The sequence below is a fragment of the Sciurus carolinensis genome, chromosome 17 (genome assembly GCF_902686445.1).
Source record: "Sciurus carolinensis chromosome 17, mSciCar1.2, whole genome shotgun sequence".
Taxonomy (NCBI): domain Eukaryota; kingdom Metazoa; phylum Chordata; class Mammalia; order Rodentia; family Sciuridae; genus Sciurus; species Sciurus carolinensis.
The window spans coordinates 3,430,349-3,570,333 of record NC_062229.1 but is presented as its reverse complement, the minus strand read 5'-3'; the positions used below and the strand labels follow the sequence as shown (position 1 = coordinate 3,570,333).

General features: G+C 54.2%; 3 protein-coding genes across 16 annotated transcripts in view; 2 read left to right on the top strand and 1 right to left on the bottom strand.

Annotated features, from left to right (window-relative positions):
- Window positions 1-15,380, bottom strand: part of LOC124968770 (long-chain-fatty-acid--CoA ligase ACSBG2-like) — an 18,816-nt gene extending 3,436 nt beyond the window's left edge. Inside the window, exons 1-4 of the mRNA XM_047531510.1 lie at window positions 14,901-15,380; window positions 8,248-8,424; window positions 3,724-3,905; window positions 3,321-3,554 (exon numbers count right to left, since the gene is read on the bottom strand). Of these exons, the coding sequence (XP_047387466.1) occupies window positions 3,321-3,554; window positions 3,724-3,905; window positions 8,248-8,424; window positions 14,901-15,038 (731 nt within the window). The 5' untranslated portion in view covers window positions 15,039-15,380. The remainder of the gene's footprint in view (window positions 1-3,320; window positions 3,555-3,723; window positions 3,906-8,247; window positions 8,425-14,900) is intronic.
- Window positions 15,381-55,938: 40,558 nt separating this feature from the next.
- On the top strand, window positions 55,939-137,497 carry Rfx2 (regulatory factor X2). 14 transcript variants are annotated; one of them, XM_047532286.1, is made up of 19 exons: window positions 55,939-56,128; window positions 59,726-60,634; window positions 102,678-102,778; window positions 105,659-105,748; window positions 107,424-107,503; window positions 108,827-109,088; window positions 117,360-117,434; window positions 124,252-124,433; window positions 125,144-125,263; window positions 127,087-127,202; window positions 127,954-128,072; window positions 128,269-128,381; window positions 128,807-128,961; window positions 130,354-130,451; window positions 131,254-131,403; window positions 132,116-132,324; window positions 134,183-134,336; window positions 135,527-135,569; window positions 135,972-137,497. In XM_047532286.1, exons 3-19 carry the CDS (start codon window positions 102,686-102,688, stop codon window positions 136,082-136,084), a joined length of 2,172 nt encoding a protein of 723 aa, XP_047388242.1. In that variant the 5' UTR covers window positions 55,939-56,128; window positions 59,726-60,634; window positions 102,678-102,685; the 3' UTR covers window positions 136,085-137,497. The 14 variants fall into 14 exon arrangements, with proteins under 14 accessions (XP_047388242.1, XP_047388243.1, XP_047388246.1 ...); XM_047532287.1 differs by lacking the exon at window positions 59,726-60,634; XM_047532290.1 differs by lacking the exon at window positions 102,678-102,778.
- LOC124969367 (uncharacterized) lies at window positions 111,759-117,344 on the top strand. Its single transcript, XM_047532299.1, has 2 exons — window positions 111,759-115,417; window positions 116,675-117,344. Exon 1 carries the CDS (start codon window positions 111,760-111,762, stop codon window positions 112,894-112,896), a length of 1,137 nt encoding a protein of 378 aa, XP_047388255.1. The 5' UTR covers window position 111,759; the 3' UTR covers window positions 112,897-115,417; window positions 116,675-117,344.
- Window positions 137,498-139,985: the final 2,488 nt, after the last annotated feature.

The following is a 139,985-nucleotide window of genomic DNA, read 5'->3' as shown; positions in this document are numbered from 1 at the left end:
AGGAGCGAGGCAGCTGAGGCTGAGAGTCACCCAGCCAGGCCCATCGGGACCTGCAGGCCCAGCTCCCGACGACGCTTAGCGCCCTGGCCAGACCTGCACCCTCTGCAGGCCCCAGGTGTGAGGAGGTGCCTGCCAGTGTGTGACCTGCTGAATGGGATTCCCAGCGCCTCGTGAGCTGGGAACCCTGGCAGTGCCAGGCGTCAAGCCCAGGGCCTTATGGTTCCAGGTGAGCTCTCTCCACTCAGCCCAGCCCCAGCCCCTGTGGGCTCTTTATACCCACGTACGGGGGAGAAGGAAAAAGTGCTGAAGGATGGGAAAAATCCCCCCCACCTTCGAGAAAACAGCTGCACCGTAGGTCATGCACTGACCAGGACAGCTGACCAAGCAAACCAACCCACTGGAATCTCCTCAGAGGTGAGAAGTTACTTCCATAAGACAGAAAAGCACTCTCTGAAACCTGAGTTCTTCTAAGACTCATTTCTCAAAGCTGCAAGGGCAGTTCTAGGATGCAGAAAATAAGTATGTTCTTCTTGCATCACTGAGATCTCCTTCCCTGGAAACTAGAAGGAAATGGCTTTAGGGCTCAGTGTAGGAATCATCACCGCAGGAGAGAAAAGCAGTACTGAGACATTCAGAACTTACAAAATGTCTCCTTATGTCTTCCTTACTGAAGCCTTTCTAGGAATGTCGAAAAATCTAGAAGCCATAAAAAAGGATTGATAATTTCAGATAAAAGTCATAAATTTCTGTACATCAAAAGACATAAACCAAAACACTAATGAAAAATTGGGGTAAAATATTTGCCACTCATGAAAGACAAAAGCCTGATTTTTCTAATATGTAAAGAATGCCAACAAACAAACAATTCAACTTTTAATAGGAAGAAAATGTAGACAGTTCAGAGAAAAGTGCAAATTGATTTAAAATGAGTGAAAAGATCATTGCCAACCTCACTTATTATAATAAAAGGAACAGAAAAGTGGAGATATCATTTTCCATCATAGTACAAAATATACTGTCTATATAAAACATTCACTTTATCATTATTTGTGGGAACACCTGTAGGAGGAAGTTAAGCCCTAAGTATTCACCGATAAGGGAACTACTTAAAGAATTTATGGTACATCCATTTGTGTCCTCTGGAGTACCACAAAGCTGTTAAGGACAAGGCGGCTGATGGTGGGGAGACTGAGTAATGAAGCAAATGCCCAGCATGCCCCAGACCCTGGTTCCTCCCCTGCCCCACACAGCAGCTGTCTGTATTGACAGGGAACATTCTCTACGTGGTGAGAACCCCTAGCTAACCAACTCCATCTGATTCCAAGTGTGGTTGGCAGGAGTCCCGAATAAGGGGAAGTTTGCATTGAGTCCAGCTAGAGGGAACCCGATGCCTGAGCCGCTCTGGTTCCTGAGTCCCAGCAAGAGTGAGCAAGAAGCAGGAGTTCAGAGGAGAGTTCTGCGTGTTTCCACGCGGAACATGCTTCCGTTTGGGACAAATGCCTTGGTGCCTGATGTGTACCAGCTTGACTGGAAGCAACACCCTGTGGCTGCCTCTGGGAGGTTGCTTCCAGGTTGAATTGTGTTCTCCCCACCCCCAGTTCATGTGTAGAAGTCCTAAACCCCAGTGCCGTGGTGCATGACCTCACCTGGAAACCAAGCGCTGCAGGTGTGGTTGGTTAAGCGGTCACACTGGAGCAGGCTGGACCCTGATCCAGTGTGACTGGTGTCCTGACAGAATGGAGAGCGTGCACACACACCGAGTGTGCCACGTGAAGATGGAGGCAGAGAGGGGCGGCTGTCCTAACAAGTCAAAGGACACCAAGGGTCACCATGGAACCACCAAAGCTGGGCAGGGGCCTGGCCAGGTTCTCCATCACAGGCTCAGAAGGAACAGGCCCTGCCCACACCCCGATCTCGGACTTCCAACCTGCAGATCTGTGAGCCACACGTTTCTGTGGCTCGATTCTGGGAACTGGTGACAGGGCAGCCCTGGGGACCCACGAGGAGGCCCGAGGTGGGCAGGGACCTCACTGTGCTGTCTTTGAGCCTGCTGGTGTTTGGACTCTGAACGGACACCTCACGGAAGAAGAGATACAATCGATCAACAAATGTATGAAAAATGCTCAACATGTCTGGTGATTAGAGAAATGCAAATCAGAACCACCCTAGATTCCATCTCACCCCTGTCAAAATGGCAATGATCAAGAATACAAGCAACAGTAAATGTAGGCAAGGATGTGGGGAAAAGGTTCACTCATACATAGCTGCTGGGGCTGCAGATTGGTGCAGACATTATGGAAAGCAGTGTGGAGAGTCCTCAGAAAACTTGGAATGGAACCACTATTTGACCCAGTTATCCCACTCCTCAGTTTAAACCCAAAGGACTTAAAATCAGCCTATTACAGTGATGCAGCCACAACAAGGTTTACAGCAGTTCAACTCACGATTGCTCAACTATGGAATCAAACTAGATGCCCTTTAACAGATGAATGGATAAAGAAAATGTGATGTATATATACAATGGAATATTACTCAGCCTTGAAGAATGAAATGAAGGCATTTGCTGGTAAATGGATAGAGCTGAAGAATGTCAAGCTATGTGAAATAAGCCAATCCCAAAAACACAAAAGCCAAATGTTTTCTGATATGCGGATGCTAATTCACGACCAGAGAGCTGGGGAAGAATAGAGTTACTTTAGGTAAGTGAAGGAAGCAGAGGGGGTATGAGGATGGGAAGGATAGTAGAATGAATCAGACATTCTTACCCCATGTACATATGTAACTATATGGCTGGTGGGATTCTACATCATGTATTGCCAGAAAAATGAGGAATTACATTCCATTATCTACTGTCATGTTAACTAATAAAATTAAAAAATTATTTGAGGACAGAGACTGGCATTTGCACCTTTCCTCCGGGGTGAGTGGGAAGGACGGCTTTTAGGTTCTGGAAAGTGCTAGTGGGCCTTGGGGTTCTGCAGAGGAGATTCTGATGGGAGTTTGGCGGGGCGGGGGGAGAGGCTGAGACCTAGGGTCCCCTGCGAGTCAGAGGCAGGAGAGCCTTCTGTCGGGTTAGAAAGACCCCCCTTGTGCTTTGCTTCCTCGCCGGCACGAGGGGGACTGAGGATGGAGGCATGCGGCAGGCCGCGGGGTAGACCCGACCAGAAGGCTCCGGGAGCTGGGCTCCCCGGGAACCTCCTCTTGGACGCCTCTGGGTGCCTTCCAGCCCGGCCAGCCGGCGGGGAGGGGCCTGCTTCTCCCCGGGGCTCGCAAGCCAGCGACCGCCCGCCCGTCCCCGGCTCAGCCCGCTGCGCCCGCACCTCCGCTTGCGGTAGTCGCTCTGCCTGGAGATGGAGTGCGGCCCCGAGCTCTCGCTCATGCCGTAGATCTCCCCGATCGGGATGTCCACGCCCAGGAAGAACTCCGAGGTCTCCTCGGGCAGCGGCGCCGCCCCGCTGAGGAAGGCGTGGCAGTGGTCCAGGCCCAGGGAGCTCCGGACCCTGCCGAACACCAGGGCCTTGGCCATGTGGTAGCCGAAGGGCAGGTCGCGCTTCCTGTGAAGACGGACAGCAGCGCCGGCGCTGCAGAAGGCTGGGCTGCCCGGCGCGCCCCACCACCCCATCTCCCCGCCCAGAAGACCCCCCACGCCCCCCACCTCCCCGCCCAGAAGACCCCCGCGCCTCCCACCACCCCACCCCCGCAGGCCCCAGCGCCCCCACCTACCCCACCATCCGTCTCGCGTTGACCTTTAAGGCCGTTTCCTTTGCCCAGAAAAACGCCTTCTTCCTCAAGCTGGAGGACTTGGCCAGGTTCTCCTTTATAGTGTCATGCATCTTCTCCCAAATTCGGGGCACCGCCAGGAAGGCGGTGGGCTTTATCTCCTTCAGAGTGTGTACCAACGTGCCCTGCACGGGCGGAGCAGGGTCAGGGCCCAGCGCCTAGTGGACACCAGCCAGACGCAGCCCGAGAACCTTCCCCGCTGTGCGGTCCCACCCTAAGGGAGCCAACCCAGTGGCTGGCCAGCAGCCAGTCGGATTCCTGTGCTTTCCAGGGTTTGGACAGGGCGCCTGCACTGGTAAGATGCTTGGAAGACACTAGCAACCTCCTGAGTGGGCCAAGGGATTCGCTGAATGAAAGATTTGATATGCAGAGAAATGCAAACACCATGTTATTTGTGGCACATTTTGTAACAGAATGGAAACAATTTACACAGTTAAACGAGTGGGATCAGTCAAAGAAATTGTCCAAGCTTGTAGCTGAACAGTATGCAATTGTTAAAAAAAAAAAAATTCAAGATTCACCTCCATCTATTGGTTGCTGTAATCCCTGGCAAGTCCAAACAGGAGCGCTCACACACATCGCCGGGCTGTCTTAAGTTTTCCACAGAAATGCAGCGGGCTTACAACAGGTAAAGCGATTTTGGAGAACAAAATCCAGGGGACTCCTGCCTAATTTTAAAACTTCTTATAAAGCCAGGAGATCAACCATACAGGCTCACCCAGAACCAAAGGCTTCCAGAAATGCAAGACTTTTCAGTATAAAAAGTTGGCAAGTCCCAGGCAAACTGGGACGAGCTGATCACCCTGATGTAAAGTGCCATGACCAAGTCAGCGTGGTTTTGGCGTAAGGATAGCCATGCAGCTCCGAGCAGAAGGTCCAGAAAGGAGGCCTTCGTTTATAAGCAACTCGTTTTCAACAAAGGGCCAAGGACTGAGGCAGAGAGGGGACTCATGCACAGATGCACAGGAAGGCTCAGCCTGGTCTGTCTGCCTGCCAAACACGGAGACTGAAATGGTCCTAGCCCTAAAGTGGGAGTGATGAGACAAAAGCCTCTAGAGGAAACAAGAAAATCCCAGGCATGAAGAGTAGGCAGGGTCCCTGGAGACGGCACCGCAAGCACCCGGGACATTAAGAGTACGCAGAGTCCCTGGAGATGGCACCGCAAGCACGGAAGGATCTCATTCAAGGCAAACACTTCTCGCCCTTCAAATGGCTAAGAAGAAAACAGAAATGCACCACAGAAAGAACCAGGAGGAAACATTTGTAAGTCATCTGTCTGACAAAGAATTCACGGCTGGGCTGTAGCTCAGGGGTAGAGCGCTTACCTAGCTCATGTGAGGCGCTGGGTTCAATCCTCAGCACTGCATAAAAATAAATAAAGGTATTGTGGAAATCTAAAACTAAAAAAAAAAAATTTAAATCATAACCAGAGTGTGTGAAGAACCCTTAAAAATCAACACTAAGGTTAAATATCCAACCAAATTTTAAAGTGTAAAAGATTCAAACAGACATTCCTCCAAAGAAGACATACAAGTCAGCCAAAAAACACCCACAAAGATGCTAGCCGCCCCTGGCCATTAGGGAAATGCAAATTAAAATAAGGTGCCACTTTGCATCCATGAGAAAATGATTTTAAGCGGCTATAAAGTGATTTTAAGTAAGTACTAGGGCGGATGTGGAGAAACTGGCACCTCTATGGGCACCGGTGGGAATGGAAGATGGTGCAGTTACTGTGGAAAACACTCAGGCAGTTTCTTAAAACGTCAGGATACCTTGACACAATTCAGATTAACAATCAAAATTTTTTGACAATATTAGGGGTTGATAAGGATGTGGGAAGATGGGATTTCTTGGATCCTGTAGGCCAATGTGTATACTTCATGCATTTGGTTAAAAAAGAAAAAAACAATGCCTTACTGGGTAGCTGCAATGGTCAGGCACTGAGCAGAGAGGACAGGAGAGTGACCGAGAGAGATGGGGAGATGGTCAAATAGAGAACGAAGAGACAGGGAGAGTTAGCCATGAAAGAACAGGAGAAAGATCCTTCAAGAAGGAAGTACAAAGACCTCAGATTTAGCCGTTTGATTGAGAATGTGGGGGCAGAATAACACCTTCCCCCCAAATATGTCCACATCCTAACTCCCAGAACTGGTGAAGACCATGTCTTCCGTGGCAAAAAGTCTTTGCAGATGTGGTTGAGTTGAAGTTTATTTATTTGTTTGTTTTTATACTGGGAAGAGAACCCAGGCCTACTTTACCATCAAGCTACATCTCTAGATCACGTCTTTTTTTTTTTTTTTTTTTTTTTTTAATTGAGTCAGGGTCTTGCTAAGTTTCTGAGGCTGGCCTCAAACTTGAGATCCCTGTGCATCAGCCTCCCAAATTCCTGGGATTACAGGTCTGTGCCACCGAGCCCAGCAAAGTTGAAAATCTTGTGATGGGGACATTTCCTGGATTAACCGGGCAGCCCAATGTTGTCACAAGGGTCCTTACAAGGGGGAGTCAGGTCAGAGTCAGGGGACATCTGATGATGGAAGCAAAATGTGGAGGAGGGGCGAGACTGGAAGACACTGTACTGCTGGCTCCGCTGGTGGAGCAGGCCCCTGCTGAGGACCACAGGAGGCTTCTAGAAGCTGGGAGAGGCAAAGAAATGGATTCTCCCCAAGACCCCCCACAAAGAACTGCCCCTGACAACACCAAGAGAGACACAGTTTGAACTTCCGACCTCCCAAATTTAAGATAATAAAAGTGTGTTGTGCTGAGCTACTAAATCTGCGGTCATGTGTTGTGGCAGTACTAGGAAGGCACGGTGCAGCAGGGGCGGGTGGAACTTGGGAGTTCTCCTCTGGCTTCATTATGTTTGCAAAGTCCAGACATAAAAGAAATCAAAACTTCTCTCACATAATCACTCAGAAAAAGCTACTATGGATGATCTCCAGCTGCGTGAACGAATATCCAAAATTAAGACACAGTGACCCGGAAAACAGGAGGCCACAGTTTGGGGGAAAGGGATAGCCCTGCCTGGCAGCTTCTAGAAGATGCTGTGGGTGTTCTATCCTGATCCCTCTCAGTCCACAGTTACTTCTTCTCTGGAGAGGTGCTCTTACTCAGAAAGGCCTGGGAAACTGTGCTCCCCCAAGGATGCATGAGCTTACAGCCAGTGGCTATCTGAGACATAGATACCAGTCTTCTCCCAAAGTAGGGTGACCCTGTGGTGCCACTCATGTCTCAGGGCTGCCCATGGATTGGTATGAGGTTACAGTCCAACCAAACCGTCATCCTTCCCTGGCTTCTTCCCCTGACCTACTCTGCTCCTCTCATTTCTTTACAGCTTTCACTTTAGAGCTTCCTTCAATAAATCACAAAAATATCCGTCTCAGGTTTTGTTTCTGGGGGGTCCAATCTAGGACAACAACCAGTCCAGCTCAGAGCTGAAGAATGGAAGAAAAAAAAATAATGCAATGACTATTTGAACATTTGGAAAATGCCAATAAACATGTGATAGATCAAATGGAGTGACTGGACAGGTATGCAAAAATTCACCAAATTGGAAAAGAAAGGCAACTATTAACTCTAGGAAAACCAAAAAGTTGTATCAGACAGGAAAACATAATCATCTAGTAAAGTACTAGGCTAAACTAGTAAGAATGATTTACACTGAGAGGATGGAAAGGGAAATGTGTGGAAATAGGGGGAGAAAGGGAAGTAAATTTTTACCTACCACAATAGAAAGGTAATTGATGATATTTAAAATTTGATAAATCAAGAAATATGGCATCACATCTTCAAGAAAATCTTGGAGGTGAACACCCAAAGAAATCTCTTAAATGTCTGCAATCAGCTGTGTTTTGGGGGTAAGTCAGGATACTGCCGTTTCTCCAAACAGGTCCAGAATCCCTTATCTCAAACTGTAGGGGCCAGATGTGGTTTAGACTTCAGAATTCTTCAGACTTTAGAAAGGTCAACAAATGTAGATGCCACTGTATGACCACTCCATTGACATCTGAGAAAGCCCGCTGAAACTTTTATCACATTAATATTTCTTCAGCAATATGTATACATTTTCCCAATAAGTGGAATAAAACAACACCATAAATAGAATCAAGTCTGTTCAAGTCAGTCTTTACTGCCAAAACTTGGGTTTTGGAACTTTCTCTTTTGGGAATACTGAATTTTTTTTTTTTTTTTTAAAGATATATGCTTGCACATCCTTGGCTTTCAATACCATGCGCCTCTTTATCTTGGATGGTTCAGCATACAATCTACACATCCTACACGGATGCCCTGACTTGAATAAACACAAAAACTAAAAGAATGTAGTCAGCCATTCCCAACTGCTAAGTGGAGCAGAGGATGAACTGAAGAAATCGCCTCTTGGCCCCAGCTTAGCACAACACCTGTGGTGTGGATGGACAGTCCTCCGCTCCCAGAGGATGCAGCGGGGCCCGGGCCCTCACCCAGCCTTACCCTGAGAGCGTCTTGTTCAGCGAAGTAGATGAGAGCGCCGATCTTTATGGGAACCCACATGTCCATCATCTGCGCTGCAATGTGGCTGAGGGGCAGGTAGCTGACCACCACCTCCTGCTTCCCCTCGGTCTTCATCAGCCCCAGGTCCCTCACCACCGCTCCAGCCATCCACGTGATCTAGAGCACAAGAGAAGACCGGGACTCTGCCTGACCAGAGGGCCCAGAGGAGACCCGGGGCTCCGCCTGACCAGAGGGCCCAGAGGAGACCCGGGGCTGCGCCTGACCAGAGGGCCCAGAGGAGACCCGGGGCTGCGCCTGACCAGAGGGCCCAGAGGAGACCCGGGGCTCCGCCTGACCAGAGGGCCCAGAGGAGACCCGGGGCTCCGCCTGACCAGAGGGCCGAGAGGAGACCGGGGCTCCGCCTGACCAGAGTGCCATTGCTGTGTTCACTTAGCAAAGCCTTCAAAGCACCTACCGCCTGCCCAGTGCTGTCCACAGCTCAGGCGGTCACTTGGGCTCTCACCAACACCTGGGGTTGGTGGCTACACGTTCCCCCAGCCCGTCTTACAGATAGGGAGCAGCAGCACAGGGGCGACCTGAGGCAGAGGCAGCTTTGAAGGCGTGCAGGATCCCAGGGGCTCATTGCCAGGTCTGCAACTCGAATCCTGAAGGACCCTGTGTCCCAGAGTCCAGTCCTGACTGCACCAATGGCCAGATCTTGTGCTATTTGCTTACCTCTCTTGTGGCCTGTTTCCTCTTCTGTAAAATGAGTACTGAGGCATCTCACACTCATTATATATTTTTTAATTTGTTCTTTTTAGATGTACATGTCAGTAGAGTTATTTTGACGTTTGTACAGACGTGGAGTATAACTTATTCTAATTAGGATCCCATTCTTGTGATTGTGCACGAGGTGACGTTTCACTGGTCACGTGTTCATAATGAACATAGGGAAGCCTGTCTGATTCATTCAGCTGCCTTCCTGATTCTCATCACCCTCCCTTCCCTTCATTTCCCTTTGCCAAATCCAAGGAACTTCTATCCCACCCCCAACATATGTGGATGTTAGCATCCACATATCGGAGAGAACATTTGACCTTTTGGGGCGGGGGACTGACTTGTGTCACTTAGTACGATAGTCTCCAGATTCATCCATTTACTGGCAAAAGTCATACATTCTTTTTTATAGGTAATATTCCATTGTGTATATATACCACATTTTCCTTATCCATTCATCTGTTGAAGGGCACCTAGGTGGGTTCCACAACTTGGCTTAGCTATTGTGAATTGAGCTGCTGTGAACACAGATGTGGCTGCGTCACTGTAGTCTGCTGATTTGAAGTCCTTTGGGTATAGCTGGAGGAGTGGGAGAGCTGGGTCAAATGATGGGTCCATTCCTAGTTTTCTAAGGAATCTCCACACTGCTTTCCAGAGTGGCTTCACCAATTTGCAACTCCACCAGCAATGTATGAGTGAACGTTTCCCCCACATCCTCACCAAATTTATTGTTTCTTGTATTCTTGATAATTGCCATTCTGACTGGGGTGACATGGAATCTTAGAGTAGTTTTAATTTGCATTTCTCTAATTGCAAGAGATGATGAATATTTTTCACATATTTGTTGACCATTCGTTATTTCTTCTGTGAAGTTCCTTTGCCCATTTATTAATTGAGTTATTTATTTGTGTGTGTGTATGTTATATTTTTTGAGTTTTTTTGAATATCCTGGAGATTAATGCTCTATCTAAGGTGCAGGTGGCAAAGATTTTCTCCCATTCTGTCAGCTCTCTCTTCACATTCTTGATTGTTTCCTTTGCTGTGAAGAAGTTTTTTAGTTTGATACCATTCCATTTATTGATTCTTGACTTTCCTTCTTGTCCTTTAGGAGTCTTGTTGAGGAATTTGGTTCCTAAGGTGACATGATGAAGATTTGGGCCTACTTTTTCTTCTGGTAGGTGCAGGGTCACTGGTCTAATGCTGAAGTCCTCAATCCATTCTGAGTTGAGTTTTGTGCAGGGTGAGAGACAGGGGTTTAGTTTCATTTTGCTGTAAATGGATTTCCAGTTTTCTCAGCACCATTTTGTGGAGAGCCTATCTTTTCTCCAGCGAATGTTTATGGCGCTTTTGTCTAGTCTGAGACAACTGTGTTTACGCGGGTGCGTCTGTGTCTTCCGCTCTGCTCCATGGTCTTCGACTGTTTTGGGGCCAGCGCCATGCTGCTCTTGTTGCTGTAGCTCTGCAGTATGACTTAAGGTCTGGTACTGTGATGTCTCCTGCTTCACTTTTCTCATGAAGGATTGCTTTGGTTATTCTAGGCCTCTTATTTTTCCAAATGAATTTCATGACTGCTTTTTCTATTCCTATGAAGAGCGTCATTGGGATTTTAATGGGAATTGCATTAAATCTGTATTGCACTTCCTCATGCTTATTATAACACAATAGAATGAGGACCAACCAAACAGGCTACCCACGGTCCCATCACATAAATACACCGTAGTGAGCACACTCGTGTTTCCAGTCTGCAGTGCATGCCTTCAGGTAAAGTTCCAGCGTGTCTACGATTTTGCCATCTATAGATGGTGTCATAAATCTACAGGGAACAGTTACCATGCTAACCCAGCCACGCGGACCTGCTGGCTGTCCCACCAACTCACCAGGCCTGCTCCAGCCTCAGGGCCTTTGCACAGGCTGCTCCCTCTTCCTGGAATGCTCTTCCCCTGGCTTTCTCCCCTCACCTACTTGCACGGTTGGCTGCTTCTCGAGTGTTAAGTGTGGCCGGAACGTCACCGCCGTGGAGGGACTGCCTTAAAGCACTGCAGCTGAACGTGCTGTGGTCTGTCTTAGCACAGCCCCGCTGTGGTCTGTTCACCTCCTGTCTGTCTTCCTGCGATCTAGCACTGGGTCTGACGTTCACGGTGGTATCCCGCACACTGCAACGTCCCCGCCACAGTATGCGCGTGATCGCTATTACTGGACGAGTGAATGAGGAGACAGGACGGTTAAGACCAGTGCGTGGAGCATTTGGCCCCAGAGGTGTCCTGGAGTTAGTCCCATCTCTTGCTCTGTCTCTCCAATCAGAGGATTTTACTTCTGTCACTCGCAGCCTGCAGTGCTGCTACAGTTAGGGTGTGGTTTGAACCCACTTCTCTCGGTCCATGTGTTGGAAGCTTGGTCCTCAGTCAGGAGATGGTAGGACCTTTAAGAGGTGGGGCCTAGTGGATGCCCCTAGATCACTGGGGGTGCTGTTGTTGGAAGGGATGGTGGGACTCAGCCCTCTGCTTTCCTCTGACCATATAATCTCCTCCCAAATCCACTCCCACTGGGAGACCCTCCCCAGAGCCAGTGCCATACTGCTTGGACTCTTGGTCTCTAAAACTAATAGTTCTTTTCTTTATAACGTTAGCCTGCCTCAGGTATTTTGTTATAGCAACAGAAAATGAACTAATGTAGAAACCACTACCCGTCTGTTGAGGGTAGAGCCTGGTGTGCTCAGAAACTCCTGCCTGGGTTCAGATCTCAGCTTGGGCCTTCCACTGCTCATGAATCTGAGCAAGCCACATTTCCTCTCTGAGCCTCAGCTGCCTCATCTGTAGAGGTGGTTAACAACACACTGGACCATGTAGGGATTTGGAGAGGGGTTACAAGGGGGCTGTCTCAGCTGGCGCACAGCTACTATCCATACACAGGAGAAACATGACATGTTGCCGTGTGCCGAGAACCTAGATATAGGCTTCACTTCTTGCTACAAAGTTGACGGTAATAGAAATACACTACTAGCTGAGATTGGTGCAGCTTACTCTGAGTCAGGGGCTATTCTAAGGTTTAATGTGTACGTGGTAAATTAAAGACAGCTGTGGCTTCCTGTCAGCCTTCCATTTCAGAGGTCGAGTCTAGTATTCCTTTTCCTTTGAAATAGGGATGGTACAGGGATTTGTTTTGAGCAGCACTTGGAGCAGGAGGGACACTGTCCATTCTGAGACTGGGCCTTAATGTAGCTGTAGTTCCTTCCTCTGCCTCTGGAGGGAGCCAGTCACCATGCTGGGAAGCTCCTCAGCCATGCTGCCAGGAAGCCCAAGCCACACAGAGGCAGGGACTTGTCAGGAGAGCACTGCAGAGCCAGGTGTGTGAGTGAAGCCTTCTAGAACTCTCCAGCCTGGGCACCAGCTGAATACAGCAGATTAACTCCAGATAGCACTGAATGGGGCAGAAGAAACCCTCTGCTGATCCCTGTCCAAATTCCAGGTCAATAAATTATACACTGTTGGTTTTTAAGCCACTAAGTCCTAATTGTTACACTCTCAATAGCATAACTGACACCATATATTAAATAATTTAATCTCTATAACCCTAAAAGGTAGGAACCATTCTTGTGCCCATATTACAGAAAGGAGAAGCAAAGCCCAGAGAGGTTAAGGAACTTGCCCAAGGTTACATAGCTAGCAAGTGGAAGAGTAGGATTCAAAGCCAGGCAGCCCTGTGCCAGGGTCTCTGCTTATGACCCCTATGCTGGAAGGGTGTGAAGCCACTTGGAGCATAACATTAGACAGGGTGGGAGTGCTAGTCAGGGTTCGTTCACTCCCAAAGAGGACTGAACCCTCCCGAGCACAGCCCTGCGGACACAGTGCTCAGGCTCATCCCCTTCCCTCAAGGTGTGGTGCTCAGGAGAAACAGCCGCCAGTGCAGGAAACTCTGGGAAGAGAAGCAGCCAGAGGGCACTAGGACTCAGGTGGTGTCTGCGTTTGCCGGTTCAAACCTGGAAGTCAAGGAGGACTTCACTGAGAAGGTGACATTTAAGAAGGGGTCAAAGGAAATGAGGAAGCAAGCCACGTGGCTATCTGGGAAAAGAACTCCAGGCACAGGGCACAGCCTATGCCAAGGCCCTGGAGCAGGTCCAAGCCTGGCGGGTGGGGCACAGTGAGGTGGCCTGTGTGGTTGGAAGAGGAAGTGAGGGGGAGAAAGGGAGGTTATGGTAGGTAGGGGATGGGCATGTTGGGAACAGTTCTGTAGGCCAGGAGGAGGTCTTGGATTTTGACCCTGAGGGAGGTGGGAGCCATGGAGGGCTGTGGACGAGGGAGGGACCTGACTCAGGTGCTCACAGGCGCCCTCTGGTGGCTGCTTGGAGGAGGACCGACTGTAGGCAAAGAGGGAGGTGGGGGGAGGGGCGGAGGTGACTCCACAGGTTCAGGGAAGCAGTGATGGACCCCAGAATACTTTTTCTGAATCTTGCTTCATACAATGGAGCACAAGCTCCTTTGTAAGGGCTCCTGTGACCTCTGAACTTTGGTACAAATTCCCATGACTTAGCCTTGTTGCCATAGCAGAGTGTATGTACACATCCAGTGGTGCAGGAAGCTGTGTGTCAGTCAGCTTGTGCGCCTGAGCCCCTGGACCAGGGTCTTGCTCAAGCACACGGTGCAAGAGGGTCTTTCAGTCGTAGAGGACTCAGAAGTCCTCCAGGGTGCCTTTGGACTCACATTAAAATGAGCCATCCGGGGAAGAATCCAAGGCGTGGGAGCAGGGTCTTCCCCCACAGACCCAGGGCTTCCAGTTGGTACGCAGCAATGGCTAGCTGAGACAGGGCACCCTGCAAGGCTCTCCGTGGCCCTGGAATCATCCACAGGCCAGGCTCTGGGCTGGGGCCTCATGGAGTCCTCCCATCTTACTGTCCCCTTTCACAGATGGGCAAAACCGAGATCCAGTTTGGTGAAGTCATATGACCAGCATGGCACCAACTGACAAATGGTAAAACAGAATTTGTAAAAATTCAAAGGCCAGCTGCATAACTTCCTGGAGGAGTCAACCCACTGCTGGAGAGGAGATGGATTGACCGGAGGACCCCTACCCCTGCTGGGCTCTTCCTGCGCACCCAGTGGCTTCCTCTCAGCTGGATGTCTTCCTGGCGCAGGGACTATAAGCATGCATCTTAGAGTAGGGCTGCCTGGATCTGAAGCTGCTTGCCAGCTGTGTGTCCTGGGGCAAGCTCTTTAACGTCCCTGGACCTGTCACTGTCCTCTGGACAGTGAGCCCAAGCATTCCTGCTGGTGACCAGTGAGCTGGGTGGGGAGAAAGCTTTAGGGAGGCAGAAAGCCAACAGTCCTCGCTCAGCAGGGGACCGTCCTTGTCTGTTAAGCACAGGTCCTCCAGACAGTTTCAGCGTTTAAAACTGACCAAGTGCCAGTCGCTTGCAATCATTTAAAAAAAATTTTCACCCCAAAATGGCACTGCATTCTATGTACAGCTCCACACTGCCTTCTGCATTTTCAGGGCCCTGCGGAGGTTTCTCCTGAACAGCCTCTCAAGCCAGCCTCCGCTGCCGGGAGCGGAACACGCGCCCTGCTCTCCGCGCTCTTGTCTACAATGCGCACGGCCAGTGTGAAACTCTACCAACAACCCACCAGGTGGAGCCTGCGCGCATCTCGCAGGTGAGAAACCCAGGCTTGGAGACCCGCAACGTCTTGCCCAAGACCGCAATCAGGCTTTGGCCCCGGGTCTGCTCTGAACCCTCACTCTCTGCGGTCCCTTTTGCGGCCACCTTGGGGCCACCTCCTGAGCCCCCGCTAAGCGCCCAGCACACCCGTGCCCCTCCACGCCGCCGGCCAACTGCCCAGTGGCAGGGAGCCAGCCCGCCAGCGAGCCAAGGGCTTGGGGCTTACGTTGTCGTGACTGAGCATCACGCCCTTGGGGTGGCCGAAGGTCCCCGAGGTGTAGACGATGACCGCACACTGATTAGCTTTCTGGGTCTCGATGATCTGGTCCAATTGGGCATCAGGAATGCTATTGCCAAGTTCCATGAAGTCGTGCCACTGCGGATGGAAAAGGGCCGAGGATGGGGAGCCCGCCAGCTCCCGGGGGCCGACCCGTCGGCTTGGCCCAGGCGCGGCTCCCCGAAGGCTGGGCTTGGCCTGCGCCGGGCTCCAGGCCCTTCCAAAGCCTACGATGTCTGCCTCCTGCTCTGCGCTTCCCAGGGCCGCCACCTTGGCCAGGCCACATGCGCTCCCCGGGCCTCAGTTTCTTGGTTTGTGAAATGGGAATGACTGCGGGACCAACTCCTGAGGACGTTCTAGGCGTAACAGAATCCACATGGGTAACGTGCACCGAGTGCAGGCGCAGGGCGCCGGGTCCCCTGCCCTGCACCTCAGTTACCACCTGGGTGAGGATGATTCCGCCCCAGCTCCAGGTGCCAGCCCTGATTGGTTGAAGCCCGAGTAGTGCATCTGCCTGGGTCACAGTGATTGGATAGTATGTGGGCATGTGACTTCAAGTGGTCCAATCACAGCGAACATGAAGACCTGCTGGCAATGCTGTGCCAGCGACGAGAGGAGATGAATGAGCCGAGGTGGGACCGCTCGCTTGGCTGAGCCCGCTCAGGATTATTGCAGGGCGGGAAAAAGCGAGGCTGGAGTGGAGCCAAGAAATTGAGGGCGCGAAATAGAAGCCAGGGAACGTTCTTTGGTTCCAGCCATGCCTGAAACCCACAAACTGAGCTGTAATCACCAAGTATCTTCATTCGCTTACACAGTTGGGGTCAGGTTTCTGTTCCTTGAAACCAACGGCAACCCCGCTGATAGATGCTTATCGCAGAGGAGGAAGCCGCGGAGGGGGTGGGTGTTTGCTTAAGGTCACACAGCAAAGAAACAGGAACGAGCCTGCAGAGCCACCCCGCGCGACTGCAGAGCCTGAGCCTGCTCTCCACTCCCTCGAAGCTGGTGCCCCGGAGCCAACCTGAACTGTACACCACATGGGCTTCCGTGAACTGTGCGCCGCATGGGACCCCCGCAAGTCCCGTTTCTGACTCCCAGAGAACCGCTGGATGGGGGTGAGCACTGAATTCCCAATGGAGGACCTGCAAAGTCCTCCACCTGAGCCGGTGAGACCCCTGGCCCGGGCCATCTAACAAGTAGGGTGATGGGAGAGCAGCGGTGCGCAGGGCCCTTTGGGGAGTCCTGTTCTTTCTCTGAGAGATGACCTAAGCTGTCCCCCAAAAGGTGCTTCCTCGAGGCATGTAGAAGACACCCCTTCCATGGCCATGGGTGGTTGGAGACCCAGGCTGGTCTAATCCTACCCTCCCTCTTGGAACAGTTTGGGACAGGGGCCTGCTGGGCCTCACGGCCGCCTGCTCGCTTGTCACGGTGCCCTCTCCACTCCCAGATTTCACGTTTGAGCTTCTTTTGCTCTCAGTCCTGATGAACGTGTTCCTACACTGCATCTTAAGAGGTGGGGTCTGCCCTCTCTTGTGGAGCAGATGCTGTTCTGTGTCACAAAACCGTCCCCTGCAAATCAGGGTCCTCAACCAGGAGTGGTTCCGCCACCCAGGGGACATCGGGCCATCTAGAGGGTGGAGTGTGCTCGACATGCCACCACACCCAGGACAGCCCCTTGTAACAGATGTCACCAGCAACAGCTGAGAGACCCTGATGTCAGGGCCGTTTCTAACCAGGAGTCTTAAGTTATTCAAGAATTAAGTAACTGTCCACTTGGAACCTCTAAGCACCTAATTCGGATTGGTTCCCTCACTTAGTCTTTGTCCTGGTATTACCGTGTAAATGGCTATTTCTGAAGCTGGAGCAGTGGGGCATGCCTGTGGTCCCGGCTCCTCGGGAGGCTGAGGCAGGAGGATCACCTGAACCCAGGAGCTGGAGGCCAGCCTGGGCAACATAGTAAGCCCCCACCTACCCCAAGAGGACATTTCTGTTTTCTGAAAGGCACAGAAGCTGATGAGTTGTGACTGCCCACAAAGGATCGTTGCCAACTGTTCTCCCACTTGCATGGAGAGAAAATCAAATGAACTTCATGCTTTGTAGGATTTCTCAGGGAGCAGCAGGTCTGAGAGTCTAAACTCATGCACATTTAAAAGGGACTTATTCAGGGATGCAAAGAGGAAGTCTCATGCTGTGGGTGGGAATTCACAAGCGAAGCCATCATGGAGAGCAGCATGGCAGCGCCTCCTAAAACTAGACAGACTGCCACGTGGTCCAGCTGTCCCGCGACAGGCTTGGGATCAGCACACTGAAGGACATGCGCACCGGGCTCATCGCAGCACTGTCCACGGTAGCCTGAACACGGAATCAAATGGGTTGTCCACTGGTGATGAATGGAGGAAGAAAATGTGCTCTACATTCACGTGGTGGAATACTACTCAGCCAGAAAAAGAATGAGTTCTGTCATTTGCAGCAACATGGATGGAACTAGGGGATGTTAAGTGAAATAAGTCAGGTGCAGAAGGTGGATGCCGCACACTGATGTACCTACGTGTGTAAGCTGAAGTCGATGTCAAGGAAGTAGAGGGCAGAGGAGTGGCTACCTGAGGCTGGGGGCGGGGGAAGCAGGATGGTACAGGTTGACGGAATAGCTTCCACTCCACAGCACTGTGGAAGAGCCAGTTCACAACTATGTGTGAACTCGTGTGTTTCAAAATAGCCATAGAGAGAATTTTGAATGTTCCCAGCAGAGAAAGGATGAATATCTGAGCGGTGGAGACACCAACGACACCAGCGTGACCCCTGCCTATCACTAGCAGCGAGCGAGACGTCACACTCTGCACCATGAGTGTGTACAACACTGCATTGATTTTCAAATAAAGCAAACAATGGATGGGAAAGTAAATAAGAGGAACTTACTATGGCCCTTTGCAAGTCCCTTACCCTAACTTCAGTGAGATAATAGATACTTTTAAATAAAAGTCAAGAACGAACAACCCTCCTTTGTCTAATAGATCTGTCAGTCACAATCATTTATTGACATAAAAAGACACAACGGCAGAGTATAAAAATGACGGTGACACCATTTACAGTGTCACACACTCCTTGGGGGCTTTGCCCCTCCCTCAGTGAGAGGTGACGTCCCTGCCCTGTGGTTCCTGGCAGAACTTTGGGTTGGCCATGCAACTTCCCGGAGTAGGTCATAAAAGGCAAAGCCACGTCCACCCGGCCAGCCGCCTCTCCAGATCCCCTGTGGGACATCCCCTGCGGGACGTCCCCTGAGGGAAACTGAGCCAGCAGATGAGTCTGCGATCTCGTCACCAGCTATGGGGCCATATGGCAAAATCACAGAGAGACCGGGAAAGACGCCGCAGGAGCCACAGCTGGTACCAGGGTGAAGACTAGAGGTCTGGCTAGGGCATGGAATTAAGGCACACACACCTGGGCAATCAAGATAAATAGTATTTTAATGCAATACTTCAAAAGTCACTATTAATGCAAAAATTCTGATGACTATATCAGAATTTTAAATAAAGACTGACTCTAATAGGACCACTGGGCCCAAGCCACAGCAGAACCCGCAGCCAAAAGAAAAACGTGTGCACCTGGTATTTACATATTCTAAAGTGGTCAGTGGTTTTATTTTTAATTTTTATCTTTTGTGGTACTGGAGACGGAACTCAGGCCTCCTGCATGTTAGGCAAGTGTGCTACCACTGAGCTTATGTCCCCAGACCCAGCGAATGGTTTTAATAAAAATATTATAGATGAATTTACAACTGCTAAAACCAGAAAAACGTATAATAAATTATGGCTTGGGTATCAGTAAAATATTTAACCTTCAAATAATGTGAGTTGTATATTTGAAATTTGCTTAAAGTATTCTCACCAAAAAAGATAAGTGTTTAAAGTAATGCATATGGTGAATAGTTTGATTTAGCTATTCCACAGTGTATACATATACCAGACTATCGTGTTGTACTGCATAAATATACCCAATTTTTACTCATAAAAATACATTTTAAAAATACGTTTTAATACACCCCTTCAATCACCCTCACATTCTGAAAAAAATAGTGAAATGGTTGTTGCTGTTTTAGTCCACCAACTTTGGAGATGTGTTATTATACAACAATTAATAACCAGACAGAAATGTTCCCATTGGAAAAGGAAAAAGGGTCCAAAAGTCCCCGGATTCCCATTACAAGGTCCCATCCACTTCCATCATAAAGCCTCACCCATCCCATCGCAAGGCCCCACCCTCTCCTTTGCTCTCAGCCCACTTCCTTTAGGCGCTCCCACCCACTTTCCCTGCATGGCCCCACCCACCTCCCTTACCAGGTCTCTGGGCTCACAGCATGGCCCCACGCCTTCCCCAGCATGACCCACCCACTCCCCAGCATGGTCCCACCCCTTCCCCAGCATGACCCCACCCCTTGCCCAACATGACCCTATCCCTTCCCCAACATGGCCCCACCCACACCCCCAGCATGACCCCACCCCTTACCCAACATGGTCCTACCCCCCCCAGCATGGCCCCACCCCTTCCCCAGCATGGCTCCACCCCCTCCCCCAGGATGGTCCCACCCACACCCCAGCATGGCCCCACCCCTTCCCCAGCATGACCCACCCCCTCCCCAGCATGGCCCCTCCCCAGCATGGCCCCACCCCCTCCCCCAGGATGGTCCCACCCACACCCCAGCATGGCCCCACCCCTTCCCCAGCATGACCCACCCCCTCCCCAGCATGGCCCCTCCCCAGCATGGTCCCACCCCTCCCCCAGGAGGGTCCCACCCACACCCCAGCATGACCCACCCCCTCCCCATCGTGGTCCCACCCCTTCCCCAGCATGACCCCACCCCTTCCCCAGCATGGTCCCACCCACACCCCAGCAGGGCCCACCCCTTCCCCACCATGATCCCACCCACACCCCATCATGACCCACCCCTTTCCCAGCATGGTCCCACCTGTCCCCAGCATGGTCCCACCCCTCCCAGCATGGCCCACCCCTTCCCCAGCATGGTCCCACCTGTCCCCAGCATGGCCCCAACCCCTCCCCAGCATGACCCCACCCCTTCCAGCATGGTCCCTCTGCTCCCCAGCAGAGCCCCACTCCCTTGCCCACCATGACCCTGTTCGCTTCCCTTACCTCCTCTCCTTGCTCCCAGGACACCCACCTCCCTCGCTTGGCCCCAACTCCCTCCTCAGTGCCCACCTCCCACACTTACAGAGTATAGGTTGTTGCTTTTCTCCTTTATCGGAGGCTTGTACTGGACGATCGCTTTTAGGGTCTCCATCTTGCTTGGTGGAATCTGAAAGAAAGTTCTCTGTGGGCCTTGTGGCAACCCAGCCTTAGGGAAGACTGAAGCTGGCAGGAGTCTAAGCTCTGTCCTGAGGCAACTCCGGCCTCTTTCCCCGCCCACACTGCAAAGCACTGCTGTCTGTCTTGACTGGTTTGGGGGCTACTGGATTCTTTGTGATCCGCATAGTGGCCTGCAATGGGCAAAGGTGGGTGAAGACCACGGCCCGCGGAGAGAAGCGTATCTAGCCAGCTTCTCAGGCAGTGCTCTGCTGCTCTTCGTGGTGGACACGGTGGGCAAGCTAAGCAGGTCTGGGTTCTCCCTTTTCCAGCGCCCCGCCCTAGGCGGCAGGATTCCGCTAACCTAGGCAACAAAACTCCTTCCCGAAGGTGGCTGGCGCTGGACACGTGAGAACCCGCTACCCTGCCTAGGACTGTACGGTTCCGGTGACTGGTGAGATTCCTGCAGCCAGGTCGAGCAAAGGAAGGAGGTACTTGTGCGGCGTATCTAGCCTGCCCAGAGAAAAAGCCACCTCCCGCATGCACTGTGCTCAGACAAGAAACGGGAAACAGCCAGGCACGTTTTCCAGGGGGAAGAACTAGGCACTTAATAGCCTGGAGGGGACCATAGCCTGGGGAGTTTGAGGGCTCCAGAAAGAGGCGGCTGGAGGGGGCACCCAAGACAGTGACCAAGAAGGAGGCAGGAAAGGGTGGTGAGGACCAGGGAGGAGCCTGGAAGGCGAAGGCAAGGGGCTGGAAACTATTCTAGCAGAGGACCAGGAGGAGCGTGATCACTACCCCAAGTCAAAGCTCTGCCTGTGGAGCTTGACATCCGGTTTGGAGCCTGGTTTTGAATCTTTCATACAGAGCAACTAGAAGAACAAATCCCTCACTCCCAAACTGCGCCTTCCATGAAACTAGGAGACAGAAGTAACCTAGATATTGCCTTATGCATGTGAGACCAGACATATCAGAAGCAGGACTGTAACATATAGTGTTGAGGGAGCTGAAGAAGGAACAGACAGGGCATGTGGTATATTTCAGTGACAGAAAACTCATATTAAGCCAATATGCATGGCAGGAGGAAGGACCCACCCATCCACCAGCAGCCACCCCATAGTGTGAACAGGCAGTGAAGACCCGAGTATTGGAGCCCACAGAAGCATCACTTAAGAAGGCAGTTCCCAAAGGCTTAAGGCTGGAGGTAGAGCAGAAGTCTGTCATTCTGGAGCCAGGTCCGGAGTCATGAGTCACAGGAAGCCTGCTATGGAATCTCAGTGAATCTAGCTAGGACGTTGTTGAGTCAGGACCGCGGTACCTCAGTTTCAGAGATGGGAAATCACATGACTGCTGTGATAGAAGATGCCATCAATGGCAAGACACCTATATTCTCTAGAGATATTAAAAAGTGAAGTACGCTGACTTAGAGTATTGTGGAAACTGTCACAGGGCTCTCGAGCTGAATGAGGAATCTGGCTGCCTAGAAGTCTCTTCCAAGGACTTTGCTACCATCAGGATCCTCCTGCCAAAAGCTAATGCAGGAAACAACAGCTCATTTGACCAGATTTCAAAGGAAGATTCAAGGAAGAGAGGAGCTAAATTTCCTTGCATACTGACTTTCCCTTCACCTGAAAATTTCACCACAAAGCAAAATAAAATTGCAATCCAGCATTCCAGCATAAAATTAAAAATGTCACAGAGCAAACACATCTAGGAAGGAAGAGCACAAAGCAGACATCCAGGTGCTCAGGGAAGAAAGGGCTTGCCTCCAGGAAGAAAATGAAACAGGAAGTGGCAGAACTCGGGAAAGAAACAAGAGAAAAGCAGGATCATTTCAGAAATGAAAACAGTGACAAGAAATGAAGAAAATGACAAGGGAGCATGGGCTTGAGATTATCACACTTCTAAAAGAAAAATAAATAGTGTCTAGAAAATAAAATAGTGCCTATAAAATAATACATAAGCATTATTTTACATAGAGGATGAGCAGTAAACTCAGTTAATATGAATTGCAAATTAAACTCCCCCACCCCAATCTGCTGCCCCCACAAAAGCAGCTGGACAGGACCTCGGCCTGGTCCTGGACTCTCCCTGAGCCTAGGCAGGGGAGAACCCCCCATCTCAATCATTAGCATCTACCAGGGAGTGAGATGAGGCCTGGCCAGAGCCCTGACGTCTCCCGGGGTCGTTGGCGGGCAGTGCTAGGTGAGATTTACCGAAAGGATTTTCTGTAACTGTTGATCATTTTCAACCAGCAAGACGTTCACCTTGGCATGAGTGATGACGTACTGACAGGCATCAGCAGAGTTGGTGGCATAAATGCCAACAGAGAGGCCCCTGGGAAAGAAAACACATTTGCATGTGTGCTCACTCATTTTAAGGGAGCGTGGCCTGAGAGGTCAGGTTTGCAAGTAAGTTTTGAGGACACAACCTCAGCACCAGCTTCCTCTCCATCTTAAATGATATTGAAAGCAACACAAATGATGACCAGTGGCAACTCCTATGTTGTCACCATGACAATGAGTCACAGAACACCGACAACTCCACATTGTGCAGACAAGGAAAAAGAGGGCCAGGGCAGGGGGGCTGCTTGCTCAAGGCTACAGCTTACAAGGTGGCGGGCTTGGGACTGGAAGCCCTGGCTCAGCCCTCTGCTCCTTCACGTGTGACCTTGCTGGTGGAGTCTATTGTGGTTTTAATTTGCAATTAAATGGCAGATGACACCAAGCACCATTGCAAGTGCTGATGGGCTACTTGTGGTATTCCTGTTCAAGTCTTTCACCCATTTAAAAATTTTTGTCTTTTATTACCAAGTTATGGAATTTCTTTGTACATTCTAGATACAAATTCTCTGGTAGGTTCTAGTTTTATGAATAATTTCTCAAAGCATGTGGTTTTCCTGTTCACGTTCTTGTTGGTGTCTTTTATGAGCTGATACTTTTAATGTTAACAAAGCCCATTTGTCAAGCTGGTATGTTTTCTTGCTTTCTGTGTCCCAAGAAACCTCTGGGTACTCCAGGTTGTGGCGATATTCTCCTGTGCTTCCTTCTAGAAGTTTTAGAGTTTAGGTTTTGTGATTAGGTCTACAGTCCACCTCATTTTAAGTTTGTGCGTGGTGTGAGGTAGGGATCAAGGCTGCCGTATTCCCCATGTGCATATCCAGCACCATTGGATTACTTTGGTGCCTTTTTTTTTTTTTGAGAGGCAGTGACCATGTATATGTAGGTCTATTTCTGGGCTCTCTGATCTGTTGATCCAGTTGTGCTGCTAGATCGTGCAGGGGATTTTGCAGGTTATAATTACATGAAACGTTACCCTAATCACTGTTTGTGGGCATGCACTATTCTCTAGGTGCTGTGCTAAGGGCTGAATCAGCATCGTCTCATTGAACCCTGGAGGCTTGGAGGTATATTGAAATCCTCCTCATCTTCACAGATGACACAAAATCTTGGGAAGACCAGAGGTCTAATCTTCGGTTGCACCCGAGACTAGAGCCCACCCGTGCACCACACTGTCTCACCATGTGGTCCTGAAGCACAACTTGACTCTTTGTCAGAGTTTATTCCAACTCACCTGTAAGTCAGAAATAATCCACGCTCATATGGAATTCAGAAAGTAGATCTTAGGTTGCCCTTGGTCTCGATGTGCACACGTGTACAAGGCTGTGCTTGTTTTGATCATCTACCTCAGTTTCCTGCGAAGGGCGCTGCTCCTGCTGTTGTGCCACCCCCGCTCACGCTGGACACCAGATTCATTCCCGACAGGGCAGAGGATAGGAACCAGGGGACTCCAGCTTCTGGCATTGACCTCCCCACTCTCTCCTCGCTGAGTGCATGGATCTAAATGTGGGCAGCATCCTAGGACCTCAGTAGGGCAAAGGATCATGGGATGAAGAGTCTCCCAGGGGTCTATGGCATCCCCTAACCTAGGGAGTCTAAACTGGGGTGATTCCGTCCCACTGGGATGCCCTTGAAAACTCCTGGAGACATTTATGGTCGTCACAGCCTGAGGGTGCTGCTGACGTCTACTGGGTGAAGACCAGAGATGCTGCTCCAGACCCTGCGGTGCCCGGATGTTCCACCGCAGAGAATGGTCCAGCTTCGAACGTCAACAGTACCAAGAGGGAGAAACCCCCTCGTAGACAAAGATGGCCGATCTTTTTTCCTTTAGGGATTATTCGTAGGCTTGAACACTACACGTAGGGAGTTCACATGGGCTTTCACTTGACCATGCAGATGGCGTTGGGACTGGATCGTCACCACTTATTTAAATACCTACTGCATAATCTTCTAAACCATGCCCCAAAGGTGAACTAAAGAGTCCTCATCAATGTGGAGCTAATTCCGGGGCATCCTGGCCCCCCCGTAACTCCCACTATTGACAGAGAGGTTCCCTCTGGTGACAGTACAATATAAATTCCACATTTTATCATAATAAAAATTAAATTAAAATGAAAACAAATAAATGAGGTCTTAGACAGAGGGAAACAATACGTAATTTTCTTTGTTTTTTTTCTTAAGAGCCTGGTTCTGGGTGCTGGTCCTTCTGCCCACTGACTGTGTAAGCCTCGGTTTCCTCACCTGTAAATAGGGGATGACAGGACCCACTTCGTAGTGCTCCTGTGAGATGTTATCAGATCATGCACACAGAGCACAATGCTTGGCATATAATCGGAAATCTCTAGATGTGATCTGTGATCATTACTTTGAACAAAGTTCCACAGCTAAAGGAAAAAAGGTACTGGCTTAATGAATATTATTACACCTGACCCATGATCAGATTGTTTTGTTTGTGGGTCTCCCTTGCCTGCTAACTTGGGGCTTTGTCTGAAATTCCTGTTTGCCAGCCGTCGCTGCCAAGCCCAGGGCAGTGGCTCACCAACACTCACAATGGACCAGGACGGTGGCCTTACCCTGCCAAGATGGCGCCAAGGGCTGTAATGAGCCACTCGACAGAGTTGAATCCCAGGATGCCAACTCCATGGAAACGCTGCAGGCCCAGCTGGAAGGGAAGACACAGACTTCAGAAAGCATAAACTCAGAGAGGTTTTCAGTTGTAGCTGTGGTTCAATCATTAGGACGTGAGAATAGACTCAAAAGCAGTCGGTGTCAAGTCTGAAATCTGAGGGATGATGTTTTTGTGACTCTGGAGGTTTGTTTGCCTCTCTCTCTGTAAGACCCCATGTGCTCATCTTTATCTTATTTTTAGTGTGACAAAATATGTAATGACATGGAATTTGCCATCTTCACCGTTTTTGAGTGGACTGTCCAGGGGCACAGAGCTCATCCACACTGGATGCAGCTGTCCCCACCGTCCACCTCCAGAACTTCCCAACCTGAAGCTCCGTCCCATTGGACACAGACTCCTGTCCCCTCCCACCCAGCTCCCCGCACCCCACGCTGCTTCCTGTCATTAGGAATGTGAAAACTCCAGGGGCCTCCTGTGAATGGAAGCGGGTGGCATCTGTCCTTTTGTGACTGAGGTGTCTCACTGCTCAGGGGCCCTCAGGTTCGTTGCGTCGTGCCACATGGGTGTTTTGTCTGGATACTGTCCCACAGTGTCCACAGTGTCCCACAGTGGGCTCCCTCTGCCGCTGGGCTGTTGTGAACGATACTGCTGTGCATCTGGCTCCAGGAATACCCCTCGGTGCCTGGCGTCCAGCTCTTGAGGATACACCCCTGGAATAGAACCGCTGGGCCGCATGGGGGTCCTGGCCTAATGATTCAGGGACCGCCACACGCTTTCCGAGGGGCCCAGCCATTTTGTATTCCCAGTGTCTCCACATCCTCACCAACACGTGTTATTCTATGTTTCTTTAAAACCCTAAGCTGGGCGTGGTGGTGCACATCTGCGATCCCAGTGACCAGAGGCCGAGGCAGGAGGATGGCTAGTTCAAGGTCAGCCTGGCAACTTAGTAAGACCCTGTCTCAAAATGGAAAGAAAGGGCTGAGGGGGACAAGGGATGGCTCAGCAGTAAAGCCCCCTGAGTTCAATCCTCAGTATAAAAAACACCCCCCAGACACGTATATACATACACAGAGAACATGTATGTATGGCCAATGGAATAGCCGTGAATTTATTTTTATGTCTAATAACAAAAGTATTCACAAGAGCAACATCACATAGTGAGAAAGTGCACATTCGAAGGTGCAGGCCTGTTCTGAATGTGACTGATTGGAAGCCCGGAAATGTGATGAGGTTGGCTATCTGAGGGAGACCCCCTTTTGTTCTGGGTACTACGTAAGTAAACTTGGACGGCTTGTCAGCAGCCTCATGAGAGACCCTGAGCCAGAGCCTCCTGGCACAGCTGCCCCTGGATTCCTTGAGATGACCACGCTGTCATTTTAAGTCACTGTAAGGTAATTTGTTACATAGCAGTGACTGACTAATACATACAGACACCACAGTAAGGGACAACAGCGAGATTCAGACCCACGGGCGCAGATGACACCCCGTGTGTGAAAATGTGCAAACGTGAAACTTGGACGATATGTATGTGTGATTTGTTCCCCAAAGCTGGCGACGGTGGCTTCCTCCATAGGGGAGCTGGGGGCTGAGGGTCAAGGGCTGCAGGAAGCAATGTCATTAGCTCACTGTTGCATGTTTTGGCGCTTCGTGGGCCACGTACCAGATACACGTGTGTGGCCCACGCTGGACCCGCGGCAGAACGCGGGAGCCAGTGACCCGCTCACCTTGATCAAGGCTCTGGCGGCTCTCCGGCACTCTTGGTAGTACTGGTAGAAATTCAGAGTTTCCCATTTCTTGCCATTCTTCGACGAGAGAGCTGGATAAGCGCCGAATCGCTGGACGGACTCTTGGAAAAGCTCAGGGATGGTCATCGGGGTCTCGTGGCCTGGCCCGTGTTTCGACAGCCTGAGGAGGACTTCTCCGTCTCGGTAGGTGGTCCACAGCCTGGGGGGAGCTGCAAACAGTCATGGGCTGGGGGGCGGGTGCCTCGCTAACCGAGCAGCCCCAGAGCGGGTGGCTGGGCGTTTGGGAGCTAAGGGGCAGAGCACTGAATCAGTCCCCGGCCTGGGTGGAGGTGCGGGGGTTTATTTTTTCATGGTCCCTTTTGACAATGTGTTATAAAATATTTCAAGCACGTAAGAAAGTTGAAGAAACTGTGTATAGCAAATGTCCCCTGGCCCGCCGCCTACCTGCCACCTCAGCTGGCCTTCTGCCCAGTCGCCCCAACGCACGGCTACAGGACACCCTCTCCTCCATCTCGGGCTCCTTATTTTTGGGGGGCATTTCAACTTAAGCTGCAGCTACCTACCCGCCTTATCCTAAATGACTCTGCCTCTGAACCTGTAACCGGGCGTCTGCGTTACAGGACCAGGACGGCTCGGGACAGGAGTGCTGCTGATGTCAGGCTGGCTTCCGGGGTTAGAATACTCGCCTGGACATAAGGAGGTGTCTCGGGGCGGGGCGGGGCGGGGACCCAAACCCACGCGCAGCTCCCTGGCGCCTCACCCGCAGGCTGGAGGTCTTCCTGTGCCACGCCGGTGGTGCCCTGCCGTTGGGTGGGACCTTCCACCTGTGCGTGGTGCTGCTGGGAAGCCTGGGGTTCTGGGGCATTTGGATTTTGGCTTTTCAGGTTAGGGACACTCAACCTGTATTTACCTAGATTTATTTTTTTTAAGGTAACTTAACAGGAAGTGACTTCCTGTGCTTTGGCCAGGGATGGATTATGTCCCTCTTGGGTTCTTTCTGCTCTATTCTGCTACAAAGAGGGAGAAAGCACTGTCAAAGAGAAACTCCGGCCCCTACACCAGACACAGGGCGGGGCAGGCAAAGCCATTGAGGGTGGGGAATGCGTGTTGCCTTATTTGGAAATGGGTTTTGCCAGGTGAGTTTTGGTTAAGAATCTCGAGGTGAAATCATGGATTTAGGGTGATCACTAAATCCAGGGAGTGCTGTCTCTCCACAGAAAGACGCGCACAGAGAAGAGGGCCGTGTGCACACAGAGGCAGGTGCTGCGGTTCAGAGAGCTGGTCCCCTCCAGAGCTCATGCTGAAACATGATGTCGCGGTGGCAGTGCTGGAGGGGACTTTAGAAGGTGAGCAGGTCAGTGAGAGGGATCAGCGCCATCCCCGGAGACCAGCTAGTTCAAGCAGCAGTGAGTGAGCCTTGCTCTCGCAGGAGGATTTATGACCACGCAGTGGGTTGTGATCGAGCAGGGCCCTGCCCTGTATGGTTTGCCTGTCTGGCACATGCCCACTTGCTGCTCTCATGGGCACCTCCATGGGAGGCCTTCTGCCATGTTACACTGCAGCACAAGGCCCTGGCCACATGCACTCACGCAATCTCGGACTTCCCAGCCTCCAGAACCATGAATCAACCTTTTTTTGTTATAAAATTTTCTTGTCTCAGGTGTTCCATTATAGTAACAGTAAGTGGACTAAGACAGGGATTGGAGTGATGCGCCATCAGGCACCAGGAGCTGGGTGATATCTGAGACAGATTCTCCCTCAGAACCTCCAAAAGCCCTGCCCACACCTTGGTTTTTGAACTGCAGCCCTGCAGAACTGGAGACAATCCATTTCTGTTGTTTCAGACACCCCGTCTGGGTCACTTTGTTCTGACAGCCCCAATGACCGACACAAGGGTTTTTAAGGTCATTACTGTTTGAGAAGGAGGGACCACGAGAGCAATCATTCTTGCCCACATTTCACGTGCTTTGAAAGGGCAGCTATGAAGGTGAACACAGGTCTACGATCACACGACGGCCCCGGGGTGCGGTTCTGGTTGCTCAGTGTCATCACACCATGATACCAGATCACTGTGGCTCTGGAAGCTTCCTGGGCACTGTGCCCCCTCGGGCACACCTTCCTGTGGTCGGAGCCTGAGTGGCTCGCACATGGGAACGCGGCCCCGTGTTGTGGACTCGGGAGCTCTGCCTGTGCATGGGGGCCGCTCCGCTGCCCAGCCCTCGCACAGGCGTCCTCCATGTTCTCCTGGGAGTGGAAACGGCTAGGCAGGGCCAGGGCCCCTGCCACCAAGGCCGGCTCTTTGGCGAAGGGTGGCTGGGTCCCTTGGTGCCCCCTCACCTGCTCCTGGGAGCGGCGTACCTTGCGTGTCACTCATGTCTGTTTTAAGGTCCTTAGTCTCCTTTCCTCGAGCTTCAGCCCTTCCAGGTTCGCAGGAACCATTCTTCGTAGTACTGCAAGGTGAAAAAGGGGAACTGAGCGACACTGGTAAGGTAATCGCTACCCAGAAGCCTGGGATTGATTAGTTGTGCCTGTCCTGAGCCTGGGAGGAGGGGAAAGGAGACTGTTCACCAGATAACAGAGCATTTGTAAAGTTCAGAGGGTATTCGGTTGGTGAGTTTCTAGGAGAGCCTTCCATGGTTAGAATACAAGAACTAGGTCTACATGTCACCTGTGAGGCACATTCTGAAACCTCTCAAGGGAAAGAAACCCTCACAAGACCTCATCATCTGCTCTGGCCAACCTGCCTTAAAGATAGTCATCCCTTAGGATGTGCGGGGATTGGTTCCAGGACCCCTGCAGACAGCAAATGTATCTCAAGTTCTGCAGAGTGACGCGGGAGTTCCTTGAGAAACCAGGCAGCCTTTACATAGGGACTACACAGCCTGCTGGAGACTTGAAATCGTCTCGAGGTGATTTAGAATTCCGGGCACTATGCAAATGCTTTGCCAATAGCCGCTGGACTGCATGTTTTAGGCTGTGACGACAGGAAAGGTATGTCAGTGGCCAGCAACCTGCAACGTTTTCAGTGTTTTGGGATTTAAGATTGGTTGGGTTTGAGGATGTGGAGTCTGTGGAGATGGAGGGCTGACATCTCACATGATAACCCCACTAGCCTAAAGGAAAAAGCAGGGTAATTCTTGACATGTAAAAATTTTGAATTTTTCCACAAGGCAGAAAATACCATCAACATAATCTAAAGGTCAACAACAAACCAGGAAAAAATACGGGCAAGATATCTAGTAGATAAAGGTTGCATTTCCTTCAACTGTAAAGAACTCTGATGAAACGGTCAGGAAAGGACCAAAACCCATTGAGAAAGTGGGCAAAGGACGTGGTCAGATAATTCTAGAACGAAATTTAAAATGACTCTTCAAAGCAGGAAAACAGGTGGATCAGAAACGCTGAGTCGCGATTCACCAGACAGGCATCCCACCACCTGCCAAGAATGCCTGCGTGCTCAGTTTGAAGAGCAACAGGACGGGGGGTGACGGGCACATGCCGCCGGAGTGGTTGGTGGTCTCAGCCCCGGGCCCCGGCTGGTGCAGCCCCCGCGGCCGTGTGAAGACACCAGGAACCCGTGGCATCCCAGCAGCGCTGTCCACCACAGGGAGGGCGCCACACAAGTGAGCCCGGCCCGCCCACCCAGCCACGCCGGGTTCTGACACACGCTGCCACGTGATCAGTGAGAACCAGACACACAGGCCACACGGGGTGTGACTCCACGGATAGCAAACGTCACAACGGGTGACTCCAGAGTCGGGGGGCATCCCCTGGATGATCATCCCCCTGGATGATCAGATCCCCGTCCCCGCTCTTGCTTTTCCTTTGTGGCCCATGAACGTGTGTGTGTGTGTGTGTGTGTGTGTGTGTGTGTGTGTGTGTGTCCCTGTCTTGCTGATTGCTAACTCCTTCACACCTCACCCCGGGCCTGTCACAAACGGGCTCAATCAGTGTCAACCGGATGTGTATACACCTGAATATCTTGATGCGACAGACCCGAGGTTCTCACCTAGGGACAATTCTGTCCCCCTGGAATACACTTGGCGGTGTGTGGACAGCGTTGGTTGCTACTGGTGTTCACTGGATGGAGGCAGATGCTACAAAACACCCACAGTGACCAGGACACCTTCCTCCAACCAGGAGCAACCCAACCTCACGTGCCACCACATCCAGGCTGACATGGGGACATCCTGGATGAGACTCAGCAGGTACAACCAGCAAGTGACAAGCACGATTAGCCTTTTCTACGTACAGAGCTGGCAGAGCAGCCAGAGAGCAGCTGTGTCCTCTGGGCAGGAGGAGGCCCCGAAGCCAGCAAGAAGCCAGACACAGGGCTCTTCCCAGCACAGCGCTGCTCTGGAAGGGTCACACACCAAGTCCTCGACCTGTCACCAGGCCCCTACCGAGTGCCGCTCTTCACCAGGTGTGGTTCTGGCCATCATGGCGAGGTGTCGGGAGCTGAGACATGGGGCCGCACAGGTGTTTCCTTCCGCAAAGACGATGGACGGGTGCCCCTCCTGGAAGCCCACGCATGCGCTGTCCCTGCCCAGCCCTCTGGGCCTGGCCGGGATGATGGTGGTGGAGGCAGGCAGGAAGGGGGGTCGTTTCCCTCCCCGACAGGTCTTCTACCCCATCCAACCTTCCGGAACCTTCCATCCCGGCCATCCCTTGTGACATCACTGGCAGTGCTCCCCCCCTCCCCCGGAGGAAACTGCTCCTGGGGTGGGGGACCCCAGTTCTCTTTTCCCTCCTCGTTCACGCATGCAAGTGCTTCTGCATGGCTGGGGAATGTCATGGGGCCACAGCCCTGATGTGCCAGACGCCAGAGAGGAAGGTGAGCGCGAGCAGGCGAGGGCTGTGCAGGGAGCCGGAGGCCCGGAGCCGTGCCGACAGTGGGAGAGCCCCGGCTGGCACGGAGAGCTGACCTGGGCAGGCATGCAGGTCCACGGCTGAGTCCAGGGACGTGTGGACAGCTCCCTGCTGGCCCCACTGTCTGCCACACGCCCTGCCTCACGTGCAGTGCCGCACCCGTACGCGGGGCAGCCCACACGTCGCACAGGATGCACACACACCAGTGCGTACCCGCGCGCTTGCACGCACCCTCACGCAGGCACACGCACTCAACAGACATGCACACGTGCGTGCACACTCCTACAGACACTGTTGCACACACACAAACGATGACACCTGCCCTCACACAGACACAGGCCAGCACACGTGTGCACACACACCCACGCGCTCTCACTACGGAAGAGCACACTCGCTCAGGAAGCACCTGACCACGGACAATACTGGTTGGGCTCAGCGGACGAGGGCGCTGCTGGGTTCCCCAGGTGTTTTTAGGGGTGAAGGATTTGCCCTGGCTTCTGGATGCTGTGAAGGCAGACCTCTGCTGTCCGTCCCGTCAGTCCCACCAGCGTCTCCTGGATGGCACCTCTCGCCCAGTCTGCCACTCCCTTCCCAGGACAACCTGAACCAGCCCAGGACCACTCAGAGGAGCGTCCCGGCCACCGAGCTTCCCCAGGAACGGCCGTCGTCCCCCTCCCTCTCGGCCCACTCGTGATCCTTCCTTCCCACCAGTGTCCATCCTAAGAGGCCCCCTGAGCAAAGCTTTTGTCCTCTCAGTTCCTCTCACCTGGTTCCCAAGGACCCTGCATGTTGCCGCCCGCAGCAACAATCCCGCGGGAAGGAATCGGAGGTGGACTGGGAATGGAATTATCTTTCTTTGTAGTGGGCTGCTTTTTGTTTGCTTGCTTGTTCGCTAGTTTACAGAGGAAGAGAGGCTTGCTTGCTTTTACTACGCTTTCAGAGAGGCTACGCTTTCAGAGGAGCTATTTCTTAGAGTTCTGCTGCTTCTTCTTAGAGGTGCATCCTGCATCCTGTGTCCTAAAGGTGCGTGCTAGAGGTGCGTGCTATCAGAGGTTCTTCTTAGTGGTGTGTCCCGCGTACTGCATCCTTCATTCTGCGATCTAAAGGTGTGTGCTTCTCCGAGGTGAAGAGAATGTCTTATACACACTGAAGCAGCCAATCAGCTTAGGATTAAGTAGCACGATTAGAGCACGCACCATGGTACCAATCAAGAAAGAATGAGGAACATGTGTCGACCATGAGCGCTGAAGAGACATCAACCAATCAGGCAAAAGGTCATGAGACATCTCGCCGTGCTAACACTAATTATGCGCCACCTGTTGGCCCAACGCCAACCGCCATCTTAGAGCTCTCTACACCTGCACATGCACCCAAGGCCACGACTGCATGCCACTAAAGCCCCTTGATGTTAAGGCTTAGGTATGAGGTGTCCCGCCAAAATTCCTGTGTTAATGAAGGAATGTCCAGAGGTGCAGTGGTCAATTAGGAGAGCTGTAACCTAATGAGTGGATTAATCCACTTGATGGATGAATATTTTAAATGGACTAACTGGGTGGTAACTATTGGCAGGAGAGGCATGGCTGGAGGAAATGGGTCACTGGGGGTGTCACTTGGGGATTATATTTCGTCCCTGACCCTTGTTGGTTCTCTCTGCTCCCTGGCAGTCTGGAGCTGAGTGTCTTCCTCCACCACGTCTTTCTGCCATGATGCTCTGCCTCACCTCAGGCCCAGAGCAACAGCCTGTCGTTCATGGGCTGAACATCTGAAGCTGTGTCTGAAATAAACTTTTCCTCTTCTAAGTTTTGTCAGACATTTTGTTCTTAGCAATGGAAAGCTGGCTAACACAGAAATTGGTACTAGGAAGTTGGGTTGTTGCTGTGATTAACCTGACCATGTGGTTCAGAAGCTTTTGGAACTGGTTTGTGGGAGGAGTTTGGGAAAGTTTGAAGATTTAGGCTGGAAAACTTTTAGAATATTGTAAACCGAGCTTAAAGGGCAGTTCTGGTGGGAACTCAGGAAAACAGTGCTGATAGGAATGTGGATAGTAAAGACTGTGCTCATGAGGTTTCAGAGGGGAACAAGGATTCTCTTAGGAATTAGACTAATAGCCATTCAGTTACATTTTGGCAAACAACTTGTCTACATTTTGTTCTAGTCCTGAGACTCTGTGTGAAGTTGAAATTAAAGGTGATGGACTAATTAATCTGGTGAAGGAAATTCCAAGGAAGCACAGAATTGAGGCAGTGGTATGGATATTGATGGCAGCTTTTAGACAGATTTACTGTGATAATTTGGAGCAGAAAGTGGACCAAAAAGATTAAAAAAACTTGCGGTTGGCCAGAGAAGCATATGTAAAATTGGGGCCAAGAAAGTTGTGGTTGTTGAAGACATTATTACCACTAAAGAGAAGCTAAGTAACCTGCACAGAGACAATTAAAAAGACACCTCGAGGGAATATCAGGACTCAGCAAGGTCATACCCACGGCAGGCTCAAGGCTGTAAAAACAAAAACTCCTTTGAGAAGAGACCTTGGGGACCTAGAGCTTGCCCAGGGGTACCTGCAAAGTGGTTTTCCAGGAGTCTCACCACTACGTGCCCTGGATGCCAGACTTGGAGTTACAGGACCTAATGTGTTCCCAGCTGGGCTTTGGCCTTGTCTGGCTCCATCCCTTCTTTCTATGCCTCTATTCCTCTCTTTTAGAATGAGCACGTTTTCTCTGTCCCACTGTACATTGGATATATATAATTTGCTTTTGATTTTTAGACTCCTAGACAATAGTTTGCCTTGAGTATCAATGGACACTTTGAACGTGAACTTTTGGGCAATACTGGAACTGTTAAGACTATGGGGATTCTTGATGATAGACAGAATGAATGCATTTTGCATTGTGAGATGGATGTAAGCTTTGGGAGACCAGGACGGAATGTTATATTTGCATGTGAGGTGTCCCCTGCAAAAAGACTCCTGTTACTGAAGGAACGTCCGGAGGTGAAATGGTTTGATTAGGATAACTGTAATCTAATCAGTCGATTAAACCACTTGATGAGTGAATAATTTGGGTGGGCCAACTGGGTAGTAATTGTAGGCAGGGGGGGAATGGCTGGTGGGGGTGTGCCTTTGGGGTTTATGTTTGTCCCCAGCACTTTGCTGGTTCTCTCTGCTTCCTGGCAGTCCTGAGGTGAGCATCTTCCTCCACCACGACCTTCCACCATAATGTTCTGCCTCACCTCAGGCCCAAAGCAATGGAGTCGGTCATTCATGGACTGAACCTCTGAAACTGTTAACCCAACATAAACTTTCCCTTCTCTAAGTTGTTCTTGTCTGGTCTTTTGGTCACAGCAATGAAAAGCTAAGACACTCGATTTATCTTACCTGGATTTTACGGACCCCAGGTAAGATAATAGTATGGGCACTCACCACCCATAGCCCTGCCCTGAGGACCCTGAGCCAGTCACTCCCACATCCCTGTGGTCAGCGCCTTCCTTCCAGGGGCTCTCCCTACACACACAGGGATCCCAGAGGGTTGAGGACACCTCCTCCAGGTGGAGCAATGGAGTCTATCCCAAGCCATTGATTAGATTGTAATGGAAAAGGACGGACCACAGAAACGACGTTACCTGTGAACAGCAGCTCCTTGGAAAGAAGCACTCAGGCGGAAAATCCCACCCTCCTCCACCCGCAGGCCCCAGGAGCCCCCTGTCCCCGGGCGGGGCCAAAGGAACTGAGCTCAAGGGCAACCCCAGGTTGAACTGGAAGGGAATGACTGGCCTGCTAGCTGGGTCACCTGTACGTCCTACACCATCACCTCTCTGGGCGGGGGGAGTGGAACCTCGCTGTGGCTTGAATGTGACCCCCCGAGGTGCATGTGTGGGAAACTTAGTCCCCAAAGTCATACCATGTCATCCTCAACAAAAAGGAGGAGAGTAAAACAATGCGTCCCTAAAATGCTCCTCTCCATTCCCTGGAACCAAGTCAAGGTCAAAGACCAAGAGCGGGCCAGTAAAAAAAAAAAAAAAGAGTGGGCCCGTGTCCTTGGGAGTGTTTACGGGGAACCTCTGGAAGAAACGAGTGCAGTGTTGTCCGCAGGCGCCGCTTTCATGCGCACGTGCCAGGTCAGCTGCTCCTCAGACAACCTCGGCTTCTGCCGCCTGGCTCAGAACCCCTCCCTAGGGGACAGGTGCCGGGAGCTGCTCCTCCAGGTGGCGCCTGCTTTCTGGAGAGGCACAGAGGCACCCCGTGAAGTGGGGGTGCACCTGCCCACCTGTGGCCGCTAGGCCTTCTGGGGAAGCACGCGTTGAGCCCGTCACCACTGGACTCTCCGGGACACCCGTCCAGTCCCCTGCCACCGGTTCTGCCCCAGAAGGTACAACTCTCACCTCCTGCCTCCAGGGTCTTCAGTCCCCAGCAACCCAGCTCACGGCCCCAGCACAACCCGGCTGAGGACGTTACCCGAGGGCTAATGGCATTTGGAGGGGAGTCCTTTGGGAGGTGAATAGGGTTAGACGAGGTGGTGAGGTGGGGCCCCCCAGATGGGATCAGTGGATTTGCAAGAAGAGAGGTCAGCTAGCACTTTTGCTCTGTCGCACCAAGTGATGCCCCCACCACGCTGCATGCCTTCCACAGCAAGAAGGCCCTGGCCAGAGGCCACGGACATGGCAGAGCCACGCGCTCAGACATGCCAGGCTCCAGACCGTCGACCAAAAAATACTCTGTTGTTCACAAATAATCTGGTCTCGGGTATTTTGTTAGAGAAACTGAAAATGGACAAAGACGGACACCAAGCTCTCTGGGATGGCTCCGGAAGCCGCCCATCCAGGAAGGTTGGATTCGGGGGTGGGCGGGGCGGAGAGTTGAAGGCTCCCTCCGCGCCCTTGACCTGCACCTGGCGGCAGCAGCGCTGCGCAGGCTGCTCTGGGAAGCTTTTGCTATCGAGACTTTGTTCTTTTCCTGATTTTTTGTTTTTGTCTTTTTAAAGTCTCCTTTCTTCTCTCCTTCCTTCCTCTCAGTGTCTTTCTTCTTTCTTTCCTCTTTCCTTTCCTTCACCTCATCTGCAGTCTGCTTGGAACCTAAGCACAGCCATTCCGTCGCCCAGCTTCCTGGTTGCCTAGAAGTGTTTAATGATACGTTGGGCTAAAAGAAAATGTGTGCATTTAAAAAAAAAATGCATTTGATGGACATTCAGCCTGGCCCTTTGAAGGCTGGTGGGGTCATGACAGTTTGCTGTGGAAATGATTTTGTGTCGCTGAGAAATGTGACAAGAGGACGGCAAGAAAGCCGGAACAAAAATAAAAGGTCTCTGCAGCACTCAGGTGCTTTGCAGGCAAATCCGCTATTCAGAAGCCCCATGGTTATGGAAATCGTCCTTTTATTCTGCTCTTAAGAGGATCAGATGCTCATACTCAGGCCTGTGCCAACTAAGAGGCTCTCTGAACCACCCCTCCATGCACAAATGGCTTGTGAAGTTCTAAGGGCGCTGCTTAATTAACAGTCATTAGTGAAATAAAAACAGGCAATTAGGAAGAAGCCATCTGGGGAGGAAAAAAGTTTCCACGACCACTAAGGCAGGTCTTCTCCAGGAGATGCGGGAAGCTCTCAGCTCTCAGCCGTGCAGGCTTCTTCCGTTCTTGTCCTTAATCTTGTTTTCAGTGGTCTTACAATTCCATCAGCAAATGATCACCTTGTAAACACTAACATCTTTTGTTCACTTTTTATTTTCTATTTTAGTAGAAAAAAAATCTCTCATTTTGGCCTTTGGGGTTTTCTGGCAAAAAGAAATTGACCAGAAAAGTGATGCTGGTATTTGGTAAATGCAAGCAAAGACATAGAGACACACTCCACAGTATGAAATTAGTTTAATATGCTGTCAAGCCTACCCCTTACTGCAACAGATAGTCTTAAATTATATTTATTATTTTTCCAGAAATACCCCCTTCATTTATGTGTTGGAAGGTGCATGGGAGCTGGGCACTGTGGTGTCTGTCATCCCAGCGACTTGGGAGGCTGAGGCGGGAGGATCAAATGTTTGAGGCCAGCCTCAGCAACTTAGTCAGACCCTGTCTCAAAATAAAAAATAAAAATGGCTATGGCTGTGCTCAGTGGTTTAATCCCCAGTACCCAAAACTGACAAAAGCACCTAGGAGATGTGGACCGAGCAGCCACAGGCTAGGGCGAAGCACAGGGGTACAGGGAAGCTCTGTAACGGTTAGTGGGAAGGGCAGAGGCTCACCTCCAACTATCTGAGAGCTTAGATGGGTGTTTGTCGGGGTCTGGGAGCCCGATGAACACAGGGAAGTTTAACAAGAGCAGATACATGCATTTTATTAATTTTGCATGTACATAAGGACCTCACGAGAGAGACTATCCAAAGAAACGGACCAAACAAGATGCACTGGTTCATTTTAGACAAAGAACAAGAGATTTGTAAAGCAGTGGTAGGACAAAGGGATTTCTGGGCCACGAGCAGGACTTCCCAAGCAAGTGACCAGGCGGTAGAAGGGGCGCTAAAGCCAGTGGAAGGTGAGAGCTCAGCTCCATTGCAGCGCCAATGCTCAGCCTCGGATGATAAGGACAGTCTCTCTGGTTTGGGGAGGGCGCCCTCCCTCTGAGGAAGTGTTACACGTAGCAAAGGTCGGAGAGCCTCTTCTGCAATTGCAGTTTCTCCGCTGGTCCGCGTGCCTGGACACGGCCTTAGCTCCTTCACTCACTAGCTCTGTGAGCGTGGGCAAGCAAATGAACTATCCTGTACCCCAGCGTGGCAGGCAGGCTCCCAAACGCCCGGATTCCCCCTCGCCCATAGGCACGCCTTTACATAAGCCCCTCTCCTTGACTCTGAGGTGGACCTAGTGAGTCACTTCTAACCAGGAAGTCGGAAGGGCTAGGATGTCAGTACTCAGATTAGGTCATAAAAAGACTGTGACGTCCATCTCGAGGGCACGGGGGAGCCAGCTGCCAGGTCACGAGGACACTCAAGCAACTTGTTGAAAAGCTTACCTGGCAAGGAGCTGACGTCTCCAGCCAACGGCCCTCCAGGGAGGGAGAGCTACCGAGCGCCCGTGAGAGAGAAGCACAGCCTGCTCCACAAGGAGGTGCTGTTCAATGAGTGGAGAGGCGGTGACACAGACGAGTGTGTTCCCGGGACCTGTCATACAGCCTCCTGCCTGCAGTGCCGGGGCAGCCGGTTCCCCACACCTGTGGGGTTTCCATCTGCAGATTCAACCCATCATGTTGGAAATTTGGGGGGGGCAGGTACTGGGGATTAAACTCAGGGGACTTCGGCCACTGAGCCGCATCCCCAGCCCTGTTTTGTGTTTTATTTAGAGACAGGGTCTCATTGAGTTGCTTAGCACTTCTCTGTTGCTGAGGCTGGCTTTGAACTCGTGATCCTCCTGCCTCAGCCTCCTGAGCCGCTGGGATTACAGGCAAGTCCCGGGTCTGGCGAACAATTCTTTATGAAACTAATTTTATGCATTTGTTTTCTCTTAAAAGAGTGGAGAGTCCACTGGGGTGTGGCTCAGTGGTGCGTGCTTGCCTAGCTTCCTTGAGGACCTGGGTTTCACCCCTAGCACCATAAAAAACAGCAGCTATACCACATTGTGCATTTAAAATTCATTGAGAACAAGCATCTCTCATTAAGTATACTTAGAACAATTTAAAAAAAAAAAAAAAGCAAAGGAGGAGGAGGAGGAAGAGGAGAAGGAAGGAAGAGAAAAGGCAAATCTGCCTTCAGCCAAGCCTTTGGATGGGAATGCAACCCCAGCTAAGAACTCAGCATGACCTCGTGGGAGACCTTGAGCTAGAACCACCCAGCTAAACTGCTTGCAGCTTCCAGACCCACAGAAACTATGTGAGATAAGGAGTGCTGTTGTTTTGAGGGTGGTTTGTTACCCAACAGTGAGTAACGAATATGCCCAGTGCCCTTAGGGTAAAATGGGATCCACAGTGCAAGAATTTTCATGCGGGATAAATGGATTTGCACTGGCGAGTGATGAGAGAATTTCCTGGCCTATAGCAGACATTCAGTAAACGTATGTGTATTGACATAAAAACGTCACGCCGAGTGCCCCTTATCTGAAAATCCAGACTCCAAACTGCTTCAAAGTCCGAAGCTTTTTCAGTCCCAAGGTGATAATGCCAATGGAAAATTCCACGCCTGACTTCACACGCGGGGTCACGCTTCCTCACATACACCCGCCTTCAGGCTATGTCCTTTTTAAGGCCCAATAACATTTTGATGCACAGATAGATCACATGCGTCCCGCCCCCTGCGGTGGGCACCAGGGTCATCCCTGGTGCTGGGCTATTGTGACTCACGCTGTTAAGAGCACCCTGGGCAAGCCTTTGGCAGACTGGTTTTCAGTTCCTTTGGGCAGATCCCAGGAGTGGAGCTGCAGGATCTTATGGTGGCTACAGGTGGAACTTTTTGAGGAACTGGGAAAGTACCAAGGAAGCTGGGCACCTTACAGATGATTCCTCCTTGGTGTCACTTGCCCGAGAGCCTCGGGTGAGGGGATAAAGCAAGCAAAATGTCACCTTCTGCAGACCTGCTTCCCTCCTCCACGACCTGACTTTCCACTCTCCGGTTTCTCTGGATTCTCTTCACTCTCCCAATTTTGGCTCTGTTGCTTCCCCTCCAAGCTGTGCCCAGCAAGGTCCTTCAGAGATGGTCCTCCAAGGTGGTCCTGGCAGCTCCCTGAGGCAGGCAAAGCTCTCCGGAAAGGGCAGGAACCGAGGCCCCCAGCAGGATCCGCTGCACCCTCAGGAGCTGGGCATCGGTTCCCTCCCTCGCGCCTGCCTGGGTGGCCTTGCAGCTGAGCAGGCGCTTCTTTAAGGGACCGCTGGGACCACAGAAGGGGTCCTGGGGAGCTCACAGAGTGTGGGCCCAAGTGGAAAGTTCCTGAAGGAAGCGCATGCCGGCTTCCTGCAGCCTGCATGGAACATACAGCCCCCATGGGAATCAGAGAACCCGCGAACAGTTGCGGGGACTCACCCCCCCCCACCCCCCCAGCGTCCTTCCCGGATTCTGAGGGAGGCTGAGCACCTTCCCTGTCAGGGCCCGCGGCATTGCTTCTGTTTCCCTCCACGTCTCCTCCATGTTCTGCCCGCCCAGCCCGAGGGCTGAGGACCGCTAGGTGTGGACCGGAGCTTGAAGAAATCCTCGCCCGGGAGCCCAAGCCGGGGACAACCCGTGTCCCTGGAGGGACCAGTGCACGCACAGGCGTGGGCCGTATGTACCACTGCGTGTCATCAGCCTTAAGCAGGAAGGAAGCCCTGACGCCCCAGCACACGGAGGAAGCTCGGGACGCTATGTTAGGTGAAAAAGCCAGTCCTGCCGCCGAGGACAGACCAACTTACCAAGGGCTGGAGGAGGGGACAGCAGAGTGTCACATGGGAGCTGAGAGATGGGAGCCCGCTGGTGGGGACAGTGCTCGGCCGGTGAGCGTGCTCAGGGCCACCGGCTAAACTGGGGTGAAAGGGACACAGTCAAACGCACGTGGTGGGGGCCTCTTTGGGGCAGTGTTGGGCAAGGGGAGCGGGCGCGCGGGGCTTCAGGATTCTGGGTTGTAGATGGACACGTGCCTTTGTTTCATTTGTTTATGTGGCGCTGAGGATCCAACCCGCGGCCTCACTGCAGAGGCCGGCGCCCCACCTCGGAGCCCAGCCCCAGCCCCAAGCAGCAGGCTCTTTAAAGGGCGGTGCTGTGTGCATACATTTCACACGTGAAATCCAGCTTCCAGACCGTCCAGCTCAGCGGCCTGGGCACGTTTACGGTTGGTGCAGCCGTCACTGCGGCAGTGGGAGAGCCCCTCCGCCTTAGCAGGCTCTCCAGCCCGGTCCTCGTCCGTGCACCATCCATGCAGGTGACGATTCCAGACGTTTCACATAGATGAAGTCCTGCGGGACGTGGTCCTGTGACACGAGCCTGCATGGAGCACGCCCTCGGAAGGTTGATCCACGTTGGGTCAGGGTGTCATTCTTTTTTATTACCAAGAAATATTCCATTCTAGGGATAGACCACATTTTATTTATCTGTTCATCAGTCGGTGGGCACTCGATTATTTCCACGATTTGTCCATTATGAATAATGCCACTACAAACATTTGTGCCCAAGTTTTTGTGTGGACATATGTCTTCGCTTCTCTTATGTAGGACTGGAACTGCTGGATCATATGGTAACTCCATGCTTAATTCTTTTAGGAAGTGCCAGACTGTTTTCCAAAGTGGCTGAACCATTTTATATTTCCACTAGTATCATATGAGTGTTTCAATGTCTCCACGTCCTCACCAAGATTTGCTATTATCTGTCTTTGTTTATCACGGCCATCTTGGCGGGTGTGAGTGGCATCTCATGGTGGTTGGTTGCACTGTCCTGGTGGCGAATGATTCTGAGTATTTTTTCATGTGCTTATTGTACAATTTGTTTATCACCATGGAAGAAATGTCTATTCAAATGTTTCTTCATTTTTAATTGGCTTGTCTTTTTATTGTTGAGCCGTTCTTACAGTTCTTAATGTATTATGCATCCAAATCCCTCATAAGATTTATGATTTGCAAATATTTTTCCCATTTGGTGGGTTGTCCTTTTACTTTCCTCAAGGTGTCCTTTGAAACCAAATTTTTTTTTATTCTGATGATCCCAATTCATCTATTTTTAAATATTTTTTTAGTTGTAGGTGGACACCTTTATTTTTATTTATTTATTTTTATGTGGTGCTGAGGATCGAACCCAGTGCCTCACACCTGCTAGGCAAGCGCTCTACCACTGAGTCATAACCCCAGCCCTACTTTTTTTTTTTTTTAAACTGTACTTTTGATATGACACTTAAGGAGCTATTGCCAAACCAAGATTATGAAGATGTAGCCCTATATTTTCTTGAGGTTTAGGTCTATGATGTATTTTAAGTTAGTTTTTGCCTATGGTGTGAGGTAGGGTTCCAGTTGCATTATTCTGCATGTAAATGTTCAGTTGTCCCAGCACCGTTTGTTGAAGAGACTATTCTTATGCCTTTGAACGATCTTGTTACCTTGTCATAAATCAACTGACTACACAAGTTGATTTAACCTGCAGTCTTATAAACAGATATAAACCTGGAGTCTAAAAGCTGTCCCATTTATCTATCAGTCTGACCCTACATCAGTAAGTTTTGAAATACAGAAGTGTGAGTCCTTCAATTTGGTTCTTTTTCAAGATTGTTTGAGCTTCTGAGTTTCTTGTATTTCTATATGAAATTTAGAACCATTTTGTTAATTTCTTCAAAATAGCCATCCAGATTTTGATAGAGATTACATGGAGTCTGAATATCAATTTGGGGCACATTACCATCTTAAAGCTATTAAGGATACTGACCCATGAACATGGGATGTCTGTCCACTTATTGGAGTGTTCTTTAATTTATTTCAATGAAGCTTTGTCATTTTTTTTAGTGTACAAGTATTGTGTCTATTTTAATGAGGTTTATTCCTAAGTGTTTTTTTCTTATTGATGTTTTCTTGTTTTTGGATTATTCATTGCTGGTATATAGAAATAAAATTGTTTTATATTGATTTTTATTCTAGAAGCTTGCTGAACTTGTTTAATAATTCTTTTGAGTGAGTTTGTTAGGGTTTTCCACACACAGGATCAAATCATCTACAAAGTCAGATAGTTTTACTTCTTCCTTTCCAGTCTGGTTGACTTTTATTTCTTCTCTTTGCCTGATTGCCCTGGATAGATCCTTCAGTGAAATGGCAACTAGAGTAGTGAAAGTGGACGCCGCTGCCTTGTTCCTCACCTCAGGAGAGCACACTCACTTTTGCACCATTAAATGGAGTGTCAACTGTGGGGCTTTTGTGGCTGCCCTTTAGCAGGTTCTACTTCTACTTTGTTGAGGGATTTTGTCATGAAACAGAGTTGGATTTTGTCAAATGCTTTTTCTGCATCATTGAAATGATCATCTAGTTCTTGCCCTCTATCTACTAAAAAGATGGTTTTGAAAAAAAATGTTGACCCAGCAAGACGTGCATTTTTGTATGAATCTCACTAGGTCGTACTGTGTACTATTTATATACCCTTGGATTTGGCTTGTAGTATTTCATTGAAGATCTTTACATTTATAACACTTTTCTTGTGATGTCTTTGTGTAGTTTTGTTTTCTGAATAATACCAGCTTACTGGAATAAATTGGGAAGTGTTGGAGGCTCCCTTCTCTTCTGTTTTAGAGACTCACCTGTGAGGGATTTGGTGCCAATTCTTTAAGCATTAGTAAAATTCTCCAGTGAAGTCATCTGGTCCTGGGCTTTTCGTGTGAATATTTTAAAAAATCACTATTCAATTTCTTTACTTGTTATAAATCTATTCAGATTCTTTACTTTTTTTTTTGGGGGGGGAGGTGCCAGGGATTGAACTCAGGGGCACTCGACCACTGAGCACGTCCCCAGCCCTATTTCGTGTTTTATGTAGAGACGGGATCTCACTGAGTTGCTTAGCGCCTCACTTTTGCCGAGGCTGACTTTGAACTCGTGATCCTCCTGCCTCAGCCTCCCGAGCTGCTGGGGTGACAGGCGTGGCCACCGTGCCTGGCATCTTCACTTCTTCTTTTGTCCATTTTGGTACTTTGTATCTTTCTAGGAATTTGTCCATTTATGTGATTTACTGGTTATTAGGTGTCATTTAAGGTACCTAATTTGCTGGCAGACAATTGTTCATAGTAATACTTTGTCGTTCTTTTTATTTCTGTAACACCGGATTTTATTCTGTAGCTTTCTTTGGTGGTGATGTCCTCCCTCTCTTTCCCTGTGTTAGTAATTTGCACCTACTCTCATTTCTTTTCCTCATCAGTCTAATTAAATGTTTGTCAATTTTGTTGATCTTTTGAAAGAACCAACTCAGAGTGTCGTTGTCTATTTGCTTTCTATTTTGTGTTTCATTTATCCCTACCACTGTCGTGATCATTTCCTCCATTCTCCTAACTTTGGATTTAGTGTACTCTCTCTTTTTTCCGTTTTCTTAATCTGGAAATTGACATGAGATCTTTCCTAACCCGGGTTTCTACAACTGTAAACTCCCCTCTGCTGTAGCTGCATCCCACAGAGATTTTTCTTTCGATTTGGTCTTTAATATGGTGGAGTTAGCTGGGCGCGGTGGCCACGCCTGTCATCCCAGCAGCTCAAGAGGCTGAGGCAGGAAGATCGGGAGTTGAACGCCAGCCTCAGCAACGGTGAGGTGCTAAGCCACTCAGTGAGACCCTGTCTCTAAATAAAACACAAAATAGGGCTGGGATGGGACTCGGTGGTCAAGTGCCCCTGAGTTCAATCCCTGGTACCGAAAAAAAAAAAAAAAAAGTGCAGTTTTGCACATTTTAAGTGGTTAACAAGTACATCAAAACTGTGTCTGGATGGCTGTGGCCGGGACACACAGGGCATGGGGGTGGAGGTGTGTGCTTGTGCAGGCTCTGGGTCTTCCTACGTGGTCCGGTGCAGACAGAGGCAGTTTCTGTATTCACCCAGTCTTCCTCACAGAAGAAATTGCTCATGAGCAAAGGTGAAATGCACGTGTGGACAGGTTGTGTCCGATTGTGGTCATTCCAAGGTGTCCGTGGGGCTCAGTTCCAGGCTTCCTATAGAACACACAGGCGTCCTCCTGCAGACCTCTAACCCCCGCACACAGCGCAGACACCGTGTGCAGAGTTGGTGTGTGGTGCCGTTTATGAAAAACAACGAGAAGAAAGTCTGAACCTGCTCAGCACAGACGCAACCCTTAGGCCCACGTGTGTGGCACACGGTCACCGTGGGCAGGATGCTCAGATGACGAGTGTCCATGAGCGGTTCTGTCCCCACTTCACTTCATGGACGTAGACTGGGGTAGTGCTCTGTGCATGGAAGATTCAAGCTTTGGGGAACATTCTGGAATATTTTCCCCCAAACATTTTCTCCTGGTAGTTGGTTAAACCTATGAATGTGGAACCCTCTGAGGAGGAGGGCCAGCTGTCTGTACCCATTACATCAGGACACGTTTGTGTCTCTAAAACAAGTGACCTAGCAGACTGACTGCACAAAGCAGCTACAGGCACCTCCTACCCCACCATAAAGCCTTATCCTGTCCCCTACTTCTGCTGCATCACAATGTTCTCCAAAACCTATCCCTGGTCCACTTGCCATCAATCCAAGAAGCCAGCATCCTTCCCAGCTCAGAATAACTGGGCCAGACACCTGAATTTTCCCTCTGTCACTTACACTCTCTTCCCACCCAAAGGTGGTCAGCTCAGCCTTTAAAATCTCCGATCAGGTGCGGTTCCCTGCTTGAAGCCCTCCGCTGGCTTCCCCATCTGATGCGGCCCCCTGCCCACAGCCTGAGTTTCCAGGAGGCCAGCCATTGCCCTCTGCCTCGCTGGCTCAGCACAAGGCCACTCCCCGCCCTCCTCCCGCTCTGGTCCGCACCTCCAAGGACCTGCTCCCCATCCTTCCAACTGAGTTTCCACCCCAGGGATTTTGAATTCAAAATTGCCTTCTCTCATTTGTCATTTATCACAGCTGTGATTCAAATGTCATCTCTTCAGGGAGGCCCACGGTGACAAACTCTTCCCACTTTGGGGATTTCCCACTTTTTAGAACTGAAAGACCCATGTCCGGGAAAACCCCTCATTTTCAGGCCAAATAAGATGATTGATCTCCCTAGAGAGGGACTCCTAAGCTCTAGCCACTCACCATCCCTGAGTCACTATATCATCTTTCCTATAAGCATGTGAATAAAAAAATGCTTTATTTACAGCAGGATCTCTAGGACCTACAATTAGTAGACAACAAGTATTTTTGACCAAATTAATAACTGAGTGAAAGGGATGAATGACGGATGTCTGCTTAAGTTTAAAATCTGCACATGAAAATCTGCAAGAAGCAGCCCATTAGAAGACGGTGAAATCAAGTTAGCAAAATACTAGTAACATTTAATTAAAATGAAATAGGAATGAAACTATCAGAGTGCATTCATGCATTAGCCCATTTTCTGTTGCTATTACACTATACCCAAGGCTGGGAAACTTATAAACAAAAGAGGTTTATTTAGCTCACAGTTGTGGAAGCTGAAAGTCCAAGGTCAGTGTGCTCCATTTGTTCAGCCTCTGGTTATGACCCCCCCTCTTGGCTGCATCATGAGGGTGGGTGGCATGATGGCAGATGGCATTGTGACAGGAGAACATGTAAGAGAGAAAGAGAGGGATTACTTGGCAATGGAAGAAGCCAGAGAGAAAGATTCGGGAGTCATTCCTGCCTTTTTATAAGGACTTCCTCTTCTGAGAACAACAAATTCGCTCTGAGACCAGCATCAATCTCTTTCAAGGGCAGCACCCCAATGACCTAAGTAGCTGCATTAAGTCCCACTTTTTCAAGGTTCCACCACTTTTCAGCCTCAACACATTGAGGACCAAGCCTCCCACTTGTGAATCCTTGGGGAACGTACTCAAACAAATTCCAAACCACAGAGATTACCTAAAGGAGACGATTTGAGCAGAACACAAATTTTGTCTTTTCTCATGTGCAGTTTTGTCTGCAAGGAACATTTGCTTTAGTTAAGAGACACATTTGTGTGGACTGGGTCTCTGAGTGACGTGTATTTCCTGCTGTGGACTGCCGGCAAAGATGTTTGAAAGCCACCCTTCTATTGGTGGAGAGCGTGGGCTTAGGGCATAAGGAAGACCCTAGGTTAAATCTCCAGCACCACGAACAAAGAGAAGAAACCCAACAAATGAGAGAAGTGTGGAATTTGGTGCTAGGATGCTGGGGTTTGAATCCTTTACCGGTTGACATTGGGTGAACTTTCTCACTTTTTCCTGGACCTCAGATTCTAGATCTGCAAAGTGGGGATAATACCCAATGTTTTTCTCAGGATGTGAATGCCAAATTTAGTGAGGTCGCATATGAAGAATGCTTAGGTCATCTTCTGGCACATGGAAACAGCCTAGCTGATACTTAGGAATATCACCTGTTGAATGAAGTGTCTAAGGCCTGAGGATCCCCTGAACTGTCCTGCCTGCCTCTTCTAAGAACCTGCCCTTTTCTCCTAGAGTTCCAGTCCCTTCTCCTAAAGTTCTGTACATGTTTCCATATTTATTCTGTTTATTATCAATGCTCCTTGCCCCAGAAATGAAAGCTCTATGAGGGTCTCATTGTTCGTTGTGCTCATAGCTGAACCTACTACACTTTGGGGAAGGCAGCTAGTTGGGTGAACATTTCCAGTAAAGGGCCAGATAGGAAATAGTTTAGGCTTCGCTTATGCCATATGGTCTGTGTAAGGAAAAATGCAGCTCAGCTCGGGACTCGCGGCCGTTCTAGCCCTTCCAGGGGAACTGCAGCTTCGCACACCCGTCTCAGTTGCGGCTCGACAATAGCTCCCAGAAAAATCCACAGCCGACACAGGGCCTCACGCAAGAGACTTTATTATGCAGACAACTAGCGCATCTGCTCTGGGGCGAAAAGAAAGGAAAAGAGAAAGATGGCGTGGACACTTCTCCCAGATATTGGAATCTCCTGGGCTGGAAGGAACCAATAGCGGAGGAAAATACTTGCAAGCTGACTGGTGAACCAATAGCTAGCTAGCATGTTAGGACGTAATGTGAGAAGCAGGAAATGGCTGTAGCGTAGGCCAGAAATTCCTGTAATGTAAGAGGCGGGTGGAGCACAGATTGACAGGTGGTTGGGAGGCGGGGTATCGGCTTTGTATTACATTCCCCCATTTTTGATTTTATAAGAAAATCTTTTTGGGTACATGGACGAAGGTCAGTCTTCTGTAATTGCTTCCTGCTGAGTGTGGACGTAGAGCTGATTCAGGGGAGAGATATCATTGTGGCAAGAAAGAGTTGGGGACTCGATTGTTCCTCTGGGGGCACACCTGTAGCCAGGCTCCGATTTCTGTAAGATCCTGATATTCCTGTAATACAAACTGATTGGATGACATGAAAGCAGCACTCCTCCTATATAAAAAGACAGGGGGCTCCCCTTTTTTGGCTGGCATTCTATTGAAAGGAAAAAAAAATTTAGTGGTTAGGAAATTACAAACAGGAATCCAGTCCTCATGGCTGGGCGTGGTTGTCTGGTGTTTCAGTTGTCTGGTTCCCAGTCTCTGGAATGGGAGAAAGGGTGGAGGGCTTCATGATCTTTAGTCTGAGATGAAGAGGTCCCACAGGAGTGGCCGAGTATTGATTGGAGGAAGCCTGTGGATTAGGAGCTGGAGAGGGGTTAGTGGATTGAGAATAGAGTTTAACCTGAGAAATGTGTAGCCATCCTGGTAGATCTTGTACCTTGACAGCTGTTGGCATGGCCAGGATCACTGTATGGGGTCCCTGTCACTTGGGAGACAAAGGGACTGTGGCCTCCTGAGGAGGAGAAATAAGAACTTGGTCTCCTATTTGAAGAGATTGGGTAAGGAGGCCAGATAAAGGTTTAGGTAGGGTGGAGTCAGCATAACCCCATAGAAATGCTCGAATGTGATTTAGGAGAGGAATGGATATTTGAGAAGGAAGAAGGGAAGAAAGGGGCACTATCCCAGGGGGGCAGGATGGGACAACCGTACATTAGCTCAAAAGGGGAAATATTAGCTGGTTTCTTTGGGAGTGAGCGAAGACGCAGAAGAGCAAGGGGCAGGAGTTTAACCCAGTCAAGGTGAAGTTCTAAAGAGAGCTTGGTTAAGACATTTTTAAGAGTTCGGTTTGCTCTTTCTACTTTGCCTGATGACTTTGGGTGAAAGGAAATGTGGAAATGCCAAGGGACCCCAAGAGCCTTGGCAAGTTGTTGAGTTACTTGGGAAATGAATTCAGGTCCATTATCTGACTGGAAGGAAGCAGGCACTCCAAAGCGAGGAATGATTTCATGAAGGATGAAGGTGCAGACAGTTATGGCCCTTTTGTTGGAGGTGGGGATGGCTTCAATCCATCCCGAAAAGGTGTCTGTCATAACCAGTAGGTATTTAGACTTTCTTACTGTGGGCATGTGAGTGAAGTCAAGCTGCCAGTCTACCCCTGGAATGGTGCCACGGGCTTGATGAGTCGGAAAAGTGGGGGGGCCTGACAGCTGTAGGATTTGTTCGCAGGCAAACTTCGCAGGAGGAGGAGAGTTCCTTCAGAAATGAGATGTCAGAGGAGGAGAGTTGCAGATGAGTTTTAGCAAATTGTAAGAGTGAAGAAAGGTTGGGGTGAAACAGACGATGGAGGTAGGAAAGTATTTCCCTGTTGGGGGGTGGTGGAGGCAAAGGATCATGGAGAGCCATAATAGGGGCTGGCATGGACGACAAGGCAGCCCTTTTAGCCTCCTCATCTGCCTTGCTATTGCCTGAAGAGATGAATGATTGATCTGTCTGATGAGCTCTGCAATGTACAAGGCTGGGAGGCGAACAACCTCAAGGAGGTTTAGAATGTAACTAGAGTTGGCGATGGAGTTTCCTTTTGAAGTAAGAAGGCCCCTCTCTTTCCAAATAGCAGCATGAGAGAGGATAATGTGAAAAGCATATTTGGAGTTGGTGTAGACTGTGAGGGATTCTTCCTTTGCGAGGGTGAATGCACAGGCGAGAGCAATTAGTTCTGCCTGTTGGTTGGTGGTGTTGTTGGGTAGTGGTCCTGACTACCACCTTTTCAAGAGAGACAATGGCATATCCAGCTCGTCGGATCCCTTCATGGAGAAAAGAGCTTCCATCAGTGAACCATATGAAAGTAGGGTTGTGTAGAGCCCCTTCCTGGACATTGGAGGGGCAGGGGAGTAACTCCTCCAGGGTCTCAAGGCAGCTGTGGGTTGCTGAAGCATGTATGTTGGAAGGCAGGGGTAAGAGGGGTGGCTGGATTTAAAGGAGAGCATGTCTTAAAGGAAATGGAAGAGTCCTCAATAAGAGCAGTTTGCAAGGCCAACACCCGACAGGGTGGCAGCGTTTGCAGACCCTTATAAGTAAGAAGCTCAGACAGATGATGAGATGAGAGCACTTCTGTGGAAGCCCCAAAGGAAAGTTTCTTTGATTCCTGGATTAAGAGAAATGCTGCAGCTAATACTCTAAGACATGGCGCCCAGTCTCTATTTATAGTGGGGTCTAACCTCTTTGACAGGTATGATATTGGTCCAAAGGTGGGACCAAACATGGTCCTGAGACCCCCCAGGGTAAACCCACTTTTCTCAAAGATAAACAGGTAGAATAGTCTGGTTAAGTCAGGGAGGTGTAGAGCTGGGGCTTGAAGAAGGGCTTTCCTTAAGGTCTGGAAAGGGACTTTCACTGTGTTGAGGAGAGGTTCAGTGGGAGTACCCTTCGAAGCCTCATATAAGGGAGCTGCCAGGATGGAAAAGTTGGGGATCCAGGATTATAAATATCCTGCTAACCCCAAAAAGGAAAGGATTTCTTCCTTGGTGGATAGAGTGGGCATGTCCTGCAGCAATGCTTTTCTCTCTACAGTGATGGCCTTAAATCCAGGTGAGAGGCTGGCTCCTAAGTAAACAACCTGAGGCTGGGAAAGTTGCACTTTTGCTGGAGAAACCCTGTAACCCCTGTCAGCCAGAAAGTTTAAAAGCTTAACTGTGTCTCTTTGGACGTCCTCAAGAGAGGGACTACATAGAAGAAGATCATCAACATACTGTAAGAGAAAAGAGGAAATGAATGTGAGAGAGGCAAGATCCTGAGATAGTGTTTGGCCAAAGAGATGAGGGCTGCCTCGGAATCCCTGTGGGAGAAATGCCCAGGTCAGCTGAGAAGAAATTCGAGTGAAAGGGTCAGTCCAAGTAAAAGCAAAGAGATCCTGTGAATCAGGTTGAAGTGGGACAGTAAAAAATGCATCCTTCAAATCTAGCACTGAAAAGTATGTGGTGGAAGAAGGGATAGAGGAAAGCAGGGTGTAAGGATTGGACACAATGGGAAAGATGGGGACCACTGCTGAGTTAATGATGTGGGGGTCTTGCACTAAACGGTAAGACCCATTAGGCTTCCTAACAGCCAGGATGGGAGTGTTATAGGTGAGTTGGCAGGGCGCAGAAAGCCTTTCTGCCTTAAATCCTGGATGATTGGTTGACGTTCTATAAGGCTCCTTTGGGGAATGGGATATTGGGCCGGGCTGGTAGGATGTTGGGTCCTTTAGATGAATGAGCATTTGGCTACAGAGGGTGTATGGGTGTCCCAGACCCTGGGGTCAACCAAGGAGGGAGGAAGGAGATATGAGGACTCTGTTTGAGCTGTATATTCCTGTAGAGTCATAAGGAGAGGAATAGCAGAGGAGTTCTTGGCTGAGGCACATGGTGGGTGAGAAGGAAATAGAGGCACCCAATTTGGTTAGGATGCCCCTTCCCAGAAGGGGAATGGGACATGAAGGAATTATCAAAAAGGAAGGAGTAAAGCCAATTTGTCCTATGTGGCAGCTTATTGGAGGGGCTTGTAAGGGGTTATATGGTTTTCCCTCTACCCCGACAATAGAGGATTTGGCAGGGGAAGTGGGTCCCCAAAACTCCTGCAGCACTGAGAAGGTGGCTCCAGTGTCTATAGGAAAGGGATCTGCCTGCTGCCACCGTAAGGGTCACCCGGGGCTCCTGAGTGGTGATGGTCATCGGATGCAGAAGTCCCGGGCCCCTTCATTCATCCATTGCCAACCCCAGCAAGTTGCCGGAGGGAGGGGGCAAGGATGACCTGGCACTTCTCTGAGCACCAGGGCAATCCATTGCCCAATGTCCCAGTTGGTGGCATTTTGGACAAGGACTTGGGGGCTGCTGGGGGTTGGGGCAGGCTTGTGCCCAGTGGCCCTCTTGCCCGCACTTGAGGTATGGGCTTGGAGGTCTTCTGGGAGCTTGGGCGCCCCTAGCGGTGGACAGCTGGGCAGGTCTAGCTGGCTGAAGGGCTTTGGCCAGCATTTTGTATTTTAATTTTTGTTTTTTTCTTTCCTTGCGTTATAAACCTTGAATGCCACTGCTAGAACCTCTGGCTGTGGGGTAAGGGGCCCCCTATCCAACTGCCTCAATTTAGCCTTTATGTCAGGGTAACTTTGGGAAAAGTAATAAGTCATAAGTAGCTGCCGTCCCTCCGGAGTCTCAGGATCCTGGTTAGTATACCTGAGCATGGCCTCTGTGAGGCGACTTAGAAATGCTGACGGGTTTTCAGTTCTGTCCTGTATTACTTCCTGAAGTTTGTCATAGTTAATGGGTTTAATGGAGGCTTTTCGGAGACCTGCAAGGTTGCAGGTTTGAAACTCATCCCGCCGCGGACACCCAGCCTCGGTATTATAGTTCGATAGGGGCTCCCTATCCAGTACTGCTTCAGCCCCGATGGGGTGGGCTGGGGTCGATTGATGAATCTCATCTGCATAATTGCATGCCTGTTCCCAAACTCTCCTGCGTTCCTCAGGGGTTAGGGTGTTGGACATGATCATGTAAATGTCATGCCATGTAAGGTTATAAGACTGGGTAAGGTACTGAAATTCCTTAATGAAGTTTGCAGGGTTGGAGGTGAAGGAGCCTAGCCGCTTCTCTATTTGGGACAGATCAGACAGTGAAAAAGGAACATGGACTCTGATTACTCCCTCCGCGCCAGCCACAACATGAAGGGGAAAAGTCTCTTTCCATTCACCAGGTCGCCCACATATGTACTTAATTATACCTAGTATAATTATACATATAATTATACCTAATATAATGCTGGGATCTTCATAAATAGACCATTCTGATTTACTATCTAAAGGACAAGTTGGCTCTAATTCAAGGAATAAATGGAGGTGCTTGAGATTGTCTAATAAACATCCCAAGGGCGAGTTTGCTGGGGTGGAAGTCCTAGATCCCATGGCGAAGACTGAGAGACACGTAAGTTAGTGATAGAGGTGTCCCACGACCACGTGTTAGGTAAATACGAGAAGGTAGTGCAAAGATGCGGTCGTCGCACACACCAGTGCCTACCAGGCAATAGCCAAGAGGGTTTGAGGACCTGATCAGGATTTCGAGAGCGAAAACAAATGAGCCTCAACCCTGAGAGAAAGTCTCCACCACAAAATCAGGAATCCACCCAGCAAATAAGACTGACTATGGGGACCAATTGTAACTTTGAAAGTTGTGGCTGGGGGTACCCCCACACCTCGGCAGCCTCGAGAGCCCCGGATATTCAACGGCCGCTTCTCAGGTCAGCAGAGGTGTGTTTAAGTGGTCTAGGGGACCTGCCTAAGGGAACTCACTGATTCCAAGTCCGGTGCAGCATGCAGAAAACTGGGTGTCCAGGTAAATGAAAGGTGAGCCTGTGTCCGCGGGCACTGGGGCATTGGATGGGGTTCCACTTGCTTAGTCAGCGGAAGGACCCATCCCGAGTCCCGGCACCAGATGTAAGGAAAAATGCAGCTCAGCTTGGGACTCGCACTGTTCCAGCCCTTCTGGTGGAACTGCCGCTTCACACGCCCGTCTCAGTTGTGGCTCGACAATAGCTCCCAGAAAAATCCACGGCCGACACAGGGCCTCACGCAAGAGACTTTATTATGCGGACAACTAGCGCATCCGCTCTGGGGCGAAAAGAAAGGAAAAGAGAAAGATGGCGTGGATGCTTCTCCCAGATACTGGAATCTTCCGGGCTGGAAGGAACCAATAGCGGAGGAGAATACTTGCAAGCTGACTGGTGAACCAATAGCTAGCTAGCATGTTAGGACGTAATGTGGGAAGCAGGAAATGGCTGTAGCGTAGGCCGGAAATTCCTGTAACGTAAGAGGCTGGTGGAGCACAGATTGACAAATGGTTGGGAGGCAGGGTATAGGCTTTGTATTACAGTCTGGGTCCCACCACTCAATACTCCATTGCTCTGCACCTTCAGTGTCCAAATATTTTCCCACATGGCTCAAAGGAATGCACAGGGTTGTGTTCCAATAAAACTTTATTTATAAACAGAAGCAGGCCCAAATGTGACCCGAGGTTACAGTTTGCGAGCTTCATGTTACAGGTCGGAGGCCTGCCACAAAACTGAGGCGGCTAGACACACCTCTCTGCGCTGTGATTCTTGCAATCAGGCCAGAACAATTTCAGACACCTGCTCAGAGTAGCAGGCATGAGTTTATTAGAAGGGATGGGAAAGGGGACAAGGAGACACTCAAGGGAAGCGTGGGTCCTCTCAGAGGGGACAGGGCTGGTGAGCCCCTCCTGTCTTCCAGTTTTACTGGAGGGGGCGTCCCAGGGAAGTTTCCAGAGAGTCCTCCCAGGTCCACCTTTTTTGACTGACAGCACAGGAACTGCACCAACAGCCTCCAGGAGAGGCTGGCTGGAGCTCAGGGAGTTGGAGTCTTTAAGGAAATTGGGTCCCCTGTCTGCCTCAATTTCCTGTCCCCTTAATCGTTTATTACCCTTTGAATAGCCCTCAGCAAGCTCTCTTTGTGAGGGTCTTGATGTTTTGGTTGCCAGGGTGACTGGGGGTAGTGGCAGTTTAGGTGACAGGGGAGGGTCCAGGCCACCTGGTGGAGTGCGATATGATCTTGGAACAATAGATTTTCTTAAGGGAATGTAATTAGCTGGAGGAGGTTTGATAAGACCAAGTCCCCAGCCTCCCTGGGCCTGCCTGTCAGTTAAGTCTCCCCTGGGGCTTCCAGTCACCCTTCATTGTCCCTCCCAGCTCGCCTAGCTACCTAACATTTAAACTAGTTGAAAATTCTGGATTCAAATAAAAATAAAGCTTTCCTAAAGTTTTCACACGCCACAAAAGATTCTTTTGATTTGTTTTTAAACCATGTTAAAAACATTTCTTAAAATTCACAACTTATGAGCCATAAAAAACAGCTGGCCAGAGTTTGCTGACCCTGGCCAGACTGTGCCGCCATGTGGGGCATTCCGCCTGTGGGATAAACCAAAGTTCCGTGTGCGGGAAAACACCGACTTTCCCCCAGGACCCGCTACCAACCCGGCCGCGCGCGCCTCCCCTTAGCCAACACTCGGAGCCGCGCGCGCCTCCAGCCAGGCCCCGCCCTTCTTCGCGGTTATTGGCCCGGCCTCGCCCTCTTCCTCGCTGGGGAACGCCCCCTGTGATAGGCATCTCATGCATCCAATAGGCCTCTGCAGGGCCTCGCGCTCCGCCCCTTGCCCGTTGGAGGCGGGCATGGGCGGGCCGTTGAGGGGGTGGGGCATGGAGCCTGGTAACCGTTGCCGGTAACAACGCCCCGCCCCGTCGCGGCCGGCTGGCTGGCGGCGCGAGGCAGCCGGGCGGGCGGGCGGCGGGAGCCGGAGGAGGAGCGGCCGCCGCCGCCACCGCCGCCGCCATAGAGACTGTAGCCGTGGAGACTGTTACTTACCAACGGGGACCAACACGCAGCAGCCGCCGCCGCCGCCGCGGGAGCCGCTGCCCGAACTCCCGGCCCGAACTCCAGGTGACCGATGCGACCGTCCGGGAAGTGCGGGTGGCGGTGGGGACCCGCCCGGGGGACTGAGGGTCGGGGAGAGCACCCCGCCGAGCACCCCAAGCGCCCGGGACTGCACGCCCGGGGCCCGCCTCCGCGCCCCAGTCCCCACGCGCCGCCGAGTTTGGGGGTCCCTAGCGACGCCCCCTCCCTCGTTTTAAGAGTGTCGGCGAAGTGGGACCCGTCGCCTTACTTTTTACAAAACTTCCCGGGATGCGGCCGCCCGGGGACCCTCCCGCCAGCTTTGGGCTCCCTGAATTAGGGGCCGAGGACCCGTCACTCCGCTGCCCGCACCCCGAGCCGGGAGCGGGGCCGCCCTCAAACTTAGCCCGCACACTTTCACCCCAGGCCCCCGAAGTGGGGGCGAATGGGCGTCCTCTGCCGTTTACTCCCAAAAGTTCTGAAGTCGGGGCGCCCTGGGGGCCCCTCTCAGTTTCAGTCTCACACTCCCCGAATTGGGCGTCCTGCAAGGCGCCGCTTTCCTTTATGCCTCGGTTCCTGGAGTTGAGCTGTCCCGGGACCCCCTTTCCCTTTGACCCTCGAGACACTCTGAATTGAGGGCAGCCCGGGAGCCCCCTTCCCGCACTTCGCCCCTGCAGTCGGCGTGCTGGTGCTGGCAGACCCCTCCTGCCTGCCCGCGGTGGACCCCAGTCCTGCGTCGGGGGTCCCGGCCCCCGGTCCTGCCCACGCCCCCCAGGAAGTCTCTCCGCACGCCCGCGGCTCCCCTACGTGGACCTGTCTGGACGCGAGGAGGTCCGGGTTCCCCGAAGCGGTGGTGTTTTGTTTTGTTTTGTGTTTTTGTTTTTGTTTTTGTTTTTGAGTCCTACTAGTTGGTGCAGGAGCCCCGGGACCTCTGCGCGCCTTCCCGGCCGCGCAGCGCGGAGCGAGCGGCGGCGGGTGAGACCGCACCCTGGCCGCGCTCGCAGCCCGCGCCGCGCCCGTTCCTCTCGAGTCGCTGCCTGGAGAAGCCGCCGCGCGCGGCTGGAGTTGGGTTCCGCGATCCTGGCGGCTCGTTGAGGCCCGGGCCCCAACTGTCCCGCCACTCGGGCGGCGGCGGCCAGAGCGGTTCGCTTGCTTATTTTAACCTCACTCTGCAGGAGTGGAGGAGGGACCTGGCAGAGTTGGGTCGGTCCAGAGCGGTAGCCCAGGGCTTCTGCTGATCCCCTTCCTACTTGGAAGGGGACTTCTTCCTACTTGGGGTGTTTTTAGTACCCTTCCCCATTATCTCCTTGCTTTGTGCTGTAAACTGTCAGTGCAGGATTTAGAGAGGTTCTCCCCCGTCCCGGTTGGCTTTTCTCTGAAGACCCAAAGTTAATCAAGGTTTTGCTGGAGGTTCATGACCAGTTTCAGGGGACTTCCCCAGCAGAGTGATGCTGCTGTTACTACACGTTCCTCAAAATATGTACAAGGATTATGTGTCAAATTTTTAAAGTGAAGGTGAATTGAACACATTTTCAGACCAATAATAATGACACAAAACCTCAATAGGAACTTCTTAAATTTTTGCCTCTGTGTACTGTCAAGATGTTCTTATCTTTTTGTTTCATGCTCTGAAACCACGCACGCGCGCACGCGCACACACACACACACACACACACACACACACACACATATATATGGAGACAGAGAAAGAGACAGACAATATATTCTTCTTTTCTTCTTATATGAAGATCCTTACCCTGTCCTTCTGGGTGTGGTACTTATTCTTTCTCTCAAAGACTTGCATTGACCTGAAGTGAAAATAACCCTGGAAATGGCTGCTCACCTATTTGTTCACCAAGAAGTGAGAGTTGTGGTGAGAGTCCCTAGGAAAGGAATTTAATTTCCTCCATCACCAGGGCTCCTTCATCCACAGCTTGGCCACACTTTGGTGGGGGTTTAATGATGGGAAAGCTATGCGGTTACTTGATCCTGTATAGCTCCACCGATTTGGGCTGGGAACAAATTCAGAAATAGTTTGTCCCTGTAGCAAAAGCAGTACTGAATTATTTTACCCTTGAGATGTGCCTTTATAAACTACTGAGTCTGAGAGGAGAGGGACAGAGTTATTAATTACCTCCAGTAACAGAATGAGTGCTTTGCATTCAGCTGATGCTTGCTTTCTGGGGGAAGGGCAGGTATTACCTTTAGATGTACTTGTAGTGGTGTTTTTCATCTCTTGACAGTGTTTATCACCCAAGTGCTAATAGGATGGTTCTGTGCACCAGAAATACACATGCCGGGGAATGGTGACTCTAGGTCTCATTCCTTAGATCTAATTTTGTGTTTCATATTACAGTTATTAATAGTAATATTTAATTAATTTAACTTTAATTAATTTTAATTAATATTATAGAGTCAAAACTCTGAGTATATGTGTGAGATTTTTATATGAGTAGTGATTCTTTTGCTTGTAAAATTCTGGAACTGGAGGAACCACATCTTATGTGTTTCTTTTAACTGGAGGGTGACAGCCTCTTTAATGTACCCCCCATGCACACCTACTAATTTGTAAATTATGAAACTTTCTAAAAAGCAAAGGGAAGTTCCCAGAGAGACCATCTCGTTTCTTGGGACCCTCAGCAACCAGAGGAGTAGGCAATACAATTCCCCGATTGTCTAAATCTCAGGGTCTGGTGCATCCCATGTAGACACATCCAAGTTTCTGCTCTAAAATATGAATATTTGCATGAAATGGAGGCGAGAAGGACCATAAGTGACCTCATATCAGTTCAGGTCAGGTTTTTGTCATCAAATGAGTCTGTATCAAGTTTATTTTAAAATCTCCCAGTTTCAGGTCAGATTGCTATAAGGGGTTTTGGACTTGTTTAGAAAGTCACTTTGACACCCTTTCCAGAATTCAATGGGAATTAACTCCCTGCAAGCCATGTTCTCTTAGGCATACGCTGGCATAGCTTGGCATAACCTGGCATAGCAGATGTACTTAATTCATGAATGGACTGAAGAATGGACGGGTGGACAGCATGTATGTTAGGAATTAGAGAAATCTGAAAACCACTACATGCTTTTTGAAAACCCCAAGATCAGCAAAGAATTCTTACAGAAAAAAAAAAAAAAAAAAAAGGAGGAGAATTTCAGGAGAGGAAGACCAGAATGAGGAGGTGTGGGCTGAGGAGTAGGCAAAGGAGTAGGGGGAGAAGGGCGGGAGAACCCACAGAGGCTCTGGACTGAATTCCTGCGCAGGAAACCCCAAGTGACTTAGGATGCTAAACTCCCCCTGCTCAAAATGTCTGTCTGGCCGCCAGCTGGGCGGTCCAGGTGGGTTCTGCTTGGTAGCCAAGCCGACCTCACCACGCTTCCCCCAAACTGGCCCCCCACCTTAGTAAATAACTGACTTCTCTCAGTTGCTCATCAAAAGCTTGAAGTCAACCTTGACTCCTTTCTCCTGGGCTATTGCATCCTGTCCACTCTCCCATGTCTCACCGTTTCCACTGGCAGTTCGGGTCCAAGTCACCAGGGTCCTGCCCAGGTGATGCCCATGGTGGCCTATGGCAGTCCTCAGCCCAGAAGCTGGATGGAGCCTGTGAGTCTGAGGGGTCATATTCATTCCTATTTTCTATTCCTCAGCTCAAACCTGTCCAATCAGTGGCTCTCACCTCAACAAGGAGCAAAAACCAAAGTCACCTCTCACCCTCATTCTCCAGTCCAATGCCTCTGCGACCTCACCTCTGACCTCCCTTGCACCGCTGGCCTCCCAGGAACCCAGCGCCCGCCAAGTCTTCGCCCAGGCATTGGGAGGGCTCGCTGCCTTCAAGCCCTTGCCCAGATGTCATTGACCACTCCCTCAGAAATGACACTTAGCTTCCATCCCCGCTTTCCTCGTCGCCTTGGCGTTTGTCACCATGTAGCTTACCTGCTTATTTGATCATCGCCACCCATTGTGAGACTGTCAGCCTGGTGAGGGCCGCAGTTTCTGTTAGTTTGAGTTGCATCACATTCCTGGGGCTGAGAACAGCTCTGGCACTGGGTGGGCACCCAGTAAACCTTGGTAAATGAATAAAGGAGTGGTTTCCCGCATGCCTGCAAGGAGAGCCCCCGTGGAGTGGAGGGTGGCTCCTCAGCCACCGTGTAAGCCACTGCTGAAAGCGGCAGAGCTCAGAGCCGATGGACGGGGCAGAGAGAGTGAAGGAAAAACTAGTTCCCCAGCTCGAAGGCTCCCACCTCACGCGGAGGGAAAGCTTTGGAATGCAGCAGAAAGGGTTACGCTGCGTGGCTCTGGAAAAAGGCATGGCATCTGTGAAATCAATAATAATAGCTTAAGTGGCTCTATTAGAAATTTTTGTTAACTGCTTAGCACAAGGCTTGGTGCCTAAGGGGTGCTCAGCGAAGCCTGTGGTTATAATGACTAAGTAATAAGTGGCTTGGGATTGTCGGTCTGCTCTTTGGATTGCCTCACTGCTGCCGGATGCTAAGGATGCATTCAGGAAGGACGTCCTGCTGGATTGAACGGCTGGACCTTGCAAGGTCTGTTTTAAGGTAGGAAATGCCTGAAGTTGATTTAGAAATTCAGTGGTGCACACATATCCCTCTGCAGGTGTAAGTGCTGTGCAGAAGCCACAACAACAACAACAAAGTAATGTGACTTCCACATCATGGTCATTGTGTGAGGCCCGTCTGAAGCCGGTCCCTGAGCAACAGGGCACCTCTACAGGCCGAACTTATAGATGAGAATGTTTCAAAACTGGTTTCCCTTCTGTTATCACTGCTCTTAAATGCCAGCACGGTCGACATCTGGAGACAAAGACTGGCCTGGTCTTCGTGCTAGGACTTGAGCCAGGCCCTTGGGAGCAGCCAGCTGCAGCGCTGCACCTCGACTCTTCTCCTTGAAATTGCATTCCTGTCTGATGATGCATGGGTCTTGCAGGTTTTAAAACTGCCTTGTGTCCTGGCAGTTCTTTCTGTTTTCAATGGCTGTGTGAATTCTATGACTTCCCAAGAAATCCAGTTGACTTGCCACTACCTGTAGGTGATTCACAAAGCAAGTGGATTTCGGATGCTGTGAATCACTTTACACCTGCCATAGTTCATGTTATAAAATGGAAAAAAGTCATAAAGCCATTAAAATATGTAGAACGTACATGTAATGGCCCGTAGAGTGATTAGATGCCTTTATTATGAATGGAGCCCAGATGTGCTATAGGCGGTAATAAGCCTGTTCCTGCCGAGATCTCTGCAGTCATTTTGAGCGTGTGTGTTTAAGGACGGGGGTGATTCATAATAAGAAACTTTGCAAATAGGAACTGAACCCAAACTTGAGGCAGCGCAACTGGGCCTGTGCTGCTGACTGGCCTGCTGTTAGCAAAGCCCTTGAGGCGCTGGCCCTGTGGAGTCCAGTGGGAAGCGCCTTCTGGGCAGGGTCTCAGGTACAAAGTTCCCATGGCGGGCGGGGACCCTGCTGGGCCCTGGTCAGGCAGAGAAAGGGGGCTGGTGCCAGTGCGCAGAGGGTGAAGGGGAGCAGCGGCAGGCCTCTCAGGCCTGGCTGGCCACGAGGAAGGACTGGGTGCTCCTCTGGGTCTGGCTGAGACTGGTGGACCTTGCCCTGTGTGTAGGTGTCAGGTGGAGGTGGCAGCTGCCTGCTGGAGATCTGCAGGTGCGGCAGGTGCTCTCAGGAGGGAGTCAGCCTGGAGGGCCAGGAGGGCTGCGAAGGAGGCCATGGCTTCAGCTAGATCTCCGCAGGGGTTTCTGGCCTGAGTGGGGAGAGTGGGATGTGGCCATGTTGGGACCCTGCCAGTAGTTCCTGGTGCAAGTACAGAACCCAGGGCAGGTTAGGCTGGAGAGGGCCCCGGGGGCAGAGCGACAGGACTGAAGTCTAAGCAGGGCTTGGTCCAAGCTACCTCTGGGGCCAGATCCAGCCCGGGGCCTGTTTTCAGGAGTAAAGTTTTATTGGCACCCTGCCACGCCCATCCGCTTAGGTAGCCTGTCTTTCTGTCCGTGTTTATGCAGCAATGATAGGGTTGAAAACAGAGTGGCCCACAGCGCCTGAAAGACTTACAACCTGCCCTTCCTCTAGCCAGGGGGATTTGCCTCTTGTTTTGCTGGGCTCAGAGGCCCATGGTCATGCGGCTGTGGGGTCAGACAGGCCTGTAGTAGAGGTTTGGAGGCTGGTGGTGGCAGGCCTCCAGAGGAACCAACGCAGAGGGATGCTGTGGCCGCAGCCCGGGAGGGTAATGAGCCTTCCCTGAAGCAGCAGCCAGAGGGGAGGAAGCCAGAGCTGAGGACCCTGAGCCTTCCCAAAACCTGGGACTCAGTGTGGGGCCAGGGGCATGGAGGAACCAATGCTTGTGCCCAGGTGCCTGCTTTAGGGGTTGGTGGGAGTGGGAGAACAGGAGGCTGGTTTGGGGTGGGGAGGGTGATGAGTCCAGTCGTGTGCTTGGCACGTCTGAGATGCTAGCAGGGCAGGCAGTGGGCCGCTTCTGCAGGGGGAGTGGGATGTGGGTGCCTGTAGCTGAGGGGCAGCAAGGCTGGGGGTCAAGCGTCAGGAGATGTCAGCATGGAATGGTCATTTTGGTCCTGGAGTGGTGAGGTCACACAAGAGGGTGGAGAGTGGGGACAGAAGGCCGGGACAGAACCATCGAGACTCAAAGGACAGGAAGCCATGGAGGAGTCAGGAGGAACGTTGTTTTGTGTTGCATTTTTAATTATGGCCAAATCTATGTAACATCAAAGTGACTGTCATAACCATGTCGAGTGGGCAGTTGGGGCAGTGAGTACATTCATGCTGCGCAGCCGTCCTGCCCTCCATCTCCAGCGCTATCTCTTCTCCGAAGTGACGTCCTGCCGCTCCACACTAGCCCCATCTCCCAGCTCTGCTCCCACTGCTGCTGCTGGCCTCTGAGGATCTGAGAATCTAGGACCTCCTGCGCGGGCATGTCCCGTATGTCTGGCTTACTCCCCTGAGCACGGTGTCCTCAAGGTTCATCCATGTGGCGGCAGGCCGCAGAGTTTCCTGACTGTTTAAGGCTAAATGACATCTCGGTGCATGGCTGGACCTCGGGGTGTCTGTTCACCCACCTAAGGACACTGCTCCGTTTCCCCCGTCTGGCTGCTGTGAATCGGGCTGAACAGAGGAGCTTCTGAGGGACTGTCAGGTGGATGAGAACCTGCAGTGGCTAGGAGGGCAAGTGAGGGCGTAACCTTAAGGACCACTCCAGAACAGTGGAGTCTGACAGAGACCAGAAAGATGGGGCTTGGGCAGGCACCACTTGAAAACGGATCCTGTCCTCAAAAAAAGGCAGGGGTTGGGCTGGGCTCAGTGGTAGGTTGCTTGCCTAGCACATGCGAGGCTCTGGGTTGGATCCTCAGCACCGCATAAAAATAAATAAATAAATAATAAAGGTATCGTGTTCTTCTACAAGTAAAAAAAAAAAAAATTTTTTTTTTTTTTTTTTTTTTTTTTTAATAAAAAGGCAGAAGGTTTGGATCTTGAGCACTTGTCTCCCTGGAAAACTGTCAAAATCATAGCAGTGATACGGAAGTCCATTCCTAAAGTTGCAGCAGCCCTAATTATGCTTATTTTAAAAATGAAAACTGATTATCATTGAGAAACACTGCTGTGTTTCCAAGAATATGTTTCTGTTCAGAAGGTGACCTGTGGGGCAAGGCCTTGTTTCCTGAAAAATGACCAGTCCACAAAAATGTGTGCCTGCCCTACCCAGGGCCAGTGGGAGCCAAGGAAAACCCGCAGGACTTTTCCCACCTCTTCTGGACTCAGCACAGACAGACAGACAGACAACCCTGAGAAAGAGTGCATTTGGAATTCCAGACCCACAGACAGCAGAGTAAGGGATGTGTTTCCAATTTTAAATAGAATTGTTCCTTTGCTAAAATAATTCACCTTAGTTGGGACATTTCTGTGAAGACCTTTCTGGGGTCTCCATTTATTCAGCCAAAATTTGTTCACCCAAAATATCAGCCTCTGAGGAGCTTATAATTAACTGAGGCTGTAAGCACATTACTCTATCATCACGTGGAGAGCTGACAGGGGAGCAGTGGCGACTGACGTTCAGATCCACAGCTGAGGCACCGGCCTGATGTATTTCAGGACTGTGTGACCGTGTAAATCGTGGTGTGCTCACAGTACAAACCCACAGACAGACACACGGAAGAAAGTCTTTCTGGAAGCCCATTAGGACTCGTGGTTTAGTTCACAGCAGGTTGTGTTTAACTGATGGCTGTGCTAACAGAGCAGGCTCGGCGTGCAAAAGAGCAGCCTTGTCAACTGGCAGGTCTTTAATTAAGCAGCTGCAGGGGGCTGCACGGCAAGGACCACGTGGCCCCTCCCCACCGAGACTTCCGGGTGGGCCTCAACTTCCCCCTGGTGGCATCCTGCCCAAGCCCGGCTTTCCTTGAGTTCTAGTGGAGTGGTCTCTGGAGTCCTTGCCTTCTGCTGCTGGCCCAGCCCTCCTCTCCTGTTCTAGAAGCCTCCGTCACCACCAGTAAGCATGCACCATGGCCACTTCCATTTCTTCTGTCTCCTGTGGCTCCTTTTACAGGCCTGGGGCTCCTGCCTCTGATGATTCTGCCCTTATCTCTTGCCTGGGAGGAACAGATGGCCACTTTCTCTCTACTTTCATCAGCCAGACTTTTGTCCTGGCCCCTTTGCTGTGACCACCTCGGACAGCTCAGCATGCTGGGCTGGTCTTGGTCCAGCCCTGGCTCCCTTTCCTTCTGAGTAGATGCTGGACCTTAACCAGGTCTAGTGCTTTCCTGTCTCCCGTCTGCAGTGTCATCTCTACATTGAAAATCTTGCTCTTAAGACTTTTTTCCGGGGCTGGTGTTGTGGCTCAGTGGTAGAGCACTTGCCTAGCATGCGTGAGGCACCAGGTTCAATTCTCAGCATTGCATAAAAATAAACGAATAAAATAAAGATCCATCAACATCTAAAAAATATTAAAAAAAAAAAAAAAAGACTTTTCTCCAATGTGCTGTCACCTTGGAAACTGGGGTCTTTCTTGGTGAGTTGAGAGGGAAGCTATAGGACCAGCACTGGGTACCCACCATTGCAGGTGGCCCTCAGGGACCAGATGATCCCTGATGGAGGGGACTCTTGTGGTACTGTGAGGTGTCGAGCAGCACCTGCCTCCCCTGCCTGTAGCACATCCCCTCTCCAAGCCATGACCCCCAGCAGGTCCCAGACACTGCCACATGTCTCCTGGGTGGAGACACAATTACCCCCCAGTTGGAGACCACTGGACTAATCAGAAGTGACAGGGACTACAGAAGAGTCCCCCCAGCTCTTGGCTTTAGTGTCACTATGCTGCTGTGACACACAGTAGTCATGTATGCATCTTGTTTCCTCTTTTGCACGTTCACAAGCTCCTAGAAGCAGGTGACAGCTCTCCCTGCCACCCTTCCCACAGACCACATTACGCAGGGCTTCACATTTAACCTGTGACCTAGGGTGCTCCCCACACCTGTGGGGCCCACACCAACTTGAGGGTGACTTTCAGTTTTAACAAAACTGAAAAATTCAATAGCCTTCAAATCTCCACTTTTTTGATTCTGTCTAAATTAACATTCCAGCCCTTTCAATATGTAGATTCTTTGACCAGATTCCCAAAGAAATTTTAATCAAAGACCTCTACTGTTAATTGACTTCCTTTTTTTTTGCCTAGCCAAAATTGCAAGTCAAGTTCTCTTCCAGAAAGTTCAGGGGGTCTCACAGGGGGTTGTGGGGGTGGAGTCTTATAGAAACACTGCCTGTCTCATTGCTAGGAGCTGAGTACACAGTAGAGAATATTAAATGCCCAATTCTATGGCTAAGCCAATCACAGTGGTTTGATTTGTCTCTTGTTTGGCTTTGGAAGTTTTCAGTGATTCCACTCTTAAAAAAGCTGATTTGGAGCAAATCTAGTGCAAGTCCATCAGCCGACCGCCGGAATTCTCCTGTTTGCTCTGAGGAAGAGCAAGGGCAAGTTGTGCTCCAAGCCTTAGTTTTGCTGTGGCTCCAGTGGTTTGGAAGAGATTTGACAGTGCCCTAGACTGCTGGGCCACCCCCAGAAGTCAGCCCTGTGCCCCCAGCTGTGCCCTGGGAGGAAGCAGCTCCAGAGAATGAACAGAGCTTCCTGAAGCCTACTCACTCTGGAGGCAAATGTTTTAACCCTTTCTGCCTTCCCAGTTCTGCTCCCCAGCTTAGAAGTTTCCCAGAGTGTGATCTGCTCCTCGGGACAAGGCCCGGCTAGCTGGCTCCTCTTCCTTCTGGCCCTCCCAGTACTCTCTGAGTAGTTGGAGGACCCTCCCACATGCTAAGGATCTCCAGCCCTCTCTCACACTCAGCTCAGGGTTGCTCAGGACTCACAGCTGAGTGTCAAAGGAAAAGAGCAAGTATTGTCAGTGTCGGGTGCTGGAAGGTGGACAAATCAACCAGGAGGCGCTGGTTTGAGGTCACTGCAGTGGCTCTGATGGGGTGGGAGATGCCGCCCACTGAAGTCCCTACCTTGCAGTCTTAGGGATGCTGTTGACCGAGGGCTCAATGCACTGCCGTAGCAGGGAGGGCCCCACTTTCTGAAGTTTCTACCACCCCAAATTTCTGGTTAGATTAAGAACGGGATTCTTACTGGATAGTCTTTTTGTGCTGTTTTGCAGTGCTGGGGACTGACCCCAGGACCTTGCGCTTGCTGATGCACTCTACTGCTGAGCTACACCCTCTCCCAACTCCTTGTTTTCCATTTTGTGTTGGAACACAAATTATACACAATGGTGAAATTCATTGTTGCGTATCTGTACATGTGCTTGGTATAGCAGTATGATTTGGCCAATATCACTCCCCAATTTTCCCCCTTCCCTCCTCCTCCCTCCCCCGTCCTTTCCCTCAGCTCTACTGATCTCCCTTAGGTTTTCATGAGCCCCTCCGGCTTCTTTTCCTTTTTTCTCTCCAACTTCCACATATGAGAGAAAACATCTGACCCTTGACTTTCTGAGTTTGGCTTATTTTGCTTAACGTAATATTCTCAAGTTCCATCCATTTCCTACAAACAACATGATCTCATTCTTCTTCTCGACTGAGTCAAACTCCAGCTGAGTCAGTCTCCCCCGTGTATATACACCATGTTTTCTGTGTTCATTCTTCCATTGAGGATACCTAGGCTGGCTCCTTGTCTGGCTGTTGGGCACGCGGGCATCACTGTAGTGTGCTAACTTTAATTCTTTAGGATAAACACAGAGGAGTGAACTTCCATTCAGCTTCCACCATGGTCACAGTGGTCGGAGAGTCTTTTTTCTTTTTCTTTTTGGTACCAGGAATTGAACTCAGAGGTGCTTAACTACTAAGCCACATCCCTAACCCTTTTTAAAAAATTATTTTATTTAGAGACAGGGTCTCACTGAGTTTCTTAGGGCTTTACTATGTTGCCGAGGCTGGCTTTGAACTCGTGATCCTCCTGCCTCAGCCTCCCTAGCTCATTGGAATTCCAGACCCAAGGGTCATTTTTAATGCAAGTCAAACTCTAAGCCAGTTGGGAGGCTGTGATAAACTTCCTGGACAGCAGAATTCCTTGATGGATTCCCAGTAGAGACTCTGATATAATTGTACATGCAGCTGTCTGGGTACAGAGCTCTTAGGTAAAATAACATGCTGCTGTGCGTCAGGCCGCTCACCTCTGATCCACATGAGATCTTCTGTGTGGGGGTGACAGTCCCGATTCTCACAGAAGGGGTTGGGGCCATTCAGAGGTAGAAACCCAGTGCACGTCAGTGCTGCTCTGTACAAACCTGCGAAGACCAGCGTCTCCCACAGGAAGGCCCAGCTCCCTTCAGGCCCCATGTGTTCCAAAGGAGCAAATGCTTCCTCTCAGGAATTCAGAGCAGAAAAGGAGGCTTTTGAGAAAGGCAGAGAGTGACCTGTCAACCATGGGCCACTGCAGGTGGGCAGGAGAGCAGCTCTCAGATTGTAAAAATCTGGCTCAGCCAGATTGTAAAAATCGTGACTATTAGGGGACCAAGGCTTGAGAATAAAGGCGACGTGAGCTCACCCGCCAGGCGCCCACTGTGTGCCCAGGGTGTGCACTTGCATGCGTCCCCCTCACCCCAAGGTGTCGCTTTCCACGGTTTCACTGTCCAAGGTAAATGGAAAATTCCGGAGATAAACAATGCATGGGTTTTAAATAATTTTAATTATGGTATATTGTGATGATTGTTCTACCTTCTGATTATTGTTAACCTCTGTTCTTTTTAAAAATATTTTTAGTTGTAGATGGACACAATACCTTTATTTTACTTATTTTTATGTGGCACTGAGGATCAAGCCCAGTGCCTCACGCATGCTAGGCAAGCGCTGCACCACTGAGCCCCAGCCCCAGCCCAGTGTCTGTTCTTAATTTACAACTAAACTCTCAGGTGTGCGTAGGAAAGCGAGTAGCATGTGTGGGGTTCCGTACATCAGTGGTGGGTCTGGAGTGTGTTCCCTGCAGGTAATGGAGGGCTACTGTCTCTTCTAGTCCTTGCGGAATCCCAGCAGGGTTCTGATGTCAGGTCCTTAAGAAGGGGAAATTCTGTAGCTTCAGAGTTGTTGGGTCACCACCTGGGCAGCCCACTGTCCCTGGAAGCCACGGGACCCAATTCAGCTCTTTGTCTTCCTCCCAGAGAGCAGTCTCCTTGTCCCCTCCCCTGCTGGGCTCACTGGGCCTCCCCTGCCTCGCTGCCCCCTTTGCCAGGCGGGCTCCGCTAGGCTCCTCTGCTCCCGTGCTCCTGCGCTGGGCCTGCACACTGCACTTCCCAGTGCTGGCTTTCCTTCAGACCTGTGCCCGGCCGGGTGTTCCAGTAACTTCTGGCTTCTCCCCTCCTGGGAGGGGTGCCTCATTCTCCTTCCAAACCCAACACCTGAGGCGCCCTCAACGAGAGGGGCGAGGGTGGAGGGCACTTGGTGACTTTCGCAACACCGTGGTACGCTGTGAATGGGAGCTGGCGGTGGTCATCAGGGAAACAGCGTCTGGTTCTGGGGTGCGATTGTGGTGTGCGCCCTTTGGCTGCTTGTCCTGTACAGGATGGCGGCCCAGGGCTTCCCAATGATGTGAGACTGGCAGGGAGTTTGTTTTCCCCAGTGCTCTTCCGAACAGGTAAGAGGAAACCTGGAGCAAAGGGTCAAGAAACATTTGTGGGGCAAATTGTTTCAAATTGAAGGGGGGCATAGCCCATAAAAGTGTCTGCTAATTGGCAAAACTGTCATTGTTTTATTTGAGCAAAGTGCCCTTGTTTTATTTAAGCCAAGAAGGCCCACGGCATGTTTTGGTATTCAAGGAAGCAGGACCAGCAGGCATGGGGTCACGGGGCCAGAGAGCAAATGCCGTGGCGCTGCTGCCACTGCCCCGCTCTCTGGTTGTCGCGAGCCTCCCAGAGCTTGGGGACACGGGCATGGCCGTGTGCCAAGGAAGCCTCTGCGTAGACACCAGAATGTGAATTTCATATCATTCGCATGTGTCCCAGAATATTTTGATTTTGATTTCTTCCAACCACTTAAAAATGTACAATCCATTCTTCACTTGCAGGCAGTACGGAAGCAGGCATCAGCCGGCTGGACTGGGCCTGTGGGCTGTAGTTTGCTGACTCCTGCCCACAGGAGTCCTGGGCTGGAACCCGCCTTCCTGCATCCAGATGGCATGGCCTGTTCTCCACCCGATCCAGTCAGCTGGCCCTCTTTGTCCTTCTCCTGCACCTGCTGCCCTTGAACTTACCAGTTCCTCTGCCTGGTGGCCCTCCGCACCACCCACCCCACAGGGCCCAGGACTCCCTGGCTCCCTGGAGTCCTGGCCGGAGCTCCCCCTGCGTTTCCCCCTGCCTTTCGCCAGGTGAGGGTTGTTTGTGGCTTCTTCTCTCCTCTGTCACCTGATGCAGAGCCCTTGAGGAAGGACTCTCCTCCACTATGTTTGCAGGTCACCAAAAAGGAATCACTGAATTGGATTCAGTTCTTAGGTGATCAACATCATACCAGCATCTAAAAATTTTGCCTAGTTTCTAGTAAAATACAGTCTCAGATAGGTGTGAATTCAGAGTCCAGTGATTTTTTTGTCAGACTCTTCTGGATCATTTCTGACCAACGTGGAAACAACGCAAGCCACATGTGTAATTGCAAATTTTAGAAGGTAAAAAGAGACAAGTGGGAGCAGTTTAATGACACATTCCACCCACTGCACTGTATTGAAATCTTGCCATTTCAGTATATATGTGGGGAAATGATCACTGAATATTTTATGTTTGTTTTTGTGTGCTAAGTCTTTGAAATCTCAGTTTGGATCAGCTACATTTCAAGTGCTCTACCAATGTGGCCAGCAGCTCTTATACTGGCCTGAGAGGCAAAGGTGTTCAAGTAAAGACAGGTACAATTTTTTGGGGGGGTGGGGTACCAGGGATCGAACTCAGGGACCCTCGTTCACTGAGCCACATCCCCAGCCCTATTTTATACTTTATATGGAGATGGGGTCTCACTGAGTTGCTTCGTGCCGTGCCATCCAGGCGGCTGGCTTTGAGCTGGCGATCCTCCTGCCTCAGCCTCCTGAGCTGCTGGGGTTACAGGCGTGCGCTGCCTCGCCCGGCCCAGGCCTGATGTTTAAGTCACCTCCCTCTCTCTCTGCAGTGCTGGGGAGGGAACCCGGAGCCTTGCCCATGCTAGGCAAGTGCTCTACCCCTGAGCTCCTCCCCAGCCCTCTTTTTTTCAAGGTGACCGCTGTATTAGCTGTTCACTGGTGTCAAAGTACTTCATAGCCACTGAAGCTCAAGGTCAACAAAGCCCCAGAAGCACAGGCCACTTGAGCCGAGCAGTTCCCCTTTCCTAAGGGATCCTGGTAAGCTTAGGTAACATGTGTCTCCTCCAGCTGCCCAAGTCACCCGGAAACCCTGGCAGCCATCTCAGGACTCTGGGATCCTTTTAGTAGTGCCTACAATTCTGTTTACTTCCTCTTTTTTAAATTATGAAATTAATATCTTTCTATTGTAAAAAAAAAAATCCAAATAATACAAAGGAAAAGAAAAAGGAAAGAGCCCCTTTCTCCCTCTTCTTCTCTCCCACCACCTGCCACCCCTGAGAAATGTTTGGTGTGCATTCTTTCAGATGCCTCATATGCATGCAAAACGTACACGCTAATACTTTATTTTGTTTTATTTTTAAGAACCAGGGTCTTACTCTGTTGCCCAGGATGACATTGAGCTCCTGGGCTCGAGTGGTCCTCCTGCTTCAGCTTCATAAGTAGTTGGAACCATGAGTGCCCCCCTAGCCAGTCTTACTATGTTCAAATTGACATACATGCCACAAGATTCAGCCTTTTCCTGTGTACGAGTTAGTGAGTTTTGGTATATTCCAAGGTCACGAATGCATTCGTTAGCACTGATTTCAGGGTACTTCCTTCACTCCCCAAAAAAGCCCTGTCCCTAAACGGTCAGCCTCTAGCACCCTCAAATCTCCTTCCTGGCTCTGTGGACTTGCCAGTCTTAGACATTTCCTGTCCATGGGTCCCATACCATGTGGCCTTAGAACCTGGCTTCCTTTGGTGGCGTTCCAAGGTTCCTCCATGTTGTGCTGCTTGTCGGTTTCACTCCTTTTTATGGACGAACTAATACTTTTGGTTTTTGCAAAAAAGAGAGCTCATGGTGCGCCCCTGTGTGCGGCCGGCGCTTCGCACCTGAGGCCCTTCCCTCCTGTCTCCGTGGCGCTCCCGCTCGGTTCTCCTGCTGACTGCCCAAGTGCGCCCGGTGCAGCTGTGCTGAGGTGCTGGCTCGCCCGCCCTCAGGCGATTCAGTCTCTCCTCCCTTTCGCTTGACCCATGATGCTGCAGTCAGCCAGCACGCTTGTCCCGGTATCTCACTGAGCACAAGTGAGGTGTTCCCTTGGCATCTGCTCGTTGCCTCTTGTCAGCCCATCATTCCTGCGGCAAAGGTGACTTCCCACTTGCGCCCTCGCCTCACACTGCCCCACCACCAGCAGGATGGGCAGGGCCACCACCTCCCTGCCCCAACATGGGTGTCATCTGCCCTACATCCTCATCCCCTCTGGCCCTCAGGACAGCACCGGCTCTTGAGCCCCTAAGCATTGTGGGAAACCTGGGCACAGGCCCTTGAGGTCCGATGAAGGCGGTCCTCCCTGCCTGGGGAGCGTCCCACTAGCCTGCCTTCTGCGGGGCCTGCCAGCCCTGCCCTTGCGACCCGCTCACTCTCAGGCTGCCTGCCCTGCCTGCCTGTCTGACTCAGCCTCATCCTGTCCCAGCGAGCTTTCGGGCCACTTGTGCCCCGGAAGCACTCTGCTGGGCAGGTTGTGCCGCCACAGGTTCAGACCTCTTGTCCTTGTCACCACCGTGCTCAGTTGGCAGCCTGTTGATGTGTGGTGGGAACTCCTCTATCTGCCTCCACCGAAGCACACCTTTCCCCTCCCCGGCGCTGAGCGCCCTCTGTCCCAAGTGGCCTCCTTGGGTCCCTGGTGTCTGTTCTGCATCATGCCAGCTGGGCCTCCCCCCACCACCAGAAGGGATTCTGTGATTGACCCTCTTTCTTGCTCTTAGAGTTGACCTCTGATTTAATGTAGATTTTTTTCTCTTTGTACAAATAACTTAAAACTAGAATTCCCAAGACCTAATCCTGGACAGTTATTTATTCTTTATCTGAACTTTCCTCCCATTTTAAATTTACTAGATCATAATTTTTAAGCATCCTTAAGGTTTCTGATCCACTAACCTCAATTGATTTTCCTTTTTCGCTCTTCTGAATGAAGAACCTTCTGGAGACTCCCTGCCCCTTTTACCCGCTGAGACCTGGCCCCGAGCAATCTGCGGTCCTCTCTTCTCACTTCAGACTCCCTGTCGCACAGTGTCTACGCCAACGGGCACTCCTCAGTCATTCCCCTGGTCTGTTCTCTCCATGGGGCACTGTGAGCTGGTCTCTCTAAAACAGGCTTCCTTGTACCTTTTCTCTGTCCCTGTTGCTGGAGGTTTTCCCAAAGAAAGTCTCTTAATCCCTAAGATTGTTCAAAGTTTATTTCTGAAAATGTCAAAAATAATTTTGACTTTGCAAATTCTCAGCATCACATCCCACTTATCCCAAGGCAAAGAGCACCTTTAGTTTCTGGATCATCTCTTTTTCTTCTTGTCTGGCATTAGTTAACACTTACCATATCATCCCTTTTTTAAAAAAAATCAAGGTAAAATCCATGTAACACGAAATTCACCATTTGAAGGTGGTTTCCAGTTAGTGGCTTTTAAGATATTCCTAGTATTATGTGGCCACCACCAATCCCAGATTCTGGGACATTTCCATCTGCACCCCCAAGAAGCCATGTCCCTACCAGAAACTAATCACAAGCCCCACTGGGCCAGTCGCAGTCACCCATCTCGTCTGTGTCCGGTGGAATCCCACACTATGTGGCCTTTTGTGATTGGCTCCCTTCACTCAGGGTGATTCGGAGGTTCCCTCATACTGCAGTGTGGACTTTACTGATTGTATGTAGATACTATAGTTTTTTTCCTCCATTTGTCTGTTGATTTGGGTTTGCTTTTGCTTTCTGATCATTACAGTCAATGCTGCTGTGAACATTTGTGGATGAATTTTTGCGTGGACAGTAGTTTTCATTTTTCTCCCTGTAGGCAGGGCCGGGTGGCTGGCAGCTCCCTGTTTAAGTGCCAGACCGTCTTCCACACTGGCTGTGCCATTTGCTGATCCCAGCAGCAGGGCATGGGGCCCCAGTGTCCACGCCCTCACCAGCACTCACCCTTCTCCTTGTTTTGTTGTAGCCAATCTTGTAAATATGACAGGGTTTCTCACTGTGGCTTTGATTTTTTTTCCCCTGGGGACAGAGCGTGTTGTGTATCTTGTCATGAGCTGGTCGGTCACTTGTGTGTCCTCCTTGGGTGGGTGTCTATTCCAAGGAGCCTCTTCCGTGATCATTTTCTCACACCCACAAGCTTCCTTTCCTCTCTGAGCGTCCCTGGGCCAGGAAGGTGTGGGCAAGGTGCTGCGGGGTGGGGTGCCGCTGGCCCACTAGGCTGCTGTAAGGAGTCCCTCAGGTTGGGTGGCTGCCAATTCCAGAAAGTTACTGCTCACAGTCTGGAGTCTGGCATGTGCATGGTCAGGCTGCCTGGGCAGGTGCTCTTTCCCAGGTGGCAGCTTCTCACGGTGACCTCACCTGGCAGAGGTCTCTTCTCTCTCTTGCAGAGACACCAACCAGTTCGGCTGACGAGGGCTCCACCCTCCCGGCCTAATCACCTCCTGGCCCCACCAGCCCCCTGGGCTGAGTGTGCACCTGAACTTCAGGGCACACAAACCTGTAGTTTTCAGCAGAGGGTTGGGACCTACTGGATGTGAGGGCTGTCCTCTCTCTCTCTGTGACATCGCCCCAAATGTCACCTGTGCATACCCCCTTTACAGAGACTGCCCCCAATCCTAGGACAGAGACATGGAGGGGCTGCTCTCCTCACCCTAAGAATGTCACTGGCTGCTAGTCGCTGAGATTTCTAGAAGGTCATCTGTAACTGCACAGGTTACTCGACACATCCATTTGCTTCTTTAGTGTTGTTTCAATTCTCCCTTAGAGACATGAGTGCCCTACAGGATGAGCTATCAGCCCACTTTCAGTCTTCCCTTAGAGACATGAGCCTAAGTGCTTGAGTCTAATGCAGAGCCTGCAAACCTGCCCACGGGCCAAACTCACCCTAATACCTGTTTCGTGCAGCCCATGGGCTAAAAAAAAAAATTTTACTTTTAAATGGTTGAAAAATATTCAAAAGCAGAATATTTGATGACCTATGAAATTACATGGAACTCACAGTTCAGTGTCCATAAAGTTTTATTGGCACACGGCCAGGATCTGTCAGTGTGTGTTGTCTGGCTTTGGCCCTACGGTGGGGGCAGTGGCTCGGCAGGACTGTGGCACCTGCAGGGCTTCACATACTTGCTCTTGGGCCCTTTGTGGGTGCCGCTTGCCGACCCCTGGTGGAACAAACAGCCCTTGGCATAAACAGCATCATGTGCACGTGAATCGGTGCTGGGTTTTTCTTTTAGGGAGAGAGGAACATTTACTTTTCCCCTTTCTGTTCGCCTTAATTAAAAAGTCTTTGCCTGGCCACACCTGGCTGGCAGACGGTCTCTGCCTTCCCATGCAGTGCTTGGGCTGCGGGGCCGGGCTCCAGGGCCTCTGTGATACCCAAGTCCACAGATGCTCAGGTCCCTCTTACAGGACGACGCATGTCTGTGTGGAACCTCCACGCAGCCTTGTGTGGACTTCCGGTCCTCTCCTGGTGCCCTTCCACCCACTACAATGTAAATGCAGTGGCAACAGTGGTCACGCTGTATCATTTAGGGAATAACGACAAGAGAAAAGTCTGCGCGCGTTCAGGATGGACACATTTGAAAAGCGCGTTTTCAGTCCACGGTTGGCTCGGTGGGGGAAGCAGGACTGCAGGACATGGAGGCTGCCCGTCCCTGGGCGCCCTAACGCCCATGCCTGGCCTTACTCTCTGTGGCCTTCTTGGTCCTTCCAGCCCTCGGCAGCTGGGTTAGGCCCAGACCAAGCCCCTGGGGCCGGAGTGGCTCCGGGCCTGGGAAGCGCCGTTCCTCTTCACGCAGTGCCCGACTCGAGGCCACGTGCTCCATGGCCGTCCCTCGAGGACCGCTGCTTCCTCTTGGCGGGTTGGTCAGCCCCAGAGGTGGAGCTGCAGATCCTGGCAGACAGGCGCGGTTCTGAACTCAGCTACTGCTGCTGCTGCCTTGGAGCGAGGTCAGGGCAGCCTCCAGGGCTCAGCCCCGCTCGAGCAGCCTCTCCCACCTGGACACGCGCGACGTGTCGGGACTGATCCGGGAGGGAGAACTCAGCCTTGCAGCCCCAGCCGGCCCGCGGAGTCTCCCAAGGCGGGGCTGTGGGGCTCCGAACCGCAGTCATTGGAGGCCTCACCCGGAGAACCTGGGGAGCCGGCAGCGTAGGCCCTTTGCCACAGAGCTGATGGGCGGCTGCTGCGGACGTGGCACGGTAGGTACGAGTCCCTGGCTTCTTGGGGTGAACACTATTTTTTTTTTCGGTACTGGGGCTCGAACTCAGGGCCTTGTGATTGCGAGGCAAGCACTCTACCAGCTGAGCTATCTCCCCAGCCCTGGGGTGAACTCTAGAACAGACCGCCGCTGCTCCCTGAGCCCTCGCCTTCCCCTCTGGAAGTGTTCTCTGAGGTTTCCTCTGCTCCTCAGCATTCCTGGGCTTGATGTGCTGTGGACGGTCATCAGCTTGATCTCTGATTGGACTGTTTGCAGTCCTAAATATGGGGTAACAGTAGCCACCTTCAGATTGGCCTCTCCACACACGAGGGTGTGGGCCTCACTCTGTTCCTGTGGCAGTCACGCCTGGACCCTGTCCATCATGAAGCTGTCTCTGCAGCGTGTGACGTGGGCCCACTGTCCCCTCCCGGGAAGTGAATTCATTTTATCACTTTCTTCCAAAGACCACGGATATGCCTGGCTTATACAGCCTCACCTAAACTGGCATCCTCGAATCTGTAAACTTAAGTTCACAATGGCAAAAACAAATCAAACCCAAAAGCCACACTGCTGTAGCCTGGCCGCGTTCCACTGCTTCAGAATCTGCTGGAAGTTGGGAATTTCTCCCCAGAACGGACCAGCTCCTGTGCCCACACCTTGTCGTGCTCCAGATCAGGTTCACGGGACTCCTAGCTCAGTGTCAGGACCCTGCTGTCACCATGTGAGTGGCTGCGTCACAGTCTTCAAACCACTTTGCCTGCTCTGATTACTCCTATAATTTAGGGGTAAAACCAAACTCTCTGGGTTTTTACATGCAGGAGGACCAGCGATGGTGAAAGCGAACACTTATTCAGCAGAAGGGCTGGTTCTTGTGATGTCCGAGTCTCTGTGCAGTGGCATGGGCCGCCTCAGACCAGGGAAACCCCACGAGGCACGCAGGCTGCCGAAACAGGAAGCCGGGCGGCGCAGACGCAGCCTGCACCACAGACGGGAAGCAGCCGGGTTCACGGAGGCCTCCCTCGCAGATTCCTTTTTAACTCTGCACCCTTTCTGGCAAGATTGGATCCTTGTGTGTTGGTACTTGCCTTTAACTACTTCTTTGTAATATGTCACTCCAACAAGGGTGGCAAGATCATTCAGTGGGGACCAATCATGTTGGGGAAGCCAGATTTCTACAGCCAAAAGAATGCAGTTGGACCCTAATTTTGTATCATATGTAAAAACTTACTCAAAGTAGAGGAAAGACCTAAGTGTTAGAGCTAGAACTATCGAACTCGTAGAAGAAACACACGGGGTCTTCTCCATGGCTTTGGATTTGGCAGTGATTTCTTGGTGTGAGACCAAAAGCATAGGCAGCAACAAAAATGGATAAACTGGACTTGACCAGAGGACAGTGTCCTCAGGCAAACCAAGGGATGGGAGAAGATATTTGCAAATCATATAATAAGGGGTGAGGATCCAGAACTTCAGGGGAGAGCTGGGTGCAGTGGCCACACCTGTCATCTCAGTGGCTTGGGAGGCTGAGGCAGGAGGATGGCAAGTTCCAGGCCAGCCTGGGCAAGTTAGAGAGACCCTCTGTCAAAATAGAATAAAAAGGGCCATGGTGTAGCTCAGTGGTAAAGCTCCCCGGGGTTCAGTCTCCAGTACCACAAAAAATCAAATTAAAAACAGTGAATTGGGGAAAAGAATAACCCCATTACAAAACAGGCAAACGTGTTGAGTAGGCGTTTCTCCAAAGGAGGCGTGCGATGGCAAGTGACCTGCGAGAGTGGAGCACGCAGATCCTCAAGCCACACAAACCACAGCCACAGGAGTGGCCATTCACACCCGGCTGCTGTCTGGGTAAGAAGAATGCTGGTGTGCACCTGGAGGAGCTGGTGGGACAGGACGTGCTGCCCCCGGAGAACAGCAGGAAGGTTCCTGGGACATGCAGTGGAATCTGCCTCGTGACCTAGCAAACCCGCTCTGGGTGTGCCCAGGAGCTGGGGCACTCTGTGCACACCACTGTCCCCACGGCTTGACTCCCAGCCAGGCGGTGTGGCCATCCACACCGTGGAATATTATTCAGCCTTTAAAAGGAAGGAGATTCTGACACACGCCTCGCTAGGGATGAACCTTGGGGACATGATACTGACCTAGGCTGCAAGACCTCACAGAAGGACCCTAGAGTCCTCGGGCCACAGAGACCAGAAGCAGGACTGGGAGCCTGTGGGAGTCAGTGTTTGATGGGGACAGAGTTTCAGTTTGGGAAGATGGAAAGTTCTGGAGATGGGTGGTGGAGACGGCTTGATGTCACTGGGCTGTGCCCTTCCAAACAGTTAAAATGGCAAATTGTTACGTGTCTTTTACCACAGTATAAAGTCATGATAGTAGAATAGTACGCTCCAGTGGCTTTTCCCATGGTGACGTTAATTGGAAGCCCAGGCCTCCTGGTTGGCGTCTGGTGAGCCCCTCCATCCCGCCACTCAGGGACCTGGCTGCGGGGCCCCGGACAGTTGCCCGAAGGCCGCCTGGAGAGCCGTGCGGAGTGAACTCGCTGACCCACCTCTCCTGGGAAAGGCGTGCTTCTAGGGCAGCGGAAGGAAGGCGAGAGGTGGACTAAGTTTGTGCGGTGGCATTTGAAAGTCAGCAGCAGCAGTCCACCATGAATTAACGAGCCCATGAACGTGTGCCAGCTGGGAGGATTCTCTACGTGCCATGCCCTGCATGAAGGCGGGCGCCCTCGCTGGCCTCGCTGAGTGGACTTCGTGTCGCTCGCTTCTTCATGAGGAGGCAGAATGCTGTCCCCGCTCTGCTCAGGTCTCGGAAGCACAGTTATTAGGCTGTAGGAGCCTCAGGAGGGTTTGCTTTTTGTTTTCACTGTTGCTTATCCTCCCCATGATCTGAAAAGAGTGCCCTTTTATAATCTAAGGTTGTGTTGCGCCCATGAGTTCAGCGTTCCCAGAATTTCCTTGGTAACTGGAATGAAGTCTAGACTTTTCACTGTGCCCCAAGGCCTCACTGACCTCTCCAACTCCTTGTGCTCTGCTGCCCCAGGGCCTTTGCACCTGTCATTTGCTGCACATAGAGTGTTCTTTCCCATGCTTTCCATGGCTGTCCCCTTCTCAGTGGCCATCCTATCTCAGTCCAATGCCACCCTTAGTGCCACCCCTAAGTGGCCTGTCAGGAGGTCAGGAGCCCCTCTCCACCACCACCCCCAGTCCCTGCCCTCTTCAGTCACCTGACACCATGGCCGCATCTCTCTGGAATGGGTTCCTGAGGTGTCTGGTGACTAGCGTGACTCTCCGTGAGGTGTCGGCAGCTCAGGAGCAGTGCTTTCACCTAGCTTATTCCTTTAGAATGGCCTCGGCTCTCAGAAGTCACACTCTTTACTTTCTCTCTTTCTTCCCTCTGGCTTTTTAGGACCAGGAGTGCAGCTTGGTGGTACAGCGCTTGCCTGGCACGTGCAAGGCCCGGGGCTCCACCCCCAGCACAGCACGCAGGGGAAGGCTCCTTTCTATTTCTTCTGTTTTAGAGCCACACAGTCATGTCTGGGTTTGCTGCTCTGAGTTTTTGCACTTGCACACATTCTCCACCACCACAGGAGAGGGAGTAATCCCAGAACCCTGCACAGTCAGGCCTTGTCCTACTCATCCCTGGCTGCTGTCTTCTGCCTGCCTCTTCCAGAACGTCATGGAAGTCAGAACATACAGCACGTAGCTTTTGACACTGGCTTCCTTCACTTGGTGTAACGCATTTGAGATTTACCTGTGTTGTTTTCTCTGTTGGTAGTTTGTTCCTTTTTGTTGCCAAGTTGTCTGTTATATCTACGTTCCAGTTTGTAAATTTTCTTTAATGATGGATGGATGGGGATGGATTTTAAAACCTCTGGGTGTAAGTGTGTCTTAGTCCCTTTTTCTGTTGCTATGACAGAATACCTGAGGCTAGGTGATTTGTAAAGAAGAGAGGTTTAAAATTTAGCTCGTGGTTCTGGGGATCCAAGAGCATGGCCCCGATATCTGCTGGGCTCTGGTGAGGGCCTCTGGCTACATCACAACATGGCAGATGGCACTCTGCTGGGAATGCACTGGAGGAGGAAAATCACATGGTGAGGCAGGAAGCCAGGGACCAGGAGAGGCCAGCTCACTCTTCTTACATCGCCTGCTGTCTTAGGAACTAATCCACTCTGAGATGCCCGGTGGCCCAGTGAGCTCCCACTAAGCCCCACACCTAGCTGGTTCCACAACACAGCCCCCCGGAGACCAAGCTTCCAGCACACGCACCTTTGGGGACACACTCAAGCCTTGCTCCAGCCCCTGCTGGGCCAAGCAGTTCAAGAGAAATGGTCTTCCCTCCCAAATGGCATCCTGTGGACAGTGTGCCATTTTATAAGAACTGGTGTCTCTTAGAGGCTGACAAGTGACCTGCAGTTTTTAACTGATGTCCAAGTTAGGCAAGTGCATGTTGCTGGGCTGCAGGAGTCGTTTAAGAAATGCTCTTCTCTCTCCTCCTGCTGCCCTCTCACCTCTGGCGAGGTGAGCCCTGTTAATAATACAGTTTGTGTCCTTCTGGGTCTTTCCGAGGCCTTGTGCCTGTTCACAGAACCCATCACATAGCTGCATGCTGGACACCAGTTCACTCTGAGTGTCAGCGCTGCCCGGGGCGGCGCCGCATGGCCGGATCTCCGCCTGGAGGGTGAGCGGGAGAGCCAGGGTTGAGGGAGGGACTCCCTTCTGATGAACGATGCTCTGCCTCTGTTTTTTGGTGGCCTCAGCTGACTCCACCCTTTTCTTTATAGCTTCGTCGAGATGCTGTTTTACTTGTTATAAGGTTCACCTGTTTAAACCGTTTGGTTCATTGACTTTTAGCATATTCACAAAGCTCTGCAGCCATCACCCCATCTAATCACCCCAAAAGGAAATCTGGTCCCGTGGATAGTTGACCAGCTTCCCTTCCCAGGCCCGGCACCCACAAATCCACACCTGTTCTGGATGCTCCTATCAGGGGCCACACGCTGTGGCTTTCATGTCTGCTTCTCTCCATTCACGGGGTCCTCATGGCCCACCCTGGTGTGGTGTGTCAGAGCCTCGTTCCTTTTTATGCTCAGATAATATTCCACTCTGTGGATGGACCGATGGTGTGTTCCGTCTGCCTGTCCACAGCCACTGGGCAGGTTCCCGTCTGGGGCTGTCGTGTGGATAACGCTGCTCTGAACGTTGCGTGTTCATGTGGCGTGTGCTTTTTTGCTTAGGCTTGTTTTTCAAGGATAAGTGCTGAGAAAAGGAAAGACCTCTTCAGAAGGCCCTTCGCCCCCTCTGAGAGCCCGCCCCTCCTCGGCAGCCCGCTCGCTGGCCGGGCGCTTGGCTCTGCAGCATGACCCTGGGTGGTCCTGCAGGCACCTCCGCTGCCCTTGAATTAGTGCTGCAAGAGGACTGGGCAGAGCCCCCGCCCGTTCGGTGTGGCATACCCCAGAAGCCTGCAGCAGAGGAGCGAGCGAGGCCTTCTCCCGCCGGCACTGGTGCCTCGAGGCGCCTTCCCCCCGTCACCAGAAGCCAGGGCGCCTGGCACGGCAGTGTCGGCACCGTTGGCCCAGCGGCTGGGGGAGTGCTGGGTTTGGCTGGGGAGAGGGGCAGGTGCCCAGTGGTGGGCACGCCCTGCGGCCTCTTGCACAGCCGGACTTCTACGGAGGGAAGAGGGGCTGATGATGAGACCCGTTCCTCCAACAGCGGGGCAGCGGTCAGCTGGACGCAGAGCAGCTGCGATTGGCGGGGTGCGGGCAGGGCATGGAGGAGTGAGTGGCGGAGGCCCTCACTGAAGACCATCAGGAGTCCCTGCTCTTAGAGTTTCGGTGCTTACATGGGCACAAGTCAGCAGAGATCCCCGTGAGGTCGCCCGGCGTGAGTGGCAGGGTGACACAGTGAACGCTGCGGCCGTGGAGCCCCGACTTGGTGGGCGTTGTTCTGTTTTAGACAGCCACGTAGTGGTTAGGATGATTTTCTCCATCGACGGGTGAAGAAATGGAAGAAGGTCTGAGTCCCCAGCTGAAGGTCACTGGACTCGGGATGTTGAGTTGAAGTGGGGGTGTCGCTCCGCTGCCTGGCTTCCAGGGCTTTCTGCTCTTTGTTTCCTTCCTTTCTCCCTGGTGGCATCTTCTCGTCCCCTCTGCCAGATCCTCCCACTGCTCCTGACCTTGAACTTGAGGGTTCTCTTTGTGCTCTGTCTACACCCACTTTCCTGGTGAGCTCATCAAGTCACAGCGTTGAAATGCATCTTCACCTCCAGCCTGGCTCGCTCCCCAAAATCCCAGGCGGCAGCTGCACTTGGGTGTAGTCTGATGCCCCAGTGCCCGTCTCCACCTCACGCCTGTCCACTCACCCCACGGGCCCCTTCCTGCAGCCCCAGCAGCAGCAGCCTCGCCCCCTCGCCTCGCTCTCCACTCGGATCTGGCTGGCGGGGCATCTCCTGCACCAGAGCCGCCCCTCCCAGCTCACTGCCACCTGGCTGGTCATCGGCCTTGACTCGTGCCACCTGTGAATGTCCTCTGCCCCGTGGCCTTGACGTCAGATCCCCTCACTCACAGCGAGAGCCAGAAGCCCCAGGCCCTGCCCTCCCAAGGCCGTCTCCTCCACCTGGTCATCTTCCGTTTGGGTGGCACCACACAGCACCACAGGGTGGCCGTCCTGAACCCTGCAGAATTCGCTCTCAGTTCTGGAGACCCGGAGTCCACCACCGGCTGCCAGCAGGACTCCTCTCCAGGTGACTGGGGTCCCTGGAGAAAGATGTGACCCTGCCCTGGTGAGCGGCCTGCTCCCACCTCCCAAAAGGCCATCGGTGGGCACGGCATTCCTCACTGTGAATCCTGGGGACACAGTGCTGAGTCCAGAGCCCCTCCAGCTCTCCCCACCCCTCGCCTGGCGGACCCCTGCGTGACCCCATGCGACCCGGTACACCTGGGCAGAGGCCCTTCCCAGCACTCTTGACCTCCACCCCTCTGCGCCCACTGTCGCCTCGTCCCCTCCCCACTCCACGCTGCCCTCTCCTGCTCCTTCGGGTTCACTTTCTTCAGAGCATTTGTCATCTCCTGTCGCTCATTCCTCGGGTCCTCGTTGTCATCCATTGTCAGGGGCTCGGTCTTGCTGGTTCCCTGCTGTGTCCCCAGTCTTGGAGCCACGTCAGCCCCTGGCAGCTGCTCAGACTGTATTTGTTGAGCAAATGACCGTGGCTCCCAAGGGGCCTCGGGGGGCCCTTCAGGGGAGACCCCAGCTCCGTGCGGCAAGGGCAGGGCGGTCTGCTGGCCTCCCTCTTGCCACTTGAAGGAGGCATGAGGAGCGAGAAGGCTACAGGAAGGACGTGCCGCACCCGTCCTGGGTGCACCGAGTGCCCGACGGCTCCGGATCTGCACCCGCCTCCCCCCGTCACCCCACAGTGATGGAAGCCCGGCCGTCCTCAGTTGCCACCGCGGCCAGTCGCTGTAGGCAGGGCTGCCCTTCATTCGTTTCCACCTTCTGAGTCCTGACCTTGACCACTGTGGAGGGAGTGGGAGCCGCCCAGAGCCGAGCGCCTGCCCCAGGGCCGGTCGGTCTGGGGGTTGCTGTGGTGGTCCACAGGCCCGTGTGTAGACGACCCTCCCTGGTCGTTTGCTAGCGGGATGGGGAGTGGGCAGTTTTCCCCTGGTACAACGGCCTCACAGATTCATCCCTGGTCCACGTGGACCGAGGAGGGCCAGTTCCGATAGCTCAGGCTCCCTGGAGCGAACCCCTTGGCCCAAATTATCAAGATCAACCATGGATATTTGATCTAATCTTAAGCCTTAAGCACGACATTCGCATCATAAAAGGAACCTGGCCACAGTCCCCACCTGGACTCTTACTGCCCAACCTGTGTGAGCATCACCTTCCTTCTCTTTTTTTCCCCCCTCTTTCTGAGGTGCTGGGCTTGAGCCTAGGGGTGCTTCCCCACTCAGCTGCATCACCAGCCCTTTTTATTTTATCTTGAGCCAGGGTCTTGCCAAGTTGCCCAGGCTGGCCTCCAACTTGCAGTCCTCCTGCCTCAGCCTCCTGAGTCGTTGACATTACCAGTGTGGGCCACCATGGCTTCTTCATTCCTTATGTGAATAGTTTCAAATTCTGTTTGGATGCAAATTTTCTATTTCTCTTTTTAAAGAGATGCAAAGTGTCAGTGGATGCTCTGAAAAGTGTCCCCAGCAGCCAGGTAGGGAGGCTTACCCAAGACATCTAGAGGCCTAGAATGGGGGAAAGGCAGAAGTGGATGGCTTTGCAAGGCAGTGGCTTGTCGGGGCCCAGCTGTGAGCAGGAGAGGAGGGGGCTTGGGAGCCACAGGCAGGGCCGATGCCTGAGTCCTTAAGGTGTGTTCCAGAGCCCATCCCTTCCCACTTTTCCAGCAGAGTTAGGACATTTCATTCCATTGTTTTCCAAAATCATCTTTTGCTTTTTGGGAGCTGACTCACTACAGAGCTGGGAGCAGAGACGCCCAGCAGCCCTGCACGGATCAGCTCCTGTCCTGGCAGCTGTCTGTCCCAGGTTACTCCCGTGATGGAAGGCACTGAGAGGCCTCCGAGGTCCAAAGGCGCCTTCACCCTCAACCTAACCCTTGAAAATAACATTCCCCCCAAGCTTTGACTTAGATTTTAAGACAGAATTGATTTTAGTGTTTCTTCTTAGACTTAATTAGGACTAATTAGTTTAAAAGCCTAAAATACCTCTGACATTCCTCTTTGAGTTTAATCAGAATAAGAAGCTCAACAAAAAGACTGTTTTGCTGCATTTTGTCAGAGGCTCTGAGGTTTGACTTTGGGGTTGAAACTCTCATGGCGACAGGAATAGAATGTCCTTTTGTTGTCCCTGTTGGATTGGACAGTGGGCTTTGAGATATAGAGGGGAGGTGACAGATGGAATAAATAAAGATTTCTAATTTTATCTTTCCTTGCTTCGTCTTCTTTTCTTCAGAGATCCCTGGCTGCAGATGAAGGCATTTTTAAAAAACTGTATTTTATTTTATTTGTTCTAATCAATGTACATGACAGTACAACATATATGACATATACATGTTGATAGCTGATACATAAAATGGAGTGTCATCTCCCATTTTTCTGATTGTACGTGTTGCAGGGTCACGTCGGTCACGCAGTCGTATGTGTACGTGAGGTGATAATGTCTGTTTCACTCTCTGTCCTTCCTTCCCCTTATCTTATATTTTTGACGCCTTTGTCCACCTTGGGCCGATCATGAGATGGGTCTGCACCTCGCAGACTGATGACGACTTACAAGCCAGGACAGGGCTGGGTGCCGCTTGGGGGACAGCGTATGCCCAGCATGTGCGAGGCCCTGGGTTCCATCCCCAGCACCCAAGCAAATTAGTAAAAACAGCGGCAGGTTCTTTCCTACCAGAAGACAAGTGGAGCCCCGCGGCTGGCCAAGTTCATTGTCACCCAGAGCAGAACTGAGCTTTGGAAATGCTCCTGGCAGGGTTCCTGGCCGCACTCCTGGACCTGCTGCACGCTTCTGGTAATCTTGCATCGTTCAAGCATGACTTAGCAACAAGTGTGCGTTTAGCTTCTCTATAGCTCTATAACCTTTTCTTATTTCAGGTCACATGTTTGGTAAGAAAAAATAACTACATATATTGAACTGCATTTCTATAAATACTTGAGCATGGACAGATTAGCCACTTTGGTGGACTGGAAAAACTGCGTAGAACCATAAAGAAAGTCACGACAAAGCTGAACTGTGCGGCCTGAACACCAAGGCTGGCCCTCGGGTCAGGCTGCAGAGGTGGGGCCCTGGGGAGCCCTGGAGCTGGGCTGGCCATCTGCAAGCCGGTCTGCCACAGACCTGACCTGAGTCTGCCGGAGACGTGACGTGAGTCTGCAGGCCCAAGTCGTTGTACTAGATGCCAGGCCATCCCCAGACCCTCCCACCCTGCTGAGACCAAGGCTCCCAGCAGCTTGAGGGGGACAGGGCTGTGGCTGTCAAGCCTGACCAGGAGTAGATGCAGGAATTCCACAGCTGAGGAATGCCATTGGGGACCAGGGTCTCCTCCAAAGGACTGTGACTTAATGACACCCCACCTCCTTGCATCCAGGTGGAAACCCTGCCTTCTCTCCTGTAGCTGTAGACAAATGTCCATACACATAGCTCCGGCCAACCCCACCCCTTCTGCTAGACCCCTTGACCCATCCTGCCATGTGAGGACAGTCCACTAGTGAGTCTCCCTCCTCCGCCTATGCCAGTTGCCTCCCATCTGCTTCTCATCTGTCTTCAGAAACCCCTCTGGACCTTCCCCTCCCAGCTGCCACCCTGTTCCTCTCTTTCCCTATCCATCAAAGTCTATCCTTCTAGACTCCAGCTCACTTGGGCTCTCCTGAGCCCACTGCAGTCTCTGGCTGATCCCGTACTGCTCTCTTGGAAGTGCTCTGTCTTTGTCATTGTGACCTCAACTTCACTCTGCCCTGGGCCTTTTGTCTGTCCTCTCCTTTGGTGAACCCAGATAGTCTCTTGATTTTTAATAGGTGATGTATACACTGAGGTCTCTAGTCATGTCCTCTCTACACTGATGCCTCCAGTCACATCCTCTGTACACTGATGCCTCCAGTCACGTCCTCTGTATACTGATGCCTCCATTCGTGTCCTCTCTATACTGATGTCTTCAGTCACATCCTCTGTACACTGAGGTCTCCAGTCACGTCCTCTCTACACTGAGGGCTTCGGTTCAGCCCTTTCCCCCCAGGCCCACACTTGTGTCCCTGCCTGCTCTCTCCGCATTCCCACGGGTATCTGAGCACTCTCCTGGGTGTCAAGTTCACACCCTCAGCTCTCAGCTGCTGCCTGCTACATCTGCCCCCTCCTCTCCCCATCCTTTCCATTGCCAGAAACCCTGGGGACACACCATGCCTTCCTCTCACACCCTATATACTACCATCTGTACTTGCAGAGTCTACTGCCATCACCCTGGCCAGGCCACCACCTCCTGCCTGGATTGTCTCATTAGCCTGTTAACTGCCCTCTGCCTTCCTTCTTCTTCACTTGATCTCAGTCCAGCAGCCAGAGGTTAAAATGCAAGTCAGACCAGCCCCCCCCCACCCCGTTTCAAACCCTGTGGTCACTTCCATTTCACCCCAAGCCAAAGCCAGAGCCTGTGTGATGGCCGGTTGACTCCTTCCCCTTTGCCTTCTGGTTCACTTGACTCTGTTCACAGACCACACATGGTCTGGCCACAGGGCCTTTGCACTGGCGGTTCCCTCCACTGGGAACACTCTTTCCCTATCTGAGTGGATGCTTCCCTCACTTTCCTCATCTCTTTCCTCCAGGGCACCTGCTCAGGGAGGCACTGACACCCTGTGCCCCACAGTGTCCCCATCTGCTTTGATTCTCCCCTGGGCATCTATCACCATCTGACAAGTACCTCTCCATTTTTTTCATTTATTTTTGTTTGTGTCCCTGCAAAGCATGCGTACTAGAAAATACTCTCAAGGAAGGACGGGAGTTTTGTACGTTTTGACTACTGGGCAGTGCCTGGTAGAATTCAGCTGTTTGGTTCAAATCAATGGACACACATCTAGGCTTCCGTATGAACCACTCTTCTGGTCGGGAGGTTTGGGGTCCTCACAGCTGTGCATCAAAAGCCTGCCTTCAGTGCAGGGGGCCAGGCAGAGTCCAGCCACGTCTCCTGAGCTGTGCCCCAGCAGGCTCCGAGGCTCTGGCTCTAGCTGTTTGTCCTTCCAGGCCTGGAGCTCCATGCCATCACCGGCCCCCATCACCACTCATCTGTGGGTCTGGCTGCGCATTCGTAGGCTCCTGGGAGCACAGGTTCAAATCCTACAGCCTGGAATCCACCTTCCCTCCAGGGAGGCATGACAGTTCCCTTGTGTTGGTTCTAAAAGTGACTCCAGGATGGCATCTGTGCACGACCCTGTCCGTCTCTCCTTCCAGACCTGAGCTGAGAGCTGCAGGGGCTTAACCGAGCTCAGATCTACCAGCTTCTGTAGTCCAGAGTGCGGGCCCGGCAGCCAGGGTCCTGGACCCCGTGCTCCCTCTCCCCTCTGCCGTGCAGGGCCTGCACTGGCCGTGAGCTTGGCTGTGTCCCTCTCCTTCCTGGGTCAGGAGTGCTCCTGCTGGGGACCTCCCTGGTGCCAGCTTCCGGGCTGTGCCCATTGTGTGTCCCCACATCAGAGGGCAACTGCTGGGACTCGGCTTTCTCTCAGCAGCCTCCACTCCCTGGGCTGCAGTGGCGACAGGCCCTGTGGGTCCCTCGAGGCACAGCCGTGCAGGCCTGGCCCATGCCTGAGGCTGCAGCTCTCCCCTGCTCCCGAGTTGCACTGCTTTCTAGTGGCTTAATCCCCAGTTCCTTTTAGTTTGCCCAGAACACATTTGTGCAGCTATAAACTATCCCACATGGTTTGCTTGGTGATAAATACATTCTTCCTCTCAGAGAAAAAGGCACTTTCTCCTTCCAGGCCGAGGAAGGCTTGAAATCCTACCACTGTGGGGAGAGTTGGTCCTCCTTGGGTTTTGTTATTTCAGAACAAATATGGTAAACTGTTTTCCCCTCGGTTACCCTAGAGAAGAGATTATTTGCCTTTCTCTTCAGGCTTCTGAAAATAATAGATGACATATTTGGGAGGTTTTTTTTAGATCTGGTTAGTGTGAGATAGAGGGGTTGCTCTGGGGATGACATTGTTTGGTTTGGGAAGTATTCTCCCTGTTGCCCAGCAACAGGCGCTTGGAAACGGGAGTGGACTGCGTTGTCCCTGGCAACCGTTGTTACTTAGCAAACAATGAGGGCCAGGCAAACAGCACGGGGACTGAGGACTCCGGTTTTTAATTGAACATCTGCATATTGTCTCTGATTAAATCATGCTGCGTCTGGTGAGCCTCCACAGGTAGACAGGGTCCTGGGGCTGCTTGGAGCGCGTGTGGTCAGCGACTCCCCTGTGGAGCGAGGAGCCGCTGGCTCTGCCCGCACTGCTCTGGCTGGACGCCCCCTGCAGTCTCAAGTGGCCTTTCTCTTCTGATCTGACTCCTCGTGTGTGTAAAATCATTGCTTGGCCACCCACCGCCACACCTACTGATGACTCTGCAGTTTCTCCACGCCTCGCAGCAACACCGGAAGAGCAGACTTGAACCTGAAGTTCAGTTCGGGGTTGGCAGGTGACGTAGACCTGGAACCTGCTGGCTCTGAGTGCTGGGCACTCCTGTTTAGAGGTGGGTCCTCAGGTGACCCTCTCGGGACGTGCCTGGCATACTTACCAGGGGAAGGCGTGCGCCCCCACTGGCAGGTGCCCTGCGTGCGCCCCGTGCAGCGCAGCACAGGTCGGGTCATGATCAAAACAGTCTCCCCCCCCACCCGCCCCCGCGGCAGCGGCAGAGATAGCGACTGTTTACGAGGGCCGGTTGCTTGGGTAAACAGGGCCCTGAACTTCATTCAGAGCTGGTGACACATGTCTTTCCCTCTTCCCAGTACCACCCCCGCCCCCACAGTGGGCTATAAATTGAGAACCGTTCCCCAGGGCAGGTTTTTGGTGGGGACTCTGTCCTCCCATGACCATCTGGAGTGCAGTCTGACTAATACAGCCGACTGCAGAAGGGCCGCCTGTGACAGACACAGCAGCCCGCAGTCCTGCAGGCCGCGCTGGCTTGTGGGGAGGCTCACGGTCGCTGGGTGGGTTTTTTCTTTTAAAGGCCATTGGACGTGCAGCCGAATGCGCCAGAAGGCACTCGCTGCCCTTGGGGGCAGCAGGTAAGCGCACGTCCTGGCACTATTTAAAGGAGCTAAACAAGTTCTCCAACTTTCTTTTGCAGCTGATTTATAGTGGAACGTCATTTGTGTTATATAACAAATGAAGGCAAGCTTGTTAAAAAAAAAAGAAAAAAAAAGCAAGCTTGTTAGCCATCAGCCCTGCTAGACGCAATAACTAAGACCTGGCGACAGCAAGTGTCGCTGGAGTCAGAAAGAATGAGTTCTGTCCTAGTGGAGACTCCCTGAGGTCGATAAAACCCCGGCCTCGTCCGCAGCACGTTGCGGTCGGGGTAGTGAAGAAAAGACCGGTCCTCCCACAGAATCATTCTGTACCCAGTTCCAGGGTGAGCAACTCATTTTTAAGAGAATAGAGCCTCATTTAAACTTTATTTTAAATTGATTTTTTTAAAATTTCCCACGGAAGCACTTGCTTCCGCATCCGTTAGGCTTTGCAGCCTGGGCAGATGCCAGCTTCGGGTAAGTTTCTTCGTCTGCCAGATGAGAGCGGGTCGGGCGATTTTTAAGGGCCTCTCCAGTGGGGCTTGGCGGTTTCTCCACTGGTTTAATGCCCGAGCCAGGGAGGCAGAGGCCAGCTTGGAGCCGGTCGGGGAGGTGAGTGGGATCGGGAGCCCAGCGCCCTCACACGGCATGGGGGAACGTGGACTCCCATCACTCCATGGTCATCCCTGTCCCTGGAGATGGCTGTGTGCACAGGAAGAGCCACCCAGGCCTGACAGGCTCCTATCACCCGGCAGGCCTGTCACCCAGAGGTCCTGCTGTGAAGGAAGAGGCCTCCTAGCAGGTCACTTGTCACTTCTGCCGGCTCCTTCTCCACCCTGGGCTCTGAACACCTGCAGGAGTGGCCAGCAAAGCCCACCTTCAGGTGTCCACTGGCCTCCTGTGCCCCTCCTGGCTGCCCACGGCTACCATGCCGTTCCCTGCTCCTGGGCAGTGTGCACAAAGGAGAGAAAAGGTGGCATCCTGGGTGCAAGCAAGAGGAAGAGAAGAGCCAGCAGGAGCAGAATACACAAGCAGGACCCCACGCAGACTGCCTGCAGAACCCCAGGCAGAGCCCCGTGGCAGGCGGGCAGCTGGGCGCCTGGAGCAGCCTTTCCCCGCAGAGCCTAGCTCGAGTGCCAGTGGGCAGCATACTGGGGAGTGGGCAGGCGCCTGGGAGCCGCAGGAGAGACTGACACCCAGACTGCTTTCCCGAGGAGAACGAGGTCAAGAAGCCACAGGTGGAAACAGCCAGGTGGCTGCAGAGCGACAGGAAGGAGTATGGAAAGTGCCTGAAGACTGTGGTTCTCAGTGGGCTGCTTCTGCCCCCAGGGACACTGGGCAGTGTCTGTCCTGACTGGGGGAGTTGCTACGGGTACCCAGTGGGCGGAAGCCAGGTGCTGCTCAGCACCCTGAGTGCCTAGGATTGACATCCACAAGCAAGAACCGCCCAGCCCCCAAAGCCAAGAGCGCTGAGGTCCAGAAGCCCTACGTCTAGCGCCAGGGTGACTTGAGAGGGACTTTGTGTCGCTGGTCACCATTCTACTTTGGTCCACTTTGCAGCTGCTGCTGGTCCTCCCTGACTTGTGAACTGAGTGGGGTGGGCAGAATGTGCAAGTCCGACTGGGATCTGTGTGATCGTTCATTCACAGGAATCCGTCAGTTAACTCACTGTGCCTCTGACAAGCAGATTCTAGAAATTTCTAAAGCACGGCGCTAAACTCCTGCTGTAGTTTTGAGCTCTTTGCCAAAGTGGGGACGGTGTCTGCGGCCTGGGGACAGATACAGGTGGTGTGAAAGCAGAGGCTCCAGGGCCTCACAGCACTTGTGTGTCCCTCTGTTCAAGAAGTGACGGGACAGGCCAGCAGCCAAAGACCCAGTTCAAGGCAGGCTCTGCCACCTCCTGGCTGGTGGCCTTCAGTCGGTGGCCGAACTTTCTGAGCCTCGGACTGTGTCCTCATTTCTGGAGTGGGGGTGACCGTTTGGGGGGATTCCGTTCCCTCAGGGCATGATGGGGTTGCTGTGCTCAGCATGGCCGCTGCTACGGCTGCTGCCTTGGGCTGTGCCTGTCTTCCCGCCCAACCTGTCATTTCTCAAGCACCCGCTGGATCCAGGCTCAGGACAGTCCCAGCAGACCGGGTTCCACGTCCTCCTCTCCCTTCTCAGGCCTGTGCCTCAGTCACGTCTGTGTGCTGGTGCTGGACTTGAACTTGAAGTTCGCCTCATCCTTCGCCCTTCAGCCCTGTAAGCCTGGCACTGCCCTGACACCCACAGCTGTGTATGTGGTGGGGGGGAGCCTTCCCTGCTGGAGCCCACTCCCCAGCGGGAGCCAGAGCCTGTGGCGAGGCCGGAGCTAGCGAGGGAGGCCCGCACTCCCCAGGCAGGGCTCAGACTGGCTCGGGTGGACCATCGCCAGGCAGCCCGCCATGGGTGCACTGGACCACCGTTGCCCAGAGCCCCCACACACCTGGGAGCCCACCTTGGGGCATCGACTAGGCAGCCTGTGATGCAGAACGCCCGTGCACCCTGGGAGCCCGTGGGGACTGGTCAGGTTCGAGCCAGGCGCAGTGAAGAGACACGTTGTCTTTTGAATCACCCTGAATGGAAGGAAAACGGGCCCGAGAGGGCAGAGGCTGCGCGTCCAGGTGAGAGGAGGAGGCAGGCTCCCTAAAATAGCAGCAGCCCGAGTAGAAGGAGGGCGAGCAGCCCGGAATCAGGTGAAAGCAGCAGGGCTGAGCCAGCGCTCCGAGCGGCCAGGGGCCTAGGAACAGGAGTGGAGGCACTTTCAGGGCAGGGAGCTCCCTGTGGGGTTGGCGAGGCGCCAGGGGGTGCCCAGGTGGATCTGGGAGCAGCTGGACAGGGGACGCGGCTGGGCCATTTGAGCAGTGCTGGGAGTCACGTTCAGTGAGATCATCGCACCGAGGCAGTGGGGAGAGGGGACCCTAGGAGAGGCCATCAGAGAGGACGAGTGCAGATGGCAGCAAAGCCCAGACAGTTTCCAAACTGCAGAGAAGCCCCAGGGAGGCCTCGGGGTGAACCCTGGCAGACGTGAGAACTGCGGAGAGGAGCGGGAGAGGGAGGTGATGCCGCCAGGCCTCACCTCTCCTCGGCCTCTGGTTTCTGCGCGGTGCACCCTAGGTTTCCGCCTGTGGTTCTCCAGTGATCTCAATCAGCAGGAGGCGCGGCCAAGAGTCAGTGCTGTGGGAGGGTCAGTGAAGGCTCGGGCCATGGAAACCGCCCCCAAGTCCCTCACACGGCCGACAGCAGCCAACAGGCCTCCATAGAGGGAAGTCATCCCACGTTCCCGTCGTGATGGGTCCTGAGTCAAGAGGAGACCCAGGCAGAGTAGCCAGTCCCAAGCTCTGGAGATCAGAAGGGGTGACCGCAGGGCCCGGGTGCCTGCGGCTGGCCTGCCCAGAGCCCCTCAGAGCAGTTAACACGCTCTGGTTCTGCTGCTGTGCTGGAGGAAGCAGGGGAAATTTGGCTGCTGAGGAGAAAACAGGAACAGAAGCCCAGTTCTTAGCAAAAGAAAAGGAATTTGAATTCTGAAGATACTTTATTTCAAAAACACTTGGAGCCAGCAATCGTCCTTGAGAGATCATTGCTGCAAAAAGTGACTGAGGGATGCTGGGCCCCTGGCTGGTGTGGGCAGAAGAGTAGCGGTCGCCCTGGGGTAGCGAGAGGGGCAGGGCTGGGGTCTCTCCCTCCCAATGCCACCCTCCTCCTCTGCTAAACCGGCGATTTCATGTCTGCCATACAGAACTGCCATTCTCCGGTCCTTAGCCTGCCTGCCACTTTATTTTACTACTTATCCAATCTCCTCGAAGAGCTGTGTCCATTCACAATGGGGGGCTCCCATGAGGGATCGTTCTGCCCCCCAGGGAGGCCCTGGCAGTGTCTGGGGACATTTGTGGCTGTCCCCCTGGGGACAGCCTGGCCCGGAGCGGGTGGAGGCCAGGTGCGCTGCTCAGCACTCTGCAGTGCCCAGGACGCTGAATCCACGCCGCTGCCACTGGAAGCCCTGATTGGCCCCTGGGCCCCGGGCTGCCTGGGCACCCAGGGGACGATGCGGGGGAGTCACCCACCTCTCCCCCGAAAGCAGGCTGCACGCAGGCAGCTCTTGAGACCTGGCCCGTGGGTAGGACGGTGCCAAGAGGAGGAAGTGGACGTGACTTTTCTGGTCACTGTAGTAAGATCAGTGTGAAGATGCACCAGGGCAGAACCTGGACTCTGAAGCAGCCAGTCCTCCTGAGAGGGCCTGTTCCCTCTTGTTCACAGGGAAGAAGTTAATTGCTTCCTTGGGGCCAAAGGCCTCTCGTGCCATCTGGGTGCTACCAAGCAGGTACCAGGATGAGCTGAGCCCTGAGTCTCCACAGTGAGGGAGCCAGCCCATCAGAACGAAGCCGCGGGCGCTCAGCTCTTCCCGGATCACCCCAGCGATGACCCGTGTTGTCAAAACATCCCCAGCCTGCGTGGGGCAGGTGATAGCTCCGTTTGGCGTAGGGAGGAGCAGGAATAGCACAGAGATTGCTTAAGGTCGCAGTGAGTCAGCGGCAGGCCAGGAACAGGGCCCAGAAATTGCTGGCAGCTTTTCTGCATTTCCTTTCTTGACGCTGCTGGTTACTAGGTGACAGGAGTATTTTCCTGTAAACAGAAAGCGCTTCCCTTTGTGCCCAGCAGACTCATTCACGCGGCCGGCCCTCATCCAGGGCTGCGTCTGTCCATCGCCTCTCTCCTGCGCCCCTCGCATGCACTCAGGAAACCAGGCAGATGTCCTGCCGGGGTGTCTTACTCAGCTGCATCTCAGAAGGTCAAACACCCACGTTTTGTGCACTTGGATGTTTACTCAAGGTCAAATGCGTAACTGGCAGATTCCAAAGGCTGGCGCCCCGCCCAGGAGGGGAAACTGCAGGCTGACTCCGCGCTTTCCCTGTGGGTTTCTCGCCTGCCCTTATCTCGGACCAGATGGCAAAGGAAACGTGCTCGGCTTATAAACGGCACTCGGGCGTGTTCCTGAGCCGAAGGGATTCGGGCCAACCAGCCTGTTGGCCCTGCCCGGAAGGCAAGGTGGCAGGTCGTGCCCACGGCCCCTCTCCTCTCTGAGGGGATGCAGGCGCAGAGGACAGGCAGACTGCCCAGGCCTGCCGTGGGAAGAACGCCCGAGAGGACACAGGAGGCAGTGTGACAGCCGCTGCCGATGCTCCCGCCATGCCCTGTGCCACCTCGGTCAGGACAAGAGCGCCGCTTCTTGTCCTCGCGGGGTGTGTTCCAGAACCCCCAGGATGCCCGGGACCACGATAGAGCCACATCCCGTGTGTGCACCGTGTCTCCCCTGAAACGCACACCGTGAAGGCTAGCTAGGTGGCCGTGGGCCGTGGCTGCCTCATCTCCTCGTTGACTCAAGAACTTCCACCTTTTTACCTAAGGGAAGGGCTCATGGCTTCTTCCTCGTGGCTGGACGTCAGCAGCGCCAATCTTGTCCCTCAGGGCTATTAACTAAAGTCAGGGCCTTCCGAACACCAGCGCTGCGCCGCTTGATGGTTGGTGTGATGACCGACAGCGACCAGACGACCGCGGGAGGTAGTGTGTGAGCACGGAGCGGCTGGGCAAAGGGCTGACCGCGTTGGGTTGCGGAGCGGGGCCCAGCCTGTGCCCCGCGGCTCTCTGCCGCACTTTTGCGCTGGCAGCTGCGTGCTTGACTTCTCACACGTCTACATGGTGCTCCTGCACAGCCTCCCGGTGGACGCGTCGGGCAGAGCCCCACGTGGCCAGCACCTGTGCAGGCCACACTGTGCCCTTCTCGGCCACTAGGCACCCGCCTCCCCATCCTCCACAGCCGTCATGCTGTCTTAAACTTTGCACGTGGAGTAAGGGCGACTCCTGACTGGCTGATTCTGGCGATGGAGTCCCCCTAAGCCTGCCCACGCCACCGAGCATCGTCCACCTCCCTAGTAAGCCCATCCCGCGTGCTTCTGCCCTCAGATTCCTTTCGTGGGCTCACTTTGCGCCCTCCTTGGACCCCGCTGCCATCACTCAGCCTATCAGTTTGGAAACTGGTCTGCATGCTGTGGACGGGGCGGCTCATCCCTGGTGATGAGTCGCAAGCCCGCCTTGTTCCTGTTTGCTTTTTAGCTCTTCCTTCTTTCTTCTGTTTTTCTTCTTCTGGGGACGAATGGCGCCTCTGAGTCTTCCCTCTCTCTGCTCTTTCGTTCACCGGAGGCGGAACTCCTGGGTTCTCCCGCTTTCTGGCTGTTGAGTGCAGCTCTGTTGTGCGCTGGGGACGTGGTGGTGTCCTGCTTCCTGGGTGGGTGCTGGATGGGTACTGGGACTTAGAGGGTGGGTCTGACCTGTCAGGAAAGGTGCAGGCCTTTCCCGCCCAGCCTGGTTGTGCCCTTTCACGCCCACAAGCAACTGGCAAGGCTGCGGTTGTTGCAGGCACTCCGACCAGGGGACACTGCCATCCTGGTGGCCTTTGGTGGCTCATCTCTGCAGTTTCAACTTGCCTGTCCCTGGTGACCAGCGAGGTCCAGTGCTCAAGGGCGCCTGTGTACCTTTCTTTGGGAAGTGCCTGGTCAAGACTTTTGCCCATTCTCCCTTTAGGTTATGTGTCTTTTTATTGTTGAAGGTTTTGCAAATATTTCTTGCAGACTGTGGCTTACCTAGTCATGATCTTAATGGAGAATTTAATGAGCAGAGGTTTTGAATTTTGATAAGACCTTTCAAATTTTTCTTACATGCTTATTGCTTTCTGCACCATGTGTAAGAAAACTTTGCCCAAGGCCCTATTTTTTTCTCTTAGACATTTACGTGTAAGTCTGCTGTTGAACAGTTTCGCATCTTGTGGGAAGTAGGGATGGGAGGTAGGGGTTGAGGTCGAGTCCCACCACCAGAGAAGGGTGATCCAGCTGGCCCGGCACTGCTTGTAGAAAAAAGACTTCTCTTCCTCTGATTGCTTTTGGCATCTTTTTCAAAAATCAGTCAAGGAAGAAAAGAGGCAGGGCTCTATTAGAAGGAAAAAATCCAGCTAACGAATTAAGTATGGGTCCTGTTGGTTGTGTCTTTGGCTGATGACTTTGCACTATGTTCTTGAGAGATAGTGTCTAGAAACTTGCCTCTGTGGAGGTTTTTTTTTTTTTTTTTTTTATTGTAAACAAATGGGATACATGTTGTTTCTGTTTGTACATGGAGTAAGAGCATACCATTTGCATAATCATACAATCACATAGGGTAATGGTGTTTGATTCATTCCGTTATTTTTTTCCTTCCCCCCCACCCCTCCCACCTCTCTTTTCCCTCTATACAGTCCCTCCTTCCACCATTCTTGCCCCCCTCCCACCCCCCATTATGTGTCATCATCCGCTTATCAGTGAGATTATTTGTCCTTTGGATTTTTGAGATTGGTTTATCTCACTTAACATGATATTCTCCGATTTCATCCATTTGCCTGCAAATGCCATAATTTTATTATTCTTTATAGCTGAGTAATATTCCATTGTATATATATACCACAGTTTCTTTATCCATTCATCAACTGAAGGACATCTAGGTTGGTTCCACAGTCTGGCTATTGTGAATTGAGCAGCTATGAACATTGATGTGGCTGTATCTCTGTAGTATGCTGATTTTAAGTTCTTTGGGTATAGGTGGAGGAGTGGGATAGCTGGGTCAAATGGTGGTTCCATTCCAAGTTTTCTAAGGAATATCCTCTGTGGAGTTTTTTTTTTTTTTTTTTTTTGTCTTTGGAAATTCTGCTTGCTTTATTTTTTTTTATTATTATTGTATACAAATGGGATACATGTTGTTTCTCTATTTGTACATGGAGTCAAGGCATACCATTTGTGTAATCATACATTTACATAGGGCAATGATGTTTGATTCATTATTTTTTTCCCTTCCCCCCCACCCCTCCCACCCCTCTTTTCCCTCTATACAGTCCTTCTTTCCTTCATTCTTACCACACTCCTTATCCCTAACCCTAAACCTAACCCTAAACCTAATGCTAACCCTTCCCACCCCCCAATATATGTCCTCATCTGCTTATCAGCGAGATCATTCGTCCTTTAGTTTTTTGAGATTGGCTTATCTCACTTAGCATGATATTCTCCAGTTTCATCCATTTGCCTGCAAATGCCATAATTTTATCATTCTTCATTGCGGAGTAATATTCCATTGTATATATATGCCACAGTTTCTTTATCCATTCATCAACTGATGGGCATCTAGGTTGGTTCCACAATCTGGCTATGGTGAATTGAGCAGCAATGAACATTGATGTGGCTGTATCTCTGTAGTATGCTGATTTTAAGTCCTTTGGGTATAGGCCAAGGAGTGGGATAGCTGGGTCAAATGGCGTTTCCATTCCAAGCTTTCTGAGGAATCTCCATACTGCTTTCCAGAGTGGCTGCACTAATTTGCAACCCCACCAGCAATGTATGAGTGTTCCTTTTTCACCACATCCTCGCCAACACCTATTGTTGCTTGTGTTCTTGATAATCGCCATTCTAATTGGGGTGAGATGAAATCTTAGGGTAGTTTTGATTTGCATTTCCCTTATTACTAGGGATGTTGAACATTTTTTCATATATCTGTTGATTACTTGTACATCTTCTTCTGTGAAGTGTCTGTTCATTTCCTTAGCCCATTTGTTGATTGGATTATTTGTATTCTTGGTGTAGTTTTTTGAGTTCTTTATAGATTCTGGAAATTAGCGCTCTATCTGAAGTATGGTTGGCAAAGATATTCTCCCACTCTGTAGGCTCTCTCTTCACATTGCTGATAGTTTCCTTTGCTGAGAGAAAGCTTTTTAGTTTGAATCTATCCCAGTTGTTGATTCTTGCTTTTATTTCTTGTGCTTTGGGAGTCCTGTTAAGGAAGTCTGATCCTAAGCCAACAAGTTGAAGATTTGGACCTACTTTTTCCTCTATAAGATGCAGGGTCTCTGGTCTGATTCCGAAGTCCTTGATCCATTTTGAGTTGAGTTTTGTGTAGGGTGAGAGATAGGGGTTTAATTTCATTCTGTTGCATATGGTTTTCCAGTTTTCCCAGCACCATTTGTTGAAGAGGCTATCTTTTCTCCATTGCATATTTTTGGACCCTTTGTCTAGTTCTGTGGAGTTTTGATAGCAGGTCGTTCCTTGTCATCCTGACTTCTCGAGGATCGGTAGCAGTGTGTTTCATTCTAGTCCTGAGCTTGGAAATGTGTTTGTTTTCTGTTTATTTTTCCTTCTTATCAGTCTTTCTGGGTTTATCGACGCCCCGTCCAGCTAAGACTCAACTCTTTAGAGCAGTTTTAGGTTCACAGCAAATTTGAGCATAATCTGCAGAGATTTCTCCCACTCAGTGCTGTGCACATGGCCCTGACCATGCCGCCCGGCCCAGGAGCTGCTGCCCTGCTGTGGCTGCCCCGGGGCCCTCTGGGCCCACCAGCCCAGCCTCCCACGGACCCGATCACTGCTCCTGCACCAGCAGTTTCTTCCAGAAGCCGTTTAATGAGAGCCTGCAGGGTGGCCTTTTCAGACTGCCTTCCTTCTCTCAGTAATGTGCATTTCATTTCCTCCACATCAAGAGCTCTTTCCTCTCTCAAAGATAGTTTTGTTCATTTTCTCCATCGTTCATAAAATTTTTAATTCATTCATTTTGTTCTGTATTATTTTCCTCTTTTTTCTATGCAATTCAAGTTCAATATGCTTGTCTTTTTACGGCTTTTTGGAGTATAAATGAGTGGTTCTTATGCCCATTTTATGATGTAAGTGTTTGGAGCTAAACATTTCCCTCTGAGTGCTGCTTTAGATGCATCCCACAAATTCTCTTTTGGTGCTAGGAATTGAACCCGGGGGCACTTTACCCCTGAGCTACTACATCCCCAGCCTTTTTTATTTTTAATTTTGAGACACAGTCTCACTAAGTTGCCCAGGCTGGCCTTGAACTTGTGATCCTCCTGCCTTAGCCTCCGGAGTCTGGGATTGCAGGTGTACACCAGCATGCCCAGGCACAAATTTTGATAAATGGTGTTTTTGTCATCATTCAGTTCAAAATTTTCCAATTTCCCTGTGGTTTACTTTTTGACCTATGGGTAATTTTAATAGTATGTTACATTTTTCCAAGTGTTCGTCATTTTCCTGGCCATCTTGCCCACGTCTTCCTCCTCTGCAGCGGAGCACACCTGTCCTCTGCATGCTTCCACTCTTGTGAAACGAGTTGAGACTTGCTACCCAGGACCCTGTCCTCTGTCCAGTGGTCTTTACTGCTCGGTGGAAGCGGGACATACTCATTCACCAGACGTGGCTCCCTTCAAGTTCTCGGACTCACTTGTAGCACCCGCCTTGCTCCTTGCCTGCTCTCCGTATCCTCTTGATTATCTTGGGTTTGACTGTAATCGACCCCTTTTATTTTTTCCCTTGAGGATAGGTTACGTTCTCCTGTTTCTTCTCACAGGTCTTTTTTTTTTTTTTTGGTACTGTGGGTTGAACCTAGGAGTGCTCTGCCACGAGCTACACTCCAGCCATTTTATTTTTTAGATTAGATTAGATGGACCTCACTAAGTTGCCCAGGCTGGCCTCAAACCCGCAATCCTCCTCCCTCAGCCTCCCGAGTCACTGTGTTCACAGGTGCGCTCATGATTTTCTGGGATCCCAGGCAACATGGCCGGTATGCTAGGGAAGTCAGGATTCTGCTGAGTTCCCTTAAGGGCACTGGCTTCCAGGGGTACACACGCTCTCTTGGGGGGCAGTAGCTGAAGTCTCCACTTGAGTTTTCACCCTTGAGCAGCAGGCGTCTCCCCCACGCCTCTGGTTAGCCAGTGAGCCCGTGATTTGGGTGGACTTTGTGGCAGACTGTGCTCTCTCTTCCAGGATTCCCCCACCCCAGCACTCCGTCCAGTGTCCTGGGGTCACCAGGTACCGCCTTCTGCCTTGTGTGTGCCCTGGGCGTGCCTCTGGTGAGAACCACTGTCTCACCCCTGACCTGTGGGCAGTGAGCAGGGGCTGTTAGATGAGGGGACGGCAGGAGTGTGGAGGCTCCTGCCACAGTGGCTGGCCTCCTAGCAGGCGCACCCCTTGCCGGCGAGCGGAGCCTGACTCGCCTCTGTCCGCCACTTAGATAAGAGCTGGACGTTGGAGCGCGGTTACTCCCACCGTGGGTCAGGGACCTGGGCCAGCAGAGCCAGTTTTCTCCCTGGGTCGTTGGGCTTCTTTCACGACGGGTTCCAGTCCCTTGGCGTCACCCTCCCGGCTCCGAAGGGAGCTTGGCTGGGCAGGCACAGGTGCCCGTGCAGACCTTTAGAGAGAGAGGACTGGGGGCCTCCACCACCAGCTTCCAGCGAAACCCCAGGTCGGTCTGTGGAAGGGAGGGGGCTGGAGAGCCGGCTGTGGAAAGCGGGAAGGCGGCAGTGCCTGCTGGGCATCCCAAGCGCGCCTCGTGCCCTGCCCATCAGCGTGGCTCTGGGGCCATCTAGCGGTCGGAAATGAGTCCAGCCACACTGGACAGAAGGGTCACCCCTGCCCCCAGCACCCCCACAGCTCTCCAGGGCGGGTTAGGGTGGACGGAGGCCAGGGAGCAGCCGCACCCTGGGATCCCAACCCTTTGCTCTCCTTAGCGAATTTGTTTGATCAGTTAACAGTTTTGCTTCACATTAAAAAAATAAAGCTTTTAAAAATGTTTAAAGTTTCACTTATTCTAAAGGTGGGAACTCTTGGGTGCTAGTGAAACAGTCTGGCCCAGTTGCGGCCATTGTAGGACCAGGACAGTGTGTGCCTGGTCACAAAGCCACGCCCTTGAGCCTGAGGACTTAGCTGCTCCCACGTGTGCGTTCATCCAGCGGTGACCGTGGGGCTGGGCTGCTCTGTGGAAGAGCCCTTGCCTGAGCGTTCGCGTGGCCCTGGGTTCCATCCCCAGCCCTGCCAAGAGAGGAGAAAAGACGGTTCGACCTCGCCGGCCACAGGATGACTGTTCAGATTTTAAACACGACTTTTAGTTTGGTTTCTTGGTGTGTGGGCGGGTGGGGTGACTGGGAAGAGGACCTCGGGGTGCTTTGCCCCTGAGCTGCATCCCCAGCCTTTAAAAAAAAACCTGGAGACAGGCTGCCGCTGGGCTTTACAGGCTGCCCTGGAACTAGCGATCCACGCGGCTGGGGTGACGGGCAGCGCCACTGCATCCAGCCTAGTGAAGGATCTTCGACCCTCCCCTCTGAAAGGGGGACGCAGCTGCCGCCGAGGGGTAGACCTTGGTGTCGCCTGCAGGCCGCGAGCAGCGCTCGCTCCACTCACGGCCAGACTCCTGAGGACGGAACACCCCGCGCAGGAGAACGCGCCCTCTCTTTGGTCCCGTGCAGATCCCCTCTTCAGTCCCGAGGCCAGGGACTCCGCGGGGGTGATTCTGCCTCCCGGACAACACTGGGCAAGGTCTGGGAGCTTCAGGGGGGTCACGGCTTGGTGGTGCCCTGGCAGCAGGTGGTGGAGGCCAGGGCGCTGCCTGGCACCCTGCGACGCCCGTTCAGGTGTCTGGCCAGACGCCAGGGGTCCAGGTGCAGAGCTGCGGACTGTGGCTTGGCGTGCAGCAGCCCCCACGCAGCAAGCGCCCTGGCCTTCCGCAGCGGTTCAGCCTGGCCAGGCACGGACAACACGTGGTCGCGGGAGGGCCAGCGAGCGCTCTTTGCTTTGTCTCTGGAGGGTGTCCTCTGCCTCCCGCTCTCCTCGTGGGATAATTGACAGCCTGTCCCCTCCCTGCTTGCCTGCTGGTGCCACTAGTCACCACTCCAGCTTTGCCGACTTGCTGTTGCCGCTCCGGAGTGCGGGCGTAGCCTCGCGCCTGCCTGTGCCCGGTCGTCCTGCCCACTCACTGTCTCTCCGCTCTCCAGAACTGAGCATGCAGAATTCCGAGGCCGCCTCCGATTCACCTGCAGCCGTGGCTCTGCGTCCAGCGGCAGCGGCAGCCCAGCCTGTGCCAGCGTCCCCTCAGGTAACAGCGCCCTGCCATTGGGGCCATTCTGGTATAAACCACCACGTGGACGCATGCCCTACTCTTGAATCAACAGAAAGAAGAAAAAAGTGTGTGTGTCTGCGGGCGTGTTTGTGGGGTGTGTGCCCAGACCACCAGGGTGCTGTCCACCGAGCTACGCCCCAGCCTTTCCATCTTGAGACAGCGTCTCCTGCCATTGCCAAGGCTGGCCTCAAACTTGCCGTCCTCCTACCTCAGTCTTCCGCATAGCTGAAGCTCTGTGCCCAACAGAGAGAGAAACGGTTTTTTGTAATAGACGACGTCTTAGCCCAAGGCCACTACTGTAAAGCAGGCACACCCCACGTGACATGGTGTGGCCCTTGCACTTGGCTACAAAGGTCCTGACAAGGAAAGTGGTAATACAAGCTGAGTGAGAAGCACCCCCAATCTGACGCGGATCAGCCTCACCTTTCAGTGGAAGCTTCCCCGCACCTCGGAAAGGACTCTTCTTGTACAGAAAGACTGCGCTTAAGGCAAAAAGCAAGTTAGGATTCTTAGGATTTGGTTCAAAATGGAATCGAGCACTAGAAGGTGAATATTTTGTTTGACATTGGCAGAGGGACAGTCTGCAAATCAGGCTTGCTGCCTCACAGTGTCACCCACAGCTTGAAATAGGTCACAAAGCACACTTGGGCAAAGGCGGGCACGGACCGCGTGGAACAGACCGGAAGCTTGTGGGAGTGCACAGAGGCCCTCCGTGGCCTCGGGCCCACCCACGATGTGTGACGTAACAGCAAAAAGAAGGGTTAAGGTGAGAAAAGCCCAGTCCAGCCCAAAGGCCAGGCAGCCGTGGGAGAAGCTGGCCCAGCAGAATGGACCATCGGGTACACTTAGCCAAGCCTCAGGAGCCCCTCTGGGGGTGCCGATTGGGCTTGATCACATGCCGTCACCCTGCAAGTTGCACCCTGACTGACTGTTTCCCTGCGCACTTGAACCAGCCCAAGAGGGTCAGCAGCCCCCCGCCCCTTGCGGCCTCGGGTCCTCCTGGCCAAGCCCCTCCCCCAGGCACCCTGCGCCTGGGTGGACTCTGCCATGACCACTGCATCCCTCCCAGGCGCCCTCATGGCAGCCCTCTGAGGTCCTGCCCGGGGCTCCCGTTCCTGCCACGATGCATCTGGTGGCATCCCCCCCCTGCCCTCCTGCCTCCCACCTGGGGCCTCCCAGCGGCCCTGCTCCAGGTGACATGGGCTGCTCGTGTCTACTGAGGGCCCTCCCCATCCCCACAGCACACAGCCCTGCCTTAGGTCGCCGTGCCTCAGGTGACCGCGCCAGTGCGCTCCAAGGGCCTCCTGACCGTTGCCTGGTCACCCGGCAGCCGAGGCCTGGGCTTCACCCTGGCAGCTGAGACCCGGGCTTCACCCTTTATTTGGATCTCATTAGGTTTTTGTATGTAAATGACCTCGCCGCTGCCATGTCAGACAGCTCGGCGTTGCTGTGCGCACATCAACGGTCATGTTCTTTTTCTTTGGTTTGAGATGGGGTCTCACTGTGTTGCCCAGGCTGACCCCAAATTCCTGGGTTCAAGTGATCCTCCTGCCTCAGGCTCCCAAGTAGCTGGGAGTATAGGTGTGCGGTACCACAAGCAGCTTAGCCCTTAATATCTTAATTAATTTTTAATTGCAGTGAAATTTACAAAATACAAAATTAACCATTTTAAAGTGGAAAATTCAGTGGTTTTTAGTATATTCACAGCATTGTGCAACCTCTGTCTAGTTCTAGAACATTCTGAGACCCCCCAAAAGAAACCCTGTCCCCATTAGGAGTGACTCCCTTTCCTCTTTCCTCTGCCCCTGGCAACCCTGAGTCCGCGCGATATCTCTGTACTCCTGGATGCTTCCTGTCAATGGAGTCACACACTCTGTGGCTGTTCGTGTGCGGTGACCACGAGGTCCTCAGGTCCATCCATGCACAGCATGTCACCTCGCTAAGACAGTGCAGCATGTGAGGGGCCGTCTTCGGTCGACACTCACTGTTGGCAGCTGAACCGTTGGTGTTGCTCTGTCTCTGGCTATCAGCACAGAGGCCCCATCCCTGTGACTCTCGGGGCCAGCCCAGCTGGTGTCCTCAATGGAGCCTTGCTCATCCTGCAGTGACATCCTTGAACACTAGAGGACAGTGTGTCCTTGCTCATCACCACCCAGTGGTGTCATAAGTCCTGTCCTTGCAGGGACATTTAGTGCCCATGTGGGATGACCTGGGCATGGCAGTTGATAGCATCAGAAGCCCCCGTCTGGCAGACACTGAGTCTTCCTCTCGCGACCCTTTACTTTTCACAGCCGTGTGGCCCATCCGTAGCCAGCAAACAGCCAAGTCCCCTGAAAGCTCAGCGCGGGGACTAAGAGTGGAGGAGTCGGGCAGCAGGGGACCCACGCTGGTAGGGAGCCCACGTGCCATTTCTGGTGCTGGAATTCAGTCTGCCAGAGGCACAGGTGGGACTTGACGTCATGTGCACAGTGGAGACAAGCCCCGTGTGCTCTGCGTGTTGGCCATTGTGTGCACAGTGGGGGCAAGCCCCGTGTGCTCTGCATAGCCACAGGTGCAGCAAAGCACTCTCCAGGGCTGGGGAGTGAACCACTATCCGGATCTCCTTTCTCATCCAGCGGTCCCCTCAGTGTGAGGGATGGCCACTGTCACCTTGCTGTGGGCTGCAGGCCCCACGGAGCAAAGCTGCAGTTTTTGGTGGAGGTGCCTGAGCCCATGTGTGCTCACACGGTACATGTGTAGGCTGCGGCGTCCCGGCAGGCCTCGGCGTTGGGATAAGGCGGGAGGCGGCAGCTTTGGCGGAGTCTGCTGCATGCTGGCCGCGGTGCCGCTCACTGTGCTCTCTCCCTTCCCTTCCAGAGGGTGCTGGTCCAGGCGGCGGGCTCTGCTCCCAAAGGGACCCCGATGCAGCCCATCTCCCTCCCCAGAGTGCAGCAAGTGCCACAGCAGGTAAGGACAGCACCTTGGCCCGACCTGATGTGGGCCGAGCTCAGCACTTGGAGATCTGGAAGATCCCTGGCCGGTGCAGCCTTGTCTGTGGCTGCTGTTCCTTTTTATTTGGCAGTGAATCCTTTTACTGCAGATAGTTCTGCATGAAGCCGAGAGAGCTGGTGCTGTGTTCACTCACAAACCCAGCGTGTTTGGGAGCCAGCCCACACCCAGTGCCCATGGGTGGAGCCGAGGGAGACGGTTCTGGGAGACCAAGCCGCCAGCGAGTGCTGCAGCCAGACAGCAGAGGAGGCAGCGGCTCTGCTCCACCACCTGCCTCAGCACGAAGCTCGCACACCCTGGCTGAGCTCAGGGCAGTCGGCGAGAGCACCTCCTTTGGCTCTCTGGGTGTCTGGCATGACCACTCAACTCTGTCATTGTAGCAACGGCAGAAACCGCCGTAGCTATGCGCAAGAAATGGGCATGACTACATGCTGGTAACACTTCACTTACAGCAGGGCACAGTGGCCGTGCCTGAAATCCATCAATGGGGAGGCTGAGGTGGGAGGATCCCAAGTTCAAGACCAGCCTCAGCAACTTAGCGAGGCCCTGAGCAAGTTAGGACCCTGTCTCAAAAAAAAATTAAAAGGGCTGGGAAGGTGACTGGGTGGTCAAGCCCTCTGGGTTCAATGCCCAGTGCCCGCCCCACCCCAAAGTCTTCGTTTACAGAAATACCAACCAGCCAGACTTGCCCGCAGGCCACCGTTCTGCACAGAGGGGCAGCACATTTTCAGGTGTCTGTCACCTACCTGTGTTGGGCCCTCGAGTTTGTCTGTCAAGGCCCTCCCTAGGGTACCATTGAGGGAGAGACACAAAGACCAGAGTGTGATTCTAGAAACTTCCTCACTCCAGAGAAGGGGCCTACCCCATCTGTCTGTGGGCGAGAACTTCCTAGTGAAGTTTTGCATTTCACTTGGTCCCCGGCTTCCGCCCCTCCCAGGGACACCGCCCAGCATATGTTAGCCCTGGAGCTATTGCAGGGCCTGTGTGTCCCCTAAGCATATACCCGCTGGGGGCCAGCGCCTCCTGTAGCTGCAGGCAGTCTCAGAGGAGGAGACCCAAGCAAGCCGCTACTGTGCTTGAGCTTCTCACCCCTGAATCCGGTGGATCGGAGTGTCCGTTAAGAGTCCCTCTGAAGGGAGAGTCTGACGTTTCAGGTGCAGAGGACCAGACATCCACCACTAGGGCCAGATCCTTGGAGGCCACCGGCACCGGTGCCGAGTTGATGTTTTAGCAGATGACAGGATGGGCCTGTTGGGTGTGCTAGGTCTCCCCATCACCCTCTCCACCAGGGAGGGGACATCAGGGCCACCCACAGGGAGTCAGGGGGCCACACCCCCTCTGCCCATGCCAAAGACTGCCCAGCAGCCCAGGGTCCTGGGCACAGGCTTGGCTTCCACTGCACTGGATGGCAGCCGTAATTCTCCCAGTCCTGCCCCATGGGTACAGACTAGGGGCGCCCCACTGGCATCCCTCGAAGGACAGCAGAAGTGAGCCCCCGTGGCCTCAGGCCCTCACAGTGCACACACGGGCTCCCCAGGGCCAGGGAGCCGGGGGGACATCCTCGCCCTGAGCGACCTGGGAACCTCGAGTAAGCAAATTGCCATCTGTGACTCGGAGCACGGTGTCATTGCAGGTCCAGCCTGCGCAGCACGTGTACCCCGCGCAGGTGCAGTACGTGGAAGGGGGAGACGCCGTCTACGCAAACGGAGCCATGTGCGTACCTCCTCCTGACCTCCCACCCTCCCCAGCTGATGTGTGTGACAGTCTCACTTAGCCACCACTAACCAGCGTCCCAGTCCTGCGGAGGTTTCAGCAACCACAGACCTTTGTACTTTTAACTTCTAGAAAAGTCTGTCTCCAAAAAACAAAACCAAACAAAAAAAACTACTCCTAACTTCTGAGTCTGAAGATTGGATTTCCTGATGCAGAAGCCGCTCCCTGCAGGGCCTCTTTATCCTTTCCTTCATAAGGCTCTAACTTTCTAGGTGGTTGCTGAAATTGATTCTCCATTTTGCAAGGACTTCTAGAGCTTTCTGCTCTGTGTGATGCATGGGACAGAAAATTACCCATCTCCCATCAGCTCATCCGGCTGGAGATGCGAGGCCTTTAGCTTACTTCCTGTGCCTTTGGATCCCCTTCATCAGTGCGGGGCTTGCGCGTGAGGGCTCGGCTGATTTCAGGGTTGTAACTGATGGCGACATGGTTTTCCAAAGACCACAGCAAAGGTCAGATCACTCAGACACGCGTGAGTGTGTAAAGATGGTAGAGTTGGAACGAGGTCTGTGGGTTGTACCCAGTTCACTTTCTACATGGTACTGTAGTTACACAGACTGTCACCTCACGGGACGGTCCGGGAGTACATGCCTCCAGGAGGCAAAACCACCACTAACCGCCTCCTGTAATGACCAGCATTACCCAAGAGTGACTTAAAGCATGTCAGCCTGGACACGCTCGGTCAACCCTTCGCCCACGTTAGGAATGTCAGCTGCATGCTGTTCCTCCTTAGAAACGTCCTCTATGACGCACCTTCATTTTGCGATGGTTTGTGTTTTGAAATGATCATGGATTCACAGGAAGTTACAAAATTAGTGCACAGAGCCCCCAGCTCGCCCCAGGGGTGGCATCTCCTGCAACTGCAGGACACCAAGGCCAGGAGCTTGGCACTGGGCAGCGGTGTCAGCCAGCGCAGCCTCTGCACTCTCACCCATCTTTACGCACCTCTGTGGATTTGTGGAGCCACAACCACAGACATGACCGCTGCCTGTCCTCCTGGGCCCTCCTGCGTGACCCTCACCCACTGAGGACTCTGACTTGGTGTTTCCATTAGACAGCCTGGGATCCTGAATGCTCTGGAGATGCTGGCTTTGAGCTTTGTGTCGCATTCGAACGTCACAGGCCGCGTCCGAATGGCCCTGTCTGTTGGGCCTCGTGGGCTCCTGCTTTCACGTGAAGCTTTGCTGGATTCCCATGAAACTCACTCAGATGGGGCCCATAGGTGGGACAGGGCTCCCGGGCTGACCCCTCTCTTTCTGACAGACGGACAGCCTACGCCTACAACCCGGAGCCTCAGATGTACGCCCCCAGCAGTGCCGCTTCTTACTTCGAGGCCCCGGGTGGTGCCCAGGTGACGGTGGCAGCCTCGTCCCCACCAGCAGTCCCCTCCCACAGCATGGTGGGCATCACCATGGATGTTGGGGGGAGCCCCCTTGTGTCCAGCGCGGGAGCCTACCTCATCCACGGGGGAATGGACGGCGCGAGACACTCCCTGGCCCACACTGCCCGGTCCTCACCAGCCACGGTATGTACAAGGCCCCGGCCAGCAGGGTAGGCCATGCTAGACGGTGAGTAGGAGGCGGCCCACAGGCCTGGACAGAAGGTCACCACTGTGCAGACAGGCCCTGGGACCCTGGGCAGGTGCGCAGGGCCGAGCCTCAGCTCATCATTGGTAAAGGGGGACATCGTGGGTCACTGGCTCCTGTGAAGATAGAGCACGAGAAGGCCTCTCCCTGCGGGTGGGTGCACTGCTGTGGTTTTGCCATTGTGTTACGTCATTGTCATGGTGACCTCATCCCAGCACGGCCCTGAACCAAGCCAGGGGAGCTGCCCTGAGGAGCACCTCCTCGCCCTCAGCACCCGCCCTGCCTCGAAAGACCTGTGTTTAAACTCCATCCTCAGTGTGTGCTTTCATCTTGTCACGTTGTTCTAAAGCCAGAGTGCAAGTGGCTTTGGGCGCGTGTTCCCCTGGGATTTGATTCGTGTGTTGGTCTGTGCGGCCGTTCTCCAATCAGGACCCAGGGGGCATCACCCTGAAAACTCCCCCAGGGGGCCCACCACCCTGGGCTCCCGGTGGCTGGGGGTTGATCTCGGGGGGCGAGTCACGCTCAGGGGATCGGGCAGTGGGTGGCCCGCAGAGAGTGCCTTCTGCTCGGCCTGGGGCCTGTGACTCCATCCGGTTGCGCGTGGATGTAAAGTTGGTTCTCATTGTTACCCGGAGTGCACAGCCTCCCCGCTGAGGGCCACTCGGGAGACCCACTGGGTCGTCACGAAGCCAGCCAGCAGCGGAGTCCTCAGGCACAGGCTTGGTGTGGATGCGCGTCCCTTCTTTGGGGTGGGTACCTGCAAGGGGAATTGCTGCTCACACGCAGGCATAGGTGTGGCTTTGTCTGAACCACAGATGGCTGTCCCACACCACGTGGTTCCTGGGCTCCACTTTGTCACCAGCACTGGATCTTGTCCATCCCAGGAGGTGTGTGTGGGCATCATGTCTGCAGCTTGCAGTTTCCTGTAGGTGACACTGGCTAGCTGCCACTCGCATGTCAATGCCTCTGTTGAATTTAGGGGCTTCTTTTATACCTGGGCTCGAGTCCCCTGTCAGATATGATTTGCAGATATTTTCTGCAGCATTTGATGTGTCTTTGCAGTCTCTAAGGAGTGCTGATCATAGAGAAAACACTTCCCAAGTTTGCTCAGAGTCCGTTTCTCCGCCATGCTTTTCGGTTTGTGCTTTGGTGTCGTGTCTGGGGTGCCCGCCTGCAGGTCCGAGTCTCTCCCGGTGTCTTGTTTTACACTTTACTTTTAGATTTGCTTTTTGTTCGAGATGTGAGCCACGGTCGACGTGATGTCTGCATAAGCAGCAGCCGGTTGCTCCAGCCTCATTGTCTGAAACAAAAACAGAAGGGCAAAAAGCCATCCCTTCTCCTCTGGATTGCCTTGGCACCTTTGTCAAAAGCCGTGGGCCACCACTGCAGTGTTGGTTCAGGGCCTCTCCCTCTGCCTGCGTCCGCGTGCCTGTCTGTGCCGGCGGTCCTGGTCTGACACCACAGGGGACAGAAAATGCGCCCTGGCGTGGCTGCTCCTCAGGCTCATGCCTACTCTACGGGCTGTGGGCTGCGTGGGAGCCTAAGGGTCAGCGCATCTGCGGTGCTACTGGACTTCGATTAAGTTGCCGTCCTTTTTTTTTTTTTTTTTTTTTTTTTTTTTTTTTTTTTTTTTTTGGTGGTGCTGGGGATCGAACCCAGGGCCTTGTGCTTGCAAGGCAAGCACTCTACTGACTGAGCTATCTCCCCAGCCCCTAGTTGCCGTCCTTTTGGGGAGAATTAACTTCTCTCCTGTGTGACTCTTCTGATCCATTCATCTAGATGGTCTTTGACTTCATTCATGAGCATTTTGTGATTTTTAACGCACAGATCCGCTCTGTGCCTTTAGATTCACACCCACGCCTTGCACGGATTCGAAGCCACCGTGACCTGCGCTGGTCTTGCTGTTTCAGTGTACAGCTGCTCGTTGCCACCTATGAGGACGCGGCTGATGTGGGGCCGTGGACTCTGCGTTCCGCCCCTTGCCGAGATGCCTTTCCGCTGGGTTTTTGTTGCCTTTCCTTCCCTTCCACACAGCGCCTCCCTGCTTTCTCTCGCCCTTGCACTGCGGGGAATGGCTGGGACCTGCGTGTCCTTACTGGACGCCCAGCCTCGGGCAGTACCGGCCATAGGCCCCCAGGTACCCGCTCTGCCTGAGGAAGGCCCCTTCCACGCCGCTGTCCCGGCGCCTCTCGTGGACAGAAGCGAAGAGACGTAGTTCTGTTAGACGCTTTCTTGTTTAAGGGGGTGGCTGTCTCCTTTACAGCGTTCACGTGAGGGGTTGTGCTGGCTGATTTTCAACGAGGTGATACCTCCTTATTTTGGTGTGAGGTTAATCTCCTGGTCTTGTCTCTGCTCCTTTGGTCTGGGTGTTTTGGGGTCACCCTGACTTCAGAGAGGCCTCTGAGTGTGCTGTCCCCTCACTCCCTATACCCAGAGTGGCTCCCAGAAGCCAGCTCTGAGGGCCGGCGTGGCACCCTGCGCTTGTTCCCTTCGCCCGGAGAGAAGCCACTTGCTTTCTAGGGGCTGTGACGCAGTGGGCCATGCCTGCCGCTCCCTCCAGGGGCCCCGCCCCCCGCTCTCAGCCCCATCGGCAGCCAGAGCAGGGTGACCATGGGGGCCAGGCACGCTTCTCCCTCCGTGGACTGGCCAGGTGGGACTCGGCATCGAGCTTTCTGGACGGTTGGCTCCTCACAGACTGTGCTGATCTCCATGATGCCGCGGGCTTATGAAATGGCATCAGCGGGTTGCAGCAGAACACACTGGGCGGTCCCGTCACCGAGCAGCTGCGGGGCCTGGTCTCTCCCACTCTCCCTCACACACACCCCTCCAGTTGCCCGGGGGCGTCGGAGCCCTGCTTCCGCCTACGCTGCCGTTGTTCCTTGTCTGGTCTTGGCCTGGAGATACCACATGAGGCCACCGAGGAATGAGGGACTTTGCAGGAGCCAGGGCAGGGACCAGGAAGGGCCTGAGGTGGAAGCAGGAACGGGCGAGTGGCGAGTGCCCCTTCTGTTGTCCTCTTCTCAACCTCATGGACACAGGAGCTGGCCTGGGGTCTGCCCTTGGAGGTCTCGGCCGGGCAAGCTTCCGTTCTGCCGCCTGGGGTCATGCCAGGGAAGGCCAGAGGGCATCGCCTCCGCCCTGGCACTGCCCGCTGAGGGCCCTTTCTTCACCAAGACTGAGAGACCAACGAGGCCACGCCAGAACCGGCCACCCCGTGGCACTGATGAGGACAAAGGTTCTCAAAGACCAACATCAGGCCCTGAGGAGGAGGGCGTTACAGTCTGTCATGGGGGCGTCCGGGTGTCCTGCATTGGAGTCCCAGTAGAGGTCACGGTCCCTGGCAGGTATTCTGGACATCGAGATGAACCAGAAACTGGAGAGGGGCCCAGCAGCCTTCCTCAGGACTCACTCCTGGGTGGCCCTGCACGTCAGATGGCAGGACAGGCCTCACCGGGAGAGCATCGTCCCTCCTGGCTGCCATCAGCTGAGAGCAGAACCTCTCTGCAAGCCCGAAGGCCCATCCTGACCGGAGCCTTCCTGGGAGTCGGCTCTGCCCTCCTCCCAGGTGAGGAGGTCTGTGAGAGCTGGACCCGGCAGCCCAGCCTGCAGGACACTCGGGTCTTCCTTGGAACTTCCCTGGCACACGCAAGGCCCTGGGTTCCATTCCAGCACCTCCAAAAAAAGAAAAAAAATGCCAGCACGTTTGGCCCTGAACTGCTGGCTGCCAGCTCTCCAGGACCCAGCTGAGACGTGCCGTGAGGTCACTGGAATCGTCAGCAGCACAGTGCCCTGCCTCGGACCCTAGCTGGCCCCTCCCCTCCGCCCACACCCACGGGGTTTCCTGCTCTGCGCCTGGTCCATTTTCTGCGGCATACATGGTACCATGGGTGGGGTTTGTCTGGCTCACAGTTCTGGTCCCAGGTCAAGGGCCTGCCTCTCATACTCAAATCGCCAGCTGGAAACACCTGTCCTCCTTTAGCTGGGCTTCATGAGGACCGGGGGAGAGTCGCCCTGGGCAGGAGCCTGCCATCCCACACACCAGAGCAAGACGGCACACAGGAGCACAGTGCCCTGCCACCCGCGTGGCACCGTGCCACCGTTGGGGCCTGTCTGATAAAAAGACTGGTACCCATAGCACCTCTGCTTTTTCTCTCACCAAAATATTTGCCATCTTTTTTTTGTTTTTTTTTAACGGCGTAGGCTTTGTCTTTCAGCGCAGTGCTGGTCGCTGGCTGCTGTGGCCACAAGCCAGCACCCATGCTGCCTTGTCACCTGGAGTCGGAGCTTACGTGTGCCTCTGCTCTGGGTGTTTCGAGTTCTGTGGTTTCTGACGACCGTCGTGCGCCACTGCCAGGAAACTGCCTCCGGAGTACCTGGCTGCCCTCGGGAGGACCCTGGGAAAGAGGCCGCTCCAGGCTTTGTTTTTGTTTTCGGTACTGGGAATTGAACCCGGGGCACTTGGCCGCTGAGTCACGTCCCCAACCCTTTTTATATTTTATTTAGAAACAGGCTCTTACTAAGCAGTTGCTCAGGCGAGTGCTAAATTATGAGGCTGACTTTGAACTCCCAGTCCTCCTGCCTCAGCCTCCCAAGCCACTGGGATTACAGGCATGTGCCACCACACCCACAGAGACTCCTCCGGTTTTACCGCTGGTCTCCCCAGAGGAACAAAGTTAAAGACGCACGCTGGAAAGGCACTGTTTGCACTTCTGGAGAACTCAAGTAATCAAGCATCAAGCCGTCTTTCAGACCTTCAAGAGGACACAGACCCACCGGGCAGTGTGAGGGGCAACTGCACGCAAATGCGCCATTGGTCTAGTGAAGTCTTCGGCAGTTGCATGTTGGTGGCACACACCTGTGTCCCAGCTACTCAGGAGGAACGAAAACTGCTGTGTGCCATCCTGGACTGAATCCTGAATCCTGAATCTGGTGTCTAAAAGGTCATTACTGGGCAGCAGGTGGCGCTGTGACCAGTAGGTGGCTGCCCATGTGGAGTGAGCTCTGCTGGGGTTGGGGTGGAAGGATGACCACAGAATATTGAACGGTGAGCTCGAATATCGGAAGTGAACAATCATCAAGGTGAGTGTGGAAGTGAACAAAGGTACCCGGAAGGCTGCACACCCATCCACCGCAACGCCTCCTCTGCCAGGCAGGTGCAGACAGACAGACTGATGGACCACGTAGGCCTGTCGCCCTCTCAACCTCGAAGCCCACTGGTCCCTCCTGCCTGGACCAGGACCCCTTCTGACTTTTCCCTTCTCCAACGGAATTCTAAGACTTGTCCCTCTGCCCTCAAAATTCCACTTGTCCCTCCTTTGAGAACGTTCTGCATTTTTAACAAAAACCCTAAAGGGTTACTTATGCTCATAGAACATTTTACCTTCTGTTAGCTCCTTCTGTGGTAACATGGCCAGATGGTTAACTGCAGATGGGTCTGAGAGCAGGCCCCTCTCCCTCTGGGCTCCAGACTGGGTCCTCAGGACCCGTTGTCCACTCCCACTTCACTGGCATGACTGGCCAGGAGGCAGGGCCCTGACGCTAGTACCAAATCCTGGCCGACCCAGCCTAGTGATGCAGTTGTCACCTGGAGACACAGCTGGACCCTGGGGAGGTGACCCCTCCCTGGGAGGCTTGCTCAGTGAGGTGATTTATTAGAAGTGGAACGATCATTTTGCCGACACTAATGAACTCAGAGAAAGAGTGACCTTGGCACTCCCGGCATGGCAGCCCGCTCCTTCCCTGCCACTAACCAGGCCGAGGGCAAGGGGCCGAGGAAGCCCACCAGCTTATCGTGCGAAAGCGGGGGAATGTCTGAGCAGTCGTCTGAAGTCAGTTTGGGGACTCTGGAAGCTTGTAGTCTCTGCCGTCCCTGCTAGGTCTTGAGACTGTGTCCTGAGCTGTATTGAGATTTCTGACGTGTGGGTTCATGTCTTCCATCAAACTTGGGGGCTTCCCAACCGCAGTTGTCTTCAAATGTACTTTGAAGCCTGGACTTGCGACTTGGTTCCCCTGCCAGGTGCTCCTGGTGGCGTTCTCTCTCTGGCGAGGTGGGCTTCTCGTGGTTTCCTGTAGCATCCGGGCAGGTACAGCGGACGTGAACTCGTGTCATAAAGGCAACGTCCGGCTTCCGAGGCCGGCTCCCTTCAGTCCCTGTCTGCAGGGCCTTCCTTCCGTGCTGGTTTACATGCCTCATGAAGTTTCGTGGAAGGCTGGACGCCTTCAACGTCATCACGGAGCAGCTCGGGGTCGGGTCCTCCGCCCTCTCCAGGTCTGTGCTGCTGTGGATCCGTCTTCCTGGACCACTTTTGTGAAATCTGTGCTCTCTGTCATAGGGACCACTGGAGTCTCCATTTGGTCAGCCAGTGACGTCACAGAGGTTCCCTTATGGGCCAGGTGTCAGCGTTTCCTGGTTAAGGGTCCGCCTGGTTGCTCTCAGCTTTTTTATTAGTTTCCTGACCTTGGATGAAGTCGAGTCTGGCGGGTTTGCCATTCACTCAGTGCTCGGTGGAGACGGGCCTCGCCCTCCTCCGCCTTGTCCCTGATGTCGGCACACATTCTAACCTGTCTGAGTGTGAAGGGCTCACAGCACGGGCAGGTCGTGCACTGCAGCTAACTCGTGAGAAACTGCCAGCGTCGCAGTCTGGTGTGGCGGCAGGGAGAGGCGGCCAGGATGCCTGGCGCACCGGTGAAGCCGCGTTCCTCTCCCAGCTGTGCATCCGGAACAGCAGAGGCGGGCGTGGAGCCCTGTCCTCTGGTCACACCGCAGAGACTTGGGAAAACAAGAGCGAGCCCACCTTCTCATTTGTTTTGGAAATCACAACTGGTTTTCATTGTAAAGTGTTCCTTATGTTAACCAATAATGGGTTTAGTACTTTTAAATGAATTAACATATACATTTTTATTTCCCTTTACAGTTCGTAGCGTGGGAAACATCGACAGACTTAACTCTTTTTGAAAACGCTCTTTTGGTGGGGGAGGGCGCCACGCAGTTTGAGCAGTGCAGAGGAGTCGATGGAGTCCAGTGTGAGGGCTGCCATGCAGGGGCACACGGGCGCCAGGCAGGCCATCCCACCCTCAGGGCCCACTTCTGCGGGTGGGCACCGCAAGGCAGCCACCCCCTGACAGGTGCCCTCTGATGGGTGGGTAGAGCTAGCTGGCACCCAGGCCGAGGGTCAGGCCGCCTCTAGGCTGGGAGCGGGGAGTCCCTCGCTGTTGTCCAAGGGGGGCTACCTGCCTGCCCACGCCCTGGGCTGACAGGTGGGGAAACCACCTTCCTTCTCTGGCTTGTACCAGATGTCGCTGATGACGGAAAGCAGGACCACGGTGGTCCAGGTCGGGCGTGGGGATGCCGTCGCCCTGCTGGCCTTCCTCAGCCCTGGGACCTGCCCCTGGAGCCACCTGCTTGCTGTTAGCAGAGGCACCGGGTATTCCTGGGGAGCAGGAAGAGCTTTAGGCTCCCGTCCTTCCTCATAACTCTCTGCCGGCCATGGTGACATTAGATTCTGAATTCCCAATTTCCATGTAGGAATCTGGGTGACATTCAGAACGTGTGAATGTGGCGGCAGCTGCACACGCTGGTGCTCCCTCCTGCTCTCCTGTGCACAGACCTGCCCCCCAGCACCCACCACCGGGTCCTCGGAGCCCATGGAGGGTCCTTTCCCCAGGAAGCCCCTGCCGCACACCCGTCCTCTGCCCAGGCCTGGCCTCCCTCCTGCAGCAAGAGACCATAGGAGGTTGGGTCTGTGACCGCAGGGGCCCAGGGCCTGGCAGGACCTGTCTGTGGCCTCGTTGGTATTCTCACGAAGCATCCAGCTTTGAGACCCTGCGCTTGGCCCGGATATCAGTGTGGCCCCCTGTCCTTGTTCTTTACCTGACCCTCCTGAGCGAGTGGCAGAGGTGGTGGGGAGGTGCATGGTTGGCCGTGACGCTGGCTTTGCTGACGCTGATGCTCACATTAACCTGGTCTGCATGTGCCCGTGCGGTGCTGCGCTCTGAGCCACACAGGCTGCCGTGTCCTCGGGCTCTCGTGCATGTGCTGGGGGAGGCCCCTGGCTCTGCCCGCCTCCCCTCCGGCGGAGCCTCCGGCCCTGCAGGAGCTCGGCCACTGTTGGGGTGTTAATGAAGGATCTGGGCTGATGCTAACCATCTGATTTCCTTTTTCCCTTCCACTTTTTGTTTTGTTTTGTTTTGTTTCTGCACATTTTCTTTAGCTTGAAATGGCGATTGAAAACCTCCAAAAAAGCGAAGGAATCACACCACACAAAAGCGGCTTGCTCAACAGCCATGTAAGTGTGTGTCCGCCTGGCGCTCCGCCGCTCGCTGCCAGCTCTCCGGACGCTTTGAAAGCAAATAGTGGAGTGGCATCTGAAGGGTGCCCGGCAGGGGCAGTCAGCCACCGTCCCAGCCAAGCCACCCTTCCCCAGCCAGGGGGACATGAGCACCGGGTGCGGCCCAGGGTGGGCACTTGCCTGCCACACGGGAGGCCAGGTGCCTCCCCAGCACTGTGACATAAGGGACCTGATGGTGGCATGTAGGCCCAGCTCACCCTTGGGCTGCCACTAGTGAGGTCAGAGACTCCCAGCAGAGCTGGGCAGGTAAGCAGCAGAAAGAGGGCAGAGAGTGCCCGGCAGCTCTGAGCTCCCGCTCCTGGGCCAGCTCCTTGGAGGAAACGGTGATGGAGGGAAGGACAAGACAGTTATCCCTGCTGCCTTCAGCCAACGGGGTCTTCCTCCTCCACTGCCCCTGGGAAGGACGCTGAGGGCAGGCCGGTCCAGGAGGCGCTGCCTGCCTTGCCTGGGCAGTCGTGTGGGTGACCAGGCCTGAGGGAGAGCCTGGCTTAGTGTTCCAGGGCAGGGGCAGTCAGGAGGAAAGCTCCTGTCCCCACGCGCGCCCTTTCACTTCCCCTCAAAGGCTCCCCATCCCCATTTATGCAGAGCTGGAAATGGGTGTGCACTCTAGAGCTGAGACCCGCCTTGAACTCAGGGTGAGCGTCTGGACGGGGGAACGGGAGTTTTCCTTGAGAATTCATGGAGGGGAAGAAAGTCCCCTTCGGTCAAACCTGATCCTGACCGTGACTCGGGACTTCCTTGCATCTAGAGAAAGGTCCAGAAACTGGGTCTGTGGCTGGTTCCGGTGAGGCTGGCTGCTACAGGCAGCACCTGGTGGCACCTCAGAGGGCTGGTCACTGCAGGCCAGAGCAGGTAGTTCCTTCCACTGGGGGCTCAGGCAGAAATAGAAGCAGAAGAAGCCCCTGCTCACAGCCACCCTGCAGGCTGAGTGGAAGGTGGCCCTGGATGATGCCCACCCTTGGACATGCTGGGAGGCATGCTGGGCGGAAGCGTCAGAGGGCACTGGTGAGGAGCAGGCAGGTGGTCAGCCATCTGCGGGGACCAGACCGGAAGGGAGAGCGCTGAGGAAGGCAGAATGGGCGTGTCCGTAGGAGGTGGACACGCCTTCGGCAAGCCGCACAGATGCCGACCTGGCTACGGGGTGACTCTCTGGCACGTCTCGTGGGAAGACGGCTTGCTTCCCTCCAGGACAGTTCTGAGTTGACTTTCCAGCAGGTGAAGTCTCCCTGGCGTCCTTTCTTCTGTGGTGACCCGTAGACTCAGGTTTGGGAGGGAGGGACGCGGTCTTCCTGCTCAGCCACACACGCAGAGGGAAGTGAGCCGGGATCTCAGCCTGGCAGGCGGGAGGCCAGGGCAGAGGGAGCTACGCCAGCCTGGCCCTGCCAGGCCACATGCCTGGGGCCTCCTGGGCTGAGAGGGCTCTCGTGATGCAGTGGCCTTGTAGAAGTGTTCAGGGGTGTCACAGTCCCAGCTCCTTGGCTGGGCCACTTGTGCCCAGTGAGCCCATGTTCTGGTGGCCTCACAGCTGACCACTCCCTCAAGGATCCTGGCCAGTTCACGGCGCCTCACCAGTGATAGGACCACGCCTGTTCCCTATGCCAGGTTGTGACATCAGTCACCGTCTGCTGTGTGCAGGGTGCTGACCAGGTCAGAACTGAGTGTAGGGAGGTCAGTACTGAGCAAAGCAGGAGAAAGTCACTCTGGGACCCCTGCACTGGAGGGCAGGGGGTGGGAAGTGTGGAAGACCCACCCCCTGCCCTCCAGTGTGCCCAGGCTCTGTGTCCTCGATGCTGCGTCAGACGAGCAGTGTCTTCCAGACCCAGTGGGTCACTGGGACCCAGGAGATCTGCAGGGCCTGGGAAGCTGCGCATCGCAGGGACGGTCCAGCCAGGTGGGCCCAGGGGCCCCAGAACGGGAAGGGCACAGAAACAGGGAAGAGCCTCTGCAAAGGAAAGAGGCAAAGGAGCAGGCGCCAGACCACCTCCCCTGGGGTGCGTCGCTGCGGCAGCTGCCTCCAATGGCCGCGAACTCCGGGGAGTGCCCGGCTTCTCCAGAGGCTGTGCCCTGCAGCCAGCTGACACTGGGACCCCCCGCAGGTCCACTGAGTCGCCATCACAGCGAAGCAGTCTCTGTCTGCTAAGATAGGTTCTTGCTTCCCCACCCTGGGAGAAGGGCCAATGCATTGGATGGACTCTATTCAGATTATATGACTTTTTGTGTTTTAAATCAAGAAAAAAATAAGCAAAGATCACTAGCTGCCAGCTGGTGTCAGGTGGACTGGCGTAATGCAGTGCAGGCCAGGCTCAGCTGTAGCTCCTGCCTGACGCGATGGACCTTGACGCAGGGCGGGGTGTTGTGGCCTCCTGGGCCTGGCTGGGGCCTGGGCAGCACAGCGTGTCCTGGTGGGTGGAGGAGGCCACTCCCTTCATGGCCAGGTGGGAGAGCCAGAGAGGAAGGTCCTGGGGCCCCACGACCCCGTGAGCGCGCACCAGAGACCTGAGGCCCCCCAGTAGGCCCGGCTCTCGCGCATCCCCCACCTGCCCATCCCCCGGCACCAGCTGGAGACCAAGCCGAACACACATGTTCTGCGGGCTGTTCCAGATCCAAGTCGGCGCTGCGCCCTCGTCCAAAATCTGCTCCAGATGAGCACGACAGGCTCCTGCGGCAGCCAGGTGGCCGGCTGCTATTTTCAGTGCTGTTCCCGCCTCCCCCGTCCCCCTGCCCGCTGCCGGTTTCCCACCGACTCCCCCCTCACCCGTCCACCCCTGCTGGATCCAGCATCCCAGCACGACCAGAGCCAGGCCCTGACCTCCGCCACAGCCACCCGGGGCTCCCCCGTCCTCCTGTCTCAGTCAGGAACAACCGTCCTTCCAGGTGCTCAGACGCCGGCCCCACCTTGCCGCCCTCCTCCTCCCATGCCTGCCTCCAGTGCTCCTCAGGAAAGGTCCACCATCACCACAGTGTCCCGGTGCTCTCAGCTTCTCTCTTGGGGCTTCCAGTCCTCTCTCATGGCAGCTGCCAGTGATCCTAAGGAGGGTCATGCCACTGCTCTGCTCAGAGACCTCCTTGGCTCCAGCCTTCCTTGGGATCAACGCCCAAGTCCTCCCTGTGGTCCACAAGTACCTGCATGACCTGGCCCGTCCCCTTCTCCCCTCCTCTCTTCCCTCTCTCCCCTCCTCCCTCTACTTCAGTTACAGGGGCTCCCTGCTACTGCTCTAACGTGCTAGGCTCCTCCTGCCCCTGGGCCTTTGCACAGGCTATGCCCTCCTCCTGGAACGCTGTTCCCCACAATGCCCCACTCTCCTCCTTCACGTCCTTTCTCACTGGGTGCTTCCTCAGTAAGCCTTCCCGCCCACCCGACCCTGACTGAAGGTTGCACACCTCCCTCCATCCCCCTTCTCCCTGGAGCTGCCCTCCCCTCTCATGACTCATAACACTGTCTCTCATCTGTATATTTTACCTACTTCCTGTGGGTCTGTCTCCTACGAAGGCTCTTCTGGAGGGCAGGGGGTGTTGGCCCTTTGTGGTTACCTCCCCAGCACCTAGAGCGGAGCCTGGCATGAGTCCACCGCAGCACATGCTCGATGAGTGGAGGGAGCCCAGCATTTGATGGTCAGCACAGCAAGCCCTGGAGCTCAGAGGAGCTGCCCAGCTGCTGGATGTGGCACAGCGAGGCCCCAACTCAGCCAGTCAGGAGCCAGTGTCAGGCAGGCTCACCCCAAATGCAGTCACGAACTGCATAGTGACATTTCGGGCAACGCGGGCCCATGCGCAGGGCCGTGTGTCCCGTGCGGCCGCCTGGGTGCACAGCAGGGTGGTGTCTGCACGGAGATCAAAGGACGCATCTCCCCAGCTTATGCTGTTGCTGAGGGACGCGGGGCTGTAGGGGAGCGAGGGCCTTGGAGGACGAGGGTGGGCTGAGCGTGTAGTCTGGACACCCGTCCACAGGGGCTGTGGCTGCAGAGTCCAGCACCGCTGGGTGGGCTTGGCGCTTGGTGTCTTCACCTTAAAAAGCAGCGCTTGAGCTTCACCCAAGAGGTGAGCAGCCCCCACCCATCACCGCCAGGGGGGTCGGGTCGGCGAGCACGCGTGTCTCCGAAAGTGTTCCTGCATTCCGCTGACGTCGACGCAGAGAGCGCAGACCAGACAGGCCGCGGAGGGCCCTGACCCTGCAAGGCCACCTGGTCCAACCCCGTTGGCTCCCGAGGATCCCAAGGCCTCTGAGACCGGTGGGCGGATTATCTGCAGCAGGCCAGGCAGACACACCGTCAGGAGGACAAGCTCTCGGGGGCACTTGCTTGGCCGGACGTGATGCTGGGCACTGGTCCCCAGGGCGTGATCTGCAGCCGGTGCCCTGGAGCCGCTCACAATGGCCGGGTGGTGTAGGCCCCGGCGGAGCCTGGAGGTGCGTCAGAACTCAGCCTGACCGGCCCTCCCAGTAGCCATCAGAGCAGAAGAGAGGACCACCACTGTCGTCCTGAGTGACCTGCTCCACAGAGCCGGCCGGTTCTGCATGTCACCTCCTCCAGAGGGCTTGTCAAGATAGCCAGCACCCACCGTGACCCTGACAGCGCTGCGCCCTTGTTTCTTTGTCATGGGGTGACGGCAGCGGGGCCTCCTTGCCAAGCCTCTCCTCCGACGTGCGAAGTAGTTACGTCCAGCTGACCCGAGCTGGCTGCTTCCCCGGGTTATGTGCAGACCACCACCACGAAATCTGTCTGCTGGTACCTGAGAATCCCAGGTCACCGCCATTTGGCTCCTGCCCAGCGGGCCATTGTGTTCAGGCCCTCAGGATGGTGGGCTGCTGGCCCTGCTCCCACCACCCCTGAGGGTGGCCTCAAATGCATCTTTCTGGCCCATTCATGGGGTGACACGGGGGAGCTGTCCCTGGCTGCAGTACCCAGACACTGTCTGCTGCCCTGTCCCCTTTCCGCTCAGGCACCCTGTCCTTATCCTTCAGTCCGTCTGTCTTGTCTGTCATTCCTTGACATCTTGGGAGTCCTGGGGGACAAACAGGAGCGGCCGCCTCACCTCTGCCCTGGTGGATTGTGTCCAGGGGAGATGAGTGTCCATAAGCCCAGGCCCAATTCCAGACCGCGAAAGGAGCCCTGGAAAGCCAGCGGCCCCAGGCCCCAGCGGCAGCCTTGGCCAGCCCTGCGCCAGGGGCAGCAGACAGCGCGGTTACCCCGCTGCTCCTGGCCCTGCACGGCTCCCAACAGCCAGCCCCCTCCCAGCCCTGAGGCGCCACTGCCTCCCTGGAGCAGGGACATGGGAGGGGCAGAGGTCCCCACTTGGGCACTGAGGCTGCCCGGGCGTGTGGAGCAGGGCTGGGTCCCAGCAGTACGAAGTCGGAGCCCCCGAGGTTCGGCTGGACTGGCTTGGTCCTGAAGTTACGTGGAGTGACAGAGCTCAGGGACGAGGGAGGCCCTGGCCAGAGAGGCTCAGAGAGGGAAACAGGCGCCCACCCCCGTGGTGTCAGCAGCGGGCAAGGAGGGACGTGGGGAGGTGAAGCTGAGGTGTGGAACGGTCTCCTGGGCCCGTCCTGCTGCCCCGTGCACGGCCCTCTGTCCCGGCCACACCCATCCTCCCACCTCCCTGGACAGTTGAGAGAGACAGCTGCTAATTAGTCATCAGTGGTCACGGCCCGGGAAGGGGACATTGCAGTCCACAGAGGGCCACACGAGGGGTCCACATCCAGGTGTGGGGACAGGAGGTTCCCACAGAGGAAGCGCTGGACTTGTTTGCTCTGCAGCTGGCAGGGAACCGAGAGCCAGGACTGCAGGATGGGCGGGGACCTAGCCCGAGGGTCCCTTCAGCAGGGGGCTTCTCTCCTGCAGACTGGTGGGAGGGCAGAGGCCTGCAGAGCCCTCCGTTCGCCCAAGACAGTGCAGGGCACAAGGGCCACACTCCTGCCCTGCTCCTAACGCAGAGGGCCTGCGCTTGGCCCCCACCTGGCCACCCAGCTGGCTTGGCAGCTTCGTGTTATAGCCTCTGCAGCTGGGCCTTCCACCCTTCCCCACCTCCGCCTGCCAACTTTCCAGGATGGAGGCTGAAGGAGGACCAGCGAGGGGAGAGCCACCGTGGGTCCTGCAGGATGCAGGGTGGGGGGCCCAGGGGGCTGGGGAGCCGGCACTGCCCGCAGGAGGCTCCCAAGGGCATCTGAGACGGGTGGGGCTCCGGCCTCCCTCCCCGACAGCTCCAGCCCTGGCACCTTGCTGACTGGCTGGACCTGGCGGCTCAGGGCCCTTGGTGAGGGTGGCTGCCGCGTGGGCTCTGGCCCTCCTGGCTCGACCGCAGCCTCGGCAGTGCCCTCGGCCTCTGCCCTTTGGCCTCTCGCCCAGACCCAGCAGGCGGTGTCGTGTTGGAGGATCACCGCGCTCGGGCAGGCAGGGTGTGGTGCCCTGGTCCGCCGTGGTTCCGTCCCTGCTTGCCCGGAGTGCAGGCTCCACCTTGGCCTGCCCGTGTTGCCTGGCTCAGAACTGCCCTGTGTCCTGTGGGCTGAGGGGGCGCGTGGTGAAGTGAGGCCCTGCAGCCGGACCTAGTCCTGGGTCCCGCGCTGACGCACAAGCCAAGGAGCCGAGAGCAGCCGGCCCAGGGCGGAGACGAAGGAAGGAAGGAGAAGCAGCCATCTGCGGATGTGCCCGGAGAGGGCAGCGCCACCGCCAGGGCTGTAGGAGAGCGAGCGAGTCCTTCAGGCCCAAGCCCCCGTGGCAGCTGGTCCTGGGTTCTGAAGGCCTCGTGTCCCTCTCCCCAGCTCCAGTGGCTGCTGGACAATTACGAAACCGCCGAGGGCGTGAGCCTGCCCAGAAGCTCCCTGTACAGCCACTACCTCCGGCACTGCCAGGAGCACAAGCTGGACCCGGTGAACGCCGCGTCCTTCGGGAAGCTGATCCGCTCCGTGTTCATGGGCCTGCGCACCCGGCGGCTGGGGACCAGGTGCGTAGGTGGACGCCGCCCGCTCCCCGCCCCCTTTTCCAGAAGTGGGCCTCTTGGCACTGGGGCCTCCTGCAGAGGTGCCCCGACCCACAGCCCTGGGGTGAACTTGGACCCGTGGACCGTTCGCCTGGGACTTGAGCTTCCCTGCGGGGTCCCTCTGCCTGAAGTCTCTCTCAGTACGAGTGTTGGTGTTGCTGGGAAGGCAGCCCCTGGGTTGTCTGGCAGAGCGGACCCGCTGTTTCCCGATTCCTGGCCCACCTCCCGTGTCCTCTCGCTGGCCAGCAGCAGCGGAGCACCATGGGCCCTGGCCTCCTCCCCAGCAGTGCCAGCTCCCTTCCTAAGAGGAAACAGCTGCACTGACAGGTCCCAGCCAGTGGCCCAGAGCATCCATGAGGTGACCCTGTGGCATCTGCCATGACACCGGCAGAAGTGGTGGCAGGCCCTTGTGTACTCAGAGCAGTAGGCAGCACCATGCAGGGGGCCCAAGAGAGCCGGCGCTGGTTCCCCAGCAGGGGACCTGCAGATGGAGGGGACTGGCCTGGTTTGCTCACTGCAGGACTTCTCAGAGTCTTCGTTGTACTTAAAAAGAGGGACTCCCCATGAGGGGCTGGCGGGTGCAGAACGTCCCGTGAACGTGGCTCACAGAGGGCCGAGCAACTGGGGGCCTAAGACTGGAGGTGCGGGAGCTGAGCCTGGGCTGTCTGCTCCAGGGGCAACTCCAAGTACCACTACTACGGCATCCGCCTGAAGCCAGACTCCCCACTGAACCGGCTGCAGGAGGACACGCAGTACATGGCCATGCGGCAGCAGCCCCTGCACCAGAAGCCCAGGTGGGTGACGCCCCCACGCTGTGGGGGCAGGGCTGGGTCCCCTTGGAGAGTTAGGAGGGAAGTTTCCTGAAGGTGACACTCATGTGGGCCAGGCAGGGACTTCTACTGCCCACCCGGCTCCAGTGTCCTGGCTGCCAGGACTCGCAGCTCAGCTCAGCGCAGTGAGGCCAGCAAGGTCCAGCAGCCTGGCCCAGCCTCTGGCAGTGAGCAGTTTCCAGGGCCTTACATTTAGGGAGAGTAGAGTCCGCACCCACTTGGCCCCCACGGCCCACTGACCACCTGCTCCGACACGTCCTCGCCACTGGCACCCACAGTGCGCATCCCACTTACCCTGCTGTGCTGTGTTCTGAACGAACGTCCAGCGAGACCTCTCCACCATGACAGCACCACGGAGGGGAGTCACAGCCTCCCTGTCCTCTGTGTCCCCTCCCCTCCCAGCCCCAGGCAACCGTCTCCACAGTCTGGCCTTTTCCAGAATCTCAGAGTTGAAACCCCAGATCTTCGCTGATCCTGAAGTTAAGGGGGTAGGACTGCGCAGCACACAGGCCGACTGCCAGGAAGCGGAGCTGCCCCGCGCAGGTCGCTGCTCCCTCCGGTGGCTGGAAAGGCAGGGTCCTTTTCTGGAACACTCTCTCCTATGTGCATCACAAACTTCACCAGCCTTTAAGGCGAACCCTTGGCCACACAGGCCTGCTGGCTCTGGTGACTGGTGACGAGAGGCAGAGTTGACCCGGGCCTTCACTCCTGGGCCCCCAGTTTAGGGCTTCACTCCAGGGTCACCCGCCAGCAGCTTCAGTGCGCCCCTGCCCCACAGCCAAGGCGCACAGCCGAGCCCTCGGGAGCCAGAGAGGCGGAGGGGCCTCGCCCATCCTGACCTTCCTGCCCTCACCAGGGGCCCTGTCCCTTCTTTGGTTCGGCTTTGGCCCCTGGCAGATACCTGCCACTCTCCATTCTGGGAAGTGTCTTTTCGAGAGCAGCTCACACGTGGGACAGGTTCATGGCACTTGGTTTGGGAAGCCACCACCTGTACAGGAGGTTCACACACACCCAACTGGCACTCCTCCACCCCGCCGTGAGGTCCAGCCCCACTGCCCACTAGGAACAGGTGCAGCCAGCTTGGGCACGGCCCTCCCTGGCACATCCCCCTGCACAGCGTCTGGGGAGACCTCCCTCCGTGGTCCTGTCTCTCGGTGTGCTGCCTGGACAGGCCGCCTCTGCCTTCCGGCTTCCGCTTCCCCCAGGCCATATGACAGTAGATGCCCAGGAGTCCAGGTACACACGGAGATGGGAGGGAGATGGGCACGCTCACCACCCGAGTGTCCCAGCAGGTCAGTGGGCACCCTGTTCCCCGACAGCGGAGCGTGAGTCAGCCTTAGGAAGGAAGGGCACCCACCACGTGCTCCAACAGGGATGGACCCCAGGACACTGCAGTGACATGAGCCAGACACCAAGGACATGCTGCAGGGTTCACTCAGGAGGTCCCTGGAGTCTCAGATCCAGAGAGAAAAAGCAGCATGGGGGGCACAGGAGACGGAGGGGACGGGAGTCAGTGTTGAATGGGACAGAGCCACTCAGGGAAATGAGAAAGTTCTGGAGACAGACAGTGGTAAGGGCTGCTCCGCCTCCTGAGCCCTCACTGCCACTGAACTGTGCTTAGAAACTGTGCTCGCGGGTGTTTTGTCTGTCACGTGGTTTGACAGTACCTAAAACAATTCTTCACACACGTGCACATCCCAGACCGAGCCCTGCCCAGCCCCTGCTCCTCGGGCCTTCCCAGACACTGCTGCTGGGGCCTTATGGAGGCACTTGTGTCCCCTGCCCAGGTACCGACCAGCCCAGAAGACGGACAGCCTTGGGGATAGCAGCTCCCACAGCAGCCTGCACAGCACGCCCGAGCAGGCCATGGCGGCACAGAGCCAGCACCACCAGCAGTACATAGGTGAGCGGGGCAGCAGGCACGCTGCCCTGTGGGGGCCTGTGCTCCCAGGTGGAAAGTTCCAGGTGGACTTTCTTTCCAGCATCCCTGGGGTTTTTAAATAATCATCTTTGCCAGATGAATTACTATATTAAGTGACCATCAGAAAAATGAGTCAATAAAAGATAGTGTCGCTTAAACCCTGAGCTTGGGTGCACAGGCTTCGGCTCTGTCCTGGGTCTTCTTCCCGCCTCCCGGGGAAGCCCCGCCCTCTCTCCCGGGCCTGCGCGTGGGCCCCCTTGGGAGGCGTGCCAGTATCGCATCAGACTGCAGACCCTTCCACCCCCAGGGAGCTGGACTGCATTTGTTTTCAGTCTGGACAGACCCTCCTAGGTTGTTTCCGAGCAGGATTGTGCTGGTGCCTGGCTGTACCCAGGAGGCCACCACGGGTCAGCCAAGTTTGGCCTCCTCCCTACATGCGCTGCCCTGGCTGGCCCCATGGGTGCCCGTGGACTCCGTCCCTCCTGCACCACAGTGGTGAGGATTGAGGTTTCACGCTCTCGCTGTGCCCAGCTTGGACTCGGGTACATTTGTGAGCTTAGTTAGCATCCCTGGGATGTGACCATACTGTCCCCATTTTGTACTCAAGAAAACCGAAACCTTTATAAAAGTCGCCAGCCACTCGCGGGAGCCCGGATGCTACACAGGAGCAGCCCCGGCACAGGGGCTTCTGCAGCTGCGTGTTGCCTGTTCTGACCTCCCTACTCCTCCCCAGATGTCTCCCACGTCTTCCCGGAGTTCCCGGCCCCCGACCTGGGCAGCGTGCTGCTGCAGGAGAGCGTCACACTGCATGACATCAAGGCCCTGCAGCTGGTGTACAGACGGCACTGTGAGGTGACTGCCCGAGCCCCAGGCCTTCTGAGGGGGCGACTCGCGGCCCTCGGGTCCCTTGTAGAATGCCAGGCATGGCGCGAGGCAGCAGGAGACCTGAGCCCACCCGCAGTGGTCCCGGCCGCGTGCCGTGTGCCCCAGGACACAGGGAGTCAGGCCTTACGTGTGCTCTGGGCCGACCAGCCACTTCCACTCCTAGGCGACCCTGGACGTTGTCACCAACCTGCAGTTCCACTACATCGAGAAGCTGTGGCTTTCCTTCTGGAACGCAAAAGCCTGCTCCAGCGAGGGCCCCGCCTCCCTGCCCACCAGGTGACAGCCCATCCCCGTTCACAGGCCACAGACCATTGTTTGCTGGTGGCCGCAGGCGACCCACAAATGTTCAGCTCCCCAAGAACAGGGACTCAGACACCGCTGCCTACGGAGCTTTTAGACTTCCTATAGTTAAGTCAGACTGTTTAATGGAGGATTCCAGAGGTGGCCGTGACCCCCTGCTGCAGGGAGACACGTCACATTGGCCACAGTGACGGGGACAGTGTGGATCCTGGGGGAAATCCAGAGGTGCTCCATGGTGGCCTCTCGCATGGCATCTGAGGGGCGGGGCAGCGCCCTGGGTCCTGGGAGCAACCCTCAGAGGCCTGTGCCCGCTCACTGCTGGGCCCCCACGCTCTGGTCTGCCTGTGGCTGGGCAGCCTCCAGGCCGGGCGAGGCTCACCTGTCTATCCATCCCTCCACAGTGACGAACAGCCAGAAGGCGCCGTCCTCCCCAAGGACAAGCTCATCTCCCTGTGTAAACATGACCCTGTCCTCAAGTGGATGAGGAGTTGCGACCACATCCTGTACCAGGCGCTGGTGGAGATCCTCATCCCCGACGTGCTGAGGCCGGTCCCCAGTAAGAGACCGGCACCCCCACCACCTGCCTCCTCGCCGCCCCTCCTCTGCCTTTCGTCACCTGCACACGTGCTGCCCCCTCCCGCCCCTTCCTGGCCCACGCCCTCCGCGCCTTGGAGGAGAGCCACTGCTCAGGGGCCCTGGAGTCTCCTCTCTTGCCTGCAAATTTGCCCTCGATTCTGACCCAAGGTGTCAGTTGGTGGCTGTAGTGAGCTCTGCCAGCTGTCAGGACACCATCCAGGGCAGGCCAGGCCAGGCTGAGTGCATTCTGGAAGATTCGCTGGAGGGCATGTGAGTGGCCCAGTGGCCTCTGACAGTAGCCTGGTCATGGCTCCGCTGTTGCTGTGGGGGAGCAGCAACTCAGGGCCATGTAAAGTTGTCACCCCCCTAGTCCTGAGGATGTGCCAGCACCTGCGGTCCTTGGTTCCCTGTATGAATGGGGACATTCCCTATGTGGAAAAGGAGTGGCCCTGGTGGCAGCCACAGCCTCGGCAGCCTGCTGGGTCGGGGGCTGCCCTCTATCCCCAGCCAGATCCACAGGGACCCAGCATGCACTGAGACCCACCGCCGCCCCCAGCACTGTGGGATCCCCGGCTTTTGCCCGCAGTGTCCCCAGAGGACATGGGGATGGGGTCAGAGTGATAGGGCACAGTGAGGAGCATGTGACCCTCTGCGGGTAGGCCTGCTCCAGGGCCTCTGCCCTCCACGGCACTGGCAGCGCCACCCAGCGGGCCGTCGTGCCAGCCCAGGCCAAGTGCCTGCAGTCCTGAGGGAAGAGGCAGCGCGCGGAGAGGGCACCGGGTTGAGCCTGGACGGCGACGTTTACGTGGTCGGCTGGCACAGGGCGAGTCTGGGTCCTACCGACTGCTGGCTGCTTTCTGCCAGGAGACCTGAGGCCCAGCGCTGAGTCTTGAGAGGAGAGGCGAGGCGGGCAGGGCTCCTGTTTCCTGTTTCCTTTGCTCCTTAGCCGTTTCCTGTTGTGAGCCATCTCCCCGTCAGCAATGAGCGCCGGCGTTCTCTGGGGTGGGGTCCTGGGTGCTGTAGGTTGCTGAGCTGCCACCCTGGCTTCCACCCACTCTGTGCCTGGAGTTCCCCTTTGTGATAGTCACAGATGTCCCCAGATATTGCCCATTGTCCCCTGGGGCAGAGTCACTCGGGTGAGAATCACCATCCTCGGCAGATGGGCAGCAGCAAAGGGCACTTCCCTGGCTCTCACCAGGCCTCTTCTCTAGGCTCCCGGACCCCGGAGGCCCTGGGGCTGCCTGGTGTCCCTTCTCTGCAGCTCTCCTCCACAGGCGGGGTCTGGCTGCACCCACACTGCCTCCTGCACTGAATGCCGGCGGGCGGGGGCACCCCGTAGTCCTCACTGTCCACCTCTGGCTTGTGTCTCCAGGTACCTTGACACAGGCGATTCGTAATTTTGCCAAGAGCTTAGAAGGCTGGTTGACAAATGCCATGAGTGACTTCCCGCAGCAGGTCATCCAGACCAAGGTAACGCCAGGCTTGGGTCTGGGCCCCCAGCCCTTGGCTGGGGGGACAGCTGTGGCCACAGGCCCCAGAGACCCCTCAGGCCCTGCATGCTGTGCCGGGAGGGGCTCCCCTACCCAGCTGCAGAGAAACCTGTGGACCACGGTGCCCGAGTGAGCGGCTTCCTGTCCATGTCAGGAGGGCACCTGGCCCTCCCAGGAGCCTGGAGGGTGCTGGCCGGGCAGCCGTGACAGGTGTTGCCCAGCGTTCAACCCAGTTGTTTCCGTGGTCGTCATGGGAGGGGTCCCATCTCCTCACTATCGCCCTGTTATTACCATCCTGGCCACAAATTAAAGTTTTAAGGAAGAGATTTTGCCTATGTGTGAAAAAGAAAGACTGCGTGGCCTTTGGGGGCATTTCTAAACAGCTGGGCCTCCGGCTGCCCCCTGCTGTGGGGGTTGGTCTGTTAGGCCTGCAGCCGTCAGGCCTCAGCGTGAGAGCTGCTAAGCTTGTGCTGTGAGTTCACACTCCCGGGCCACACCCCAAGTGTCTGACCCAGAAGCGCCCAGGAATCTGCATTTCCAATATGCAAAGGGATTCTAGAAGGGGGTCACAGCTCCGCCATCGTGAGGCTGGCCAGCGGTGCGGGCCGGGCTGCCTTTCCACTCGTGCCTACTCTCCTGGTTCTTGCTATGCAGAGCAGGGCCGTCTTCCCACCTGCATGGCTCTGTCCTGCCACCTTCCTGCAGGGAACAGAGCAGAGCCCCACCTGCCACCAGCTCCCCAGCCCTGTGGCACCTGGCTGATCCCCACCATCCTCTCTCAGGTGGGTGTTGTCAGTGCCTTTGCCCAAACTCTGCGGAGATACACATCCCTCAACCACCTGGCCCAGGCAGCCCGGGCCGTGCTGCAGAACACGTCCCAAATCAACCAGATGCTCAGCGACCTCAACCGCGTGGACTTCGCCAACGTGCAGGTGACTTTCTCGGACATGGTTCCCCCCAATCTGGGACAGGATGGGGCCGAATTGCAGAGAGGCCGTGACTTCAGGGTCCTCCCCACACACTGGCCTTGGCCTCCCACCTCTAGGAAAACCAGGAGTCCCACAACTTCAGCCCACCACGAACCCGCCTGACCCAGGCTTCCGCCGCATGAAACGGGTCCCAGGTCAGAGCCTGCTGAGGCCACCACGGTCCCCGGTGGCTCCATTCCGTGATCTCGCAGGCCCCTTTCCGTACGGGAGCTCCCAGCCTCCTGGGGCAGGGCTACACTCATGCCTGTGGCCGTCCTCACGGCTCTGCAGGTGGCGCCTGCGGCTCCACATCACCTCACTTCCACCCTGAATTTCTCTGTTAAGCGAATGCACGCACACACGCACGCGCACATGCACACACGCACATACACTTGAAAGCAAAACAAAGGTGGCGAACAGGCGCCTTGGTCCAGGAGGCCCGGTGTGCGCCCTGGGAGCCGGCAGGCCCCGCTGTGGCCGTCCTGCGACTGAAGCCAGGGGCTGAAGACGCGGGGGCAGGGGCGCCAAGCTCAGGGGTGGGACGTGCACTGAGCGTGTGAGGCCCTGCTGCCAGCCCAGAACAGCCGGAGCCGTGCTCGGGTCTGGGGGCTGCAGTGCCAGGGTCCCTGCGGCCCTGTCCGAGTCGGTGCCGGCGCCCGTCCCGTGCTGTCTGCAGGAGCAGGCCTCGTGGGTGTGCCAGTGTGAGGAGAGCGTGGTGCAGCGGCTGGAGCAGGATTTCAAGCTGACCCTACAGCAGCAGAGCTCGCTGGACCAGTGGGCCAGCTGGCTGGACAACGTGGTGACCCAGGTGCTCAAGCAGCACGCCGGCAGCCCCAGCTTCCCCAAGGCCGCCCGGCAGTTCCTGCTCAAGTGGTCTTTCTACAGGTAAGCCGTCCCCACCTGGGAGAAGCCTCCCTTGAGGTGGGCCGGGCAGACCACCTGGCCAGCGCTCCACCCCCACAGAGGAGGGGCAGCCCCCACGCCCCAGGCTTGGACAGGTAGCGACAGGTGACTCCACAGAACGCCCGCACACAGGACCCTAGCCTGGCCGGCCGGCCCACAAAACTGCCATGGCAGGAAGCCAATCTGAGACAAAAAAGTGGGATGAAAGAAACAGGTTAGATCAAAGGCTCAATCCAGGAGGTTCAACGTCCAGCCGAGAGGAGTCTTTAAAAGGAGAGAGAAAATGGAGGAAAAGAAAACACTAAAATCATGATCAAGAAACTTCAGCGCTCCCCCGGTTGCGGGTTTGAGGAGGCCCAAGGGTGCGGGTCGCACCCACCGCAGATGGGAAGGCCCAGAAAAGAACCATGCCCGCACCGAGCAGCTGACCCTTCTTCTCATGATTCTCCCGACACTGCAGTACGACCACTGTCACAGCGCTGGCACAGAGTGGGCATCGTAGGTCATCGAGAGAAGATTCACAGTCTGCAGGAGGACCCGTGTGACGTGAGGGGCATCTGCAGGTGTCCGTGTCCTCTGGGCCTGCAAGCAATTTTCCAAGGATACGAAGGGACACCTGTGTCTCAGGCCCAAGGGCACAGTCTCCAGATTGAGGAGATTGCCTGGTGCCCAGCACAGTGAGGAAGCCCTCGCTCCCCAGGGACCCTCACTGAAACTTCAGCACCCAAGGTTAAGAGACCATCGGAAAAGCTTCCAAAGAGAAAAGAGTGGGCAAGGGGCGGGAGCTGGACCAGGCTTCTGAGAGCAGCCTGGAGGCTGGACGACAGCGAGCCACACCTTGCAGGCCAGGCAGGAGCACCCGCTGGAGGAAGGGCCGCCCCTGACCCAGCCCGGGAGCTCCCTGGGAGCGCGGGTCTCACTGAGTGAGGAGTGTCTGGGAAGTCAGCTTCACGTCAGGAGGCAGTGATCCCCAGGGACAGGGTGGCTGTCCTGGGCCCGGCCGTTGGTTAGCTGCCCGTAGGCAGAGCAAGCTTGCTGCCCCCAGTGACGCACCCCGTGACCTCAGTCACTCGGGCCTGCGGCAGGAGGACCGCAGACTCGAAGACGCCTGGGCGACTCGGCCAGACGCTGCCTCCCGCAAACGGAAAGGGTTGGGGTGCGGCTCAGTGGGAGAGCACCCCTGGCTCAGTGCCCGGCTCTGCAAGCAGAAGACCCCAAAGCCTTGCTGACCCCCAAGCTGGCCACCTGGCTCCGGCTCCTCCCGCCCTGCCCTGCCCAGTGCCACCAGGCTGTCACACTCGCCCTCCCCCAGCCCAGGTGGCCAAGGAAGCTCTGAATAAACTGCCACGTCCCCGCCCTCCGCTCGCGGGCCACACTGGTCCACGGCGCCGCCTCGCCTGCCGCCTCGCCTGCCGCTTGCTCGTCTCCTCCGTGAGCAAGCCTGTCTCCCGGGAGCAGGCTCGGAGCTGCTCCCTGCTCCACCCCAGCGCCTGAATGGTGGCGGGTAGATGGGCAAGAGGCAAGTCCCCGGCCACGGCCAGCGCCACCCGCCACCCTCACCTCCCCTGCAGCTCTCGGCCACTACCTGTGCTGGAAGCAAGCACGTTGCTTTCAAGTGGCCTCTGGTCTTCCCGCAACCATCCCGTCCCCATCCTGTCCCCTTGTGCTGGGAGCCCGCGGGCAGCCCCATCCCAGTCATCTGTCACAGACGCAGGTGGTCTCGGGTGGCAGACCCCTGCAGGCCAACATGTCAGGACCTCGAGGACTTCTGGGGTCCCTGGAGAAGCCGGCTGAGGCTGGGCCCCCCTGAGAGTCTCCGGCCTCTGTCCCCTGTGCCCAGCTCCATGGTGATCCGCGACCTGACCCTGCGCAGCGCCGCCAGCTTTGGCTCCTTCCACCTCATCCGCCTGCTCTACGACGAGTACATGTTCTACCTGGTGGAGCACCGCGTCGCCGAGGCCACCGGAGAGACGCCCATTGCTGTTATGGGAGAGGTGAGGGCCTGGGGCGCCCAGGGCCGGTGGCCGGGGAGGCCCTCAGGAGGCCGGAGCATCCGGAGCCAGGGTCTGACTGGTGCTGCGGTGCCCGACCCGCTGGGACCTGGCAGGTGCCCTGCCTTTTTTTTTTTTTTTTTTTTCCAATTTTGCTTTTGCAAAACGGGGTAGAACACACAACATAAAAATCTCGCTTTTTGTTTGGTTTTGTTTTGTTTGGTCCTGGGAACTGAGCTCAGATTGCTCTACCACTGAGCCACATCCCCCCCCCCTTTCATGTTGAGACAGGGTCTCTCTCGCTAAGTCGCCCAGGTTGGCCTGGAACTTGTGATCCTCCCACCTCAGCCTCCAAAGCGGCTGGGATGATGGGCAAGGTCACAAATGTGCCGTTTGAAGTGCACAGTTCAGTGGTATTTAGTGCATTTGGTGTGCTGCCTCCACCAGTGTTTAACTGCAGAACACACCATCCCTCAAAGCCACCCTGTCACCAGGAGCAGTCACCCCACCTCTCCCGAGCCCCTGGCACCCGAGTCCACTTCCTGTCTCTGGACGATTCCTGTCACTGTGTCCTTTTGTGTCTGGTTCTCACTGAGCACCAGGTCCTCGAGGCCTGGCTCCTGCTGGTTGATCGAGCGATGCGCCAGGTGTGCTGGGCCATGCTGTGCGCTGCTCACTGTGGAGTGGACACCTGGGCTGTCCACCACCTGTTTTCGGTTCTTTTGCGTCTCTAGCTCAGGCTGCAGCTGGGGGGTTGTTTCAAAAAGAAAAAGAGCTACGCTTGTAGAGTGTGCAGAACAGAGGGCAGAGGGGAGCTCTTCCTCACAGTTAAGAGGCCGTCCCATTCGGGCGGCGACCAGGCCCCCACCTCTCCCAGAAGCAGCGGGAAGCTGCGTTGGTGTGTGCGAGTGGCCAGGGCGCTGGCCCTGGAGGGAGCCGCGCGGGTCGGCGGAGCTGCTGGCTGGCCCCAGCCCCTGCCAGTGCTTCTGGCCCAGGGCGTTCCCATTGCCAGCCCCTGTCCCTGGTGGCCTTTGCAGGCAGCGCCTCACCCACCGGCTGCTCCAGGTGCTGCCTGGAGGCGTCAGCTGCTCACAGCCCGGATGGGGAGCAGCAGCAGCTCAGAGCTGCACTGAGCCCTGCCCGGGTAGCCTGGGCTCGCCATCCCGAACCCCGACTCCGGGCTTCTCTTACAGTTCAACGACCTCGCCTCCCTGTCGCTGACGCTGCTGGACAAAGGTGGGTGTGCTGGGCCTGCCTCGGGTGGAGGACCTCCGGGACGGACATGCAGAGCTAGTGGCACCTGGGGAGTGGGCGCGAGCTGAGTTCAGGGGAGCCTGTTCCTCAGGGGATCCTACGGAACCCAAGGCCGCCTGCTCCATAGCCACTGGGACAGAGAAGCCCTGGACCCGTTCCTTCTGGGGGTGGGGGGACCCGGCCCCAGGGCTCCAGAGGCCCAGGCCTGCTGGCCATGTGACCCAGTCAGTCGGCACTGGTCAGGGAGGTCGCAGTGGGAGGGCCCCACTTGACGATGCCCAGCGTGGAGCACGCTCAGATGGCAGCTCCCAGGCTGCTGCGTGTCCCCCTGTGAGCACGTGCCTCTGTCTCCTCCCGTGCCCCTCCCTCACACCGGCTCTGCAGATGACATTGGTGACGAGCGGGGCCCTGAGGCCGAAGCCGACGCCCACAGCCTGGGTGAGCCCCTGGTGAAGCGAGAGCGCAGCGACCCCAGCCACTCCCTGCAGGGCATCTAGCACCTTCCGCAGGCGCCTTCCTCAGGCCCCGGAGGCCGCCAGCCACTCTGGGAACGGCGTGCTTGGCCGCACCACTAGTGCCTCTTAGATGAAGCGAGCTTACTCTGACCGAGGCCCAGGGTGGCGCCCCACCCGGGGCCAGAGACTGCGAAGCTGCCCAGCCCTCAGCGCCTCCACCGTCTCAGCCCTCCCGCACTGGAGGGCCGGCGCCCCTTGGTCCCCACGCGGTTTCCTCCTCCATTCAGCTGGTGCCAGTTTTGACCACGATTTTAAAAAGAAAAAAAGGAAGAAACCCGGCAAAGCCCAGAGGGGAGGGTCCTGTGCTGGTGGCAGGCACAGAGCTCCAGGCTCCTTGGCCCCTCGGAACAGAAGTAGTGGCCCTCACCAGGCGCCTATTGGTGCAAGGGACCCCTCAGCACACGCCTGGTGGCATTGTGTGGACAGGCCATCCTGGGCCTCCTGCCCTGGCCTGCTGCGCTGAGGCAGGAGGCAGCCAGCCCCCGGAGTCCCGTTTCTTGACGCCAGAGGCCACCTGGCCTCGGCTGCCAGTCACCATGCCCCTGGATGGATCAGCTCTGCAACTAAAAAAGCAAGGCCCGGAAGCCACCCACTCGTGTCTCTAAACAAGCCAAAAGAAGCTTGATCCACCACAGCAAGGATGTGGGGCTCTGTCGGAGTCCACTCGACACTGAACCAAACCCCTGGCTCAGGAGCAGGTTTTTCAAGGGGGCTGCAGGGTCGCTGTCACCACAGCCTCCCAGGGCTGCCGTGCGCTGGATCCAGAGCCCTCCCTCTCAGCAGCTCTGGAGCACCCCAGCGCCAGGCAGGTCCCGTCCTGGCCTCTTTCCTGGGGACAAAGGAAAACCATGGCCTTGCACAGCCCTGAACTTGAGACGCTGGGATCTAAGTGCCTGGAAACCCGTGGCCACCGGCTTCGCCAGCCTAGCGCCAGTTCCCTCCCGAAGCCAACGGCAGGCCAAATCTCTGTCTAGGAAGCACCGCCAATGAAATGCAATAGTTTCTCTTTTTGGAAAAATGTTTATATCAATAGTTTTGTGCTCTAATTAATTGTTCTTAGAAGGTTTCTTATGAACGTGTATTGCTGTATATTCAGTCCCAAATATTTTGTTCTCATTCACGCAGAAGGTACTAATGTAAACTCACGTGGCCTTTAAACCTCACCTCATGGCTAGCAGGAGCGGGGGCGCGGGGAGCAGAGGGGCAGGAGAGGGAACAAGACCTCGGTAGTCACGATGGTGTCTGACCTCACGGTCCAGACTTCGCTGAAACCGGACAGGAAGAATGTCTCAAGTGTCCGTCTCCTCTTGTGGGAGACTGATGCTCGGTGACTGGACTTACTGACCCCACGGTCCTTCCCCTGTGGAAACCAATACAGACTGGGTTTCTGCCTTAGGCTCCGCCTCGTCCTTTGCAGGGTCCACAGGAGGAGCGGGGGGGACATTGAAGCCACGAGCCCCTCTAGCCCCTTCCCGCTTCGGGTAGCAGAGGACACACGTGGGCTTGAGTGGCCACAGCTGCCTGCTCCTCCTGCCTCAGGCCTTCGTCCTTTGGGAGCCAGAGCCCCTGGCCCCCGGGAAAGCAGCTGAGCCGGTGAGGGCAGGAAAGCGGTGCTGCTCCCGGAGGGCCAGGTCAGCTGTTCGGGCCTGTGAACACACACCCTCCAGCTGTGCAGGGCTGTGGACGGCGCAGCAGCCGCTAGTGCAGCCTCGCGGTTCTCAGGGTCCCTCGGTGAGCCGTGGGCCAGCTTCAGGGTCCCTGGAGACCCCATGTGTGTGTTTCCAAAAATGGCCCAGGCCACAGAGCCTGACGGGGGGACCAGAGCAGGGCCAGAAATCACGGGGTGGGACTCATGGGTGAGAGGATGCCCCAGAGAGGTAGGTGGATGCTGGCCCAGCCCAACCTCCATCCCAGGAAGGGTGACGTTAGAACAGCCATCAGTCCCCTGGGCAGGGAACTCCAGGGCCTGTGCTCAGCCACCACCGCCTTGAAATTCTTCATTTTTGAACAAGAAGCCCAAGTTTTAACTGTGCGTCAAGGCCCTCCAAATCGTGAGGCCAGCCCTGGGAAGTCCCAGGACTCGACTGCCTGGCCCCGCGCCTCCGGCAGGAACCCACACACCCACTCTTCCCGGCTCGCGGTCTCAGACCTGGTTGGCTCTGGGCTTCCTGCACTGGTCCTAGATAAGGATGGTGAGAAAAGACAGAAGGAGCCCCAGGTCCCTGGTGACACGGGAGTGGCCATTATAGCCCAGCTAGCCTTCAGACAGATCTCAGGAAGTTGCTGCTGGGGGGGAAGAGGGGAGAGCCTTCGGTGGCCCTGCCTGGGCAAACGGGGACAAGACCTACCCCTCCACCGGCAGGTGTGCTAAGGGTGTGCTTTGGCACCTCTGACATGCTCCGTGCCCTCTAGCCGCCCCGCGGCGACCTCTCCAGTTCCCACAAGGGAAATGCCCCTCCAAGTGCTCCATTGTGCACAGAGGCTCTGCGGACAGGAATGCAGCCTCAGGCCTCCCCTCAGGCCTCCCCTGTGGGCTTGAGAGCTGTCCTGTCCTGGCCGAGTGCAGAGAGGAGCTGGAAGCACGAGGCCAGTTAGTTGCTTGCAGAGGTGGCACACGCGCAGGGAGGAGTCGTGGCCATGGGGACGGAGAGGGGAGCTGGGCCAGAGGGCTCCAGGGGCCATGTGCCTATCAGCCCAGTGGGTAGTTGGCAGGTTACAACCAGTTAAGGGTTTTGGGTTTTTTAATGAACCATGACAAAAATCCATGAAAGGTAAGTATGGCTTTGTAAAATTTTAGTTTTGCTATAGTTTGGGTCTGGAATGTCCCCCAAGGCCCATGTTTGTGTTAAAGGTTTGGTGCCCAGCTGCGGGGAGAGGGAGGTGGGGCCTGGCAGGGGGTTTTAGGTCACTGGGGCATTCCCTGGAAGGGGACCGTGGAACCCTGCTCTCTCCTGGCCTCTCCCTCCTTGGCCACATTCTCCCAAAGCAATAGGGCCATCCAGTCACAGACTGAAACCTCTCCAATGGTGAACCAAATGAAGCTTTCTGTACGTAGACCCTCAGGTGCTTGTTGCAGAGGTGGGAGACTGCCCGACACCAGGGTAGGTGTCCTGGTTTTGGGCTGTGACATGAAATGCTTCTGGCACCAAAGACCCTCTGGACCTGCCTGGGTGTTTCACTTGCCCTTTCTACCTCACGAGCACCCTCATAGCCTTCCAGCAAACCCCCCTCTGCTGACACTTGCCAGAGGTGGTTTGCAAGGGTTGCAACCAGTGTCCAAACTCATGGCCCCTAGTAACCATGAATCTCTCAGTCAGGCTGGGAGCATCATCCTCAGAGTCAGGGAGCGAGGTGTAACCAAGCATTCCCACATTCACATACCCAGCTCCTGGAAGTTGCCTCTGCCAATCAACAGGCAGAGCCCAAGAGTCCCAGCGAGGGTTGTAATTCATCCCTATCCTCTGCTGCCGCCTAGTGGTCACTGTGCAGCACAACTTCCTCACCCTGACGGGTGGGGTCTAGTCTAGAAGCATGGATGATTGGTTGACTTAATTGCAACAAAGCAGCGCCAAGAGTGTTCGCTTCCTTCCTTTCCTCTAGAAATGTCTTCTGTTTGTTTACACAAACTCAAAACATCTTCCCCAGAGATACTCAATACAACTGAAAACAGCCAGGCACCATCTGAGGCCAGCGACCTAAGTCAGTCAGTTAAGTTACAGACTGACACTTGTGCCGCCCACCAGGAGGCACTCGCAAAGGGCACAGATCACCTCTGTGTAATCCTTGCCAAATTTGTGACCTGAACTTAATTACAAGAAAATGAACCCAAAGTTTTGTATTCTACAAAATAACCAGGAGAATTTGTTGGACGTGTCATGGTCAA

Coding starts and splice junctions, on each gene's coding strand:
- Rfx2 (XM_047532285.1), top strand. CDS start 95,362: ATGGTTGGTGTGATGACCGACAGCGACCAGACGACCGCGGGAG. Junction 128,073..128,268: donor TGTACAGACGGCACTGTGAG/GTGACTGCCCGA, acceptor TTCCACTCCTAG/GCGACCCTGGACGTTGTCAC. Junction 134,337..135,526: donor CCATTGCTGTTATGGGAGAG/GTGAGGGCCTGG, acceptor CTTCTCTTACAG/TTCAACGACCTCGCCTCCCT.
- LOC124969367 (XM_047532299.1), top strand. CDS start 111,760: ATGGGGGCCAGGCACGCTTCTCCCTCCGTGGACTGGCCAGGTGGGACT.